A 142,884-nucleotide genomic window follows, 5' to 3' on the forward strand; every position below is an offset into this window, starting at 1 on the left:
CTATAAATGTTAATATTTTTTGAAATAGCTTGGGAATCTGTTTCACTCTGCTTAAAAATAGGCATTTGAAGCAAGATGTAGTTGAGGAATTTAGAATTTCCAAGTGTGACGTTATTTCAAATTGTTTATAGGATAAGCTAAGGACAATCCAGGCACCTGAGAGAAGAGAATAACTGGGAACAGAAAGCCTGTCTTCTAGGAGAAAACTGTTAAAGTTCATAGTAGTGAGACTACTTCATATTCATTTATATTTTTTGTAATAAGAGAATTTATTACATTGGTAATTGTGGAGATGCTACTGTATCTGCATAGAGTACTTACCTACCATATGAGAACCCTAGGTTTGATTCCCAGCACTATACACTACAAAATTGGTATGGCATTGAATAATGTGTACACACACACAATTATCATAATCACAACCACAGTAAAGACACTCAAAAATAGTAACACATTTGTATCAGACCCTTCTCAGCCGAGGAAAAGGACAATTACTGTGAAGAGAATAAGTTGGTGTTGTCTTCTACTTTGAGAGAAATGGAAAGCTTCTGTGACTGTATTAATCTGGGGTTTTAGTTGGGAGGATGGGTGAGTTGGCTGTGCGTGTATCAGTTACTTTTCTGTCACTGTGATAAAAGACCGTGACCAAAGCAACTAATGTAAGAAAGAGTTTATTTGGGCTAATAGTTCCAGAGGGGTAAAAATGCATAATGGAAAGAAAGCATCAGAGCAGGTGACAGGCATGGCCACAGGAAGACCATCAAGGGCAAGCAGAAAGCCAGCAGTGTGAACTGGAGCGGCCACACTATCTAAAGTGCGCCAACACTGCTGCCAACTTGGACCAAGTGTTCAAATGTCCGAGGCTTTGAAATACTGTTTCATATCAATCTGACAAAGCAAAAGTCATTTGGGAGAACTCTCAATTGAGAAAGTGCCTGCATACAATTTGGCTGTAGTGCATTTGAATTAGTGATTGGTGTGGGAGGGTCCAGCCTGTGGTGATGCCAACCCTATGCTGAGGTTCTAACAGAAAACAGACTGAATAAGCCATGAAGGGCAAGTCAGTAGACTGTACTCCCTGCATCAGTTGCTGCCTCGGTTCCTGCTTTGGTTTCTACCCTGAATTCTTTGGACAACTGTGAGCTTGGGATAATCTCCAAGTTGCCTTTGTGGTGTTGTTTTCCCATAGCAACAAAACCTAACTAAGACAGGGCTACTTCTATTAAAACCACAGAATTCCACTTCCTGGTCCCCAGAGGTGTTGTTTTAAAAACAAATTCCCAAACTTTGAATTTACTAAATGAAGACCTAGGGGCCAGACACTGTGGTGAAAACCTGTTAGCTCAGCGAGGCAGAGAAAGCACTCAGCTGACCTTCCTCCTCAACCATCCTCCCAGAAGGAAGGAACCCTTTCTCCTTCTCCACACTGTCTAAAAACCCTTCCAACTGAATGTCCCTCTTTTCTCCTTTAGTCACTGTGATGGTTTGTATATACTTACTCCAGGGAGTACCACTATTAGAAGGTTGGGGCCTGTTGGAGTCGATGTGTCATTGTGAATGTGGGCTATAAGAATCTCATCCTAGCTAGTTGGAAGCCAGTATTCTGCTAGCAGCCTTCAGATGAAGATGTAGAACTCTCAGCTCCTCTTGCACCATGCCTGCTTGGATGCTGCCATGTTCCTGACTTGATAAGGGGCTGAACCTCTGAACCTGTTAGCCAGCCCCAATTAAATGTTGTCCTTATAAGAGTTGCCTTGGTCATGGTGTCTGTTCACAGCAGTAAAACCCTAACTAAGTCTATTTTTTTTTTTAAAGATTTATTTATTTATTTTATGTGAGCACACTGTAGCTGTTTTCCAACAGACCAGAAGAGGGCATCGAATCCCATCACAGATGGTTGTGAGCCACCATGTGGTTGCTGGGAATTGAACTCAGGACCTTTGGAAGAGCAGTCAGTGGTCTTAACCACTGAGCCAACTCTCCAGCCCCAGTTTCTCTATTTATCCTTCTGACTTCCTGTGTTTTTTTTCCTATGTTCACTCTGTTAATGGTTAATGCTCTGCCTCTTGATCCATGATTGACTTTATTCAATCTTGTTTAGAATAAACGGAAAGCTCTCAGATTAAAGGTGTGTGGTAGGTCTGAGGAACACTACAACTAGAGAGAGATATACAATCTCAGAGCTCACAGTGTGATCAAATATGCTCCAACACACAGGCTTGTGGACAAGTCATAATGTAAAATGTATCTAGTCCAACTTTTACAGTTCTGTTATGTTTCACAATCTTAACATAGTTTGAAAGTCTCTTCTAAGTCTCTAGGCAAGCTCTTAATTATAACACCTGTAAAATTAAAAAGCAGATTACATACTTCCAGGATACAAAGATATAGAGTATACATTATAATTCCAAAAGACAGGAGTAGAGACACTGGAATGGCTAAAATTATGGGTTTTTAAAAATTTTTCTATTTAAAAGATTTATAAAACAAAAATGCCTTTAACCTGTAAGCCCCATTTGCCCAAGGACAGATAACTTCCTGGAATGCTGGGGGCTGTTGTTCAAGTGAGATAACAAGCCAAGTGGTTTCACTTCCATAAATGAACTTGATTGCCCCAACTGCACAGGATGTACTTGATCACACATACAAGGCAGGTTAGGAAGGCAGGAAGTATGTCAGGATGTATGCCTGTCCCTGATTGGACCAAGATGAGAAGTATGTAGCCTTGTGGCTTTTGCTTTTATAATCCCCTAACTAATGCATTTGAGGCCATATTCTGGAAATCCTGGCTCTGGACCTGGCCAATAGCCAACTTTCTGGCCAGCGTTTAGTAAAGCTTGCTTCAAATTTGACTCAAAAGTTGTGGTTGTGGCCCAGTGGGATTAACATAATCTGGAAATACTAGCACGACAAAACTCAACAGGGAAAATACAAAATTCTGTAGTTCTATTTTTAGTATCAAAGGTTCTGCCCCTCCAGTTTTGCTGTCTATAAAACACAGCCCTTGGGCTGGCTCCATTCCACGTATGCAGTTCTCCTTGGCAGATATCCTACCTGGCTCTCAGCACCTCTGTCTTCCAGACTACTGTGATGATCTGTTTAGCTCTACTTACATCATGCAATCTCTTTTGCAGTTCAAAGCCCCACACTCTTTTATACTTCTCAAAAACGAAACAAAACAAAAACAACAGCAACAACAACAAAAACCCCATGGTTCTGTACAGAAATATCACGCTCAGTACCAACTTCTCTATCAGGTTCTTTTCTGTTGTTGAGATAAATACCAAGACCAAGGCAGCTTCTATAAAGAGCTCATTTTGGCCTGCAGTTCTAATAGGTAAGTCTCCATCAGGATAGACAGCATAGAAGCACGTGGCAGGAGTCATAGGAGGGAAGGAAGTGGGGAGCTCCTCATATCTTTCTTTGTAAGCATGAAGCAAGGAGACTGAACTGCACAGAAAAAGTGTGAAGCTTTAAATCCCAAAGTCCGCTCTCATCGGCATACTTTCTCCAGCAAAGCTGGGCTGGAGAGGTGGCTCAGTGGTTAAGGGCACTGACTGCTCTTCCAGAAGTCCTGAGTTCAATTCCCAGATCACAACCATCTGTAATGGGGATCTGATGCCCTCTTCTGGTGTGTCTGAAGACAGCTCATGAAATAAATAAATCTTAAAAAAGAATTTTATCAGAAGCCAGGGTTAATTGTACTGGGCTTGGTGCTATACCCCTCCCCCTTTTTTAAAAGATAGGGCCTCACTCTAGTTCTAGATGACTTGTAACTCACTGTGTAGACCCTGTTGGCCTCAAATTGACAAAAATCTGCCTGCCTTTGCCTCTTAAGGGCTGGAATTAAGGATGTGGGCTGCCACCACCAGAGCAGGCCAGTCCTTAAGTTTCAGAACTATAATTGGTGCATAGTTGAGACTGGCATTCTTCTTGATTCTTCTGATGCAGCCTACTAGGTGCTGGCATTGCAGGGGCTTCAGCTGTTTTTGGCATATGATGACATCATTGTAATTCTTTAGTTCCAATAAGCTTCGGTATCAAAATTGTTGGGAGTCCCTCCTCTAGCATTAGTGTCTTGGGATCAGAGAGGTCCTCTAATTTCCTAAAATCTCCCAAACTTAAGTACACATAATGTATGCTTCAAAATTCTCTTCATACTACTATTCAATTATGTAAAAAGTATAACCCGGTGATGTAACTCGATGGGTACTAGCTGTATTAAGTGAGACTACCTGAGTTCATCCCTGGAACCCCACAAAGAGAGCACTCACTCAAGTTGTCCGATTTCTACAAATATTGTAATGGAGTGAGTCCCTGAGGCCACCCACAGACCACACAATGTTTAATGGAAAAGTGTTACATATTAAATAATATAAATGTAACATTCGAAAGATTTAGATAATTATGGCCTCCAAGCCGCTAGTGATATATACAGGTATTGTGGACCTTCTAACTGCATGTCTAAATGGCTGGCACCAGGACAGTAGTACCACGTGTACAGTCTATTTTTTAAGCCCAGCATTTGTAACTGATTACATGAACCATCTGTAACTGCTTGTGAATCATGTTACAGTTACCCCACTGACATTTACCAACATTTGTCTTGTGGCAAAATGTTTAGTGTAGGAAAGCTGACACATAATAGCTTTGATGTTTCCATAAGTCAACTTTAGACCCTAGGCTATAGGTGCATCACATTGATGACGAGTCTCCGCAAGAATATGGCTGATGACTTCATTAAAAAAACGCTTCATCCCAAGCTTCCTGTGTGTAGATAAAATTATTTGTCATCCCCAAGGTAACTTGGCCCCACTGTTGTTATGAGACAGGATGAGGGGGTGAGGGGGTCAAACGGGGCGAGGGCAGAAGTGGATGAAGATGAAAAACAACTGGGGGGTGGGGTAGGTGACACTTTCATCAGGGAAGTGGTTCACCAAGTAGAGGCCGAGCTGAGTTTTTCTCACTGGACGCCTTCGAGCCACCTGTCAGAAAGGAGGAAACTGAAGAAAACCGAGATCAGCGGAGTCGAAAGGCTAGGCCCGAGGGAAACCGAGAGGCCGGGATTGTCAGCGGAGGGCCAGGCTAGACCGGGTGGGAAGCTCACGTGGTCTCCGGAGCACCGCGGGAGTGGGGGGGGCTGCAGCGGGGAGGACGCCAGCGCGCGCTCCTCCCCAGCCTCTCAGCTCCTCCTCCAAGCACGTGACGTTACCGTCCACTCGCTCGGTGGCGCACCGCTCTGTTGCTGCCCTCCCGCCGCGGGGCCCTTCTTCTCCCGGTCCCGTCCCGCCGCATCCCCCACTCTTCCCACACGCACCAATCACCGCTCGAGCTCGCGAGCGCCCGCCCCACCACTCCGCTTCTCGCCCTCCCATTGGCTGAAGCCTCAAGGACGCGTCCCGAGGGCGGGCGGCAATCATTGGTGGGCCGACCCAGCCGAGTTCCCGGATGAGGGAACATTCTGCAGTATAAAGGGCGCGAGGAAGGCGGGAGACGGCGCAGTTTGAATCGCGGTACGACGGAGGAGTGGGCGCCGGGATCTCGCTGAGCGTCCCCCTGGCCTCGTCTCTTCCTCGCTTGTCCGAGCTTCAGCACAGTCCGAGATGGTAACGTGAGAGCGACCGCGGGTGGCCGCGGGCTGCAGGCTTCGAGCGGGTGGGGCCGCCGTCTCCGGTGCTTGGAGAGGCGGTGGCGAGTGGGAACGTGGGGAGACGGGGTCGGGACGAGCGCAGGGAGGTGTTTTGTGAGCCCGGAGCTCCGGGGACGGCGGGCGACGGTTGGGTGGCGCGCACGGCGCAGCTGGGAGCCGGCGCGGGGGCGCGCAGCCGCGGCGGGCTCGCGGCAGGGGTCGGCGGGGGAGAGGGCGGGGGCGAGCGGCGGCCGGGGGACCCTGGCGGGCCGCGAGCGCGCGCTTGCCTTCTGGACGCGCCGCGGTGGGGGAGGGGCGCGCCGCCTCGGTAATTCTATCTTCTCCGTCCCTCCCGGGCTCGCGGGCGTCGGCGGCGCCGCAGGCTGGCGGTAAGGCTGGAAAGGACTCCGGAAAGGCCAAGACAAAGGCGGTTTCCCGCTCGCAGCGAGCTGGCTTGCAGGTGGGTAGCTGCTGCCGCAGTCGGGTGACCGGGCCTTTATGTTTGCACCCCCTTGCTTGTTTGTCGGCACCCTGCCTGGGTGTTCCATCTTTGCATGAGTGATGTGTCGCGACTTGGCCTGCGGAGACAGTGAATATTGGGGGGTGGGGGGGGCGTCGATCACATGTGTTAACTGCCAGGGCGCGTTGGTGCACCGCCGCCGTCCTTGGCTTTGGCGCGCACATCATCTTTCTATCTTTGAATCTTCTATCTTTGTGCGTTTTTTTTTTCGTTTGTTTGTGTGCATAAAAATCAAGTTCCCTGTGGGCCGTATTCATCGACACCTGAAATCTAGGACAACCAGCCACGGACGTGTGGGCGCGACCGCTGCTGTGTACAGCGCAGCCATCCTGGAGTACCTCACCGCAGAGGTAAGCGGGAGTACGCCTGTGATCTGGAAAAGCTTTGGGGGGCGGGGGAAAGTGGCGAGAGGGAAGGAGGAAAGTGATGCAAGAAAACTCCCAGGCCCTAAGCACAGCGCGGGCCGAAGGAGCGCTAGAGGGAGCTCGTGTTCAGCCAAGGATCCTGCTGTGGCAGAGTTTGCTACTCTTGCAAATGCAATTGCGGGGCCCCTTCAATCTTGCAGAAGTCTGCAGAATCTTGTCATTCAGGTAGTGGGGGATGACCACTGTTGGTAGATAAACACTACTGAGGTTTGGTTAGCTTTGCAGATCTTGTAAGAGTAAGTTGGGAATATTAATCGTCAGATTTTTTGCTTTTTATAGGTACTTGAGTTGGCAGGAAATGCATCAAAAGACTTGAAGGTAAAGCGTATTACCCCTCGTCACTTGCAACTTGCTATACGCGGAGATGAAGAATTGGATTCTCTGATCAAGGCTACCATTGCTGGTGGTGGTACGTCATCCCTAAAACTCATTCTATTTAAGAAAACGTGTACGTTTCCATTGCTTCCAGGAGAGGATATTTTGGGACAGGGTGGTTTTATGAAATTTGATTTACACTTAGTTTTGCTAAGATCTTTGTTCCTATATCCCCCAAGTTTTCACTTTCTATAATGAGCAACATGTTTTTAGAAGACTTTTCAAGTTGTAGAGTTTCCTGCTTTTATTTCCTGTACTGTTTTAAATACCTTTACAAACGGTAGAATTAATCCCTGTTCCCTCTCCTAGGTGTCATCCCACACATCCACAAATCGCTGATCGGGAAGAAAGGACAACAGAAGACTGTCTAAGGATGCCTGGATTCCTTATTATCTCAGGACTCTAAATATTCTTAACAGCTGTCCAGTGTTGGTGATTCCAGTGGACTGTATCTCTGTGAAAAACACAATTTTGCCTTTTTGTAATTCTATTTGAGCAAGTTGGAGGCTTAATTACCCTTCCAACCAACCAAATTTCTGCATTCGAGTCTTAACCATATTTAAGTGTTACTGTGGCTTCAAAGAAGCTATTGATTCTGAAGTAGTGGGTTTTGATTGAGTTGACTGTTTTTAAAAAACTGTTTGGATTTTAATTGTGATGCAGAAGTTATAGTAACAGACATTTGGTTTTGTACAGACATTAATTCCACTCTGGTGGATAAAGCTCAATAAAGGTCAGATCCCAAACTAGTTTGAAACTTGCTTAATAATTGGGACTTATCTCTCAGATGTCATTCAGCAACAAGTACATTCTTTGCTTAGCAATTAAACAGTGCATCTGTATATCACGTCATAACCCAGTGGGGTTTTGTTTTGATTGTTTCCTATGAACTGTTAGGATCTTAACACTTTGGCAGAAGCTGGGGTAGTATGGTGTCCTTTGGACAGTCAACAGTAATGTGGAAGGACTGTCCTAAGGTGGGACAGCTAGCTGGTCGGGTAGAGGCCCTCAGGGTATAACAGCTACTTCCAACGAAAAAAGAAGATAATTTGCTTTTAATTACCAGACAGGTGTGAAATGCTAGTCACTGGAAAGGTGCTATTTTCATGGACATGAAGCATAAGTTTTGGTACAAATCAGACATGTTCATTTAAATATTGATCCTTTACCCCTCACTGAAACTTACCACCACATGCACCATACTTCCTGAAGCAAACAAGATGCTAAGCATCCTATGTCCCTTTAAAAAAGAAAAAAAAAAGAACTTCCTGCTTTATAGCCTTACAGCTGATTTAACTAACCAAAAGAGCTGCATTGTACCTGCTGGGTAGCAGGAGAGGTGTGGGTCAGAAGTGCAGCCGAGAGGGGCAGGGAAGCTCCGTGGGTTGGGGGCTCAGGGCTCCAGCCCCAACGGAGGAAGCTCCTGTAGGATCCACACCACAATCAGCATTAACAGAGGCCTAGGGCTTCCCAAGACCAATGTGCCCTGAGGCCAGGCCTCTGGTCCTCGTGAGTCTGTAGTGAGGGTCCCTGTCCCCGCCCCGGTGGCGCGGAAGGCGGGCTCGGCGCTGCGCCCGAGCTTTGGGGCCCAGGCGTCCGTGGTCTCCCCGCCCTCCGCCCGGGTTACCGCGTCGGCTGTACGGTCGCCCAGGCCCGGGAGGGACGCGGCTGGCGCCGCTGCGGCCGCGGGGGGCGGGGAGGCGGCCGTGAGGAGGCGGAGCTGCGAGGCCGCCCGTCGCCGGGCCGCCGCCGCGGTGCCCGCTCCTCCCCGTGCCGCGCCGCGCCGTGCCCCGCCCGGCCGCCTCGCCTCCTGCGCGCCGGGCCCCCTCGCAGCTGCGCGGCCGCGGACACCGAGGCAGGCGCGAGCCATGGAGGGCAACCGCGACGAGGCGGAGAAATGCGTGCAGATCGCTCGCGAGGCCCTGAGCGCCGGCAACCGCGACAAGGCCCAGCGCTTCCTGCAGAAGGCCGAGAAGCTGTACCCGCTGCCGGCCGCGCGCGGTGAGCCCCGGCCCCCCACGCCCGGCGCCCCGCCGGCCGCGGCCGCCCCTGCACTCTGGGACGCAGGCAGGGGCCTGTGGGGTGCTGGGTGACGGGTCCCCTCCCCAGATCAGCCTAGGCCCCTAGGAAGTGACAGCGGCGGGGGCTCCAGTGTCTTATCGGGCTTCACCATCCCCGGGCTCTGTATGTGGCTGTTCCCTAAGCAAGTATCTTCGAATACCTTAGATGACACTGCTTTTCCCAGAGAGAGGGAGAGCCCTACCAGACAGCTCCACTTTCGAAAGGGATGGTGAAGTTATTAATGATTCCTAAATAGTGTCTGATTTGATATGGCACCGAAGGACCCACAAATTCGGCACATCGCTGAAGAGTAGGCTATGGACTTACCCTACTTTAATTCACCCTATTCATTGTCTAACTCCACAGTCAACACAACACTCATAACGTGCCAAGAGTTGTGCCTAGTATTTTATATGCCCCTCTTATTCCTCAGAAGAGTACTGTATTATTTGACCATGTGCAGAAACTTTTGGCAAATGAATGAATGAGTGAATGAATGAATGAAAATACCTTGCCCAAGGTCGTACAATAATCGGCAAAGTCATAATAGTCAGTGAGTTTTAATCTCTACAAGGCCTTTATTACCTTTTTTGTTCGTTTTTGTTTTTGTTTTGTTTTCGTGCCTATGGGATGACATTTTACTGTTGTTTAAAGTATGTCCAGGTTAAAAGAATTAAGAGGAAACTTGATAAGCTGGGCTCAGGGTTGTCTTCATTGTTTTCTTAATTCTTTTTACATTGTTGAAGCCTTTTATCTCTGCTGCTTTTCACTTTCTCTTTTTATTGGCACTAAGATAGGACAGGAGAAGATAATGAAAGAAAAGTTAGTTGTAATAAGTGTGACACGAGATGTATCGTTTTAATCATTTTTAGGTGTACAGTTTACTAGTGTCAAATACTTTCACGTTGTGCCCCTCAGAATCTGTAGTTTGTGTTTTTTTATCATACACCCTCAAAACTGTACTGGTTAAGCAGCCCTCCTACGCTTCTGTCTCCTGGCAGCCCCCTGACTACTTAGGCACCTGATCTACGTGAAATCACATGGAATTTGACTTTGCATACCTGCCTTCGTCGTCACTCACTAACTTCAGATTTCATCCACATTGCAACGCATGGCAGATTTCCTTTTGAAAAAATGCTGAATAGTATTCCATTGCTTATATACACGTGTGCAGTGGTTTGGCTGTGCCCATACACACTTTTTCTTTTGGGGCAAATTTAGTGTGCATGCGTGTGTGTGTGTGTGTGTGTGTGTGTGTGTGTGTGTGTGTGTGCCATAACACCTGTGTGTGGAGGAAAAGGTCTCTCCCTACATAGTGCAGGAATTGATCACAGGTCTGAGCTTTCTCACCAACTGTTACAAACTCTTCTTTAGTGGCCTGTCAATGGGAGTTTCTGCTGCTTCCTCCTCTCTTGTACTGAGTAATGTGCCCATGATTGTCTACGAGCCTGCTTTCAGTTCTGCATCTATGCCCAGAAGTGGGATTCCTGGGTCATATGGTAATTCTAATTTTGATTTTTGAGGAACCACCACATTGTTTTTCCAGTGCGCCTGCACCATTTTGTATACATGGCTCCGACTTGCCAGTGTCTGGGTACAGCTCGGCATCCCCAGTTTTTCTTTGTTGTGATAGTTGGAGCAGGTTGGGGCAGGTCATAGCATTTCTCTGGTGATTAATGATGGACAGTTCTTCATATGCTTGTTTGGCTATTCATATAGTCTTTGGAGAAAAGTCATAAGTTGTTTGCTCCGTTAAAAGTCAATCTGAGCTACTGCCAGAACAGCCAGTGCTACACAGAGAAACCCTATGTCAAAAAAACAACCAACCATCCAGCCAAAAACCTCAGACTGTTTTTGTTGATACTGAGTTATAGGGGCTCTTTATATATTCTGGAATTATGTCTTTGTCATTTATATTTTACAGATCTCTCATTTGTTCTTATAGATCATCTTGTCACCCTGGGGACAATGGCACTGGGGGCTTGAGCTTTATGTAGTCAGTTTCATCTGTCAATTTTTGCTTGTTGTCTGGGCTTTTGGTGCCATGTTCAAGCAGCTGGTAGCAGGAATTATTCTCAGATCCCTCTTACCATGCAGACATACTTCAATTAGTTGTCCATCTTCCCCTGGAGGGACACTTTTAATATTAAAGTAGAGGTGCCTTGGTTTTGAAGGCCCGGCTCTCCACCAACAGGTTTCCACCTCAGTTGACTTAGCCTCTAGTCCTTGCCTTTGTCATTTGTGTGGCAAGGACAGTGTACTGATCCTGCTATTCTGGGGACTAAATGAGTTGACATAAAGCATCTAATAAATCTTTTCTATTTTCCAAGTGTAGTCATCAAAGAATCCTTAAAACATGCTCAAATTTACAGCCAGCCATGCTTCTTCTGTGTAAGCAGCTACAGTGAGTCTGCTATAAGACACCCTCAATGTGCAATGTATTCATTTCTCTGAAAGTCATGGGTGTAGGGAAGATGAAGGCTTGGGAGACAGAAAGTCAGGGGCAACGAGATTACAAGGCGGTAATTATCAAATAAAGTGATAGGGTATCATTGTGATGTAGTCTAAAATAGTCCAAATACAGACTTCATCTGCTGTCTCTATAACCAGGGACAAAAATTTAGCCATCCTAAGCTTTGATTACAAGCAAAATAGAAGATGCCAGCACAGAGTTAATGTGACCCAAAATAAAGCAGCGTGACTCTTGTGTGGAAACCATAGTTTACATAGAGTATTCCCAGGAGATGTTTATGGAGATTAAGAACTCTGGAGAAGGGAAATCTGGACTATTCATGAAAAGACCCTAATAAAGATTTTATATAGGAGGAAATTGGGGCTTTTGGGTGAAAATTTAATCCTGAATTTTACCTATTCTAGATGAGTACCAAACTAATAGCTCAGGAAGTTAACTGGATAGTTTAGGGTCTGCATTTTCTTGTCTGTCTTTTTTTTAAAAAAAGATTTGTTTATTATTGTATATGAGTGCTCTATCTGAATATATACCTTCGTTCAAGAAGAGGAGATGAGAACTCACTGGAGATAGCTGTGAGCCACCCGGTGGGTGGGATTTGAACTCAGGATCTTTGGAAGAGCAGCTGGTGCTCTTAACCAGCCAAGCCATCTCTCCAGCCCAGGGTCTGCGTTTTCATTTCAATTATTCATCGCCATGGTTAAGAGTGGGAAGCCACAAGCTCAAGTTCCAGGATTTTTGTCATCTTAAAATTTTATATAAAGTGAGAAGGAAATCTGATAAGACCCTTCGGTAAACTGGCAAACTCTTTCCTTGAAAAAAATATTGGAATGGAAATGCTTTCTGTGTTTTAGCTGAGCCTCTTCTTTTCACTATTGACTAGCAGGAATTTCAAATGGTCACACTCTGAGTTACCTTTATATGTTTGTTTAATTGATGTGGTTTAGCACTTGGTAGAGGGATACAGTTTCACTGCTGTGAGGCTTTGAGCACATTGTTAATTTTTAGATTTTCATAGTAAATCTATAGGGATAGTGTAAATTTCTTTCTTTGCTATCCTCCCTCTTTCTGTCTACCTTTCTTTTTCCTTCCTCCCTCCCTCCTCTCTTCCTTTCTTCCTTCCTCCCTCCCTCCTCCCTCCCTCTCCCTCCCTTCCCCGCCCCCTTCTCGTTTTCTTTCTCAGTAGATTCACTATTACACAGCCCTAACTGACCTGGAGCTCCCTATGTAAACCAGGCCGTCCGCTAACTCACAGAGGTCCACCTGCTCTTGCCTCCCAGTCTCTAAGATGCTAAGATGCTAAAGGCATCACCATGTCTGACAAAGTGTACTTTGTTGTTGTCCTTGTTTGTTTGTTTGTTTGTTTAGAGAAGAGCATATTTTATTCTTTTGGACAACATAGTGGCAAATCAAACGGAATAATGATGTATAACTACAGAAAAGCTCATTCAGCATCTACTGTAATAAATTAAATAGATACTTTTAAGTGCATGGGTAGTTTGTACATGCTACCTGCTTAACAACAGTTAAAGTCATCCTTTTCATCCATTCAAGAGATGATGCATATTTTTCTGGCTTCTTTTTTTTTTTTTTTTTTTTTTTCTTTTTTTTTTTTTTGGTACTGTTACTTTGTACTTAATACAAAATAGAAAATTGTTCCCGCTTTGTCTCACCTAAGCTGGTAAGAGATTTTAAAATATCATGTTTATCTGAATCATTATACATGCTATTTCCTTAAAGATCATCCCATTCTTTTCCTAGTTGGCTTAATTAAAATTCAGCGATAAGAACATTTAAAACAATCATTTCTGTATCATCCAGCTAAGTGTTAGGAAATGACTTTGGGATTTCCATTACTAGTAAGACTACTTCAGATGTTTACCCTGAAGAGTTTGGGTTTGGACTTAGTACTGGGTGCCTTAGATACCCATTTCCACTTGGGAGATACACTTTTTCTCTCTACAACGAGGGCGCATTTATTCAAGAGATGTTTATCGAACACATACTTCTCTATGCCGGGTAGCATGGTATTTTTATTTTTATTTGATTTTATCTGTTTGGATGTTTTTCCTGCCTGCATGTTTGTGCACTATGTGTACCCAGTGCTGTCAGGGATGGGAAGAGGACATGGGATCCCCTTGAGCTAAAGTTATGGACAGTTGTGAGCTGAGCCATCTCCCGAGCCCACTGGCAGTGTTTGGGGGGATTATGTGGTACAGAATCTTTTGTCATGGCATTTGGTCTAGAGATGAATCAAGCAGCTGGTGGGTACAGCAGTGGTATAATTTCAATAGTTTGCTTTCCTTTTCTCTTTTGCCCCCTTTTTTCTCTTTCTTCTCTCTCTCTCTCCTTCACCCTCTCCCCCACTTTCTCCCTCTCCCCGCTTTCTCTCTTAGATAGGATCTAGCCTCTAATGTTATAGGGAGCTACGGATGATGTTTATCTTCTTTCTGATCCTCCTGCCTCCACTCCTCCAGTGTTGGGAGGTTATACATGTGCATCAGCACACACGATTTACATGTGCTGGGGTGGGTCAAACTTGACTTCATGCATGCTAGGTACGCACTCTGTTTTTGAGTCCCAGTTTTTTTTGAAATAAGCTATTATTTAGTTTTGTTTGTGTGTCTATGTGAGAGTACACAGGTATGCATGTGTAGGGCAGAAGAGGGCATCTGCAGTTACAGATAGTTGTGAGCTGCTGTTGGGTCCTGGGACTCAAATTCATATTCTCCGGAGGAGCAACCAGTTGTTCGTAACTGTTGAGCCAACTTTCCCACTTTAAATAGAACTTTCATAGGTACATGTAATGTATTCTATGTTAAACTCACAGATTAAGCATGTTTAAAATTAACTGTAAATTTTATATGATTAGGACCTTTTTTTTGAAAGACTGTAAATGTCAACTAGTGAAAAGTGACAGAGCCAACTGCATCTTAGCTGTGGAAATGGTTAAAATATAAATTGATAGTAAAAGAATGTCTGCAGCATGTCAGCAATAGAATACATTTTAGTTTTTTTTTTTTTGTTTTTTTGGTTTTTTTTTTTTGTTTTTTTTTTTTTTGTTTTGTTTTGTTTTTTTTTTTTTTTGAGATAGAATCTCACTGTATAGCTTTGGCTACCCTGAACTCACTATGTACATCAGGCTGGCCTGCAGCTGACAGAGACCTTCCTGGTTCTGCTTTAGCTCCACCCACCCCATTATCATCCAGTGCTAGATAATAATTATAAATCACTATCTTCTCATAAATGCAGTAATTGCTGATACAAAGGCCTTCCTAATTCCACTTTTAAGATAATAAAACTGGATTTTGATTTCCAAAGTAATAGAATTTGCTTCAGTTTTATTTATTTAATTAAAAAATTTATCTACTTATTTATGTATACGTGTGCTTGCATTAGTTTATATATATTATGTGTATCCTGGGGTGCAGAAGGGTCATAGTTTCAGATCCCCTGAAACTGGAGTTCCAAGTACTCCACACCCATATGGGCGACTGAGTCCTTTTCCCGGCTCCTGTGCTGGACACACACACACACACACACACACACACACACACAGCCATACTGGTATTGTTAGGTAGAGATCAAGCCCCAATCATAGAATCATAGAAAAATTTTCATTATTTGTCAGTGTAACTACAGCAGCCATAGCAGCCTGTTTTAGCATTGTTCTTTATCCAGCTGTTAATGAAGAGGTTGAGCAAATCAGGAATGATGTTTTAGCTAAATGAGACAACAAAGACGTAGCCTTTGTATTAGTCAGGATTCTTTAGAGTCATAGACCTTATGGAATAAATCAGTCTCAATCCACCCCCCACCCCCACATATCTATATATCTGTGGATAACAAGTCCAAGAATCTAGTAGTTGCTCAGTCCTATGAGGTTGGATGTTTCAGCTGATCTTCTGTTTAAGTTGGAATCCCAAAGAAGTAAGCTCTAATGCCAGTCAAGGATTAGATATGCTCCCAGAGTGAGGGCAAACAGTCAGAGAAGGAATGAATGGTTCCTTCTTCCATTGTCTTATGTATTATCTAGGCTTCCAGCAGAAGGTATATGGCCCAGGTTAAAGGCATATGTCATCCCACCCCAAGATCTGAATCAAAACCCTGTGTCTCAAGATCACTCCATTTCTAGGTTGTAGTTCATTCCAAAAAAAGTCAAGTTGACAACAGAAAAGTTACCACAGCCTTCAATTCTATTCAAAGAATTTTTGTGGCCACATGTTAATATCCAACCGGACCATTTCTCTGGCTCCACAGCTTTTAAAAACATTTTATTCATTTCTTAGTTGAAACACTCCTGTAAAGAGGCACTCAATTCATGTTGGAAGTACATACTGAAGGCTTGGTTGTTTTCATCTGGTTTTGGTGGTAGTGGTGGTGGGTTTTGTTTTTCGTTTTTTGAGACAGGGTCTTAACATATAGCCTGGGCTGTCCTGGAACTCTATAGGTAGACCAGCCTGACCTTGAACTCACAGAGATGTGCCTGCCTCTGCCTACCAAGTGCTGGTATGGTCCCCTCACCTGGTTACTTTGCTCTGTTTTCAGGCGAAGGCACTGGGTCTGTCTCTTTCTCCAGACAGCTGCTTGTTATTTTTGATGTCCTTGGTCAGTGGAGATTCTTTTGTAATAAACAAATAGAGCTCCTGGTTCTCAGACATGCCTTTTTAGCTGTCTTTAGTTAGGTAGCTCTTTGGTATAACAGTGTTTTAGAGTCCTTTGTATATTTCCTGTGCTAGATCTGGAATCAGCCCCATGTCTTATAATCTTGGTTTCTACTAGGAAAAAAAAAATCATGTTTCAGCATCACAGTACAGGTACGAGGGACACTGCGACCTAGGTTGTTCCTTGTTTGGAGTTTTATCAATGCATAGCATTGGGAAATGCATAGTGAGTTGTGGGTATGTATGTGTATACATGTCTGTCTGTTTTGTTTATTTGTTTGTTTGTTTGTTTTTAAGTCTGGAACTCCAGAGATCTGCCTACCTGTCTAGTAAGTGCTAGAATTAAAGATGTGCACTGCTGTGCCTAGCCAGTGTCTTTCTTTTTAAAGGTAGTCAGTCAGCTTCTGAGTTTACATCATTCCTTCCAGTTCAAGATAAGGTTTCAGAGTTCTTTGCTTGCATATTTTTAGCCGGCATCTCTGCCTTCTTTAGCAATCGTCCTGGTTCTTGAAAAACCATGGCCTCATAGGTTACATCTGGATTTCTTTCTTGTTTCATGGTGTGTCATGTACGTAATAGTTTCAGAAGGATACAGTCAGTACTAACCTTCCAGAATAATTATCAAAAACAGTTAAAAACTCTAATGTGTTTTTCTCCCTCTTTACACATTTTAGTTATTTAGAAGGCTGCACCTGGGCAAATACACTCTGGTGTTCCCACGATGGTGAAACCACTTAGTAGCATTATAGGCCCTCTCCCCGTAGTTAAGGAATGGTAACTATAAAGTAAGGTAAGGCGCTCCTGAATAATATGTACTCCACACATGGTTAAGTTAGGCTTCAGGCTTTTAGGAAAGCCATCCTGTGTTCTACACATATAGACAATTTGTCTATTTCCCCTGAGCTGATTAGAGTTGTTGTAGATAGGCTGCTAAATAATTCTGGATATATTTTATGAGATAAGAACATTTGTATACAATCACATTATAAGAATCACATTTAGGCTATTAGTTCATGCATTCGTTTAAATTCTGTGAGTGAACCCTATTGTATCCCCTATGATTTTAAAAAAAGGGCATGTGTTGTGTTTTTGCTTTGCTTTTTAACTAGGTAATACATAGATATACTTGTAGGTGTGTCTGTTGTTTGTGTTGTCATTCCATTGTATTTAGTGGCTATATTACTTTTATATATATTCTAGTGTCTCTTCAGTCCAGTTCAACATTGTTCTTTCTCATTGTCTTAGCCACTGCTCTGTTGCTGTGAGAAGGCACTGGGCTTGACATGGGAGCCTTTTCAATCATCAGAGCCCACCCACCCCAAGTGACACACTTTCCAACAAGCCCACAGCAATCCTTCTAATTCTTTCAAATGGTGCCCCTCCCTAGTAATGACCCTATGGAGGCCAATCTTATTCAGATCACCACATTTCCACATCCCCTCTCTGGTCACTGAGAAGTGTAGCTCTCACTTTTGGTTGTTGTGTGTTGTAAGTCAACTCCTTGATCCCATAGACGCAGGCTATGTCATTCTCAGCCATTTGACAGTGGCTGCCAGTTTGATCCCTACCTTAGCTGACAAAAGCTACAGGAGGAACAATTAATCCTATAACTTTCTAGCCCACTATTTAAAGAATATTTGAAGAGGATTTATTGCGTCAGACCACAATATCACACACCAGCTTCTCTCAAGCATCCTTTTGTCTTAATTCAGTAAGTATCGATGTAATGTGTGCAACCAGTCCCATGCCAAGGTATATCATTATTTTGGAATTCTGAGGTTTGTTTCCTAGTGGTCACAGCAATAGTTTGTGGAACTATGTCCCCTAAGTTCTAGAAAGCCGAAGACAATTAATTTGCTTGTAACTTCACTGTTGAAGTTTGGTGGCTATATTAAGTTACTGTTCATGTTGCTGGGATAAAATACCCAACAAAAACAATTTAAGGAAGGGGGGTTATTTTAGCTCACAAGTCTGAGAAAGCACACCATGTCAGGGAAGTCATGGGAGCAGGAACTTGAACTTGCTGTCACATGCATCTGCAGTCAGGAAGCAGAGAGAGATGAATGCTTGCGGTCAGCTTGCTTTCACCTTTTTATGGAGTGCTGGGCCCAAGCCCATGAAAAGGTGTCCATAGGTAGAGTAGCTTTGCCTGCACCAGCCAAACTCATCTGGAGAATCTCTCCAGAGCTTGTCTGTCAGTCATCCTAGATCCTATCAGGAAGATGGTCAGAACTCACGTGTCAGTGAGTCATTAGCCCAGACTTTCTTGCCTTGGGTATGCAAGAATGTCAGGGTCTTGTACATTTGCCAATGATGGACAAAGTCTGAGGACAGTCTAACTTTTCTCTGTATAAGTCATTTAATTTTCTGCTTTTTATTTTTGTGTAGATTTCCAGATAATTTTGAGTATGACTCAAGTGTCATTTTAGGATTTATGAGATTTTGTTATGTCATTTAGATGTTTTTGTTTATATGTCAGAAGTCTCCTAATTACAATTTGTTTTATTTCTTATACTTTTCTTTGTGGTTTCTATTTTCCATGTGTTATCTTTTCTTTATATTTATTATTTACCACTTCCTTTAATTTTTTTATTTTTAAAATTTCTAATCTTCATGTATCTTATTTCTCTGTGTAGTAATTGTTAAACTGTTAGATAACTTTGTTTCTTCTAGCTTAGCATTTTTTTTTTTTTTTTTAAGATAGGGTTGTGTAGTCCAGGCTAGCCTTAAACTCAAGATCCTCCTGCTTCCTTTTCCCAAGTTCTGGGGTTTCAGATATGCATCCTCGAGCCCCAGCTTGGCTGTCTTTGTCTTGTATGTTTTAGTTATGGTCTTACTGTTAGCTTGGGCTGGCCCAGAACTCACTGTGTAGACAAGGCTGCCCTTGAGTTAGTGGTGATTTTCTTGTCTCTGTCTCTGCTTTCTGTACCTCTACACCCAGCCAACCATATCTTTTTGAATGGACTTTTTTCCCTTTATTTTCATATTCTTTTATGTATCCTGTGGTTGTGTGTGTGTGTGTGTGTGTGTGTGTGTGTGTGTGTGTACATGTGTGCATGACAACTTTAAGGAGTTGCTGTCTCCTCCACCTTCCCATGGGTTCTGGAGTTGAACTCAGGTGGTCGGGCTGGTTTAGCATCTTTTCCTGCTGAGCCATCCTTGCTCTGCTGTATGTGCTTGCCTGTGGTTTGGATCCGTGATTTCTCAGTTGCATTTCTGACTGTTGTTTCCTAGAGAGCAGTGTTTCTCTGTCAGCTGCTGGCTTGACCAGTCTTTGTGGTGACATTGATGGTCTTTAGAAGTCACACTTACTTACCTTTCACATGCCTGCACTTTGCATAGGGTTTGAACTCCATCCGTTCTCTTTTTTCAGTGTACTTACTTCCATGTTATTTACATAATGCTTGTTTATTTAGCCTTTCCAGTATACAGCAATCTTCCTGGGTTTGTACAATATTGAAAAATATATCTTTCTAGCTAGGAAAGAAGCTCTCTGTGTCCTACACATTTCTCTGCACTTTCATTTGTCATTTGCTGCTGCTGCTGCTGTTACGATTGTTACTGTTGCTGCTGCTGCTGCTGCTGTTGTTGTCACTATTGCTGCTGTTGCAGTTGTTACAATTGTTGCTATTGCTGCTGCTTCTACTGTTGTTGTTACTATTGCTGTTGTTGCTGTTGTTACTATTGTTGCTTGTTGCTGTTGCCGCTGTTGTTACTGTTCTTGCTGTTGCTGCTGTTTTTGTGCCTTCCCTTCCAGTCTGTGTTCTGTTCCTTGCACTTCACTGTATGACAGGCACTCTGCTATGATAAGTGGGTAAAACCCATTCCTTTTCATGTATTCCCTCAGTGTTGCCTGTAATGCCCGTTGGTTATTTGATTTCTTACAATTCTGTGGTGTGAGCCATTCCTCACTCTTCTGTATTTTTCTTGCCTGTGGTCTGGATACGTGACTTTTTTTGTAAAGCTTGGCAGATGCCCATTTATACTTCTTTGCTTCCCACATAGACACTCAATACCCACACCAAACAGGTAACTTTTTACCTGTTGATGGTTCATTCCCATTGTCATATATTAGGGGACTTTGTGCATGAGGTTGTGATTCTACTAATTAATTCTCTTACTTTTATTTGACATTTAGAGAAATTTAAATTTTAAGTTCCCAGCCTGGCAGGGCGGTACATTCCTGTTATTGCAGCAGCAAGGAGCAAAGGCAGGAGGGTTTGGGGGTATGAGAACTGCTTAATCTATGTTTGCTTTCTAAGTTTTACTGTGTACATGTTTTGGATCACTACCGCTACACACACTATTCTGTTGTGATTACATTAAGTGTAGACTGAACTCCAGCCGAAAGTTAGTTATAGGGTATGTTTTATGTTTCTTAATAACTAATAGATTACTATGTATCACCTACAATTAGATTGTCAGATGACCTCTTATCTTTTAGCCATGGAAAAAAATTTTTATAAGAAATGACTATGGTTTTGCAAATTTGCCAATAACAGCTGGAATTTTTAATATATAACTATGATTGTGTATGTGGAATAGTTTTATTGACATAATTTACATACTAAATAGTCAATTCATTTAAAGTACACAGTTAAATGGGTTTTTAATGGATACAAAGACCTGTTGCCAAGATTTTGGAGTACTTCCCAATCTTGGAAATAAAACAATTCATTGCCTTGTCTCATATCACATTCTTCTGACCCACTGACCCACTGACCCACTGACCCCTGCCCTTGGCAAAAAAAAAAAAAAAAAAAAAAAAAAAAACATCTACCTTTTTTAAAAAAGGGGTTTGTTTTATTATTTATTTATTTATTTATTTATTTATTTATTTATTTATTTGATATATATGAGTGTTTTGTCTTCATGCACACCAGAAAAGGGCATCAGATCCCATTACAGATGGTTGTGAGCCACCATGTGGTTGCTAAAAGTTGAACTCAGGTCCTCTGGAAGAGCTCTTAACTGCTGAGTCATCTCTTTAGCACCCCTCCCCCCTCACAGTCTACTTTCAAAGCATGTATATTTGCTCTGTTTTTCTGTTTTTTCTCTTTCAGTCTCTCCCTCCTCTGTATCTGCAGCCTCCACAGCCCCCACCTCACTCCAGTGGTACTGGAGATTAAATCCAAGGCTAGCCAGGCCTTGTGCTTTCCATGTGAATGAAATCATGTAGTATGTGGTCTTTTGTGCCTGGCTTTTAGGCTTGTCATAATGTGTTCTTTGTTGTCTGTGTGACAGTCGTGTTAATATGTAGAGTCTTCTTATTTCCGGGTAGATTTCTACTGTCTGGATGGTGTATCTTCTAGATTTGTATTGTCTGGATGATCTTGTGATGGATGTTCGTTTCTACTTATTACCATTGTGCGTGATGATGTGTGTTTGCTTCCCGCCCATCTGTGATTTCAGTCACCTTTTCCCTCCCTTCTTCCATCCTTTCCTTCCTTCCGTCTTGGATTTTGAATCAGTCTCACTTTGTTAACCCTTGCTAGACCAGAATTTGCTCTGGAGAGCAGGCTGGCCTCAAACTCCCAGAGGCCCTCTTGCCTCCCCTTCCACTGCTGGGATCAAAGGTTCTCACCACCACTCCAGCCTTAAATGATACCTTTTTAAAGGCAAGCACAGTTGCTCCTGCATTGGAGTTCATGACACTACTTTGTTGAGTTTCAAAGAAGTGATTTTGTGATCTAGATGTAACACTGTCAGTTTTCCTCCTTTGTGCCAGAGGATGACATGCTTGACTTGCAAACAAACGTTTAAATTCTTACAACGGAGATGGCCAGGTGGGACACACCTTGGTGAGTCCTGGGTGGTTGAGGCAGATGTTCCAAGTCATCCTTTACTGCAGAGCAAGTTCTAGGCCAGCCTAGGCTGCTTTACGTAAGTCCTTGTCTATAAAAACACACCAAAACAGCACAGCAGTTGGACTTAGCGTCTTGAACATTGATTAGTCCACGCTGTATAAATTGTATAAATTCAAAGTTTACATTATTCTACCCTTAATAATTTCTGTCAGTTATTGAGATGTGTTTAAACTACCAACATGTTGAATTTTCTGTTGTTACTTGTCCTTTCGTTAAGCTTAATTATTTACCATTTAGTTTTAGTTTTTACTGAAAATTTCATACCTTATACATACACACATAAGAGAAAACAATATAATTAATTATATTGCGTATGTGTCTTTAACAATTGGAAATGCATTGTGCAGCCTTACCTCATTGTTCTTCTACACCAACCGTTAAGCCTCTGCTTCCCAAAGGAAAGCAAACCTGAGACATTATTACTGCTCTGTTCATTTGGTGTCTATATTTATTCATACAGTGATGGGTTACTATTCATGTTTGTGCCTTTGCACATGCGGACACAATTTCATTCTGTCTGAACTCTAAACATTATAGTATTCTTTCTTTAGTGCATGCCTTTAAGTGGTGCAAAAATACTTATTTCTATGTACATTTGTGTTTATGTGCGTGTGTGTGTGTGTGTGTGTGTGTGTGTGTGTGTGTGTTGGTGCTGCCAGAGGCCTGAAGAAGGTGCTGGATTTTCTGGAACTAGAGTGTAAGTGTCTGTGAACGCCCGACGTGGGTACGAGCTCACCGTCGGTCCCCGACCAGAGCAGTGTCCACTCTTCTAACTGCTGTGCTCTCTCCAGCCTCTTACAAATATTTTTATTTTCTAGATTTGAAAGAATATCAATGTTCAACTCAAGTTGACAATTGTTTTTCTGCTTTAAAGATCCTATTCCCGTGTCTACTTTTTTTGTTGCTGTGTGTCTTAATACTTAGCTAATGGCACCTTGCATTCATTAGCTTTACATGTCCGAACACTCCGGAGTGATGCTGTGTAGACAGTTAATACTGAAAGAATGACCAAACTTTGTTTATTTGTTTTGTTTTCAGAGAGGGTTTTACTGCAGCCCTAGCTGTCCCGGAGTTCACAGAGATGTGACTGCCTCTATGCTCAACTATGTAGCAAATAGCCTTGTTACTTATAGAGACAAGAACTGGTGGCTTGTGTCTGTAATCCTGACACCAGGAAACTAAAACAGAATCGAGAGTTCAAAGCCAGAGTGGGCTACATAGTTCTAGGTCAGCCCCAACTGCATAGTAAGATCCTGCCTAAACAAAGGGGAAAACAAAACAGCAATCTCCCCTCCCTGATAAAAAAAGAAAGAAAGAAAGGAGGGGAACCACAATCGGTCTCTCCAGAAGAGTCCATTTTGCCTGCTTCGTCTTCTTCGGGAGCCCTTGTGTCTCTGTCCTGATGTGAGTAGGTTCAGAGTCCTTTATCTGTCTTTACACAGCGTTGTTGGAAATAATTATGAAAAACGGAAGCACCGCTGGAAATAGCACACACTGCCGAAAACCTGCAGGGAGCAGCGACCAGAGCAAGCCCAGCTGCGGGAAGGACGGCACTTCCGGTGCTGGTGAAGGCGGCAAAGTCTACACCAAAGACCAAGTGGAGGGCGTGCTCAGGTAGGCGTGAATGTGAGTGTGCGCCCCGTGATCCTTGACTGCGATCAGACCCAATCGATGTCATGATGCCAAAAATAAGGTGTTTAAAAGCTCAGTTTAATCTAAGGGAAATGAAGGAGTTACCTGGGTGTCTCCTGTGTTTCATATTGTGAAGTCAGCCTGGAAGGAGCTAACTTTCTGGAAGCTTCCACTCATTTAAATTAGCTATAGGTCTCAACGAGGTTTTGAAACACTTACTGTGCAATGCTGACTTCTGTGCACTGTTTGGACTGTATTGAAAGAGTGAGTTGCTGTGTTGTAATGTGGAGTTAAAAATAGGAGAATTTCATATGCAAAAGGCTAAGAGTAAGGGCCATAGTGCTCCCGATTTCCTGACTAAGGGTGCTTTCTTCCCCTTCCCTTTCAGCAAGGCCACCTTTGTTTATAGGCCCCGTGGTGGCCCTTATGCAGGTCAGCTTCTCTCTGTCCTAGGAGCCTCCCTCTCCACACACTCCTGCATCAGGCGGCAGTGGAGCTGAGCAGCGAGAAACTTGGTTTTAGAAATACAGCTTTACTAACCTTTTTTTTTTTTTTTTTTTTAATAAGAGAGTTTTTCTGAAAGAAAAAAGGCTAAACTCTTAGGTATGAAATGCCTTCAAATAGATTGTTTTGTTTCCTGTTGGAAGTTAAGGAAGGGTGCTCTTCCCGGCAACTGAGGTTTGCAGGTGGGAGATTCTGAAGATGACTGGCTAATCAGGAGTTCTCAGGGCGAGTGGCTTGAACTAACACAAGTGAAGAAGAGCCAAATAATGCAGCAGAGGTGGCCTGTGTCCCATGTCCAATGTGTCTTCCTTTTCTATTTTTTCCTTTTGTTTTCTCTGACATGATTTGTATGACATAAACTTTGAGACTCATAGTCTATCTAGTAAGGAGAGTGACTTGTCAGTGTGTCTTGAATCCAATATCGATATATGTACATCTTCTTACTTTCCTCTATATGTGAATGCTGAAGCTTGGTTTTATCAAGTTGTATAAAGCTTGGTTGAATTCACAGTGAGGACAATAGATTTCTCCAGCGAGGGTAGAGCCATGGGGGAGGACCTTTGACTGCTGTGGTGGTTGTAAGCACTTCAAAGGCCTTAAGTGGAGCCTCTGACTACTTCCAAAGTGCCTCGCTGGGCCAAATTTGACTTTGGGAGAAGCTATAGGGACAGAGAATGCTAGAAACCCAGTCCCAAACCAAGTTGTGTTCTCCTGCAGGCATTACATTAGGAGAGCAGGCTCCAGGGATCCTTCCTCTTTTTAAATTTATTTTAATATGTATGAGTGTTTTATGTATGTTCATATGTATATACTACATGCATACCTCCGGTCTGTGGAGATCAGAAAAGAATGTTTGATCCCCAGGACCTGGAGTCACAGAAGGTTGTGGGTGCTTGGAACTGAACCTGGGTCCTGCAGGTGCAGCAGGTGCTCTAACCACTGAGACACCACTGCAGCCGCCCCCATTCCCTGATTTTTTTTATTACAGATTTAATCATATGTGATTTTTGTGACTGCCCCTCTTGCCTTGCAGAATAACATTACCTGTTTGCTTAGAAGTATCTCCAACAAGCAAAACTATAGTTGCAAATTTTGGACAATTATAGTTTTTCAGATTTGTTTTAAGTTTTAAATCTGTATTTTCTTTCCTCTACGAGTGTGTGTGTGTGTGTGTGTGTGTGTGTGTGTGTGTGTGTATGAGTCAGGGAGAGAATATACATGTGAGACAAACTTACATAAATTAAAGAAATATATTTGTTTCAGCACTGGCTGGCCATGCACACCTGCCCCTGTGTACATGTATTTGCTCTTGTTTTTCTCCAGGCCAGGGGCCTTGCCTCTAGTACGTGGGGAGTGGGGATGGCACATCCTGAGAGGGAAAGAGTGACAGCTAATAGCCGGAGCAGATATGTCATCGGGTTGGCCAGGCGGAGCCCTGAGTGAGCGTCTGTGTGTCCCTGAAATTGGCAGTGACAGTGTTGATGAGGTTGGAAGCTGGGAGTAGGAAAGGAGCCTTTCTAGATGAAATAAGACGAACGCAGACCAAGGGGTCCAGTCGTATCTAAGATCACAGTTCTCCATAGACAGATGAGTTACTTCAGAGCATTACCTGTATCACAGATGGATACTCTAAACCAATAATTCTACTATCTCTAAAATCCCACGTGATATACATTATACCTATCTGTATATAATGTCAACTGTATGTATAACATCCCCTGGTGGGATATTTTATATAATTATGAAGCATTCTTTTAAGCAAATCCCTAAGTTATTTGAAGGATTTCAGTCAGTGCGTTGTATGTAAGTTGCCTGGTTGCACAGTGTGTACATATTCATAATAGACTTCTTCAGTGTGGCCCTCGTGAGGCAGCAGATGAGAGGCCAGAACCTGCATCTTGCTGCTTTGTGTTTTGTTTTATTTATACACAGGGGATTTTCCTCAGGAAAGTACTCCGGCTAGATACAGAAGGTGATTATGCAAACAAGTTGCTCAGTAACAGTTTGGCTCAGTGGGGAGAAGCCACGCAATGGTCCTGCATCCGTTGCATAAGTGGGAACTCACAGTAAGACTGAGGAAAACTTGTGTAACTAGCGATCGGGCAGTAGAACCACAGAGCTCTGTGTCATTGAGACGAAAAACATTTCAAAAATGGAGAAAAATAAGCTATATTGAAAGATTTTAATGCATCATTCTAAAAGGACCATTTTGTATTTAAACATAAAAGATCGTCGTGGAATCTTCCAAGTCATCTTAGACATCCGGGACTCTGTCTCATTTGAATCGGCAAGACTGGAGTTCAGATAAGCTTCATTCTCCCCTCTCTGCCTCTGTCCTTTTGTTTGTTTTGTTTTTAGACTAGGTCCTGCCTGGAAGCCAAGACTGATCCTACATTCTTCCTCCTCCTGCTCTAGCCTCTCTCAGAGTGCTGGGATGACAGGTGCAGGACCCTGGTCTTGTTAAATTCCAGTTCTTTAAATTAAAGGAAAATAAATTACAGTGAAGAGACACATGACCACCGCAGGTTTTACAAAAGAAAGTGGTTTGTTGGGGCTGGCTTACAGTTGTAGAGGGCTAGCCTTCATGGAGGGAAGCATGCCAGCATGTGTGAGACAGGCATGGTGCTGCAGAGGTAGCTGAGAGGTCTACATTCAGATCTGCAGGCATCAGGAACAAAGCATGGGCCTGGTCTGAGCATTTGAAAACCCAAAGCCCACCCCCAGTGACACACTTCCTCCAACAAGGCCACACCTCCTAATCTCTATCAAGTAGCCCCACTCCCTAATGACCAAGCATTCAAGTATATGAGTTTTATCCTACCTTATCCTAGCTGACTTAGTTGGGATTTTACTGCTGTGAACAGACACCATGACCAAGGCAATAAGACCATTCCTATTCAAACCATCTCATGGGGTAAGGAGTTTGTGTGGAACACAACTGGACATGGGTAACTGTCCTGACTAGTTTGTGTGGCTAGGCATAGTGGTGACTGTGTTTAATTCCAGCACTCTGGAGGCAGAGACACAAAGAGCTCTGTAGATTTGAGGCCAGCCTGGTCTATATAGAGTTTTTCAGGACAGCCAGGACTACACAAAAATAAAATAAAATATACAAAGTCTCTCTAAACTCCAAACTCTCTGCAGAAGTTTAAATTCTGCCATCTCTGGACTTTTGTTTTTTAAAAAGGAGTTCAGTACTTTCCTTACTCTAGGAGGAAAGAATTAGGGCACAGTCAAAATCAGATCAAAAGCAAAGTCTACCCAGCAGTGTGAAGTGCCAGGCTTTGGGGACTCACATCTCCTATGCTCCAAAGAGCTTGGAGCGCTTGGCACAGAACATGGAGGGAGTGTCCCAGGTTTGGGCCAGTGCCATGCCCCAGCTGCTGCTGTCCTTGATGACCACCCCATAGTATTGGCATCTCCAAGAAAACTGGAATCTCTAACCTTAGCCTTTTCATGTCTCCTCTTCATGGACGTAGAGCGTCATGGGTGCTTTTATTATAAAGGGAGAGTTAAGGCACCTTCACTCCTGAAATATCTTCTAAGAACCTGTGTGTACCAAGCACTGTGGTAGCAAATACATTCAGTAGTGAAGGATAAAAAACCTTCCCAAACTCTTTTCTTGAATTGGTCTGTAGGGTTTTTCCTCTCCTGCTTCTCCCCTTTCCCTCCCCTCCTCTTTGCCTTTCCTCTGCTCTCCTCTCCCCTCCCCTCCCTCCCCTCTCTTCTCCTCTCCTCTCCTCTCCCTTCCCCTCCTCTTTCCTTCCCCCTCCCCTCCCCTCTCCTCTCCTCTTCTTTTCTTTTCCCTTTCCTTCCCTGCCTTCCCCTTCCTTTTTTTTCTCACAGTTTCCCAGTTTTGCCCCTAGTGACCAGCTCTTCTAGTTATCTTACCTGTTAAGTTTCTAAGACACAGAATATGAAACAGAACTAAAGTTACAAATGAATGGGGGGTGATTTTCCTTCCCTGATGCTCAGATGAGCACAGGGCCTCACCCATGCATGCTGTGTGTGCCCTCTGCCATGAGTTCAACTCCAGCCCTTACCCTCCTTAGCTTTGGGGATGCCAGGTTGTAGGATGTCATCATCTGTCCCCTGTACATTTCCAACACTCCAAGTGTCAGTGGGTGTACATTTTAAAACACAAACTGTATTAAGTAAACTCTAGGAGCGGATTGACGGAAATCATATATAACGGGTAATTTTTAACCCCCATTGTTACTTTCAAATGTTTCATTAACATAGGACCTGTAAGGAAAAGATGACGGGGCACCAATGAAAGAAAAAGTCACTGAAAGGAAGAGTCACAGGGCACAAATGTTGTAAAAGAATAACGATCCGAGTCACGGCACCAATGTTAGGGGAAGGATGAAGAGAGTGGGGGGCATATGGCCCATGGAGGTGCGGCGAGGCCTGGGGGCAAGGGAGATGCCTCTGAAGGGCCCATGTTGGGAATCCCTTCCCTGAGGGACCAGCCACACAACAGTATAGTACGGAATAGAGTTTATTCAGGTCATGGGAGAATTAAAAGGGTGGCAGAGGCAGAGAGAGAGAGAGAGAGAGAGAGAGAGAGAGAGAGGGAGTAGAGGCCGGCCATGAGCATGTGGGATAGAGGGGGGAAGGGAAAGGGGAGAGCAAGGCTGCAAGAGCACAAGGGCAAGAGAGGCCAAGAGAGAGAGGAAGGGTCAAGCAGCTCCTTTTATAGTGTCAGGTCACTGGGGCGGAGCATACCTGGCCACTGCTGGGTAATTGAGGGGTGGGGTATACCTGGCTGTTGCTAAGTAACTGAGGGGTGGGGTTTACAGAATCCCAACAGGACCTATGGTTTTTTTTTTTAATATCAATCGGTTAAATTCTCAGTAGCAGTCGTGTGGAGTTAATTTGTCTTGACCTTAGACCTTAGGCCACTGCAGCTCTTATGCAGTCTCTACGCAGCCCCTGTGCAGCTGCTGTGCAGTGTCTGGCCCTGCCCCCATGCTCAGCTCCATCTGCACTGTACACTAACAAGTTCTCACAAAGTTTGCTCCACAGTGGTGACACTTTTCAGGCCTTTCTTCCACTTCAGTTGCAGCGAGCGCACTGTGCCTCCTCTGTGTTCCTCATGGGTCTACCCCTGTGGCTGCGATACACTATGTGGTGCACATTCTCATGGGCGGAGGGATGACTACCAGAGTGAGAATGAAGCAATCTGCATCACACCCACAGATGTTCCTTATGCCATTCCAATAGAGTGACGTCATGTCCCTGCTTATAATTTATATCCTATCATTTCTTGTTCACAGCATAAACAAATGTAAAAATTACTACGAGGTCCTCGGAGTTACAAAAGATGCTGGTGATGAAGATTTGAAGAAAGCTTATAGGAAGCTTGCTTTGAAGTTTCATCCAGACAAGAACCACGCCCCTGGAGCCACGGATGCTTTTAAAAGTAAAGTAACTTATGAAGCTTCACTACGGCCTTTTCTAGAGCACACTTTACAGTGATCCAGAATATGAAATTCTGCTCTTCTTTGGCTGCATTAGAAAGCAGCTTAAGAACAGCCTAGAAATCCTTTGAACCTTTAGGACTAGCTTCCATCACTCAGCCGAGCAGATGCCGTATGGCTGCCAAAGTCTGCAAGGTGGGATTCACAATCTAAGTAGCATCCAGGTACCACGTGTGCCTTCTAGTTTGGTTTTAGGAGGAAGGTTGATGGTTTACATTACCTTCCAGCATATGACATATGGCTCCAAGTCAACTAAAAGTGACAGTTTTACTGTTTTCTTTGGGGGGAGATACGGCCTAGAACAGAGATTTCTTAGACAGGCTATTCTAGGGATGTTGGGAGTGCTTTTATATTTCTATGACACCTGGTCAGGTTTTATGATGCCAGAGCTCAAACCCAGGGCCATGCACATGTTAGGCAAGCTTCTGGCACTGAGTTTGGTCTCTAGCCCTTGGGTTTATGAGCTCAGTCTTGCTGTGCAGCTCAGGCTGGCCTTAGATTTGACGGTGTTCCTGACCCTGAGCACCGAGATCACAGGCGTGCACAGCACGGCTCTACAGCTCTGCATTTTAGTGATGCGATTTCTTTTGCTTCTTCAAAATTGATTTCTTATCTCTTGTCTGTGTTTTCTGTTTTACTTCCTAATCTTCTTTAAAGTTTTGGTGAGTTTAGGAAATAATACGTAAAATAGGAGTTAATATTAGGTAACCGATTTGATAATTTCCTATTTTATATGTTGCAATGAGTGTTACACAGCTGTCTCTGCCCTCCCCCAAATTGACACAGGCTTCCTTTAATTAACTTCATCTTCCCAGGGAAGCACTTGGTAGCTTCTCTCCGGCTGATAGAGTTGCTGGCAGCAGGACCTATGTGCCTTGAGTGTATTATTAAGTAAAAGAACAACAGCAATGATTTTATGTTTTGTTATGGTTTCATTGTAACAATTAATGTGTTATATCCTATGAAACATTTGACTTAGTGATTGTTGATTCTTGTGAACTTGATATTCATAGAGCCAGTGTTTGGTGTCTTCAGTAACATGCTGGGGTCTAAGAATAGAACAAAGGAAGTATTGTGTTATAATGTTTCAAAAAAGAAGACTTGGTTAATTTTTCATAAAAAATCACTAAAATTGTTTATAATCTAAGTACTGTGGAGCATGCCTAAAACCCCAGCTCACAAGAGGCAGAGCCAGGAGGATCACATGTTTGAGGCCAGCCTGGTCTACATAGCAAGTTCCAAGCCAGGAGAGCTATCAACTATGACATTCTTCTCTTGTTTTCTCATTATAGCTAGAGGGAGAGGTGAGGAGGGGAGGAGATATTGTTTACAGAACAGTTTTATTTGTTGAAGGAAGTTGCCAAGGAAAATACATTTGGGAATTAATAATATATTCCAATGAAAGCACTGCCAAAGTAGTACTTACAGAAGAGGAAAGCTCGGTTTCCTTAAGTTACCAGCGGTACACCGAAAGAGCAGGGAGGCTTGCCAGGTAACCTGAGTGTGAGGCTTGGGATTCATGTGGTGGAAGGAGACAACTGATTTCTACAGGTTACACACACACACACACACACACACACACACACACACACACACACAAATAAATGAAATAAAAAGTTAAAAAAGAAATTCCAGGAAACAGAATCTTAACAGTTTACCATTAGTTTAACTTAAACCTTTTCCCATGTCTCATGAGCCTGCCAGACTCTGATGGTTAGCTCCAACCTCATGATCACATAGGTGACGCTGGTTAAACTCAGTTGGTCTCACACAAGAGAGACACAGTATAGGATCCTAGAGCAGGGGTGTAAGAGAGGCTGGTGAGTGTCAGCACTCAGAGTACCTGATACATGTGTGTATAAAGTGATCAGGACAGATTTAATAAAATTATAGCAGATCTTGGCAGTGGTGACCCATCCTGAACCTGAGTGATGGCACTGTGGTAAGAGCACACAGCGTGCTCTTCCAGAGGACCCAGGCTGGATTGCTTTCTTTATCTCTAGCCCTAGAGGACCCAGCCCTCTCTTATGGCCTCCACAGGCACTGCACCCATGTGCCACAAGCATCCAGGCAAACTCTTCATATATACATCAAAGTATATATATTAATTAATTAATATGTGTGTCTTTGCACATACATGCCTGCACATGTGCTTAGGTGTGTACACACAGATTTGTGATCACGGGACAGTTTGCAGTAGACTCTATCCTTCTACCAAGTGAGTCCTGGGGATTGAATTCAGGTCGTCAGCTGGTGGCAGGTGCCTTTAACTGCTGAGCCATTTCACTGTCCCTAACTTTGGTCCTTTATATGGAAACTAAGATAAGAGTTTTATCACACTGAAACATTATTTTATAGAAAGTGGAAGTCATTTGCAGGTTATTTTTCTATTCTATTTTGTTTTCTTCAAGAATAGAGAAATAACCATAATTAGATTAAGGACATAAGTTAAATGCTGTGTTCGTGTTTTGATAAGAGAAACAAGGGTCCCTAGAACAGTAAACCCAAATGTAGCTGGTTTTTCTTTTCCTTGAAACTTGTTAAGTTTACCAAAGCAAAGACATGTTTATTATGTAGAAACATTTTTATAACACACCTAAGTGTGTTTTACACATCACTCTGGTGACATGGACTGGATCTCTTCCCTCGACATAAACACTGTTAAAGCACTCCTGGACTTGGGTCCTTGCCTTTCATTTACAAGGCCTTTAGTTCCTAATTCACCATCACCATTAAACAAGCAAAGACCAAAAGTAAACCAACCAAACGAGAACACGGTATCTTCAAAGACAGCAGTAAGTCGGCGATTATTCACTTCTGTTCGTTGTCAGCATACACAGGAGCATCATAGCAGAGGGCATGGGGTAGCTGTCTGTTCCATAAATAATTGTGGATCATGCTAGCTTGGCTAGGTTTATAGTTTAGTATTAACAGTGTAGATCTCAAGGGCATGTCTCTCAGAACAAAGATGTTAATTCTACCTTTGGGCTTTTTCTTATCTAAGTGAGGTGATTTGAGATTCCTTCATCTTCAAAGAATTTGTGTCTCATAAAAGGGGGGACGTGCTTCACCCAATGCTCGCACTGTAGTGAAGCCTAAGATCTGCCAAGTATTTTGTAGTTTTTCATTCCTGTTTTTTTTTTTTTTTTTTTGCTTTTTTTTTGCTTTTTCTTTTTTTATTTGATGTTTACTTAAATTCTTGTGAAAATACAGACACACCTATAACGTCATCACTTGGGTGATGGAGGCAGGGTGATCAGGAGTTCAAGGTCATCCTCAGCCACATAAAGGGCTTGAGGCCAGCATAGGTGACACGAGACCTGTGTTAACCTAGAGCGCTTCTCCCCAAAGTGAAGAGGACGGGACTAGTGTTATCCCTTTTCATAAATCAGAAAATAGAGACTTGGAAAGATGAACTGACTTATTCCATTCCTCTCAGGAGGCTCACTATAACTAAATACCCAAAGGGGTAGCTGAGGAAAAGTCAGAGAGATGAAGCCATGTTGGGCCTGTTTGTAAAAACCTGTGATCCCATGTACTTGGGGGACTAAGGCTGGAGGATCACAAGTTCAAGGCTTGAGCTGCATTTAAGGCAGCTTAGGTAACTACTGAGTTCTCCTGTGTTTTTAAAGAGCTCGGTATACAGCTAAAATCCAGTACCTACCTAGAATTCTTTTTTTTTTAATTAATTAATTTATTTTATGTATGTGAGTACACTGCTGCTCTCTTCAGACACACCATAAGAGGGCATCAGATCTCATTAAAGATGGTTGTGAGCCACCATGTGGTTGCTGGGAATTGAACTCATGACCTCTGGAAGAGCAGTCAGTGCTCTAACCACTGAACCACTTCTCCAGCCTGTACCTAGCATTCTTGAGTAATCTGCTCTCAGTGCCACAAAAGTAGGAAATAGATGACAAATGAAAATGAGTTAGGTGAGAGTCACTGGAGTGTTTGTATCATGCTGAGAACCGGCTTTTGTTAGATAAACCTGGTATTTATGGTTAGGGAAGAGACGGAGGTTAAAGATGTAGATGTGACCACAAGGCGGAATGGTTTAAACACCAGTGGCCTTTTGGCTAGAATTGATATTTTGTCCTTTCTCCCTCCCTCCCTCCCTCTCTTTCTTTCTTTAATGCTTTACTTATTTACCTGGAGGACAGCTGAAAGGCTTAGGCATTCAGCAGTGACCCGGTCAGGTGGACACAGGAGGGCGGAAGGGCTGTGAGAAGGCTGAGGCCCTCAGCACTCAGGAGCAGCGTGGCAGGGGTCACCGGAGTGTCTAATAGATCCATTCCAGACTGGGTGATGGCAGCCTCGAAACCCCAAGAGTCATGGTGGAGGTGGGTGGAGGAGGTAGTCGCTGATCCATAGTTCTCAAACGGCAGGAAAAACTGGCTTCACTGACACATGATGGACTTCCCACCCTTTGCATGACTAAGATGTTCTAATCCCCTGAAGGGATAGAGATGGAGGAGGTCTGGGGAGCTTCAGTTTCCTTCCTCCCTCCTCAATTTTCTCCCCTTTTCCTCCCTTCTCCTCTCCCTCCCTCCCTCCTTCCTCCCTCCTTCCCTCCTTCCCTCCTTCCCTTCCCATGCATGCCTTAGATCTCCCGGAACTGGAGTCACAGATGGTTGTGAGTCACCATGTACATGCTGGGATTCGAACCCATGTACTCTGTAAGAACAAGTACTCTGAACCATGGAACCGGCTCTCCAGCCTCAGGAAGAGCTCCGGTTTCACTCATGCTGCAGAGTCCTTTACCTTCCCATCCCTCCCCAAGTCCATAGAGACGATACGGGTGCAGCACCTCTGCTTACCTGGAGATAAACAGCCATTCTTTTCCCACTGGGGTGGCATGTCAGTTACCTTCACACCAGCCTGGCCAAATGCCTGGCACACAGAACTTAAGCGGAGGCAAGGTTTATTTTGGTGTGTTCTTTAAGAAGTGTGAGTGTCAGTCTGTCCTGAAGGGAAGGCGCCCATAGCAAGGCTGCTCATATGCTGGGGGATAGGAGGCAAGGACGTGGCTCATAAGGCCCACTACCTGCAGCTAGACCTCACCTCCTCCCTTAATGTCATTGCATGACTCCATCAGAGGCTAATCGTGTATTCAGTCAGAGCACGCGTGTAATTGTGGAAACCCATCACAAACACCAGCAGTGCTTTGCCACTCGCCTAGGCCATTCTCACTCAATCACCTTGGCAGTTTAGACTTGCCAGCAGGGGCACGAGAGGTGACAAAGGGACATTAGCGCTTTGCCACCATCCAGAAGTAACAAGACTATAGCCGCCTGGTGACACAAAACCACATAGAACACAGCAACGAGGCACTCCCTAGTCAGGAGACAACTGCAGTCTTAGGATCTGGAGATCCCGTTGCCTCCCAGCCTTGGTGGGGAGGTCCCCACTCCCACCTCAGTCGGTGACATCAGAGTCTTAGGGGAAGGATCCTGGATGTTTGTTTCTGAACAGAAGTGCTGAGATAGTGCCCGCCCCCGACAGTTGAATGGCAGGAGAGAAGGAAGCTAAAGCATTGACACTTAAGACGCAGATCCTCAACAGACCAAATGACCAAATGGCAATAGAAAATCTCTTATCACTCCAACAGCCAGGAGGTCACACGGAATTCTAAAGACTCAGTCTGTTAGACACCCACATGGAGAAGACAGGAAAACCCGAGTTGTGTAGCAGAGATGGTATGACACAGGTGTTCCGAAGGCCAAACTCGAGTGTGCCAAAAGCAAATATGGTCACCAAAGAGAGTCTGAACAAAGGTGTAAAGAACAGGCTAGAAATTAATCACCAAAAGGAAAGGGTCTGAAATACCTGCCAAAGTGTAAACGGAAGAAAGGGCAGACTGAGCAAGGACCCAATGAACTGGAAACATCGAGCTTCCCATTCAAACAACTGAGAATGTCACATAGAGCGGAAGCCGCAGCCTCGTAGAATGTGAGGCTGTAACAGACGATCCGGCACTTGGGTCAGCTGCACTCTGAGAGCGGGAAGGAAGACAGAGCTTCAAACTTGACATAGATAGATAAATAGATAGATGGATGGATGGATGGATGGATGGATGGATGGATGGATGGATGGATGGATGGATGGATGGATGGATAGATAGATAGATAGATAGATAGATAGATAGATAGATAGATAGATAGATAAGCAAGTAAGCTTTGAATGTGAGAAATTGGATGAGCCTCAAGCAGTTAAGCCAAAAGAAATCCACCATGAGAGACATCTCCGTCAGCCTTCTGGAAATTAAAGACACAGAAAGCTGATGGAGGTCCCTCATGCTCAGCTTTGTGCTCTGTGGTTCAGTCACTGTTAAGGTGAGGAGGTGTCAGAGCAGAGGGGGATGGTCCGTGACTTCCGGGTTTGCACCAGACATGGCTGCCTGTTAAAACAAACACTCCAAGGCTACAAGATACAAAACTATCATAAAATCAATTGTATTACATTTTAGCAAGAAATATGTAGACACTGAAATTTTAAAATAGATAAGCATTTATAAAAATTAAAAGGTTTATACATTAAGTAAAAGTATCGCATTTTTTACTCTGGAAATGGCACAATAATGATGAAAAACCAGAGACTGTGTGGAACAATGTAGCAGAATCCCCAGGTGGGTTGGAAGGCTGGACACCTTGAGAACAGAAGTCAGGTAGATACCCAGTTGGCACATCCTCTCCTCCGTACTGAGCCCAGAGACAGAGGATTCTCACTCAGGTGGAGAAGCAGAGGGCTCAAAGGGTAAGCATCGGGTTATAGGTTATGTCTGTCCTGAGCATGCTCAGCACAACTGATTTCTGTACTCACTGTGCAGTTGCAGGTATCAGAATTACAGGGTGCTGGCAGAGAGATAACCTATAGATTAATACAGAATAGGGTAGAGAAGACAAAAGACCCATTTACGGCACCCAGTTGATTTTAGACCAAGCTCCTTTTGAGGGAGGATAACCTTTAAAAACTTCATTTTAGAATTCCTCTGTATGTCTATGTCTGTGTCTTATGCAGTGTTCTCCTGGAAGCCAGGAGAGAGCCTTGGCTTTTCTGGAACAGGAGCTCTCGGCAGTTGTGGGCTTCTGATGTGGGTGCTGGAGGTGGAACTCAGCTTTCTGAAAGAACAGCAAGTGTCCTTACTGTAGAGCCATCTCTCTAGCTTCCTAGTTAGCCTTTTTTATTTAAGATTTATTTGTTTATTATACTTAAGTACACTGTAGCTGCCTTCAGACACACCAGAAGAGGGCATCAGATCCTATTGCAGATGGTTGTGAGCCATCATGTGGTTGCTGGGATTTGAACTCAGGATCTCTGTAAGAGCAGTCAGTGCTCTTAACCGCTGAGCCACCTCTCCAGCCCCTAAGTAGCCTTTTTAAGAACTGGGTTTTGAATTGTTGAATGCACACAGGCATACAATTAACCTTGGCCACAATCTCATGTTTTATATAAAACAACCAATCAGAGCCCTCAAAAATGGGTCACAACTACAAATAAAAACATAGCACAAGCTAATGATTACATGACACTTAACACACACACACACACAAACCATGGTTTATATGAGGAAAATTGGAGGGAAATTGTAAGGGTCTTTTTGCTCTATTAGAAGTATAGAAACATAAGCTGTTTGTTGAAGGGAATATTTGTCAACACACATGCAACAAAGGACTAGTGTTTATGTGAAGAGCTCTCCACAAGTGGGAAGTGAGAGTTCAAGGTAAAACCAGGCCCAAGAAGCTGTGGGTGCTGGTGCACTCAGACAGTCCCAGCTTCGTGGGATGCAGGAGGGACACTTGGGTCCGTGAGTATAAGGCACACTTGACAGTATGACATCCTTTGACAAAAGAATTTTTAAAATAACTAAGAATGAAAACCAGTATCATTCTTAGCTCTAAATGAAGCGCATGCATGCATTATCATCCATTGCACGCTCAGGAAACCCTGAAGGAAGATGGAACCCTGTGGATGCTTTCCTCTGGGCGCGATGTGGTCATCGAATGCTTGAACTCTCAGCAGCTAAGGTAGTAACTGCCTAAGACTGCACAAGATTGGTCATTCAACATTCCATCATGAGGTGGGGTACACGAGACTCTCCCCAGATTTCTAGGTAAACAGTTGCTGATAGGGCTTATGGAACTTTCTAGGCAGTTGGGACGGAAGGGACATTTCTCCAGAGATACAGCACTGGTATCTTTCTCGTGCTCCTTTATATAGCCCATGTTGCTGTAAGCAACTCTAATTACACTAGTTGAAGCATGCACAGAAAGGGCCAGTGAGTGGTATCAGTGGGTGAAAACGCTGGCAGAGTTCATCGCTGCAGTCCACATGGAAGTGAATGACAGAGCCATCTCCACAGAGTTGTCATCTGACTCCCATGTGCGTGCACTGTACGCACACGTACACAAAATAAGTTTTAAAAAATGTTAGGACGTGAAAGTAGAAGTAGGGCTAGTTTACTACTCAGCTAGTAAAAACAGCGAGTTCATGAAATTCCTAGGCAAATGGATGGAACTTGAAGCTATCGTCCTGAGTGAGGTAACCCAGTCACAAAAGAACATTCATGGTATGCACTCATTGATGAGCAGATACTACCCCCAACCCCCCAAAGAGCTTGGGATACCTAAGGAACCATCCACAGAACTTATGAAACTCAAAAAAAAGGAAGACCAGAATGTGGATGCCTCAGTCCTTCTTAGAAGGGAGAACAGAACAGGGGAAGAAATACAAGGTCAAATAGAGGAGCAGGGATTGAAGAAAAGATCTACAGAGACTGCTTCACCTGGAGAACCACCCATATACAGCCACCAAACCCAAGCACTATTGCTGACGCCAAGAAGTGTTTACTGGCAGGAACCAGACAAGGATGTCTCCTCAGAGGCTCTCCCAGAGTCATATAGATACAGATGAGGATGCTTTCAGTTAGACATCAGACTGAACACAGGGACCCCAATGAAAGAGCTAGAGAAAGGACTGAAAGAGCTGAAGGGTTTGCACCTCATGGGAAGAACAACACCATCACCAGCCAAGGCACTGAGGTGGGGAGAGTGACTGGGAGAGGGAGCACCTTCGTGGAAGCAAGTTGAGGGGGAGGAGGGAGAGGGAGGGGAGAAGGTATAACATTTGAAATGTAAATACAAAGAGTATTCAATAAAATTGGGAAAAAAGTAGGGCTAGTAAGGAACTAAAAATAAAAGATTAGTGGGGGGGATCAGGGACAAGAGGGAGTGGGAGGGGACAAGAAGGAATGGGGCTTTATGGGGGTGAGCATGATCAAAATACATTATATATGCACATATGAAAATGTCACAGTGAAACCCATCTTTGTGTATATGTATGCTAATAAAAGCTTTTAAAAGTATTGTTAAAAAGATGCAGAAGTGGTAGGGACATGACTTGGTGAAGTGCCCTGAGTTAGACCCCTTAAGCCCAAGTTAAGAACAGCACATCTGGCAGTACACCCAAAGAATCCCCACCAGATCCCTGGGACTCGCTGATGGTGTGGTCCAGCTCACTTGGGGAGCTCAGGACAGTGTGACACTATCTCGGAATCTCATAGCTTTAGCCAACGAATGGTGTCAAGGTTCTCCTCCAGCCTTTACACACATACAAACACAGATGTTCGCATACACACAAACATTCTTACATGAACATGCACACGTGTGCTACACAGCACCAAACACACCTACACACACACACATGCGTGCAATGCATGGCATTTTACTAAAGATGGTTTGCACAAGACAAAACAGTCCATGAAAGGGCTTCTGCATCCTTAACCATGAGAAAAATGCAGATATCAGGGTCCTGTGCACCTACCATAATGGCTGACAGAGAAAGTAGCAGTGGCACTTGTTAAAGCGGCTCTGGTCGCAGAAATGGATTATTCATGTGTTGTTGAGAAGAAGTAAAATGAGAATCATTTTGCAGAACAGCTTTGGAAGTTGATCAAAAAGACTAATTCTGAGCCACCATACAATTGAGCAGTACACACCTGGCATTTATGCCAGAAAAATGAACATTTACACGTATACATAAGTCTGTGGTGAAGGCACGTAGCTTTATTGTAATAACCCACACTAGAAAGCCCAGCTGTCCTTCAGGGAATGAGCAGTTAAACCAACAGTGTTGTGTCCGTGTGTGGAATTCTATGTAGTAATAAAAGTGAGCACACTTATGACATGTAACCCGGTCAGATCAGTCTGGGTCCTGTGCTCATGGAAAACAGCCAGTTCCAGAGTTTCACTTATATGAAGTAATCCTATCTTTATATTGTTATCTATACAATGTTGTTTTGTTATTTTTATTTTTGTGCGACAGAGTCTCAATATGTAACCCAGGCTGACTTTGAACTCAGGGTCCTGCCTCAGCTTCTGTGTGCTGACTTTATAGGCATTTACCTTCTCCACTCCGGGTTCTCACCATCCTCGACATGGAAATATTTGAGAAGCGGCCAGTAGCTCAGTAGTTGCCAGGGATGGTAGAGATGTGATAGGCAGGGACAACTGGTTATAAAAAGGACCCCCTAGGGCCAGTGAGATGGCTCGGTTAGTGTAAAGGAGCTTGCTATGCAAACCCAGTAACCCACGTTCGTTCCCGGAACCCAGAAAGTTGGTAAGAAAGAACCAAGTCTACCAGGTTGTAACCGTGGCCTGTGAACCCGAAACACACATCAAGCGCACAAAGTGGAGAACTGGAGAACGTTCTACGCTCTATGACTGTCATTGGTTCTCCATTGATGATCTCTGCTATAACGGATAAGATAGTATTACTAGGGGAAATTAGGTAAAAAGGAGAGAGGATATTTATATTTTAAAATGTACGTGACTCTTTAATTACCATAACGTAAACTATTTATAGGAATATGAATTGAAAGGTCTTTTGTGTACAATAAATGGCATGGTAGACGCATGCTTTGTAAAGTTTTGAACACCAAAATAAAATTTATGTTTAATTCTCTGGAAAACAAGGAGCTGTAATCGTTCCTAATTGTGCAAATGCACAACATGAGCCAATAGTTCAAGCCTATCCTGGGCTGCGTAACTGAGACCCCCACTACAAAAGCCAAACACAACAGCAACAACACGTAAGACTTGATGCCGGCCCCTTGAGCATGGCAGTGGAGTCATGGACGGTCCCTCTCACGTCGGGTTTTCTGTCTTAAGGAAAATACGTTGTCCGGAAATGAAATGGGTGGTAGTATGCCAAAAGAAAGGGAGATTTCAGTCGAGATGTCTTGAAATAGTGCATATCCATATTGCACTTAGTATCTGACCTCAAACAGCTTACACAGCAAGTACGTCTTGGGATCCTTGCTGTGAAGTCGGAAGTATTAACGAGTGAAATACAGAAATAGATAGTAAGTTCTCAGTACATGGTGGAGACAGCTGTGGTTATTTTGAACAGTTTGGCTTGTAAGGGTGGCCTTGAACTTTTAAACCTCCTGCCTCAGTTTCCCAAGTGCTGGGATTATAGATATGTGGCCTCTATTCATGGCGTGTAGGTTGAACAGTCTTGATGAAAGGCTCGATTTGGGAACTCAGAGTGGGGAAAGTGGATGTTAGCGGCCACGACGCGGTGTGGCAGTGGGTAGGTAGACATCCCACCCTCCGCAGTGGGGAGGTTCGGCTGGCTAGTGTGGAAAGCTGTACTGAGAGATAAGTGATGATGCAAAAATGTACATATAATGTTTAAAAGAAATCATTGCTGTTTTTTACTGATTGGTGATTTTTTATTGGTTTCAAACAGTATTTAAGTGGGCGCTGCTGTATGTGGGGCAGTTTTCCATACACTAAAGACTTCGCTTTCCGATGCTGTTACTCTTTGCTTCTATAGAGATTGGAAATGCGTACGCCGTTTTAAGCAACCCAGAAAAACGAAAACAGTATGACCTCACAGGCAGTGAAGAGCAAGCCTGTAATCCCCAGAACAACGGCAGGTTTAACTTCCACCGAGGCTGTGAAGCCGACATAACTCCAGAAGACCTGTTCAATATCTTTTTTGGCGGTGGATTTCCTTCAGGTACTCGGGTTAGCTTTCTCTCCTTAGCTATACTTCATAAAGACTTCCAGCTTTCTCCTGTGTGGATTTCCTTCAGGTACTCGGATCAGCTTTCTCTCCTTAGCTATACTTCATAAAGACTTCCAGCTTTCTCCTGTGTGGATTTCCTTCAGGTACTGGGTTAGCTTTCTCTCCTTAGCTATACTTCATAAAGACTTCCAGCTTTCTCCTGCGGGCTGTTTTGGTTTGAGACTCTAGCATGGAACTCGCCATGTAACACAGGCTAATCTCTAACTCACAGCAACTCTCCTGCCTCAGTCTCTCAAGTGTTGAGGTTACAGGCTTGAGCATGCGGGTCTCCCTGCATTTTCTACAGTGCTGGCTTTCTATTAAAGGAAGGAAAATTTTAGGGGCTATCACTGTTACTAAGCCTGCCTCTTTTCCCAGAGAGTACTTTAATTAAAAAGAGAGTTGCTGAGTGCAGATACCTTGTTTTATTAAAAAACCTAAGAAAAGGAATCTAGACAGGAAACCCTGAAACAGTGTATCATAATTGTCACAATCAGCAGAAGCATCTGGTACCTGGAAGGATGATTGACATTAGCTCTCTGGAGCCTCAACGGCATTATAGATGTAAATACCAGTGTGTGTAAAGGTCTTCATCTATATCTTCATTGAAATAATAGACAGTCTAATTGACACATAAACCTTTCAGGTATCTTTTTAGTGTGTTGTAGGAATAGCCATTTGAACAAGGGTAGTTTTCCACTAAATCAGTAGATCTTACAGAGTTTTCGTAAGTAGCATAAACTCTTATTTTTACTTACTGTGCATTGTTTATGTGGAAATGGATTTAAGAGTGGTTTCTTTAAGCTCTAAGTTGTTCATGGCATTGACTTAAGGTGCTCATTAATAATGAGAACACGACCGGTGGCTCTTTTATTATCACTGAGGATGAGCTGTCATCGATAAGACATTCTGCAAAGCATCCTTGAGTTGTAAAAATACAAATAAATGATCAAAACCATAACCTGTGTTCTAACAAATTGAGACACATTACCTCTAAGAAAAGTTACTAAACTAGCAAATTTGACTGAAAATATGTTGGGAACCGTCTCAAATCTTGGAAGCAATAATTTTCTCAATAGTTAATTCTCCGTTCCTGGTTAATTATAACTTGGCTTATTTTGTTAGTAATAGCCATTTCTGGTTCTTCGCCCAATTTGAGAAGAACTCAAGTGATCCACTTTGATATATTAGCATTTTAAAAGCATTAATTATAATGATGTCTTTGGGTTTCTAGATGGGTTTGATTCATTTAAGTACAGTAATCAGAATTTTCAGAAATAATCACCAACAATAATGGTCCTTCACATGTGTACCATTAATGAGAAACTCTTCGCCACATTTTCACAAAGGAATTTATAAAGCTGGGTCTGGTAGCCAGTATCTATTTTGGAAGGTGGAGGCAAGAAGATCACACAGTAAACATTCATTGTTCAAAACAAACATTTATTATTTTAGTGACGTTCAAGAAGGGTGGGCATGGTGGCATGTGCTTTGAATCAACAAGGAAAGCTGCTAAACAGTGAACAGCATTTTCCCCCATTCACAGTTGCTTCCTAACTTCACCTTGTGTTTCATTTCCCAGGTAGTGTACATTCATTTTCAAATGGCCGGGCTGCTTACAGCCATCAACATCAGCACCGACACAATGGGCATGAAAGAGAAGAAGAAAGAGGAGATGTATGTTCATAATGTGATCATAAATCCCGAAATGACAGATTCCAGTTCAGGAAAGCAATTAGAATTGACCAAAAATAGGGCAAGTTGTTTTAGGAAAAAAGAAATGACTTTTTCTCGTAGCAGGAGTTCAAAAGAGACCCAGAAATCCTGTGAGAACAATGTAGGTACAGGAGCAGGGGTGACAGCAGCGGTTTCATCCTTCCGGTTTGCTATTGCATAATTCTGACAAAGGCAGGTCTCTAGTTTGCATATTCTGAAGGTGACTTCTTTTTATTGATCCTAAAAGATTGAGAAACAATGCTGAAGACCCTCAGTTAGAAGTGTGTTTGCCAAAAAAAAAAAAAAAAGAAGAAGAAGAAGAATTCTGTTTGCCTTTGCTTGGTTCAAAGGCAGGTATAGGTGGTTGCATGTATTAATTAAGCTCTTTGTGTAAAAAGCTGAAAGGAAAGGACACTAGACTAGACGGAAGAGGCCCGAGGCAGCTAGACGAGACACCATGTGTCCAGTCTCTGTGTGTGTGACAGGAGGGGCTTCCTTATCTCTACAACAGGGTCAGATGATACCATCCTTTTCAAGCCCGGGGGAGTTTGTACTGTAGGGATTGTAGCAGGAGGTGGCCCTCAGTGGCTACAGGTTTCCTTAGTTTCTATCAGAGTTTGTGACGGTCCGACAGTCGGTGCTCTTCGGTCTCTTTGCAGGGAGGCTTCTCTGTGTTCATCCAGCTCATGCCCGTCATTGTGCTGATCCTTGTGTCCCTCTTAAGCCAGCTGATGGTCTCCAACCCTCCATATTCCTTATACCCCAGATCGTAAGTAGCCAAGCGAAATGTTACAAAATTCCATTGTCGCTGACTTTTTCTTCCCTTGAAGGGCCCTTTGATGCTTTTAAGTGCAGACTTTCTTACAGGAAAACGTCTAATTTGAAAAACAGTTAACATAAGAGATACATTTCTATCATTCTTGGTGGCCTACACTTCTGCCCCACTGAGGATGGGGACAGAAGGGCTATGCTTGAATTTAATGTGGTAGTTAACACATGGATATGAAAGACAAGAAGGAGGAGGAAGAAATAACGGCCTTATACAAATGTCATTAAGTGAGAGACAGTTTAAGTGAACAGGAGATAAAGGAAACATAACTAAAACTCTGTGTACTCTAAAATAATGGTTTGGTTTCTGAGAATGTAAATAATACTGATGTTAAATAATTTTGATATTAACTAGTACTGATGTTAAGTAATACTGATGTTAACTTTAAATTGCTTTTCTTTTGCTCCTTGTTTTGCATAGTAGGATATAATTTTAATTAAGAGAAGAATAATCATCCATCTCCTTTGCAGTGGACAAACTATTAAAATGCAGACAGAAAACTTGGGTGTTGTTTATTACGTCGGTAAGGACTTTAAAAGCGAATATAAAGGAACACTATTACAAAAGGTGGAAAAGAGCGTGGAAGAGGATTATGTGACTAATATTCGAAATAACTGCTGGAAAGAAAGACAGCAGAGTAAGTCCATCGTGTTTTTAATATCTTAGAAAACCTTTAGAGTCTCTGGAATTACTGTTGTGATTTCCTTACCTGAGGAGTGCTCTGAAAGTGCTTGGTCTATAATTGGAATTCAGTACATGAATAAGTACAGTCAGCCCCCATGTCTGAGGCCTCTCTCATCCATGTTTTCAACCAGCTGTTAATGAAAACTGTGCAGAAAAAGAGCCTGTGCCTGTACCGAGCGTGTGCTGAAGTTTTTGTTGTCTCTGTTCTCAGATCCATCCCCATGACACCTGGGTGAACATGTTTTATGCATGGGCACAATGTAAGAACTTACTAACTGGTTCTTGTCTTACGGTGTTTAGTGGACACTTTGTTGAGCAGACTGTCGTACATGATGCGTCCTCCAGTCACACGTTATCCAGACCAAGTTACTTCTCTCTAGACTAGGCACCACATCATCACAGCGTAAGGTTCAGTAAGCATCAGCCTGGTGGCTTGGACCAGTCAGTGTGGAGGGTTATTTTGCCATGCAAGGGTGCTGATGGCCCCAGTGCTGTGCAGATCTTGCAGATCATAGCTACAGTGAGCTCATGAGAGCAGCAATGACCTCATGCCTGGTGAACATCATCCCACAATCCTCCGGCCCGTCCAGCTCTTCTTCTGCTCATGCTCCATGAGCTTTGGAGGGTCCATAGTGATGTCCCATTCAGGGCTTCACTTCTGCAGTGTCTGCAGGCACCACCGCCCATGGCAAAGAGAAGCCTTCTCTTCAAAGACGACAGTGTGTTAACCGTGAGATTGTAAACAAGTGTTTAAAGACAGGTTCAATGTGTCCATTTAGCACAACAACAGAGTAGCTTATCCAATCAGGCCTGCGGCCTTCTAATCATAGGTTTTTGTCCAGGGGTACAGTACCAGATGTGAGTGCTTTCCTGTGGAGTGGTCCTCAGCTCTGATCAGGAAGTAGTTATCTACCCCGTATCAGCTGTAGCACTTATTGTGTGACAGGCACATACGATCTAAACGATTTGTAGGCTGGTTCCCAGCATCCACAGAGGGATTAGACTGTTCATAGCAATTCTTTGTCAGCCTGAATACTCCTCTTGGCACCGTGAAAGCAATCCGAGAAGAGCAGGCTCAATTCTAGTCTGGTTTTCCTGTGACCAAGCATGTCATACGTTTAGCCATAGGGTCTCATCATCTAGTTCTAAGAGGCAGAATTATGGTTATTTATTCAAGTTGTGCATGGGGGTGGCTTTTGCATTTGTGTGGGGTGCACATATATATTCCAAACCTTTGCCAAGTGTGAGAGCACACACAGTCCTGGCACTTGGGGTGCTGATGCAGAAGGACTATGCTATGTTCAAACTAAAGCTGTGTAAAGAAAAAGCCCAACAGGTGTGGTGATGCACGCCTTTAATCATAGCTCTTGGAGGCAGAGGCAGTAGGATTTCTGAGTTCAAGGCCAGCCTGGTCTACATAGTGAGTTTCAGGACAACCAGGACTATGTAGAGACCCTGTTGAAAGACAAATTCTTTAAAAAAAAAAAAAAAAAAAAAAAACTCAAGGAAATAGTTTATAGGAATTGTACTCGATTCTTTCTTTTTTCAAAGTCAGTTAAGAGAATTATGTATATATATATATATACGGATCTCTCTAAAGTGGTATTTACATGTAAGCAATTTTAAGGTGATGTGAATTATCATTAACCGGCAAACGTTTGGCATACAGAGACAGATATGCAGTATGCAGCAAAAGTGTACCGCGATGAGCGGCTGCGGCGGAAGGCAGATGCTCTGAGCATGGACAACTGCAAAGAACTGGAGCGGCTGACCAGCCTCTACAAGGGGGGGTAAGGTGGGCAAGCCGCCTGTCCCACGCTGTCCGCTGAAGACTTGATTAAAGACTAAGCTGAGTAGTTGATTCCTGAAATCCTGGACTGTTAATGATCTACTGGCTCATTCCAATAGTAAGAACTCAAGACTAAATATTTTAGGATGCTTCTGCAGTTACGTTCACTCTAAAATCTTACACGATTCCTTACGAAGTCTGGAAAGGATTCCCACACCTGTAGCAATGGCTAGTTTTGTGATTCTCCATTATTCCTTTGCCATGTAAATATTTTTAGGATGATTTTTGTATACATAGGAGCGCTTGCCTTTTATTTAAATTATGTTAGTGTTTAGCTCCATGAGACACTCTGTGTGGGCCGATGGAATGGACACAGTCACATTTCCCATTAGGTGTTTGGGTATGTGCAGTTTAAACAGTGAAAATTTTTCAAAAAGAAAAAAAAACAAAACTTTATGTAAAATCTTATACCAGTGTAGAAGGAATTGACATTTTTAATATTGTTCTTATATTCCAGAATATGTAATGACATACATGAACTGGTGTTTACTATCAGTATGCTCTTTAGTTTTATGAATTGCTAAAGCCATACATAGGAATGAAATGCTATAAGATAGAATTTAAAGAAAATATGATGATAAATACTATTCTAAGTGAGTTTTCAATGGTAAGTTGCAATTATGCCATTCACAATTCTAGTAATTAAAAGTTAGCCCCAAATGTTCATTTATGTGTCTTTCAAAGCTCCTGAAGCTTATGAAACAAAAGATGAACTTTCTTCCTATGGAAATTCAGTTTCATGGAGATAACTCAAGTAGGACCCCAAAGCAAATGGATTCTTCTACAAATAAGTAATGAACAAAGAACAAAATAACCACTAACACCCAGCTTTGTGCCTTTCTGACTGCGGCTGGCTTACTTGACAGCATGTTGCGTTGGGCCACAGTTGCCCTGTGCATAGATAGAGCAGCAGCTAACACAGTAATTGATTGACAGCAAGCAGCTAGCACAGTGATTGATTGACAGCAAGCAGCTAGCACAGTGATTGATTGACAGCAAGCAGCTAACACAGTAATTGATTGACAGCAAACAGCTAGCACAGTGATTGATTGACAGCAAGCAGCTAACACAGTGATTGATTGACAGCAAGCCATCAGAGCATGGTGAGCTCCACCAACCCGGCCACTCATCAGGTCTTTAGAATAAGCTCCTTGTAATGAAATCTGTTTTGTAAAGTGGGGAAATGCAGCTGGGACTTTGCTGCTTATTGAGTTCAACATGACTTCTGGTCTTGTATGTTTAATGATAGTAATGGCTTAAGGGTTTTTTGCTTCATTCCGTTAAAGAATCACACACATGTTTTTGGTAGTTTTTGTCATATCTCTCACACCCAGTCCTTTGCTCAAGAACAAGAATGTCAGGTTAGACAGAGAGGCTTTGTGCTTTGCTTAAGGAGTTCTCCCTGCATAGTACTGATCTGTGTCATCTGTTGTACTCACGAGGTCTCTGTGCCCTGCCGTCTGCTTCTTCAGTAGACATGCCCGATTATAATAGTGGGTTGAATTACACACACTGTCCTAGGAGTCTGGAGAACCTAGCCCCCCTTCTAGAAACATGACCTTTAACACCAGGAGTACTACAGAGAACATAAAGGTTCATTTTAAGTTTTCACATTAATACATCTCATGAGAAACTATTAAAATGCTATATATCTATGCGCCTTCAGTAAAAACCTTTTCCTTACAAAATTGACATATTTTTGTTACTTTCTAAAGTAGATTCTTGAGAGGAATGACTTCAAAGTAGCATGCTCCACAGCAGCTGATTCCTTCCTCTCCACTACGTGTCTGTCAGTTTTGGCTGCCTCCTGCACATGCTCTCGAAGGCAGGAGGAGGGCTCGATGTAGGAATCACTGCTGTTTGCGGAGTTTTACATCAGGGTCCCGCTCACAGGTCCAGGACACTCCCAGCCTCTTCCTCACAGCCTTCGGTTCTGCTGTGCTCCCTGTCTGGCCACTAGCCTGAATAGTGCTACGTAGTCACGTGGCTGGGTTTCCCAGGCTGCATGCCTCTGCACACGGCTCCTTGTGGTTTCAACTCTTTCATTAGAACCACAACCACCCCCCGACTGTCACGTCACTGTCCACTTGGCAGATTTCTGAATCCCATCGAGCCATTATTACTCTCTTAATGTGTTTGCGTCTTCATCACCTGCTGACTGCATTCCCTGGTACAAGATGATGAGGCTTGGAGCCTCTCCTAATATCCGCGGGTCCTCCAGGACAATGACATGCTGCTTCTGTGGTGGATGCTCCTGGTATCTCTTGTTGTTGTCTTTTTTTTGTTTTGTTTTGTTATTTTAATTTTGAGTCGGGGTCTCACTCTGTAGCTGACTGGCTCAAACTCTCAATGGAGACCTGGCTGGCCTGGATCTCACAGAGACCGGCCTGCCCTTCACCCCACCCCCACCCATGCTGGGTTTAATAGCATGTGCTCCGCTCACCTGGTAATAATATTTTCATTCAGAGGAACACATAGTTTTCTATTTTCCGTGAGATCATGGATCTCATTTTCAATATTCCCAATGGGATATCCATTTCAAATTCTCTAGATTTTAAGGCTCTGTGGCAACCAAATTCAAGTTTCTTATTCACCCAAGCCCTTTGCTCTTCTTTGAAGAGCTTCTTAAGTCCATTGCAATTCTTTTTCGGTCTTGGTTTTTCTGTTGTAGATGTAAAGAATGACACATTGTACACATTGCTTCAACTCAGAAACTTCTTAGTTCCCTCTCATCTGTAGCCAGATCTGCCTGGACCATCTCAGTTGGCATAGCTTTTCCTCTTCCTCTTTTAACATTGCCTTTAATGCAGAACATTCAACCCCAAGTGCTTATGACTCAGTTGCTCAGCCATTCCTGTAATTCTTGCAACTGTTAGAAACGGTTTTATTATATTGATTCTTATGTTTGTGGTGTGTGTGTGAGGGTGTGTGTGTGTGTGTGTGTGTGTGCCAAGAAGCACATGCAGAGCTCAGAGAACACCTTGCAGGGGTAAGTTCTCTTTTTATACCTTGTTCAATTCTATGGATTGAACATAAGTTGTCAGACTTATGCAGGAAGTATTTTAGCACTGAGTCATCTAACCAGCCTGCAGATTGTTGTATAGCTTTTAACTTAAAACAGACGTCAGCGCTTCACTATAGAGATACAGCTCTTTCTCCTTGGTAACTATGTGTAATTTTTTCTCATTTTCCTCTCTTTTGTGTGTGTGTGTGTGTGTGTGTGTTTTATTAGTACACATTAATTATGTAGGACAGTGGGTTTCATTGTGGCATTTTATACACACATATAATACATGTCATCATCTTCACTCCTGTGACACTCTCCTGTTCCCTCCTACTTTACACATTCACTTCCTCTTCTTTCAAGACTTGCTGTCGTTGATGGTGATGGTGTTGTTGCTATTACTGTTGTTGATAGTGATGTTGTTGTTGTTGATGCTGTTGTTGCTGTTGTTGATGATGAGGAGGAGGATGTTGTTGATGTTATTGTTGCTGTTGATGATGATGATGGTGAGGATGTTGTTGTTGATGTTATTGTTGCTGTTGTTGCTATTACTGTTGTTGATAGTGATGTTGTCAATGATGTTATTGTTGCTGTTGTTGCTGTTGATGATGATGATGGTGAGGATGTTGTTGATGATGTTATTGTTGCTGTTGTTGTTGATGATGATGTTGTTGATGTTATTGATGTTGCTGTTGATGATGATGATGGTGAGGATGTTGTTGATGTTATTGTTGCTGTTGTTGATGATGTTGTTGATGTTATTGATGATGCTATTGTTGATGATGATGATGATGATGTGACTTTTTATTATGATTGTATGTAGGGGCATAGATCAGGGTTATTTACAGGAACATAGGCACCAGTGCCTGCAACCCTGAAGAAAATGTGTCTCCTTCTCTCATCAACCACTAACTACCATGGATTGTCAGAGAGGGATGAGGGGGGCTTATGAGCCCCATTCCGACTAGGGCAAGATGTGGACAGGCCCAATCTTATAGAGACCTTATAGAGAGTCACAAAGTGTGATGACTAATGGCATGGCCGGAAACAGTGTTCCACAAACACCTCACTCCTTCTTACATTATCAACCTCCCACTGTTTTGTGATGCCGTTTGATCCTTGAAGTGGGTAATGTTAGATGTGCTACTCAGACTGAGCACACAATGGTCAGGTTTTCTCATTACTATAACCACAGTTAGCTTGTGCCCACTAAACAAAAAAAAAAGGAAGTTTCATTGACAAAAGCTGGCTGTAGCACACACCTATTGACCCTAAACATAACAAGCAGTTTGTTGTCTTTTTATTTTAATGGAAATCTGAAATAATACAGTTCTGTCTCCACTTCCGTGTGGCCTGTGGTCCACGTGGTTTACATTTGATAGTGTTGATGTATACTGGTCTCATTTCCCACTTTTCTTTTTTTGCTTCAAATAGTTCACTGTGCCTATTTTTCATTTCTCTTTGCCTTTAATTAGTTGAATTTAAAAATATTAAAGCTTATTGAAATTTCTATGTCATCCTTGTGCAGGGGGCAATGCTAATCTCTGCACTGTTCTGTCAGTACATGTTGCAAACGTAAGCACGTCTTAGAATTTTAAATATTTTGAGCCTGCAGAATAAGTCACTTTAAAATGTAGCATTCTAATTAACTCAGAAGGCTCATAGCTGTCAAATATTTGTAGAAACTTTTGGTGTATTTCTCCAGTTTTAGTGGATAGAGAGGATAGGTCAGGTTATCAGATTGAGAGAAGTTAACACAGCATGGAGTCGTATGTGGCTCTGTACAGTATTATGTTTGAGGTTCATTGCTGCATCTCATCACATTTTTACCATATATGGGTTAGAGTAAACAAGACTTGGGAGAGGCTGTGGGAGATGTTGGCCGAGTACAGTATCTCAAACTGCATAGAAAGTACACCAGTAAAAACTAAGTCTGTAACGCTTCCTGTCTTGTAGGAAGGACCAGTTGGTATCTTTGAATTTAATTTTATGTGTCTTTGGTTAGCTTGAACTGAAAGGTTCTTGTGCTTGCTGATTACTTTATAATCAAAATCCCCATATCTTCCAGTCTTATTTTTAGCTATATAGAATTTCTTAATTTCATTCGATCACTTTTATATTTACCCAGTAGCTCTTTCCTTTGCATTAGGTTTCTAAATGTTTTCTTTTGTAAGTTTGGAAACACTAGTTATACTTACTAATAATTGACATTTTATCTCTTTATACATAGAGAAACACACACACCCACACCCACATACACACACCAGAGCATTAAAGTCCTATTTTGTGTCAGGTCAGGTCTTCACAAGAGCAGGAATGTGGAATGCAGCCCTTAACTTCAAATGCACTTTTATGCTTAATTTTTCTTGTTGTTAAACCTTTCACACTGACACATAAAATAAAAAAAAAAATCTTTATCGATATTATTGGAAATACAGGTACTTAAAACATAATATGGTTGTTACTGTGTTTTCAGATATTTCATTGAAAAAAACCCAAAAACAACTCCCACTTTTTAGAGCAGGGAAGAACGTCTTGGTGGAGCAGAGAGCCAAGCGAGCCATCATCTCATTAGCCAAGTATTATAACCAAGCGCCACGTGGTTAGAAGAGGAGGGGATGTCTTTATTTAGCTTCTCCACAGGAAGCTTGAACTTAATTCTGGATGTTTTGCTATCCATCTTTTTATTGAGTGAGGGAAACTGAGAGGCAACTCAGAACACTTTTTATTATTTGTATAGAAAATTTTTGAAAATGAACATCCTGAATTTTAATCATGGAACAGTTAAAAAAAAAATCCCTGTCTAGTAGCCCTATCAGAATAGTTAAAAATCCTTAAAATTTTCTGTGGACCACTGACAATAAAGAATAACCTGACAATAGCCTCACATTTTCCCCTCAGAATCCAGTTTTCCATCGCAAGTAGAAGTCAGGCATGGTAGCTTTTACATGTAGCCCAACACCTGGGAGACCAAGTGAGGAAGAGACATCGTGGATTTGAGGCTAGCCTGGGTACCTTGTCAGACTCTGTCCAAAATGCAGTATAAAATAAAAACTAAATAGATAGAACCAGGTTATTCAAGCAGTTTTTGCAAAGCTTTAATAATCTGTAGGCATCACAGTCCTGAATCCAGGTCCCCCTTCCAGTTCCATTTCGATAAGATAGACACTTTCCTATAAATGGAAACATTTATAGGAATTATAAATCTTCAAGCAATTATTCAAAACATGCTCCTTATATTAAGGATTGTGTAACCACACTTTTGTAAATGCCCTCTGTGTAATTTTTCCTATTATGTGGTTCTTTTTTTTCAATTCATTTGATCTTCTGCTGGTGTAGGGGCCAATAGATTTGTGAATATTCTGCGGATGTGTCCATGTATAAGTGTGTATATATATATATATATATATAAATGTATATATTTTTTCCAGCTAATACCTCAGATGTTTGATTGTTTAATAAGTACCATACTGTTTGCACAGAGCAGGGCTTCCATTGGTGGGTTCTTATCTGAAAATTTGACCATTAGTCAGTAGAATTTCATCAGTGTGAAATATTTTCAGTTGATCTCCATGTTTTAATGCAGATTCCTATCACGAGGCCCATGTGTCATGTAAAATTGTATCTTTCTGAGCCTGGCAATCCAGAAGTAGTTTTTGAACTGTCCTGGTTTAAGAAGTTATTAAGACTTGGGGTGACTGGTTACTGAGCTGTCTAGTAACTGCATAGAGGGACAGACACCGGATGCAGGTGCTTGCAAGTCTTGCTAGTTTCTCTGTAAGGTTATGCGTGGCCTTTCTACAGCACTGTGACACAGGAAAGCACTTTTGGGTGACACTGTAGTGCTTTCACAAGTTCCTTCCAAACAAATTGTTTTTGGCTTCGGTGACCACAGTAAGATAGAAACAGTTGGTGTTTGTCATTTATTTGTATTAACATGTGCTTCGTTTTTGCTTCATTTCTGGTCTTTAGATTGCTATGTGACTTTCCATCTAAAGTTTTAGAGTGTTTGTTTGTTTTTCAGCTGCAGGTAATTTCCAAGGTGTGATATGGGTTTTCAAGGTCTGGCGAGATTTTAATGGAAGCCTTGTGTACACAAGATGAAGTGCTATTGGTAAAGGAGATTTCCCGAGAGCATTCGAGACCACATGATTAGGGTTAAAAATGGGAGGTCTGATTTGTAAAAATTTAATGTTATATCAGACTTATATAAGGTTTTGTGTGAGAACTCTTAAGCCGCTTTTGTTTTTAATGAATGTTCTAATGAATGATTTACAAATTTTTGTCTTTCAGTCTCTGTAATTTATCTCAACATATGAATAAATAGAAGGGATGTTCTCACCATAAAAGACTTGTCTTCATTATATGTTATCCTTCTTTTTTCTTTTCTCCTTTTTTTTTTTTTTTTTTTGAGACAGAGTCTCACTATATAGCGCTCACAATCCTGGAACTCACTACAGGCTAGCCTCCAACTCACAGAGATCTGCCTGCCTCTACCTCCCAAGTGCTGGGATTATAGAAAGGCATCCACCACTATGCCCAGCATATTATCCTCTTGATATGCTCATTCATTCATTCATTCAATACATCTATGAATCCCTGCTGTGTCAGAAGTAATGAACTAGGAATTATTCACAGATTAAGACAATGCTTAATTGTAAATTTAATCAAGAAAACATTATTGTCCAGGAAATGAATATTTTAATTTTGGTAAACGTGAGAGGATTACAAATTACCCATTTATCCATTAACATCTATCTATATTTCACATTTATCTATTAATGTTTATCTATTAACATTTATTTATTAACATTTATCTAGAGTAGTTTCACTATTCTGGAAAGGCCTCGGAAGACTTCACTGAGAAACGATGGGACTGAGACACTGCTGATGTTATCAGAAACACTGACTCACACAGCTTAGCTGGTCTGCACGAGATCGAGGCAGCCAACATCCTAACATGCATTGGAATTATAGACAATTCATAGCTTCTGAGAGGGAGTGTCAGCGTTCTTTAAGGGTGGGCCCCAGTAGGTTGGCCATGCTCCTTTGAATAGTCCAACAGACCCAGGAGTAGATGATCAGCTCAAACTGAACTTGATAGGTTCTTGGGGGTGGGGGGAGAGGACAAAGTTTGGAGGTTACAGACATGGGGAAGAACCTGGGAGGAGTTAAAGAGTAACAGTCTGGGGTAAATATGAGCAAAATACATTGTATGAAATTCTCAAAGAATAAAAGTATTAAAACTTTATGGAAATGAAAAGAAATGTATGTGATGATTTAGTAGAATTTCAAAGTAGGTGCTACCGTAGAGCTTATGTTTTAATGGTACACTACTGTTAAGAACACACAAGCTAATCTGCACCAAAAGCCATCAGCTTCAACCCACGCTCCAGATCCGGCAGCCACCGGGGAGTATTCAGATATCAGTTGATTTTCGATTGTCCTGGGGGTTTCTACAGGAGTCTCCTAAGCTGACTACAGTGCAGTCCTCTATTACAAAGAATCATCTAAGCGTCAGTAGTCAGAGACACCGGGCCAAAGCAAGTGCAGGAGCCTCCCCTTTGCTGAGCATTCTTGCTTTCCCCTTTCAGTAGGCTTTCTTGAATGTACAAACATCAACAAAAGATAGGTTGCTTGCCTTTTTTTTTTTTTTTTTTTTTTTTTTTTTTTTTTTTTTTTTAAGATACAACAAAATGCAGGTCCTAGAGCCAAAGCAGGCAGCCCAGTGCATGCATGTTCAAAACAGACTTGACAAACGAGCCCATAGGCCCATGGCTCCTGCACTTCTAGGTAAAAACTCGAGAAAAAAAACATGTAGGGTAGGTAGCAAGCACCCTTAGGAAACTGACTTGTAAACTGGGTTATCTGGGGACCTGGAACTTCTAAGTAGGCCTTTCAGTTTATGCTCCTCAAACGTCTTCATTCTCAAAAAAAGACTGATATAACAAGTCTGGGAAAGATGTATGCACACTCTGCCCAGGACCGTCTTCCTTTGGAGGTGTGTTCGGTGGAAATTAAGACGCAGAGACCTCAGACACCAGACCAGCCGTTCACGGCGCGGCGCGCAGACGCAGCAAAACTCCGGGCGGGGGGGGGGGGGGGAGGGCGGAGCGTCTGCGCGCGCAGTTTCCCCGGAAGTTCCGAATCACCGGTACTGGAGGGTGCAGCAAGTGCTTCCTGGATCGCCGCGGAGGTCACGAGTAATGTGACAGCGACTTGACAGGCGGTTTCAGACAGACGACTGAACTGCGGGGACACCCGAGCTGGTCTTCCCAGGCTGGAGCACGCGTGCGTCTGCAGAGGTGGCCCCTTTTCCCAACTCGGGGACAGGGTGGGTGGGGAGAGGTGGGCTGTCCGGGTTGGGCACCCGGCAGGGTCCTGGGGACCTCCCCACTCCCTTGACAGAGATCCAGAACTCTTGCTTGGCCCCGGCGAGGGTGGATCTCGTGATGCTGACTGAGGCTGGGGAGGGTGAATAAGCCCCAGGTGCACGGGAGATTCACGGAAGTTTTCCTTCCAGGAGTGGAGATTGATTCTGCAAGAGAAAGGGGTTCATCATGGCGGATGTGAGTTGACACCCCTTCCCAAGGGGAAAAGGGGGAAGGGGTAATGTGGGAGGTTTGCATGGGGCTTCTGAGAGGAGAGAGGTAGAATTTTGTTTTGTCCTTCGCCTCGCCCCCTTTCCCGGATCCGTAGTGAGAACTCGCAGGGACCTGAGTTTCTATCAGGAACGGTTGAGGTGGGGCACTCTTAGCCTGAGAGAACTATATTTTTCCCACCTCCTAATCCTAGTGGAGCATACAAGAACTCTGTGTGGGTAACTTTGGAAATTCTAAAGAGTGACTGTCCTTCCAGTCAGTACCTGTTTCATAGTACTCTGAGTACTTTCCCACTAAATAAATGCTTTTGGTATCTCATTAGGCTCAGTTTTCAATCTAAAAAGATTTCCAAAGGGTGCCCCTTTAGCAACCTATGTTCTGTGTCTGTGTGTCTGTTTAAGACGAGATCAAAAGTAACTTCATGGTGGTAACATGAAAAAGGGTACTCATTTAGGTCTGGAGATAGTGGTTCAAACCAACACACGTTTAGAGTGGAGGTCACAGTTGTTAAGTGACTTGTGAGTGTTTCTAGATGAGTGTATAATGAGACAAGATGGACTTCTGTTCTCTAGTCCTAACCATGTTCCCTGTTAAATCTTCACATTGTCATTATCTTTGTCAAGAAACTGAATATGAAAGTCGTTTATCTGAATTAGGATCATTAGAAACAGTGTTGGCCAATCTGTGTGGACATGGGAAAAGATCTATAGACTATTATTTCCAAGTGAATATGGCAGCATCGGGATGTAAATTATTATGAAGCACATGATCTCATTTTACAGTAAATATGTATTTGTGTTTTCCAATTCCGAGTACACTCAGAAATACACCTTACTAAAGTTTGACAGAGTTCTTATCATGTAGGGTCTGTGATTATCCCTGTATACATGTAACGGAACAATGAAACTGAGGCCTAGAAAAAGTGATTCAGGTGAAAGATGAAACGCCAGTTACAAATGGTGACTCCATGTCCTTTAGGGATATTGACAGGGCTCAAAAAGCACAATGTAATATGATCTTTAAAAAATTATTCTCTTTCAGGATCTAAAGCGATTCCTGTACAAAAAGTTGCCAAGGTAAGAGATTACTAATCTGTTGCTGAATAAATTCTGTATGACACGTTAATCTTACAAAATATTTTGTTTCTCCTTTTAAAATGGATATTTTATAATTGTCATGGTAATTATTTACCAAATTTAAATACATAAGTATTTATCATAAGTAATGACTTGGGTTTCTAGATAGATTCCTCAAAGCTAGAGCTGTTGAATGACTTGTATGTGGTTCAGCAGGAGACAGATGCTGGCGACTTCTTTTCTTAAAATACTATCATAGTTGTTTATTACATCATTTTTTAAAGTTCTTAAGTAAATTTAAGAAAAAAAGCCTAAACTTGCCATTATTTTTAATGTTACTCCTGGGACCTAATTGCTGGGTCAACATAATCTAAAAATACTAGGCTCAGAAAACAGTTCATACTTGAAAAAACAAATTTGTTTCCATACTGTGCTTTTATGTGCCATTCTTACTAAGGTCTTAACAGCTCTTAAGGTTAGCAGATTTCTTTTTACATATTTTGCTGATCCAAATGACTTTCTCACTTTAACTCATTGAAACTCACTTTTAGTTTAATGTAAAAAAGTTGTCTTTGTAGAACAAGCATGTCTTTTGTCTACATTCACATCTTTCTACAAATAACTCAAAACTTGTCATCGTTAGGGATGAGACAGGAGGGAGGGGGAGAATGCCAGGGTCTTGTGTTTTCACATTCCTGAACAAAGCAATCAGATTGGGTTGAACAACCTTTGAGGTCATTTAGCAGAATGTTCTATGAAATCCTTTCTCTTATCTTCCCAGTCTAAAGTTATAAGTAGCTGTGTGCGGATACCAATTGACCTCTGCAGGTTGAAAAAGATTAATTAACGTTTGTTTAGACTTGTTTGAATTGTTAGATATATGGCTTATGCTTTTACTCTGATTGTAGATCAGTGGAAATTAATAACAGTGTTCTGGTTTTGATTTATATGGTGCGTGTGAGATGATTATTATCAGTTTTATGTTAATGAATCTTTAATTAATTTTAACTAAATGAAGTAAATAAAATTAATTTTAATTGTCTTCCTCTTAATAAAAAGCAAATTACAGAGACCAGCTGCTGGTTCTTTTTTTATACAAATGGCCAACTTGACAGGCAGCAGCAGCTTTGCATGCTAACAAATGAGTGCCAATAGAAACAGCGGCATGGCACAGGCTACCCCCATGCAGGAGAGCGTTAGAAACAAGTAGGGAAGTCGTACTTGCTTTCTGACCTCATAACATTTCAAAACATTCAAACTCTTCTTATTACTGGTCACAAAGGTTTTGGGGACTGCAGACTGTCCTCTTGTGCTCTCTACAGCTATGATAACACACTGACAGAAGTCAACCTGAGGACAAAGAGTTCATTTCTTACAGATTACAGTCCATCATGAAAGGGCAGGGCAGGAATGGAAGCAGAAGGGATGGAGGAAGGCTGCCTACTGGCTTACCTTCGCATGGCCTGCTCAGTGTGTTTTTGTTTTGTATTTTTACAACTCAGCACCACCAGCCTTGGGTGGTACTACTCCAGGGGCCTGGGACCTCCTACATCAATCATAATCAAGAAAATGCCCTGCAGACTTGGCATGCCAGTCTGATGGAGAAGGCGTGCTCTGACTTGAGGTGCCCACTTTCTAGATGACCCCACCTTGTATCATCAACTGGACAAAAAACTAGCCAGCACACAAACAAACATGATAACTAACATTTGCTTAGGATACCAAAATATTAAAAAAACACTGTGAAAGTTGGCAGGGCATGGTGGAGAGGCCTGTAATTCCAGCATTTGGAAGGTAACAGAAGTTCAAAGCCAGCCTGGGCTACATGAGATTCTGTCTCAAAAGACCAATAGGACCGATAGATGGCTTGGTGGGTAAGGTCCCTGCAGTAAAGCCGGATGTGTTTGTCACATGTGTAGTTGAAGTATAGGGCACCCCACACATTGTCCTCTGACCACAGGCACGCACAGCAGATAAGAATATTTGAAATGGCAGCTGAAAAGCAAAAGAAACATTGATTCATAGAGTCACTAAAAGGGGTCTGTTTCTGCCATATGCCTTCAGATAAGGAGCAGGCATCTTTTCTAGTCTGTCCTTCACAAACTGATCAGTTGTCCACCTTCCATCCTTTCTACTTTCCATGCTGTGAGGTCCTTGAGACTTCCTTTGATGTGCCTGTTGTAATGTTGTCATCCGACTGCTTCCCTTGTTCAGGTCAGTGAACCCGCTTCCACTGAGTACCCCGGCTTCTATCTGAGCTTTAATGCTGACCAGTATGTTTACTTTTGAATTCTGACAGTCTGCCTTTAACCGAACAGAAGGTGCTATAAAGTAGGGCTACCACAAGAGGTACATGCACTTCAGTAACACTGTGAAGATGAACTGGGGATGTACCTTAGTGAGAGTGCTTCACACTTGGAAGGCCCCGGGTTCAATGGCAGCTCTCCTAAAGGGACAGAGGAATACTGGTTATAGCATAGCAGCAGGGAAGGGGTTACATCACCCTTTCCATAAGGTCTGAGACCATTTCGGTTCATATTTGCAAATCACTTCTTGGAAACAGGCTTATTTCACCCTAAGAGCAAGAAGAACAAACAAGCAATAGTGCTGCGAACTGTGGGTTTGCTGTGCATATGCATTCTTGCCATTTTTTTACAACTTTATGTGTGTGGGTGTTGTGTATGCATATACGTCTGTGCATCATGGGATGGATGGTGTCTGCGGAGGCCAGAACTGGAGTTACAGAAGGTTATAAGCTGACACGCAGGTTCTGAGAACTGAACCTGGTTCTTTGGAAAAATATCCAGTCCTCTCAACCTCTGAGCATCTGTGTAGCTCCATGAATTCTTGGTTTTAACTACTTTATTTCTGTATTTTCTCAACAAAGCCAGGTAGTTCCAGGTATCAATAAAATGTGGTTTTCTTTGTTAAATATTGTTCTTGGGTTTGTATTTTAAAACCTAGTTGTGAATGACCCTCTCCTCTAAAAGTCTCAGGTTTTTCATGTTTAACTATGGCCAGTAATTTGTAATTACATGAAAAACAGTTTGGTCTGTGCCTGGTGGAAGCTTTCAGTGCTGGCAGGTGGACAGCCAAGGTCTGAGTCCAGGCAGGACCTTACACATGCTCAGCAAACACTCAGCTACACCATCAGCCCCAGTACGATGTCTTTAATACTAATGTAACACAGTTATCTAATTGAAAATAGTTGTTTTTAGTACACATCAGATATTTTGCTAATTAATAAAATTTATTTCTTATGAATATGTCTCTTGTAGCCCAGCAGTTATTATTAGTGAAATCTATTCAACCCACTCTTTGTTGTGTGTAGAATTAGAAACAACTTTCATAGTTGTGACCTGATTTCTAAGAAGGAGTGCTTTCAAGGCTGAAACTGTTCTGCATTCTTAGGCTTGCGCACTACTCTGTGAATTTGTGAAGAACATTCTACTTGTTTACCTCTTCTTTTGGTGTATTAGTTACTACTGAAATTAATTACTGTGGAAACTAGAACTCACCCTTGCTATACAGATTTTTCTAACATTTTTTATAATATATTGAGCATCTGTCTTTTGATTTTTTTCTGAGTAGACAATATACTTATAAAATTCAAAGTTGCAGAGTTTCTTATGTCTGTCCTGTGATCATGTAGTTCAGCTGTGGAACAGAGTATCTGCTGTCAGAAGTATTTATATACTGATAAGCACACAGATAGGAGTGCTTGTGTGTGTGCACTTACGTGTGCATGATGTGCATCACACATGCACACGCAAGGCTTGCCCACACATGTTGCTTAAGGTACATTTTTCAAAACTGAAGTTTCTTTTTCACTTGATAAGACTTTAAGGGGCTAGAGAGAAGGCTCAGTAGTTAAGGGCACTTGCTGCTCTTGTGAAAAAGCACAGATGTGTTCCTTTCCTAGCACCTTTGCTGGGTAACTCACAACCACCTCTGACTCCAGTTTCAGGGAATTTGATGCTCTCTTCCGGCCCCCTACCTTCATGCATGTGGTACATTCACAAGAAGGCACGCAGAGGTTTTTGTTTGTTGGTTTGTTCTTGATTAATGGGAATATACATATTGGTGGGTAAAGACTTAAGGTGTGAGTGTGAGGACCTGAGTTTGGGTCCTTGGAACTCAAATGACGTCAGTGCTCCTATAGTGAAATGAGGTGTGGGGACAGGAGAATCCCTGGAAGCTCATGGCCAGCTAGTCTGCTATATGGAGTGGCAGCGAGAGACCTGAGGCTGTCCTCTTACTTTCCCATGCAAAATGTGTCATGCTCTCTCTCACCTCTCCCCTCCCCCCCCTTACATACACACACACACACACACACACACACACTTTGAGATCAGATCTGCTTAGTGTATAAGAAATGTCTCCCTCCTACCCCCTAACCCTGTTTCAATTACTTGATACCCTATTATTTCAGCCGAGCTGCCACTTCCCTGGGGAAGTCTTCTCCTTACAGATCTTCTAATTTTACCTTCATGTAAAATTTGCTTTGTAGCCACTCAGCTTAGATTCTAAGCTTGTAGAATATCAGGGAATGCTAAATGCCTTAAAATCTAGAAACCCAGCATCAGAAAGAGTGTGGGAAAGAAAACAGACATTTACCTTTGTCATTATCACAGCGGAACGCTTTTCTGCTTCTATAAACCATGGAACGATAAAACATAAACTCTGCTCTTCAATAATAAACACACGTGTTAAATGCTCCCAACATTTCAGTAGTACACATTCATTGAATTTCTAGAGAAGTTTCCATAAACACACCTGGGGACATAGTTTAACCAATAGGCGCACATGCACACACACATTTTTCATAAACATGCATGAAACAGGACAGGGGACTTAGCTTGGTAGCAGAGCCCTTGCTAGAGTGTGCAACTCCCTCGGTCCTATAGTGCAGTGAGAGTGAGAAAACAAATATATGCATGCTTGAGAATTACCACCACGAGTCTGAGATACATATTTGTAGAAATCAAAATGATTTTGTAACACTAAACTTTGTTTTCTCGTAGTGTGGAAGGGCTCCATGCGATTGTTGTGTCGGATAGAGACGGGGTGCCTGTTATCAAAGGTAACGCTCACCACTGCATGCATAGGGCACGCTTACTTTTGACAAGAATGGTCTATATTTAAGTAATTTAAAATATGGAGAGCTTATTTCAACAAATTGGAAAGACTGTCTTAGTTGTTTGAGGAAGTACGTACTCGGTCTGTTGAGGACTTGATGGGGAACCTTTAGTGAAGTGTTCCGTGTAACATCTGGACCATGAGCATCTAGAATTCCTGTGAATCTCTGTGTGCACTGACCATAGGACTGGTTTTCCATTGAAGATGTTTATGGCATAATACAAATGATTAAACATCTCTTTAGTGTACAAGACAGGCAGCCAACCCTAAACCACAGAACTAGCTCACACTGGTGGTTTTTAATCTTGCAGGTTTTTGCTTCTTTACTAGAAATATAGTTCTTAAAACTTTAATGTCATTATTATTTTAGTTGATCGGAATCTAAGAAGTTTTTAAAAATATAGTGTGTTTTGACGACATTCACTACCACCCCAATCCTCCCAGCATGGTTTTGTCTGTCCTCAGCTTTCTTTTAGTGCACATTTGCTCTAACAGAAGTGTGAACTCAGGTTGTTTGCTCTTTGTATATTCTGACATGATCAAAGTGGAATTTGCTACTTTCACTTACCAAAGATTAAAGATGAAATAGTATCTTACCCATTTGTTTACAATTTCTTTTTCACATTGGGACAGACATATGAGGTAAGTTTAGACATCTGGATTAAAACATGCTTTAGAGGTCACCTGGTTTATTTCTTCCATTTTATCCATTAGCATGGTCAAGTGCAGAGAGGATACTGCCTGTCCAGAGCTGGGCATTCAGTTGGTGCCAAGACATGATAGAGTCTCTTGACCACGTGCCACCCACACAGCGTGGGCAGCTATGGACGGGCCACCGTCCTCTTCTCACCCAATAAAGAGGGCTCAGGCGACTCTCCAGCCCTTATGTTCTTTCACGGAATCTCTGTGAACCACCAAAACTCCATACTTAGCAGATGCAGCTAATGCTAGTCTAGCCTTAATGAGTGAGAGGAACATGAAGCTAGCAGCCATCTATTGCCTTTGTATGAAATCAGAAAACTTTCTAGCTTTTTCCATTTGGTTCTGTCTACAGTAGAGTACTGTACTGTAGTATAGTGATTTATTTATAGTCTCAGATGACCAGAATATTCATTTTATTACGTGTAAGTCAGCATTTCTTCCCTGAGTTAGTTATGGTCAAGGGCCTTCTGATTAAACGATTTTCCTCACCCAAGTTGGTGAGACCCAGTTAGTGACAGGGTTTTCAACATCGTAAATGTAATGTGCTTTTACTGGTTTGTGTTTTTTAAAACTTGCTGTTGAACTCTTCTAACCATACTCTGCATAATGTATCTAATCACTCATCCCAGTGGCTAACGACAGTGCCCCAGAGCATGCCCTGAGACCTGGCTTCTTATCCACTTTTGCCCTCGCCACAGACCAAGGCAGCAAACTTGGACTTTCAAAAAATAAAAGCATCATCTGCTACTATAATACCTACCAGGTCTGTATGCTCAGTTACTGGATGCTTTACTGATTTCACCTGCCGTTTTACGTCTTTTGTATAAATTGTTTTTAGTGTAAGTTTAAATTTTAGTATGCGGGGGATAGAATTTTTAATATTTAGCCTAAACTAATCTTTTTTAAAAAGGAATAATTATTATAAAAAATACTTAAAACTTTAAAAATAGAGAGCTTATTATGCTATGAAGTGTTAGACCATTGTTAACTCCAGTAGATGGTGCCATTGGCTTACGTAGCTGTGGTTCTACACAAGCGCTCTGTTGTGACAGGTGAGCATTTGACTTGAAAGGTGAGCGATCAGCAGTTTACACTGTGTACTTGCAACAGTGCAATTTAGCTCTTTGTTTTCAGGTGGTTCAGTTCAATCGTTTGCCTCTGGTGGTGAGCTTCCTAGCCAGCAGCAGTGCCAACACAGGTATGTTAGAAGGGCCACCGATGCAGATGGTAATCCTCTATAGCACTGTGCCTGTGCGGTGTGACAGATTAGGTCTAACCGTGAGACCTGCATCTCTGTTTTCTCTCGAACTCAATTCCCAGTTCACACGTCTGCCTCCCTCCCGGGCCTGGTCCATCTCAAGGGTCCTTTTCAGATGCTCTTGAGATGAGGCAGGACACTGGATTGTTGCTGTAGAAAACTAACCAGCTCAGTGTTGCATTTCCTGCTGTTTGTGACTTTCTTTGAAACAGCCTACAAAAAGGAAGGGTTGCAGAACACAAACTGAACAGAACACATACCAGGAATGTATGTATGACTGTAGAAATGACTTAATTCTCTAGACCAGTCAATTAAATTACAGTGTTGAGATTTTGAATACTTGGAGACAAGTTGAATGTGATTGAGAATTTAGAGATACTTTCTTAGTGTCTTTTCTGTCACTGTGGCGAAATACTCTGACAGAAGCCACATGAGGAGAAAGGGTTTATTTTAGCTCAGAGTTCATAAGTAAAATTTTCTAACATTAATTTTTTAACTCTCTTTTAGGACTAATTGTCAGCCTAGAGAAGGAGCTGGCTCCGTTATTTGAAGAACTGATAAAAGTTGTGGAGGTGTCTTAATCCGGCAGCGGTTCTGATGCACGCCTTGGCCTCACTGCAGCAACCCTGGACAGGCCAGCAACCTTCAGACCACAGTAGTACGCGCATCTATGTATCCACAGGGCCGCTTTTCCACATTACACTAAAGACGAGCCTATCGCTATAATTTATAGACAGACAGATCAATTGTTATATTTATGTGTATAAAAATCTTTTCTTACTTAGTGAGACCTGGGAACACCACAGAAATGGTTCATTCTATTGCAGCTCCCATGGAGTTAGTGCGGGCGCCTGACAGTGAGTAGTATCTGTCCAGTGCATCAGGGTCGGACGGGACAGGGAGGCCCTTGAGCCAGCAAGTGCACCTGCTGAACTCTGCTCCACTCCATAAGCCGCAGACCCTTTTACTGAGAATATTAATTAGGTCATATTTTTCTTAAGATTCTATTTTATTTCTTCGCATTGTGAGGAAGATGAAATGGCTTAGTAAAAGTAATTAAGTACAATCACTAACTTTCCTCTGTTCTCAGTGTAGATGAGTGTGACTAATGGATCTGATTCTTCAGGGTGCTGCTCTTTAGTGAGAACGAAATCACTGCTTATGATTTCCTTTCTGCTTTCTCTGTAGCCGTGCTTCCACAATTATGTTCTTTGTACGACTGAAATGCATGTCACTGAATTCTGTTTCCATTATCAGTATGTATATAAAAAGGACAGGACAGCCATTTTTATACATGAGTATAAATAAAACAGTATTTTTAAAAGTATAGAATGAGCTCTGTATAGGCCTCTCTTTTTGGACTTTGAAAAGTTTAATGGACATAATTCTGTCCTTCAGTTACATGACTAAGCAATGAATAATTCTTATATGGATTGTATTGGAGATTGTTGTGTCTAGTATAAACTGTCAAAACCCCCTACCCGTGAGCTTGGCTGAATTTCCAGGAAAGACGTGATGTCTGCTTCAATGTCTGAGGCTCAGGAGTGGACAAGCTGCTCCAGTTTGGGCTCTCCGGAAGGGGTATGGCACACGAGCTGCTGGGTGCCAGGCTAGGCTCCCACAGTGGGGCGGTACAGCTGTACACACCATTGCCTTGTAACATCTGCTCTGGGGACGCCTGTGCTGGTGCTGTCCTTAGGAGCTTGTTGACTGAGACCCCTGCTGCTCGTCCTTTCCCTCATTTTCCAGTACATTCTGAGATGAACTGTGAGTGTGGTGAGAAGCACACAGAAGGCACCGCAGCCTAAAGCAGCAGGAAAAAAAGCCAGAATGTTTTCTTGTCTTTAGGCAGCTATAAACTGTTAATGAACTCTGAGATGCACCCATTAAGATACAGAATTCTCATTGAGTTACCACTTAACAATGTCAAGGAAATTGTTGCTAGTGATGTGGTGCATGAAATAGAAAGGTAATTACAGGTAGCAAAGGTAGAAAACTTAAGGTTGTACCTATTTAGTGTTGTGTGTACATACACACTTGTACACATGTGGGGCTCAAAGGCCACTTCAGGATTCAGTTCTCTCCTGTGATGTATGTCTGGGGATTGAACCACACTCACACACAATTATGAAAACAAATATTCAAATATTTTTTAAATAATTGGACAAAACAAAGTGAGATTCTTAGGGAGGAAGTTGTAGCGGTTCTCAAGCAGATCAGTAGGGTTACACGTATGTGCCAAGGGACCAGCTTTGGTTTAGAGAGGGGTCCTGAGAGAAGGCTGGGAGCCTCGAAGACAAACAACAAATTGAGGGTCCAAGCTGCTGTCCTGTGCTCCAAACAGCTTTCCTGCTTGTTTTCTCTCAGCTCTACATTCATTCCTCTGACCTGCTTTCCCTGGAGATCTGCAGACAGCTCTTTCTCCACATTCTGCTTCGAACAGTTCTCTAAGCGGTTTTCTGGATAGCTAATCTGCAGATCATAAGCCCAGTCTTTTATTTTACATATTAATTCTGTCTTTTACATCAGGTTTCCTATGAATATCCTATGAATCAGCATCCGGTAACCCCAACACCTAATTCCTAGGAAACCTCAAGCACACATCATTTTCTTTTCTTTTTTTTTTTCTTTCTTTTTTTTTTTTTTTTTTTTTTTTTTTTTTTTTTTTGCATCAATCAACCTTTAATGTCCAAAAGAGGCGTGGGTGCAGAGCATAGATGTGGCAGGGTCTCAGTCCCTGCACCGGAAATGAGAGATGAACAAAAACAAGACACTTCCAACTGGCCAGAGTCTGGGAGGGCAGGGAGAAACACAGATCTGAACATTCATAAGAAAAGTAAAACCTAAAGTCAAACATTCAATCTTGTGCCCAATAAAGGTTTGAACTCCGTCACCACCAGTTCCCACCTTCCCCTGCCAGCACTGAAGAAAAATAAAAGTTCAACACACACTAAGGGCTTAGGAGGAAGGGGCATTCTCCAGCCTTCCCCCGACCCCCAAGAATGGGCTGGGGAAAAAAAATAGCTAGATTTCCCCACCCCTTACAGTGTCAACCCTACACGAGTTCTGAATGTGATTCCTAGGAATCAGCAGCTCAATTGGCAATGACAACCCCCACTCATCCCAATCCTGTCACCAACAGACAAGGTTTCCCTTGCACTTCTCTCTGGGATCTCCTCCCATTCACAGCCCTTCTCCACCTCCGGACCTGTTCCAAGGAGCCCCTCCCCCCATTGCTTCCATTCTCACTTCCCACTAGAAACCAGACACTGAGTGCCCCCTCCCTCCAGATCCAACTCCAGGACAGATGGCAGTATAGCCATCCTGTTCTGGGTGACCTTCCAAAAACTTTCCCAGGAAGCAGACAGCCATAGACAAAGCAGTGTCCAAGCAAGATGAACTGACGGGAGGGGGATGGTTTGACACCAACCTGAAGCACACATTTTCTAAAACTTTAACATTACAGAAGAATTCAGAGATCTACCTGCCTCTTCAGCACAGATGAGAAGCTAGCTAGGTGGGACCCTGTCCTAAAATTACCATTTCTAGCACACCTGGGGGCTTGGACTTGCTATGTCCAAGGCTGATCTGGAACTTGGGAATCTGCCTGCCTTTGTATCTGACAAGCTAGCTCATAGTGTAGCTGCCTCTGTTCCTTTAGATTTGTGAAGCCCCTCATATAATTCATGTTGCATCCTTATTTTTGCATCATTGAGTGTACTGGCTGGTTTTGTTTCAACTTGACACAAGCTGGAATTATCACAGAGAAAGGAGCCTCAGTTGGGGAAATGCCTCCATGAGATCCAGCTGGAAGGCATTTTCTCAATTAGTGATCAAGGTGGGAGGGCCCAGCCCATTGTGGGTGGTGCCATCCCTGGGCTGGTAGACATGGGTTCTATAAGAAAGCAGGCTGAGCAAGCCTGGGGAAGCAAGCCAGTAAGTGACATCCCTCCATGGTCTCTGCATCAGCTCCTGCTTCCTGACCTGCTTGGGTTCCAGTCTTGACTTCCTCTGGTGATAAACAGCAATGTGAAAGTGTAAGCTGAATTAACCCTTTCCTCCCCAATTTGCTTTTTGGTCATGTTTTGTGCAGGAATAGAAATCCTGACTAAGACATTGAGAAATGATATGTTTTTAAACTGATGTTTTTAGAGTTACTTTCCACAGCCTTAAAGGCTGTTCTGAAGGTCCCAGGGGTTATCATTTTTGTTGTTGTTGTTGCTAAAACATTAGCTACACCTTCGCCTCCTGGACACCTGCTGTCTCTGATTATTATGGAGTCATTAACGTTAGCTGGGAGGACTTTCCTTAAAGAAGGAATGTAAAAAATGTCCATTGTTATACAAACAAGCCTTACACCATTGGCAGCCATTGACACTCTTGGAGGCTACGTCCACTGACCCTGTCCCAGGAATAGAACCCTATCATTCTGTCCCCACCAAGGTCTTGCTGGACAGAGAACAGACATGTATTCGCTTTAAGGGTTTGGTGTGAGATACTGGCACATGCAACTGTCATAGCCCAGACACCGAGGCCATCTCCACTTATGGCATTTTCCAGTGACCTTTCAGCTACTGGGTGAGTCCTGCCCATACTCTGTTAACTAAACATTCCAGGTCATTCTGTTGCAGGTAGAAAAATGAAGTCATGCTTGGCAGTACAAACAGTGTTTTGAGTAAATCACTAATATATCAGTATGTAGTAATTGGTCTTTTCTGCCTTATTCTACTTCAAAAGCAATAAAAACATTTTAACAAAAATTGGACGAGTACAACAAAACCATGCACTCTTTATTTAATGAACAGAATGTTTATAAATAAACGTATTTTACAGAAGGTAAATGGAATATTTAGTACAGAAAGATTGTTTCTAAAAAGAAAAAAAAAAAACATTTTAAGGAGACATTTGTTACTTTTTACTCCACACAATGCATTTTATCTTGACATTGCTTTATTTCATATACTACAAACATTGCAAGTTACCGCCCCCCATTGAGGCCAGATGTTCTATCATTGATCCACACCAGCTCCAAAAAGTCTCTGAAACAAACAAAAACTTAATTTCTTAGGTGTTTAAACAACAGGGAAAGATATTTACCAAGGTTCTATGAATGAATCTTGACACCAACTTGAGAAATACCAAGAGTAGAGTACCTTCTGGATGTGTCCCTGAAGGTCCAGAGATGCAGAGATGCGCATGCTGACCTAATGGGTGGGTTAATCCATCCCTGGATCCGGATCTGAGCAGACTATTAGGAGGTGGCAGAACAGGGAAGCATGCCACTCAACCTGTATTTCTGGGGACTCTGGCCCTCTCCTTTCCTGTGACTACCTTGTTCTGCTTCCTGCCTGCTGATGTGAGCAGCTATACCACACCGCACTCAGCACACTGGGCAGACACATCTTAGAACCATAAAGTAAATCATTCTATAAATTGTTGGCTCAAGCATCTTGGTCACACTGACAAAAGAGGTAACCGTTGTCTTTTTCTACCGCGCAAGAACAGAGTTCCATCAGCTCTGCATCACTTGCTGGCTCATTACTCATTTGTATCCCTTCTTAAAAAAAAAAAAAAAAGCCAGATCAATAATGACTGGAAGTTAAAAATCTGTTCCTGACTTCTGAACACCAGAATGTCACTGCAACTCAGTCCTGGTCTTCCAGTTCAGCTGCGTATCATGGGTTTTACAAAAGCTTAATTTACTCCCTTTCTAGGAAACAGAAGTTGCCTTTTAATAATGTTTGGATACTTCCTAGCAATAATCTCACACAGCTGACCTTTGGAAAAGAGACAGAGCACAGAGCACACCTTTTATGGAGAAGTCTAAATGAACGTGAAGAAACGACAGCCGAAGAGTTTTAATTGGTGCTTATATTTGTAACGATAACCACTAAACTAAGCGGTTCACTACCACCCTACTCTGTGTGCGTTCTGTTTTAAAACATCCCTTCCCTTTCTTATACATTCACTTGCTTTTTCCTAATCACTCACCCACAAGACATGTCGTTTTCAGTTTATCGTTAGAAGGAAAGGGTCCACTGGATTTGTATCATAATTTCTGTGTGTGTGTGTGTGTGTGTGTGTGTGATGTAGGGCCATACATGCTGCCACATACATGTAGAGGTCAAAGAACAACATTATAGAGTTGCTTCTCTCCTCCTACCTTTGTGTGAGTTTTGGGGATCTCACTCAAGGTTGTCATGGCATGGAAAATGGTAAGATGGCTTACCAAGCCATCTCTCCGGCCTGATTCCTAAGCCTTTTAAAAGGAGTGTGTGTGCCTGGATTTACAGGCAGGCGTTTTTTTTTTTTTTTTTTTTTTTTTGAGCCCCTGGATATGGGTCCTGGAAACTGAATTCAGGTTTTCTGCAAGAGCAGATGCACTTTTAATAGCTGAGCCATCTCTTCAGCCCTATTTGAGGTTTTCGTATATAAACAAAACAAAAGCAACCCATCCTTTGAATGTCCTTGGTATTTATTATCTTAATCTGCTTCCTACAAGCACAGCCCGGGGCTTCCTGACGCACTGCTGTTTCCTTGCTGCTTGGAGCATGTCCTGAAGTCTAGTTGTGCTGACCTCGACTCGGGGCAGGACTCCAGGCAACTAAAGTCAACAAGCCTAAGCCACTGGGCGAGCTCTTGTCTTGCGCTGTGTCTGAGAGCGACTCCATCTGGAAGTTAGACAGTTGCCATCAGCAGGGCACTGCATCTGTGTTCCCAAGCAGATGGCCAGGTCCTTCCAGCTATTTCCCATGAATCAGCAAACGGCATGCAGCTTCCAACCAGGATCTGCTTTTGATTTGTTTTTTAGGGAAATCCTTCGGTGAGCTTTCCTCTGAAGTCTGCCACAGATCGGACACCTGGAACGTGCAAACTTGCCCTTGAGCAAGAAAGTTCTATTTGAAGATAAATGACCGAGATCGGACGGTGTCTTCTTGGACCAACTGTTTTCTTAGTTTTGACTGTAATAAAACACAGATACGGCTGTTATTGAATCACTTAGATTCTGAAATGGTAAGGAAGAAATGTTGAGCAGTAAAGAGACATACAGTTATAAATTGCCATGCCTCTACCGAGCTTTAATGTTTGTTTTTTAATTTTCCTTCAAGACATTGTAGAGTGCCTATTACAACAGGTACAATCCGGGAATCTCTCTAATGCTTCCGAGAAAGCATGACACACCAGCCAGTCAAAAGGAGGACTCGGGTTGCAGCTGTGACTTACAACGATGCTGATGATACACTGTTAGGTGGAAGGGACAGGTGAAAACCACCTGAGATGGGCTGTGTTTTGTTCTTAAATATCCAACTACCCATGGAGAAGTCTGAAAGTATACACTGAACTGCTTTTTTAATTTAAATTTTGTATAATAATTATGTGTCATTTGGATAATGACAAAACTTTGGGAATGAGAAATGGGACCTGTTACAGGATATCTGATCACACTGTGAACCCCGAGACTGTGTTGCTTACTGGAAAAACTTGTTTCTAGTTGCAGTACAGCTCAGACCTTAGTGCGAATCTTTAATCCCAAACAATGAAGATAAAGTCGGTTTGTAGAAGGAAGCAGCCGTATTTGAAAGTGATGTCTGACTGAGTGGCAGACAAAGTGACGAATCAGAGAAAGATTTGAGAGAATAAGAAATGCTTAACTCTCAGGAGAAGAGAGAGGGAAGGGAAGCTACTTAAGAGAGCAGCTCGGAATGAGAGAGGGGGCAGCTTTACCAGGAGAGTCTTACAGTGACAGGTTGCAGAGAAACAACCAGATTGACACAGGTGAAGACAGGAGGAGCCAGAGAATGAGAACAGATTGAGAACAGATTGCTAGAGTCAATTTGAGGCCAAGCAGGGCAATTCAGGAGAAACCTGGAAAAGCTAGATTGAATCAGTCAGCTCGAAGGAGTTTGAGTCAGAGCAGCTGAGCTGAATCAGCCAGCCAGAGAGATCAGAAAGAACTAGGAAGGGATGAGCTTATTCAATAGTCTCAGGGGGCTGAAGACATTCTTGACCCAGATAAGATTGTATGGATTGACTGTAGGCAGGAAGTCTAGGTTAGCGGACAGAGGCAATAAACCTGCAAGATGACAGTTACGTTAGGGGGATAAACATTACTTTTTATAGGAGTCATTTCAGCCCAGATTTGCCATGACAAAGCATTTCTCCCCTGAGACTCAGCAGTCTCAAAATGGGCACTGTATTAACTTGCACTTCAAACAAAAAAGACAAAAACAAACAAAAGAACTGGCCTCTTTTTTTTTTTTTTTTTTTTTTTTTTTTTTTTTTTTTTTTTTTTGGTGGAGAGGAGCATTTCTATCACTGAGCTACAAGCCTGGCCTTAAAGATAGCCATTTTCAGACAATGCCTGTGGACTCTACAATATCACACACCACACAACACACACACACACACACACACACACACAGTGATTAGAAAAAGATGTCTTTGAATACAACACAGGTTTCAAGACGGTATGCTATGGTTTGACCTACGTTTAAAGGCCTGTTCCCGAGGGTGGTTGCATTATGTAATCAGGACTTTAAAAGATGGGACTTCCTGGGAAGTCCTGAGGTCACTGTGCACTGCCCCTGTTAGTGAGAACTGTTCTGAAGAGAATTCTAGAAGTCTGAGCTTGACCGCAACCCCCAGCTCATCTCTGGCTTCCAGTTTGTGACAGTTTCCATCCTCCACAGGCCCCTGTCTTTATGTCCCACCAAAACGGCTGCATCAGAAGCTCATGGGAGCGCTCTGCCCTTGAACCTCAAACACTGGGAAACTCCTTTACTTCCTAAGTAGCTTGTCTCATTATTTCATGAGAGAGACAAGCCGAGTTATATATTACACTTCCAGGAAATGTTCGGCCACCAACTCCCTGTGGTGTGCACAGAGGAAAACGTGAAAGCAGGACAGTAATACACCTTCGGTAATTTGGTAAGACACACGGGAAGTGCAGTTCACACTGGGAACCGAGTTACTCCCTAAGCTCCCTCCTTGACAACTTAAAAGGCTCTCCAAGTTGAAGCATATGTCAGCATCTCTTTGAGGCCTTCCAGGGCAAACATTCTCTTCCAGAGGAAATGACAATAACCAGTACACCTTCCAGGGAGGTTGCCAACCGCTCTGCTGGGCACAGGCTGAGACTCAGGAAACCACCCTTCCTTCTTACAACCCATCTCTCCTCTGGAACCCATTCTTCTCCTTAAGAAGGCGCAGATTCTTCCACAAAATCTGGAAAGAGCCTTCCTTTTGACTCTAGAGCCCGCTCTGACAACTTGTGGATACCTGAAGTCAACACGTTAGTTATGGAGACAGGACAACCGGGGGCTTTTATAACTCACCAACTTCCAGCGCAGTATTTTGATCCATTCATCGGCTTCAACTCCCGTCTTTGCACAGAGATAAAATGTTCGGAATGGAAACACTAAGCTGATGGAACAAGAGAAACAATGTGAGGTGGGTAGTCAGTATAGCTCGCTGTATATGCCTGGGTTGAGTAGTGTACTCGCCTTTCAGGGGAAGGAGGGGTGCTGGGGCTCCTATAATTAGCATGGTTAACTCTGAAGAACTGGCATACACAGCCATTCCTGTCAGCAACTGCAGAAATACCTAGGAGGTTTTAAGTTTGTATTATTGTCGACGAGATTTATTATATCCCAGGAGACTTCAAAGAAGAAGCTTATGTCTGGGGTACACCCACAGCCTTTTGTTGGCTTGTCTTCTGTGGAACATAAGTTTACTCAGCAGACCTCCCGGATGGTCCAGAGCCTGTCTGTGAGTCAAAGGCAAGCCAGGCAGGCTGCAGAGCTCATGTTTACTGGAGCTTTAAGGAGGGTAACACTTCCTCCTAAAGATGTAGTCAGCTTCAAAACAGAGTAAGAAATGGGGTAGGGGACAATGGAACACCTCAGTTGCTATTTGACAAGGTTTCTTACCATGAGTTAGTCTCTGCCATTAAAAAAAAAAATACAAACAAAAACAAAATCTTTTCATCACAAAAGATTGGGAAGCTATATGATAATTTTTCACTTTGCTGTCTTTGACTATTAAGTCAAAATCATTTGAGTGATAAAGTTAGCCTTAACCATCTCCCGGTCATTCTTTCTATCTGTATAATCGAGATACAATCTATTTTTTTCCTGCCCCCCCATCCTAGGCTGGCCTTGAACTTGCTACATAGCAGAGGATGACTCATGATCCTCCTTCCTGGAGCTGAAATATCATCTTAATGCCAGAGCAGTACATCTTGTAGCTCTCAGGCCTGTGGGTGGGTGGCTAAGTAGATGGGGTGGGGAGAGAGGGAGGTTGACATCTTCCATGTGTGTGGTGCTGAGTGTAAACTGGTTCCGGGATGTCACCAATACTCCCTGCTGCAGACATGATTTGATCAATAAATTCACACAAATCTCCCTTTTCTCTGGACAACAAGTGTAATTAGTTTTAGCCAGTTGTGATCATGTGATGGTTGCTTATGTTTCGGCTAGTGAGTCAGGCTGAGACCTGACAGGGCAGGGTTTCCAGGGAAACGCTGGCTTTCCTGCTACACAGGACCAGGCAGAGCTGATGCAGCTTTTGTCCTGTCTGCGAGGATACATCTCTCTTCCTGTCTGTGAAAACCTGAGGGGAGAAAGTAGCCGCTTGGATCTAAAGGAGGCAGCTGGGAAGAATCAAGCGAAGGGTAGAGACCATGCCTGGGACTTTGTCACAGCCCAGCTGCCCCTCAAGAGTTACTCCAGAGAGTCCAATCTCTGTTAGATCAGAGACAGGCGGTATCAAGATGTCTGTTGTTCACTGATGCTGTAAGTTGCTTACTTTCTCTGTGTGACAATGAAATTACAGTTCTATTTATAATATCTTTATTCTATGAAGGTCCACAATCAGGATGCAGCTTTCTTCCAACCGGCTTAGGAAAAGAAGCGATGATGAAAAGTAGTCATTAAAGAGAAGAAAAAGAAAAAAGAAAAAAGTGGTCATAAAGAAAACCTGGCAAGGTCTGAGAGCGCCAAGTTAGAAGAATAGCTCACATCTCTCAGCTTGGGTACGGTTTGACAATCTTTCAAAAAAAGTTGATGAAAAAGAAGGCACTCCTGTTTTGATCAAGACACCGTCTGAGAAGCGTATATACTGATATCCTGAGAGATACACTGATCATAGCACGGCAAACACACTTCCTCTGTTGCTAGGGTCACACGGAGCCCCAACAATACAGACCAGACCTCCACAGTCAGTGAAATGGTAACAAAAACTGAAAGGAAAATCTCAAAGCAGTACGGTTGCTTAAGCCGTGAATGAACGTCTGAGTGCGTCCTTGCCTGAACCTAGCCAACCCGCCCCTTTGTTGAAGCCGCCTTAGATGAGGCATTGTGGCCTCTGCAGCTGGAGGTACTCCTGGCTCCCAACACCCTCATATGAGGTCCCTCCGATCCAGATGTGTACACGTTAGGATAGATGGCTTTTTTTTTTTTTTTTTTTTTAATGAAAATATCTTACCAGAAACAGTTCACTCGTTCCTGTGAGTAATCAAATTGAACAGCTGAGCACTCTGTTAGGTCTAGGATCCGAATTGGTTCTGGTGACTGAAAAACAAAGCAAAAACAAAAACTACGTCACATAAATAAACACATGTGTGTGCTTTATTCCTCCCTTAACAGTGTCATTAAGATACCAAATGGTGGCAAAGCCTGACACAGGGAAGACACACACTGGGGTTTGGGGACGGCTCTTTCACAGACAAAGCACTAGGAAGACATTTCTGGGCTACACAGAGGGCTCAGTGGTTAAGCGTGTGACCTGTTCTTACAGAGAATCTGTGTTCAGTTCCCACCAGGCAACTCAAAACTGCCTATAACTTTAGCACCAAAGGGTTCAATGCCTCTGGCCTGGTACCAATACTCACACCCACACACAGACACATATTCATGCACACTACTTAAAAAGAAATCTTTAAAAAAACATGCCATTTTTGTCAATTTACATCAGATACAGATTTTTTAATACATAGAAAGGAGCCATATTTTCTTCCATCTTTTTAGAAACTTCTACTATTGCAGAAATCTTGTATAAAAAAGAAAGAAAGAAAGAAAGAAAGAAAGAAAGAAAGAATGAATGAAAATCATCTTAAGTCGGCATGATAAAATGGACCTGGGCAGTGACTATGCTTTTAATAGAAGGGGAAATTGCTTCCTGGCAAGAAAGGCAAGGGAAGAATGCTGTTGTCCCGAGCTGAGGAAGCATATACTGTGCAGAGTGGACAGCTGCACTGAGCAGTCAGCAGCTTCTGGAGGGAAACCTCATGCTAGCAGAGTCAGAATAGATCAGGGATAAGAGCCTGGATCTTGGGCCAACAACATGGCTCAGCAGGTAAAGATGCTTGTGGTGAAATCAAGTCTGATGGCCAGACTTTGATTCTTATGAACTACTCATTGAAAGGAGAGAGGCAGGTCCATAGGTTGTTCTCTGACCTCCAGACAAACTGTGCGGCCAGTGTGCCCAGCCCCCCTCATAATTAAATACTAGTTGAAAAGACCTCCAGTCTCTAGACTCTAGTTTAGGAGGATGACCAGAACCTCACAGAACTGACTTCTGGGGGGGGGGGGGCTGAGGAGGATGGAGGAGGAGTGAAGTGGGGGCTGGGGGGGCCTGTTGGGGGCGGTGCTTGTGTCTTTCTCACCATCTGGTCTTTGAAATATTTCAATTCGTTCCTTTGCAAAGTGAACCATCTTGTCTTCCAGGTCTGAGGAAGGAAATTTTAAGTTTGAATATTAAAAAAAAAGTAATATCTAAAGTTGATAGTTTATTTTCAATTTAAAAGTATATAAAAGATTAGATAAAATAAGCCTAAAATATTTTGGGGTATTATTCTTGAGAAAAGTTTCAAAATAGCTATAAAAAAATAAGATGAGTCTATGTTCCAAGATCACAATAAATATCACTAGAGTATTTAACTGAATAGATGCAGCTGCTGTAAATATTCAAGGTGATTTATAACAAGCCATTTACGTTTCTATTTTATTAATGCTGTAATAAAAATTGGTATCAGCTTTGACAACTTTCTATGGGCTATATCCCCACACCAGAAATGTATGTATATCTCATATATACTCTTGTAACTTCATTTATATATAATGTATATATAAGTGCATATATATACCCAATGCATATAAAGTGTCATTTATTATTATTTATTATTATTATTTCAAAACTGATACAGTTGAAGTTTAAGATCCTTTATCACGTGACACTCTGAATCTTATCTGGACTCACAGCGGAAACTTGTGGCTGTCTATTTCCTTACTACATCTTAACAAAGCCCTGACCTGTCTCAGCTAGCAATACACCCAGTTAAAAGAGACAACAGAAGATTCCAGAATAAATATCCAGCAGGCATAGTTGTTCATGCCTTGTAATCCTAACACTGCAGATGCTGACAAGATTGTATGCTTGAGGTCAGCCTGTGCTCTAAGACCCTATCTGAATGGGAAACAAACGAATCAATAAATAGGTTACAAAATGAACATCTCCCGGTGAGCATCCAGACTAGTGAGAACTGAATAACACATGACTAGGTTAGACTCCAGCTGCCTGGTGCTCAGGAGAGAGGGTAGGACTCTGACTCCTTAAAATAGACAAGAGCTGTGACATGTAAAACTCAAACAGAACTTTAAAGGCACAACTGCAGGCAGGGAGCAGGCAGGGGCCTGCATTTGTAAACTGTTTACTTTGGTATTTTATAATGTAATTTTTTTCCTAAGCGCCAGTGACGTGTTTAGCCTACCTTTCAGTAACATTTTTAAACGTCTGACATTTTTGTTGAAAAAAAAAAAAAAAACCAGAAATCCTCAAGAGCTAATGGACCCTTCCACGGAACATGCTGGCTGCGCATATGAACTGCAGGTGACTTCTCACTGGGCTTCGTCCGAGAACAGTCATTTCTCAGATAGCATAAGTGGCTCAAAATAAGTTTATACTTTTCCTTTTTTAAAAAAATCTGTCAAGATGATGAACCACGCTCCCTTACCTTTACCAGACCGCCCTGCTTGGTGAGATAACCTTCTTTGGTGCCCAGCTGCAAAAGAAAAAAAAAAAAAACAACCTGGAATGAGGCCCAGAATGGACTCACGTCTGGCCTTGTACTTCAGCCCCATTTTATCTTGCAGCGCAAGGCGGGTGGGGAAACCTTAAGCCAGGCAAGCACTTTGCACTCAGCTGCAGGCTCCCCCTGCCCTTCCTTCTGTCCTGTTCTGTGAAGAACATGTCTGCCACTGATCTTTAACCGACCCTCTCTCTTGCAGATGCTGTGAGAGACACTTTGCAGACTGGGTCTCCACAGGCGGTGATGGAAAGGCCCTTGATTAACACAAGCGGGTGATTTGAAAAACAACTGACCACAGGTGGTGCGGGTTAGGGTGCTGGGAAAGCCAGCAGCTTGTACCGGTGTAGGAAGCTCTCTCGTGGAACGGGTGGTTGACACTCTGATTGGCCTGTTCACACACTATGAACTGAAACATTTGATAAAAACACTGAATCTGTAATGATTATCAGCCCCTAAACAAAGCATCCTATTAACCAAGTTCCTGGCATTTAGATGGCTCTGGGTGTGATAAGTAATCTAATATGAAGTACATGGTGGGGGAGGGGAGGATGTGGATAATTTATGTAAACACTGTGCCATTTTATTTAAGGGTCTTGGACATCTAAGGACATTGGCATCCATGTGGGTCTTGAAAATACTGACTGATACTGGGGGATTGCTACATTTGGGACGGTATATTCAGAAAAGTAACAGGATTTATTTTAGGGCTCTGTTTTTGACGTTTAAAAGGGGAGCTAAGAGGCAGAAATAGCAATATTTGTTGTATTCCATAGTCTTCCTTCTACAAGGTCCTCTCCAAAACCATCTCATGAGACTCACAGTCCACTCCAAAGAACCATGAGACTTGCAACCCATGGAGAAGAAACTCAGAAGTGCAAATGTATTTATGCCTCATCTATTCAAAATGAGATTTGAAATGCAGACAAATCGTTCGTTTTAATTAGTCTCATTAGTTTAATTGTTTCATTAGTTCAGAAGTAACAGCAATGGATTATGGGAATGGTGTGAACTGTACATAGACCAGGGGCCCTAAGATCAAAACCTTCACCATCCCATAACCTGCACAAACTGAACTCCTGGGATGTTATTTTGTTCTAATGTGACCTCACGATCTACCTTTTGTTATAGAGGAGAAAACAAGACCTGGGAAATGACTACGTTGACTTTAGGTTTCTTTTCATGGGAGTTTCTAGAGTGTTCTTTCCTGAGGTGAATTCTTCCTACCAAAGAGAAAGAGGAACCATGACGTTCCAAGAAATAGCTCAGAACCACTTGTGGAATTTTGGCGACAGAAGAGTCAAGATGAACTTCCTGTATGTGCACCTTAACCACGTTCATCGACTCTGCTGAGTCTGACGTCACTTCATCACTGTGAGCTCTTTGGATATTGAAGAAATTAAATTTAGGGGCCGGAGACATGGCTCAGTGGTTAAAAGCCCTTGTGGCTCCTCCGGATGACCCGGGTTCAATTCCCAGCACCTAGATGGTAACTCACAACCCCCTCTAACTCCAGCTCAAGAGATTCAATGCCCTCTTTCCCTGGGCATAAATGTGGTGCATAGGCATACCTTAGGGCAACACTCACACAGCATAGACTTAAAATTGAAAAGAAGTAAAAGAAAAATTAAACTGAATTAAGTATTAAGAAACATCTTTAAGATGATCATTTTGGTTTGTTACAGGTAAGGGTCTATAGAGACAAAATAATGAAGGTTAAATAAAAACATGTAAAGGGGCCTGATAGAATTAACCGCTAAACTCAAGCTAAAAGATAATGCTATGGACTCACTATGACCTTTAAGTAGTATACTAAAATCCAATATTTCCTGTGGTTTTGATGAAATTCTGAAGATGTTTGATCTCAGAATACACAGAGTCTCCAGAAATGAGCACAGAAATAAGCATGGCAGGCTTATTCTTGAACACAGGATCTGTAGCAGGGATAACATTTGGAACAGCTCCAGGTCAGGAGCCATCTAGATGTTTAACAATAAAGGATTACCATGAGGCCTCCCTCACTGTTTTCCAAACATCCAAAGTCCTCACATAGAACGAGCATGTGGGCATTGGTGGACCTTGGCACAGAGTGGTGGAGCCCAAACAGAGAACAAGGAGAACCTATGTGGATGGGTGACATTAGCTGGGGGAGCGGTGGCTTGGGGTGAGGGTGGGGTGAGGGGGAGTGGGGGTGGGGTGAGGGTGGGGTAAGAGCTTCCTCCCAAACAGGTGAGAGTGGCAACCAGTGTAAAGTAGGCATCTGCAGAGAGAGAGAGAGAGAGAGAGAGAGAGAGAGAGAGTGGGGAGGCAGTGGCCTGGAACTGATCACAGAGTGAACAAGCAGGAAGCCAGGTGGGGGGATGGGCAGCTGAGCAGCAGATGGACATTGCTTACAGTCCATTGATCAACGCATTGTAGATAATGGGACCCATATTCCTCCCTGTGGGAGAAGTGTGGCAACCATGAAAACCTAGAATGAGCCTTGTGGCTCTGATAAGGATTTCAGTGGTTGCTGTGTATCCATGGAGGGAAGAATCGATAGACGGACAGATGGATGGATAGACACAGATATAAATCCATAGGTACACAGGCAGACACAGATATTGTTTCCTTATCTCTGAGCAGGTTGCACTGTGACATTTCAACCAAAGCAGGTACATATGTGGTTCAGTATAAAGTTATTAAAGGTGTTCCTTTTGAAAAATAGTTGACTTTAGATATCACACAAGGAAAGCACGGGCCACAACTCTGGGTCCCCTTGCTATGTCAGAAAGTAAAGTTATCCGAGTGTCAGGAGGCTGTGGACACACAAGCCACCCTGAAAGGCTTCTCACTCACCAAATCTCAGACAATTTTGAAAGATCAAATAAATTGGGCCAAGATCTTAACCCACCAACACAGAACCCTGGATCACGTGGGAAATAAAGAGCCTCTCCTTACAGCGGCTCGGCAACCAACAGACATACAAGAAGCAAGAACGTCTGAGGCTCACCACTCTAACCAGAGCAGCGGTTAAGACAGCTAATAAACACCAACTGATGAGCAAAAGTTTAGTAAGTAACAGAGCGTGCATGTTCATAATTCTCAGGTAGACTAATAAAGAGTCCTGCAATCTTTACTATTAACAACAACAACAAAGAGAATAAAATGGCCCTAAAGTGAAGAGAGCTGTCGGACGCCTCTCCCTTGATCAGATCAAACTTTCCTTACTGGGGGAACTGCAAACCTAGTGAGCCTGAGGAGGCAGGCGGTGGGAGGCTTGAGAGTCCCTTGTGGTGCTCCCACCAGACCACACCCTCCAATCTGATCATGACTCCATGACAGACAAGCCAGTATGGGGAAGAGTTTACGAAAGAATCGGGCTTTGATTTTCAAAAAACGAAAGGGGGGGGGGGTTAGAACTCAAGGAAAAGCAGGCTTTTGGACAGGAAGGATGATCAAGAAACAAGACACATAAGACAGAGGACAAGATCGGGACAGGACCGTTGTGCTCTAAGGGGCTGTATGGGGGTTAGCAAAGCTCACAGAGATGTGCTGATACAATGGTGGCATAGCAGCTTCCTAATTCCGATGGTGGTGTGTGGTCTGGCGAGCAAGTGTCTTTGTCTGTAGGAATGCACGCTGCTGTGTGTAAAATGACCAGGCATCCTATAAGAAAGTAGCTTTTACATGGCTACAGGTAACAAAGCTTTTTTAGATTATTCTTGCAATTATCCTGTCAATTCAAAATTATTTCAAATCTTAAAATGTGATTAAAAAAACAACCACAATCAACCAGAACGACTGTTTTAAGTGAAGTGATACACTAAATAGTCAACTATTAAGAAACTGACGTCATGGTGTTTTAGGAAACCATGCAATGTATGGAAGATGTTCACAGGGTAGAGTTAAATGGATATATTATAACTCTGCAATAAAGAGCACACACACACACATGCACAGACAGAGACAGAGAAGGATACACAGGGACACACAGATAAACATGCTGGAAACATACAAAGGAGGCATCCAAGCACTATCACACGTCATAGATCATATAACAGAGAAAGATCTCACAAAGCAAAGGAAGCATCCTTTTCTGAAGGAAAGCGTTGTGAAAAAGAAGCTAAGGAGGCATTACTCTCACTAAGCTAGGCTGGGTCAGGAACTTGACATACATTGTCTCCTGGAGCATAACTACACTATCATCATGTCTGCATCTTCCTGACATCTTGACGGTGACCAGCTTGTGTCCTAAGTGGTCTCCTTGCCTCTAACTTAGCAAGTCCACTGAACACTTAGTAGTTAGCGGGTCTCTTTTAAATGTGAAGACTTCAACTAAGTGGATAAGATACTCAGACTTTCTCAGCATCCAGAACAAAGCCTTTGCCTAGAGCACTGAAGGACAGAGCTGCCTCGGGGCCAAGCTCACTGCTGGACCTGTAGCTTGCCTCAACCATCCTGCTGCTGGCGAGCAGCTCAGGCTAACTCTCCTGTGACCTTCACCTTCCCTCTGGCTCACCCCTAGCAATGCTCACCTTGTTGGTCTTTAAAGCTCCACTGTACAATGTCTGCATCAGGGATCTCCTGTTACTTCCTCTCTCTACGCTGCCTTCTTACTCTTTGATGCCAACTGTTCCTTTATTAAAAGATTGCTTGTTGACAACTTCATACGTACACATAGCACATTTTCTCCTTCCTCTAAATGACATTTCTGCTCCAATATTTGGTGTTACATTATGCTGACTGTTGTCTGTGACCTGCTCTATAATGGGGACTCAGTGTGGTGGGTGTTTACCTAGTCTACTGCAACATTTAAAGCTGGTGGGAACTTGAAACCGTTTAACAAATGAATTGATCAAATTTACTCTTACTTCTGGAACCTAATGCCTTGGTGTTTACAATGGATAAACAATAATTTCCTTAAATGAAGTTGACAAAGGATGTGAAGTAATTTTATGTAAGCTCCTGCATTTGGAGGAAATGGGGCCACTTTCGTTTTTTACTTCAACCAAGTCCTTCTGTAAGTATGATGTCATGATCTTCCTCCACAGGCAGGCACCCATTTCTCAAAAGAGAAGACAGAAGTATGGATACTTCGGAGCTCAAAGCGGGAGACAGGGGTGCCTGCATTGCGTGAGCGGGGCACAGGAAAGCCAATCTTGGTGAGAGGACTCTGTTTTCTCAACCAGGTCAGTCCAGGATTCATGAGTAAAGTAAACTGAGACCCGGTCCTGGACTTCCTAGAAAACTTTTACTGCTTTGGTTGGTATCTTTACATAATAAAGCTCATAGGCTTCTTGTTACATACTGTGCATTCCTTGTTGGCCAAGCACTAGCCACTGTTTAAAACTCCCTCCTGTGTTACAGTGTCCACATACTTAGTCAGGTAAACTTCCTGATACATGGAGGAAGCAAACAAAAAGTGTTATGATTTCCATAGTTTGGTCTAAAGAGTCTTAGTCCTAGCTGAGACCAAAGCTACAAATTTGGCATTGGGTGACTCTTACAACTGACCAAAGATAGACATAGGATAAATATAGCAGATAGTAGTTTCACGGATCATGAATCTCTAGAAGTCTAGCAGAGGTTGATAAGGGGGGTGGACATGGCTTCCACCACTAACCAAGAAACTGCCTGCCACTGATACCTGCTGGCCAAAAAAATTAATTCTCTTTAATGAAGTCTTTCTGGCGATATTGACCATGGTTCAGGGTAGACCTAATGCCCAGAAGTAGTTGTCCGGCACAATCAAACTCACTGATGTTTTTGTAGACATTTTGTCTTTTAGGAGACTTTTTTTTTTTGTCTTACTAGTTTTTTGCTTATATATTTTGGTTTTAATTTTTGCGTTTTTGTGGTATATTTCTTGGTTTTCATAAAGAGAGAAAGAAGGGGCATGGGTCGGGTGGGCCGGGAGATGGGAGGATCTGGGTGGAGTTGGGGAGGGAGAAGTGTGATCAGAATATAATGTATTTTTTTTCCTTAAAAAAGAAGAAGAGGAGAATATGAAGTTAAAGAGTTGCGGTGGTTTTGTGATGGGAAGACAGCTAAGAACGGGGAAAGAGGAAGTTACAAAGGGAACTGGCAGGCTGGAAAACAAGAACGGAGCAGAGGTAGATCTTGATCTGATCTCTGGTCTCATCTGTCTCTGAAAATATACCGATCACCTTACTTTCCTAGATTTCTCTAGCTTTAAAATCTGATGCCAACTCTTTAACCAGCCCAGGTTGACGTGCACCAGGCTGAGCTGGACTTAAAGCTTCCAAAGACTCTCCTGTCTGCCTGTCCTCTTCTCACAGGGAACAAGGACATGGATGCTGCCCAGTCCTGGTTTTCACGTGGGTTATGAGATCTCAACTCTGGTCCTCAGGCTGCACGATTGTGCTTTACCCACGGATTCCTAACCCCAAGCCTTTCTTCCTCTTTTATTGACACAGCATCTTGCTACATAGCCTTGGTTAGCCTCAACTTTAGCCTTTCAGGTGTTGGGATTTCCAGACTGCACCATCACACCCACTACGGCACATATAAGAAAGCCTTCTTTGTCATAGAATAGGAAAAAAATCACTCTGGGGATAGGACAGTCCCATCCGTTTTAATATGATGGATAACTGTAAGCGGCTGCTTTTTTTTTTTTAACTGTAAAATGGCTTCTTGGTATTTTATTTGGGCATTGCTGTGTTTATCATCTGCCAATTGAGATTCCTCTTACTAGTAGTATTTTAGCATGCCAGGAAGAGACAACACATGGAAGAACCTTGAGGATGGGAAGGGGAGGAACCGGCAGGCTGTGGCTCACAGAATGCATAGGAATGAACCCTGAGATAAGCCTCATCCCATAATGCTCAGACTAAAGGGGAGTAGGGTCCTGTTGTCAAGAGGAAAGAGTACTTTCTCCCTGTGGGTGCCAGCCACCTAAAGGACCAAAGCTAGAACAATTAGCACCTCAGGTTTCCTGGTGAAGCTGGAGAAGGCTTTTTCTCTCATGGACAGTTGAAATGCAAAGGAAACCATTTCTCTACATTTTAAGCACCCTGTCAAAGAAAAACTGCTTAAGCAGCAACTAGGTAAACTCATCTCTCACCTAATCTATGATGAGCCTGTTTGGCTATTTTTTTTTTTTCAACTTTATTATTTTTTTTAAAAAAGAGATACATGTACAGATTTTTAAAAGAATTTTGGCATAAAACTATATGAAAATATTTTTGTCAGTACTTGATTCTTTTAGAAGTTTGATAGTATGCATTGAAATCTTACTAGTTACCATAAGCATAAAGTATATGTAGAACAGAATGTAACATGGAAACAGTCAAAGTTTTCTTGGTGTGTATAGATTAAACATAATGATTTCTGAATTCCAAAAATTGCCACAAGGCTATATTCTTAGCTCTTAAATTATTAATTATTTAAGGTCTAGGTGTACCACACTATGAGAGGGTGCTATATGTTTTTTTTTTTTTTTTTTTTTTTTAGTTACATATGGCCTATGAGTTGTTGTTTTTGGGGTATTCAGAGCTTTCTGGGGCTAATATCCAATTATCAGTGACTGCATATTATGTCTATTCTTTTGTGCTTGGGTTACCTCACTCAGGATGATATTCTCTAGATGCATATATTTTCCTAGGAATTGCATAAAGTCATTGTTTCTAATAGCTCAGTAGTACTCCATTTGTAAATATGCCACAGTTTTTGTATTCATTCATCGACTGAAGGACATCTGGGTTCTTTCCAGCTTCTGGCTATTATAAATAGGGCTGCTATGAACATTGTGGTGCATGTGTCCTTATTGTATGTTGGAGCATCTCTGGGGTATATGCCCAGAAGTACTTCAGGTAGGACTATGTCCAAATATCTGAGGAACTGCCAGACTGATTTCCAGAGTGAATGTACCAGCTTACAACCACACCAACAGTGGAGGAGTGTTCCTCTTTCTCTGTATCCTCACCAGCATCTGCTGTCATCTGGGTTTTTGATCTTAGCCATTCTGACTGGTGTGAGGTGGAATCTCAGGGTTGTTTTGATTTGCATTTCCCTGATGACTAGGTATGTGGAGCACTTCCTTAGATGCTTCTCAGCCATTCGATATTCCTCAATTGGGAATTTTTTGTTTAGCTCTGTACCCCATTTTTTAATAGGATTGCTTGATTCTCTGGCGTCTTAACTTCTTGAGTTCTTTGTATATATCGAATATTAGACCTTTATCAGATGTGGGGTTGTGTACTGGCTGGTTTTGTGTCAACTTGACACAAGCTGGAGTTATCACAGAGAAAGGAGCCTCAGCTGAGAAAATGCCTCCATGAGATCCAGCTGTATGGCATTTTCTCAACTAGTGATCAAGGGGCAAGGGCTCAGCTCATTGTGGGTGGAGCCATCCCTGGGCTGGTAGACCTGGGTTCTATAAGAAAGCAGGCTGAGCAAGCCATGGGGAAGCAAGCCAGTAAGCAACATCCCTCCATGGCCTCTGCATCAGCTCCTGCTTCCTGACCTGCTTGAGTTCCAGTCCTGACTTCCTCTGGTGATGAACAGCGATATGGAGGTGTAAGCTGAATAAACCCTTTCCTCCCCAACTTGCTTCTTGGTCATAATGTTTGTGCAGGAATAGAAACCCTGACTAAGGCAAATTGGTACCAGGGACTGGGGTATTGCTGTGATAGGTCTGACCATGCTTTTGCTTGGAAGAATGTGGATTTGGGGACTTTGGATTTGGAAAGCAGTGGAAGGCTTTAAATGGGGCTTAATGGGCTATCCTAGTAAGAATATGGAAGACTTTATTACTGAGAGTGATTTGAAATGTGCTGACTTGGATCAAGCAGTTTCAGTGGAAATTTCAGTATGTGGCCAACAGACTGGTTTTGTTGTATTTTAGTGAAGAACATGGCTGCTTTTTGCCCTTGTCTGAAGAGTCTGCCTGAGTTTAAAATGACGAGATTTAGATTAATTGCTTTGAAAAAGGAAGTCTCAAAACAGCCTGGTGTAAATTCTGTTGTGTGATTATTAAAGTTCACCCTTATAAAGAACATTTTAATGAAAAGGAGCAAGTTGAGAAAGGAAAGATACAAAATATATGGTTTGAGTATTAAAGGGACACCAAGAAGTAAAATGGAGCTAAATCCTGCACTCAAGAATTTCAAATTGAATTAAGGGACCCTGGGGCAAAACCCCACCCAGCTAAATTAGCTCCAGGCAATTTAGTACAAACCTTTAATCCCAGGAGGCAAAATTAAGCAGATCTCTGAGTTTGAGGCCAGACTAGAATAGAGCAAATTCTAGGTGAAGAAAGCTTAAATCCAGATGTGGTGGTACACACCTTTAATCCCAGGAGACTGGCATACAGATCTTTAAATTCAAGTTCAATCTACCGAGAAAGATCCAGGACAGACAAGTTTAGGTAGTGAAGGAGTTAGAAAAGAGGAATCTAGTGATACTGTAATAGAACAAGGGAAGCATGGTCTAGTTCCTGCAAGCAGCAGAACTTGGCAGTTTCAGCCATGTGGCTCTGGCCTTATATTTAAGAGGAGAAGGAGACTACTGGGACAATTGATGCTAATTAGCTGGAGCTAAGAAATTAGTGGTGATTAAGAAGAGACCAGCATCACTGAGGTGAAATCTTCTGGGAAGTATTTTCTGAAAGGACAAAAACTGTGTTCCAGAGATAGCCAAGGTTGTGCCTCATGCTGCAGCTGTACTTGGAAATGAGAAAGAATCACCCAGGTGGCACTGGTTTTGAAGGCATGAAGTCCTCATGAAGAACAGCTGAGGATTGCGACTGTGAGAGGCCATGGAAGGCCATTGGTGAAAGTGCAGCCTCAGTTGTAGTTGACAATCCAGGATTGAAGGGGTCATGCAAAGGATTTGAAACTTGACACCATGAAGGGAGCCTATGAAAGGCTATTGGTGAATTCTAGTTGCAACGGAAAACCACCCCAGTATATAAGAGATGCCAGTACCATGGGATGATCACCAAGAGCAACAGCAAAGGTGTAGTGGGTCAACCTGAGCTTGAAGTTCTACAGAGGGCAGAGCTGGACAAGTGAAGCCAGCCCTTGGAGGAGCCCAAAAGATCATGTGTGGATCCCAGACATTGAAACAAGAAGCTGTAACATTGAAATTGCCTTGGAGACCCAAAGATGTTAAAGATGCCAGAGCGGCGGGATATGTACGAAGGAAAGCTGCTAACAGGGAGTGGAACCAGCCCAGGAGAAAGAAGTTTGTTCCCATCAACAAAGATGAAAAGGAGTTTGAGATCTGAAGACTGCTTTGACATCAGGCATGGAGATGGCAGAATTTGGAGTTTGCTCAGCTGGTTGCCTGACTGAATTCAAGGATTACTGTTAAGTGATTGGATGGATCTCAGAAGAGACTTTGAACTTTGGATCTTTAACATTGTTGATACTGCTACAGACCATGGGGATTTTGGAAGTTGGACTAAATGTACTTTTTATTATGCTATATTTAGGTATGGCCCCCATAGGCTTATGTGTTTGAACAAGACTATGGGGACCAGGGAGTGGAATGTGATGGTTTGCATATGCTTGGCCCAGGGAGTGGCACTAGTAGAAGGTGTGGCCTTGTTGGAGGAAGTGTGTCACTCTGGGGATGGGCTTGAAGACACTCCTCCTAGCTACCTGAGGATGCTCAGTCTGTTCCTGGCTTTCTTTGGATGAAAATTCAGAACTCTCAGCTCCTCCTGCACCATATCTGCCTGGATTCTGCCATGCTTCTGCCTTGATACTGAACTAAATCTCTGAACCTGTAAGCCAGCCTCAATTAAATGTTTTTATTTATAAGACTTGCCTTGGACATGGTGTCTGTTCACAGCAATAGAACCCTAACTAAGACAGGTTGGTAAAGATCTTTTTCCAATCTGTTCTGTTTGGCTATTTAAAGAGAGAAATTTCAGTGACATTTTCTAAGTTTCTGGAATCCTATCACTAAGGTCTCTCTCTGTCCCTATCTCTGTCTCTCTGTCTCTCTCTGTCTCTCTGTCTCTTTCTCTCTCTCTCTCTCTGTCTCTCTCTCGTGTGTGTGTGTGTGTGTGTGTGTGTGTGTGTGTGTGTGCATGCACATGCACGCATGTGTGTTCTACTGGTGATAAAACAGTTTCACAATACCAGGCAAGCACTGTAACTCTGAGCTACACTCGTCCAAAGCATCTATGGGTTTTTTGTTTATTTGTTGTTAATTTTCCTTGGACCAGATGAATTGAAGTATAGCCTTCAAATATACCAAATTCCAAGTTTTATATCCCCTCTAGGATGTACTGTTTTGTTGTTTGCTTGCTTGCTTTTTAAGACAGGGTGCTACAAGAAAGCTCTGGCTGACATGGAGCTTTCTTTTTAACCCAAGGTTGAACTCATATAAACTCTCAAGTCTCAGACTCCCAAGTGCTGGGATTATGAGTGTGTGCCACTAAGTTGGCTCCAAACTAGAACTTTTGTGTGAGCCAATGGACTTCAGTTCTTGCTGCATCCAGTGGCATTCAGTGAAGAACTCGGTAGGCACTTACGGAAGGCGCAGTAGGTACGAGGTCGTCCTCTGTTCTTCCTGTCTGCATTGCCGTGTGAACCCGGACTGACTCATAAATGGAAGGTTCTTCCACTTGCCTTGGATAGGGATGCTTCAGAACAATCAGAGTCCCTGAATGAAAACAGAAGTATAGATACAAACATACATATACATATAGTCCAATATGATGCCTGAGAGAAGATACAAGGAGTCTGGCTGGCTTGTAAAGTCTATTAAGTGTGTGCAGTGTGTGTGTGTGTGTGTGTGTGTGTGTGTGTGACATATGTCAAGTTCAGAAGACAACTTTTAGGGTCAGTTCTTTCCTTCTACCATGAGACTTCAGCATCAAACCCCGGTCATCAGGCTTGTGAAGCAAGTATACTTCCAGTCTGAACCTTCTCATCACAGCCTGGTTGTTATATACGTGTGCTTACGCATCTCCTCGGCATTCCAAGAGGGCCAACTTTACACAAGCCATAGGATTTGGATGCAGAGATGTACAGCATGAGTTATCTGAGCGATCAGTATAGTCGCTCGAATGAGCGAGGCGATTGAGACCCATAGAGCGGAGTGGACGGCGTGGGATATTCAGAACGGCTTACACAAGAAGCTTGACGGCTGAGCTGGACCTTGGGCCATAACTTGCAAGCGGACTCTCATAAAGCTGTGAGAAGAAAAGACTCTCAGAAAGCTGAGACCACGGGCATGGGGAGGGTCTCTGCTGCTCTCCTTCCTGCTTAGAGGCTTTGGAACAAACATAACATAACATCAGCAGACTCAAAACCATGGTCTCCTATCACCCCAAAGAGGCCTCCGACTGACCTGGGTGAGCAAGGCAGGAGCAGTGGGAAGCTCACTGGCAATTGCTTCCACTTCCACACAGAAAAAGAGGCCAGGCAGAAAGGGGGTTCAGCCCAGATAAGTAGGTCCTGTGAACATCATTCAGAGGCTTGGGGAACCTGACTCCGAATTCTGATATTTCTCATTCTGTAAACTTCCCCCAACCGACCAGTCAACCAGAAACTAGAAACCTGGACTAGAAGAAAGCCGAACTCTTTGTTTTCCCTCTGTTGCTATGGCTTCTTGCTAATTTTCTTGGGGGGAGGGGGAGCTGTTAAAGATCACCAGAAGCACTAAGACAATACATTTTAGGTGTAAGACGTATCATGAACAAATCAATAAAGAATACAAGACGGAAGATGAAGAGGACAGTGACATGGACGGCCATCTTTGAAAAGATGAGTTGAAACACCATATAGAAAATCAGACACCAAATTGGGGCAAAAGAGGGGCCATCATTGACGGAAAAAACACCTCCTTGGTGGGGCCAAAGCACTGACTGTTACTGATAGTTACCCTCTAAAATCCCACATAGTGCTATACGCACATGAATGACCGTCAAATCAGATAATGGGCCAGTACAGTAGGGCAGGAAGAAGATTTGTTTAGAAAAAATTTAAGATGGTCTCTCTGATTCTGCCTCAGGGAAGAAGAGGATCCAGGCTCTCTCTGTATTCCTCAAATTCACATCAGTGGCACCGGGCTCATGGTGACAAATGGCTTGACAGTTACCAGAGGGCACAGTCTGCTCTTGCACGCTGCCTGTGATCTCTTTTTCTATCACTTTTGACCCTTCCTGGGAATCCGTCAGTCATGTGTAGAGCAGGAGTCAGATTGAAAGCTGGGGCATCTGAATCAAGAGGAGCCTTTGAGCTGCTCAGAGGCCAGGTGAACACTGCTCTGCAGAGGCTGCGTGAGATCAGGCTTAGGGTCATTTCAAGATGTGTTCTACCCCCCCAGAACTACCCCACTGACATACCAGGCAGTCTCTCTAGCATTGTGGAAAGATCCCTGGACCCACCAGCAATGACCACTCTGGATTACCTCTCTCCCGCCCCTCTGCATAAGCTGACTAATAAAGCCCTTCTGTGTTGTTTTTCCCCTAACTAGTGCAAGGAGCAAAACTTCCTTTCACAAGGCTGAGCTGTGCACCAGATAAAGGCTATTTGTAGAAAGATTACAAAACAGTAGATAGTAATCTTTGATAACGAACTTTTGAAAGGCCTTAAATGAAAACCCAATGACTGAATTTTTGGGAACTTGAAATTTTTTTTTTTTAAAGGATTTTATTTGTGTGCATGCTGCTGTCTGCTGAGGCCAGAAAGTGTGTCAGATTCCCTGGAGTGGGAAGTGCATGTAGCCCAGCTGTTTGAAGTGGGTGCTTGGAAGAAAACTCTGGTTTGCAGCGAGGAGAGCATGCACTTCTAACTGCTGGGCCATCTCTCCAGCCCCGCACTTCAAACCTTCACATTATATCCCTCCCTTTCCCTCCTCCTGCCGTGCATGCACTCGTGAGTGCGTGTGTGCGTGTGGGCGTGCGTGAGTTCACCTCACTTATTTCCTTCTCTGGAAAGAAGGCTCAGCAATGCTATTTCCTGACTTCCCAAGCATTGCTGGAGAGGGGTTGCTCAGGCTGCCTGAGGAGATGGCGTGATGACTGGGCTGGTTCCCTCCGCTCTCTGGTTCAGCTTGCCGCACGTCCTGGGTGAACATACTCCAGCGTTCCCTCTTCTCCACGCACTCCAGCGTTTTTAAGTTTAGCCAGCTAGAGAAGCACTGGCTTCTAGACTCCACCCGAAGCCCAAGACTAAGCCTTCGCTTTACAGGAAAGGAAATCTGGGTTGGCGAATTTAGACAAAAGAACCACAGGACTTGGTTGCAAGAGTCAGATAAAAGGCCGAGGGGGCATGGGGGTGGAGGGTGGGAGTGGAGAATTCGAGGGTGGGTGTGGGCGGGGACAGAGGGGAAAGAAGATCAGAAACCTTGCCCTGGCCACTCAGTTCCAAGTTTCACTTCCGTTTCTGAGCGTCATGAAGGCTGCTTCCTGCCACTGACAGAAGCAGACATGAGCCCGGCTTCTGACGTTTCAGATGACCAGAGCTGGACCAAAATAGGCGTTCTAATTTAACAAACTGGTTGGTACCATAGAGTTTATGTGACAAATAACATCTATATAATTCCACCCACAACACCAGGATGATGAAACTTAAACAAATGGCGGGGATGGCTTCAGGCCTCAGGTGTTGTGTTGGGTTAGGAAACAGAATGTAGTTTGCCACACACATAGCTCCTAATGGGAAATTTTAATTTTTATCCTATGCACTAAAGTTAACTTGTGAGGTCTCTCAGATGGACCATAAAGTGTTCCTGATTGTTTTTGAGGAGCCTGGACCGATGACTCAGCAGTTACGAGCATTTGCTGCTCTTGCAAAGGATCTGGTTTCTGTTTCCAGTGTCCTCAGCATGGCTCATAACCACCGGTAACTCCAGTTCTAGGGGATCTAATGCTCTCTCCTGATGTCTGTAGGCATGAGGCATACACATTGTACAGGATACATGCAGGCAAAACACTCATATACATGAAAATAAATCACTTTTTTAAAAGGATGATATTTTATTCACCCCTCTATTTTATCTATTTTAGCAGGTTAACAGTAGCCATCTGGTAGTTTGTTCTCAAGTTTGTTAAGTGAGTGAGAAAATATTCATCCATGTTTTATTTATACTGCCCCAGGGTTCAGAAAAAGGTTTTTACAATTGTCAGTGTGTGATCCTCTGGCCCCTGCCACTGGAAGGTGGCTTTCTAGGGCTTGGGGTTCTTAACAAATAGTCCAGTTCTTTTTCTTGTCTACCGCGGTGCTTGCCTGACATACTTAACCAACATTCATGTGCAACATGTATATATATATATATCATGTCTAGCCTCCCACAGTCAAAAACACTAAGAAAAGGGAAGTAGACCAGTTAGCCAGGGCAGAAAATTCTGTTCAAATGTCAAGCCAAGCTACGCCACTTATTTTGGAGTGGTCCCCTGATTCTACACACATGAGTACAATAGGGTTTAAAGTATGAGACATCATGAACATCCGACGGACACATCTGTCACTAAACATTTCATGGTATACCAAAGAACTTACAGCTCCTGCCTTGAATCTGATAGAATCAATTACCACCACGGGGTTGAGTAAATGAGTCATACTGGTGATCACTTCGGCTGAGAATCACCGAGTCTTTCTTATCTGAAGTCTTTCTCTCTTCACAAGGAGGCACAAAGGTGTGAACTGTTACCTGCCACAAGCTCAATTTTAGGCGACGATGAAACCAAAGCTCAAAGAGGTAACGGCGTGCCCGCAGAGGGCACAGGGTTGGCAATGGGCAGGCACTAGAGTGGAATCGAGACCTCGTAGGTCTGCTCATCACAACACGATATTCTCAGCCTCCGGAGTCAGTACCTCGGGAATCTCTGCTGCAGGCAAGTGGCTCTCTACCATGGGCGGAGGTTCGCACATGCGTAAATCAAGGTTTGAAGGATTCGTGTGGAGTCAGCCTCAGGAATGGGGATGTACAAATTTGCTTCTTTTCTCATCAGGCCTGTTTACTCATTTCTAAAGAGGAAATTAAGTGGTCCTGTGATGCCTTCCATTTCTACCTGCCTGAAAAGTAACTCACAGGCCCCAAAGTGGTAGGAAGATGGGGAAGAAAGCGTCATCACCAAAGCTGGTCCTGTTCCTGTAACTAAGCCATTCCTCTGATGGACTTAGTACCCAGCCCTGTCTCATGTCAGCTTCCCGTTCCCCTCTCCCGAGCTTTCTCCCACAGATAATTTTTATTTATCTTATTTATTTACACAAAGCAGTTTGATTTCCATTCTTGGGAACTAAGCGGCAGGCCTACTATTCTAGGATGCTTTCTGGATAGCTTCTTTAATGGTTTAAGCTCTTTCCTCTAGTATGAGGCTTTGAGATGGAGTCCACGAGAAGGCACAGATGAATACAGGAGCTTGCTGCCGAACCTGACGACCTGAATTTCATACCTGGGCCCCATGTGGTGGAAAGAGAGAACCGACTCCAGAAAGTTCTTCCCCGACTTTCCTACACGCATTGAGGCACACATTAACACATAAATAAATAAACAAATGCAATAAAAATATTCAAACGCCGCTCAGATGCCATTTGACCTAAATACTATGAGAACACCCAAAGGCAGAAGTTGAAGGGGATCCACTTTCTTTATACTGATAGGTCTACACCACACAGCAAGCGCGGAAAGTACCTGTTTCTCATGATGCTTAGCCTGGGTCCACTCCAGTATTAGCACTGAGGTTTACTAGATGCACTTACTAGCCTTAGGGGAAGTAATGTAAAACCTCCTTTCTTATTTCCTTGTCTGAAAATGAGGTCACTGCATGTATTCTCACGGGCAGCTGGGGGAGATTAAATAATTCCTGTGAAAATCTCTGAGCTAAGGCCTGGAACCTGCTAAACACTCCTCAGTGTGGGTCCACACCTCCCTCACCTTTTTCATTTGCAAACACACCTCCCCTACTCTCTGAGACACAGCAGTGTCTGACCCGTGTGAATAGAAGAAGGGGCTGCTGGCTGGATTTGGCAAAATTCCAAGTTGCCCATTCCGTCACCTCCAGAAACACCATGGGCAGTTCTTAAGCTCTTAACTTCATTAGCTTAAAGCACTACTCCAGGAAGCTAGCTGGTGCTGAAAAATGCATAATATGAGCTGTCACTTTTACCCAAGGCCCAGGCAATCCCACATCAAAGCAAAAAACAGAAGTGGAAATTTGACATTCTCGAAAGAACCGCATTGGGTCTCCAACACGGCACCAATTTTTCTAAAGGGAAGCTTCAAACAGAGCACCTGACCCGCAGCATTGCGCATGTTTTCCTGTGTGGATTGGGTGATTAAAGTTACCTTGAACTATTAAAACAAAGCAAAAGAACACCCCAAAACTGTACATGGCAGTTTTCACTGGACGCTATTACCGTATGAACAAAGGGTGTTTTGTTTTAACAATACTTGGATGCCTAAGTCAAGATCTAAATGCTGTCTACATCTTCGTGACCGTGTAAAGGAAACCTTGCTAATTAGAGGACGAATCAGTCTAAGTTAACCATACTAAAAACGTTCCTCAAACATCCAGATCTATGAAGTATATACTCTTTAGCTACCACCATGACAAATGGAAGGAGGATTCTGGATTTAATCATCACATAGATACAGAACCCAGGGGCATAAGTTTATGTTGTGCTTGTACCAATTTTACTGGTTAGAACTGTCAGGAGGGCCTGGGTACTGTACAGACTACAGTCCAATGCTCACTCCCTCCTGGCGTGTTAAGGAACTGATTAGCATTATTCTTTCAAGGTCTGGGACATATCAGGGCACAATGCTCTCAGGAATCCTCTCCTCATGGGGTTTATGCTGATGTGCACAATAAGATAATTTTAAGATGTGATCATTAAACATTATACAGCTATCGAATGTGCTGGAGGAAAAGTAAGTCAGTCCACTGCAGAGCTCTGCTGTGGTTCCTGGGGAATGGTAAAGTTTTGAGGATTAGAAATATCTTTAGAGTGTCTGTGGGTAGTAGACAAAGACCTCAGAGTGAACACGAACTTTAATGGAGACCAGGGGAAGAGAGCATTCTACGGTCTACGGAGTTGGAAGGAGGTTAGGTGGGATGGAGGAAACCTCTGTCATTCAGACTAAAAATCATAAACTGAGCGTTTAAGCAGAGACTGAGAATAAAGGAGAAAGACAGGCATCTCAATGTGCCCCTTTAGATCAACATGTCGTCTTTAAGACAAACATGTTCCTGTGACCTATAGCCGAGCATTCTGGTGTCATTTCTGGTGTCATGCTACTGACGCTGTCATTGTGGAGCACAAATGTGAGGTTTGTGTCACTTTATGTGGGTCATCCCGTTGCCCTAGAAGCAGTCGCATTCCCACCCGCGGGTCATCCCCTTTAGGCACTGCAGGCCAAAGCTAAGCCGAGGACTGAAAAGCAGGTATGATCTAAAATGTGGAATTTTATTTCTGACTTTGGAAGACCTAGGGAAGAGCGGTTCTGGCAGGGCCTTCTCAGTTACTGTGTGAACAAGTAGTTTTCCGTGCTCTTCTTCAAACTGTAAGAAATTTCGCTTGGAGGTTTTCTGATCTGTCAGAGGTAACATCGGGTACTAACATCCATTTTGTTTTTGGGAGTGGATCACAGGCGTGAACTACCATGTGTGCCCACCAGGAGCCAATGCATAGGTGAACAAGAAGTGGGCTGTTTTTACAAGGTGGCATCTTGCTTTCCATTCGCCATTCCTCATGGCCACAGCGGTGACCATTGCAGCCCCACTGGGCTTAACAGACATTGACTTCAGCACACTATCTTGTTTTCCGGAGGCCTATCACTCCCACAGTGGCAGACTGGAACACTCAAGTGTCATGAGTTTTGTTCTTTGAATAAGCTTTGCTGGCTTTGGCTTCATCTGGCGGGAACAGATAAGCAAGTAGAATTAATGTATTCTAACTTGATGGCTTGAAGTCAGCAAGTCATGTGCACACTCATCAGCTGAAACAGGCCCGGAAGCAGTGAACTGTTTATCAGATAATGGGCAGAGCAGAGGACAGGGTGACCAACTTAGTTTCCTAGAATAAATGAAGTGGGGCCTCTGTGATAGCACACAGAACATTTTAACTTTGGAGAAACTACTCTATAAACTCCAATCCTATTGCATTCATCACAAGCCTTTTCTTGGCCAGGGTCTTGAAATGTAGTCCAGGTTATCCTCGACCTCGTAGCCCAGGTCCTGTGTAGCCCAGGCTCACCTTGAATGTGAGATCCTAATGCCTCTGTGATAGAATTACAAGAACCACTATACTTGGCTATGAGATGTCGTCAGTCAGGATAATGTATTTATAAAGAGGCTGTGCATTGTTCTAAACACAGTGTATCAGTGACCCTACTGTGTGCAGGTGCTCCTACTGTGGTGCCGTTTCAGGTGAGTCTCTTGCCGGGTGACTGTTTGGTCGCAGCCTTGAAATCTGTCAGAAGGCAGCATGTGTATGCACTATTCCCTGATTTTGGGAGGGTCCAGCAGTGAGCAAAAAGAACCCGTGAAAGAGATTTAGAGATTTAAATAGTGCCTAGGAAAGAAATTTAAATGAAAGAGCCGACTTTGCTTGAAGAGAGGGTGAACAGATAACAATAGTGGTTTTGACGGCGGCAGGATTTGTAAAAGATACCCATCCGTTCATTTATTTCATTTGCCTCTTCCCCTGCACTGATAGCAAATATGAGAGGGAGACAGGAGAGGGTCAGGAGAGATGGCTCAGCGGTTAAGAGCACTGACTGCTCTCCCAGAGGTCCTGAGTTCAATTCCCAGCAACCACACGGTGGCTCACAACCATCTGTAATGGGAAGTGATGCCCTCTTCTGGTGTGTGTCTGAAGACAGATACAGTGTACTCATAATTAAAGAAGAGGAGGATGAGGAGGATGAGGAGGATGAGGAGGATGAGGAGGAGGAGGAGGAGGAGGAGGTGGAGGAGGAGGAGGAGGTGGAGGAGGAGGAGGAGGAGGAGGTGGAGGAGGAGGAGGAGGAGGAGGAGGAGGAGGAGGAGGAGGAGGACCCAGTCTTAAGACAGTCTTCTCCATTTCCATAGATCAAGAATTGATGTAGGGTTGAGCACACACAGGAAGTGAAGCTGCAGAGATTAGAGAAAGTTATGTGCTCACCCAGGTCACGGTAGCACTGGAAATGAATATTCCCACACTCGTTTGTTTGTGAGAACAAGTTAAACACTGAAGAAATTTTCAGGGCTGATTGTGAGGATCCGAAAAAAGAAAAAAAAAAAAAAAAAAAAAAGCCAGATCGACAGTTTTAGGTTCACATTGAGAATATTCTACCACAAACCTGGTCTTATGAGTATGGAGGGATGCAGCTAGTGTGTGGTTTCTGTGAGTTGCTCATCTGTGCTAGACACTGATTCACACCAGGGTCTGTCGCAGTGACGTGAGCGTCCACAGCAGAGTGATGACCTCAGCTGGCCCCACCACACTGAAGAGCAGAAAGACCCCTCCAAAGTTCACTCAGAAAAATGTTCACATTCGCGGCAGCTAGCTGCGGTACCAGCTCTCGTGATGTTTTCCCATTGTCGATACACTGGGATTGTTCATCATTTAGAGCAAATAAAGCTGGAATCCTAAACCACAAATTCAGAGGCGACCCTTTGTAGCTTACAGACAAACAAGTTAAAAAACTGAAGGGCTAGCATAGTGTGTGCTTCAGGGTGGATAGGGAATGTCCATCAAAGGTCCATGTGCCAAAGGAGTGTGACCCTCTGCCTGCTTTTATAAGGAAGGACCAGCGTGAAAGGTTAGATCACTGGTGGTGTGACCTCGAAGGGGACATTAGAATGGGACTAAGTCCCCAGCCCACCTCCATCTTGAGTTGAGCGGCTCTCAGAGCTATGTACTCCCATCATGCCGACAAGGGGGTAAAACCATGGATGCCATCAGACAAAATAAACTCCCCTTCCTGTGAGCTCATTTAGCTCAAGTATCGATGGTGGGGATACCGGTGGAATGCTGGCTGACAAGATGTGGGGTTTGCTTCCCATGGTTTTTATTATTAATCTTCCACTTTAACTACTGAAATGAGAAATTTTGAATCCATAGCAAGCTACAGGCCTAAAACTTGGTATAAACTAAGGTGACAGTTACGGACTATTATTGCTCATAAACATGTTTTCGAACCGGCATTTTTAATATGAGCGCTTGGTCGCTGTGAGAATTTCAGATGAAGCTTATGTTTGAAAATGCTTCAGATTAAGTTCTCTGGGCCTCTCTCTCTCTCTCTCTCTCTCTCTCTCTCTCTCTCTCTCTCTCTCTCTCTCTCTCTCTCTCTCAGATGTTTCTAAACCTATCAGTTTTGTGTCACAAGAATTACCTTGCGTTTTCTTTTCTTTAGTCTATGCATTATAAAATAGGACATTCTAAAGAAATTGTTTCTCTCTATTATTTATTTGTTTGTTAGTTTATTTATTTATATAAGGGCTCACTGTATAGACCTGACTGTGACTAACTATGTGGCTCAGACTGACCTCAAATTCATAAAGCTCTGCCTCCGTGTGTGAGCCTTTAATGTCCCATATCCCATAATTCAGCGTTTCTGAGGCTGAGACAAGAGGCTCACAAGTTCCAGGTGAGCTTGTGGCTGTGGCAAGGGCTCCATCTTTGATGTACTCCTTCCCTGTTTCTCACTATGCAATGTTCTTAGCCCCAGCAGAAGTCACCAGATTCCAAGCAAATTCGCATGCAGAAATATGAATGAATAACCAACCATCTTAATAGACCAGGTATTTGGACTAATCAGCTTACCTGTCTCGCTTCCAATCAAAGGTTGATTTGCAAAATGCTTGACAAAATCCTTTAAAGATGAATATTCATTAAAGCCAAATTTAAATGAGTACCCAGTGTATTCAACATGAAAGTGTTTGACAGAGTCTTTGGCCCTGAAAGAAAAAAAGAAAGTATGTAATGTTATTTAACAATTGATAATTCTTTTCGAAGGCAAATATAGCAATGTGTTATCATCACCATAAATAAGCCTTTGAGGATACTGAATGCATAGCCATCAGCATCACTGAGTACTTTAAAGGCCGGCACACATTTTTTTTTTCCTGTCAGCAGTTACTCTCAGCTTTTCACTCCCACCAGACGAGACAGTTCCCTTGCCTTCTCTCCCACTGACTGCAAAGGTTTTTGAATATTAACCTCCACAAAGGCCATACATTCAGGGACAGAGGTGACAGACAGGACATGTATGTCCTTGACCTTCCTCTCTTGTCTGGGAGTCAGTCAGAAGCCAGTTTCTGTCAGTGAGTCACATGACCCTAGTCTTCTCCCTCGCCTGTGTGATTATCTAGTGAACAGCGTCACATTTCCAAGGCTGTCATTTCCCACTTCATTTGTGAGATGAGAAATATTGTGTAAAATCTCTCCTGCTCACTTCATGTGTTCATTGCTCTTCTCCCATGTCTCACCTCCCACTGTGTGGCCTATACCCCGACTTCAGAATGGATCAGAGTCAACTACAAGGCTGCTGAGCCAGCTTGCTGGGTCTCATGCCCGGACGATGGTCCAACAGGTGGAAGGTAGGCCCTCAAGAGGAAGGTTCTAACAGTTCTCGGTAGATGTTGCTGATCTGGGGCTCCGGCTTCAGGACCCCTATCCATCTGGGCCTAATGTCCCCCTAGGAGCTTTTCCCCCTTTGCTCCTTACCTCCAACTGTCCCTTCCCATCGGTTTCTGCTGGTAAACAACCTTGAGTCTTCCTGAAAATTCTACCTCGGGATAATTTCGCCTTGCATTGAGTGCCTTTTTATTCCTTGCTCAAAATCTTGCCTTCTTTCATGTTATTACCACACTTTGCTTTGTAGCAACATTTGGGACTTAGTGGCCCTATGAGGCTACATTTCTTGCCAACGAGGTCGTTGAATTAAGATGGCTGCCACAAAATGCATGCTTTCAAAGATCCATCATTAAGAGAAGAACAAATAAATGAATGAAAATAATCATAACTCTAAACAGCCTATGGGTCCTGTCACCTCTGCGGATAGCTTGCCTCCCCCACCAAGTATTATCAAGGATTTGTAATGAAAACCAATGACTTATATTTAAATTTTTCATAAAGATGAAATCCATGCAATCTATTTATAAATAGCTTACGATCAGATAAGTTGCACATAGATAAAACACTAGTTGCCATCTGTGATCTACTAATTCCACCTGCCTGTTTGACACATTTGGAAGAACCAAGCCATAGAGCATCCCGACACACAGAATATACTCTTGTGTTCTCATATGTGAAGGTACATGTATGTATAAGCACATGTGTATGTGTATACTAGGAGTTAACCTCAGGTATCATTTCTCATAATTTTTTATTTTTTTAGGCAAGGACTCTCACTGAACCTGGGGTTCATCAGTTCAGCAAGGCTGTGTGGTCAGTGAGCCCCAGGGGTACCTCTGTGTCCTCCTCTCTAGTGTCAGGATTTTAAGCACATACCAACATTCCTAGTTCTCTACATGGGTGCTGGGAGTCCAACTCAGTTATTTTTTTCTTTCAAAGACTTTTTACTTTTTACTGACTGAGTTATTTCCCTAGTCCCTAGCCCCATTATTTAGAAAATTTATAAATAAAACTTGTCATGGTAACTCCAGATATTAATAGATATACTTTTTTCTCCCGTTGGCTGCCTAACTTGTTCCCTACTCTCTACCTATCTCTCCTTCTCCTTTTCAAATAGGCATGTAGACTCACTGCTAGAGAATGGATGGTGTGCCAAACAGAATTCATAGATGCCCCGCCCCCAACTCCATGTATAGCCCTATTCCAATTATTCAAGTAAGAACTAGTCTCAGTGGGGTCCTGAGAAGATTTAGTGCATCGTTAAGTCTCCAAACTGGCTCATCTTAAAAACAGGAAGAGTCTCTGTGCAGGCCTGACCTTGTCACTCAAGCTCTGTGGAACAGAACGCTCCATCACAGGAGAGGGTAGAGAGGCGTGCTCTGGCTGGCAGGAAGGCACAGACGTTCCTGCCGTGTGCATTACTCACTTGGCCAACATCGCACGGAGCACGGTGGCATCTGTCAGTTGACACAGCTCCCTAAATGACAGCTAGGGGAACAGGGACCCTGGTGCCACCACAGCAGGGAAATGAAAGACAAGCAAAGGAGGTAAGGAGGAAGTGATGCTAGGGTCCTGCGTTTCGAGAGTCGCAGCTGCAGCCGAAAACGACTTTATGTCAGGCTGGTAGAATTTTAATAGAGAAGCCACTCAGGTTAGGCGCGAACTTCTATGCACGCAAGAACAGCAGCACCGTCAATTTGTGTTGTTTTAAGCCATTATATATTTTTTTTCTTTTTTGGTGACTTGTTATTATAGCATAGAAAACCAAAGTGTCCGTGTCTGAGGAGAGGATGAGCAATACGTCAAATTCTTTGCTTTTGAGCTCACTGAAGTCTGTCAACAGTTATTTAGGGAAATACTTTTTCTTTGTCTGTTTGTATATGCATTCATGAACATTTGCATGTGTTCAGGCACACTTATATGTGCAAGTACATGTGCATATCTTTGTGTGCATGTGGAGGCCAAAGGCCAGCTTTGGTTATTGTTCCTCAGACAGTATCCATCTCTGGCTCGGCTATCTAGTAAGCAGTGTCTGTTTCCATAGCAACAGGATTGAAAATATACACACTACTACATCTGATTTATTCCATCCTTCCTCCCTTCCCCTGCCCCTCCCTCTCCCTCTTTCCTTCCCCCTTCTCCCCAATTGAGAATAAAACACCTAAGAGGTAAGAAAGTATTTCCTAGGTTGGGGGAGCTAGCTCAGTTGATAAAGTACATGCTTTGAAAGCTTGAGGGGCAGAGTCTGGGCCCTAAAATCAAAGAAGAAAGAAAAGGGGAAGAGAGGGAGAAGAATGGGAGATGGAGAATTAATTAATAACAAAACCCCAAACCAAATAAACAAAAGTGGCTGAATTGGGAGAAAAGGAGCTAGGAACAGCATCAGAGACGTAGCCACTGCCATCAGAGAGTGCAAGGCAAGGGACTTACAGAAAGGAGAGAAGGGGAGAGTAAGACTGGCCTGAGGGACTGCCCTGGGAAGGGAACACATGACTCTTCCCAGGGTTATTGGGTTTGTGGAGGTGCTGCCATAGTCATCCAGTGGCCCACTGAGGGCACTATTAGCATAGAGCCTTTGTAGGCATACCTAGCCAAGGCCCCAAGAACTCAGGATCACCAGGCAGCTTGCCCCTAGAAGCCAGCATGTCAGGGGTTCAGAGTCAATGGGGGATGGGAGGAGAGACCCTAAATGCACTGGGCATCCTCATAGTCAGGTACAACTCAAAGGGACTAGATCAGCTCACACCATCTGGGGAAAATGGATGGAGTCCATGGAAAACATTTAAAGTTGCACATTACCCATTTGAGTCTGTGACTATAAGAACTTCATGGTCACAAACCATTCTGCCTTTCCCAGGCAAGAAAGAAATAGCAAAAAAAGGAGCCCAGTCCAGGAATTCAGATGACAGTACTGTTGATTCACTATTGATTGAGCCAAAGCAGACAGCCTGCTCCTTTGGGTTTCAGGGTCTCCATGTGTCTAACGACAGGTTGGGATTAAATAATTCCCAGTCTCTTTTGGTCTTGACTTTTTTTTTTTTTTTTTTTCTGCAGTGAATAGAACGAGATTTTTTTTTTTTTTAGTGCATGTGTGTGCATGTGTGTGTGTGTGTGTGTGTGTGTGTGTGTGTGTGTGTGGTGTATATGAGTGTGTGTCAGTGTGTGCATGTATACTTATGTGTTCCTGGGATCCCAAGTGCCCAGGTAGCCAGAGGTGTCAGAGCTCCGTGAAGCTTGAGTTACAGGCCATTATGAACTCACAAACATGGAGACTAGGAACCAAACTTGAGTCCTTTGCAAGTGTTTTATGATCTCAGCGATGGAGCCATCTCTCCATCTCTGGAAAGAATTCTTTACAATCTCGTCATTCAGCATGTGAAATCCTTTAATCTTGTGACTCACCAGGAATCAGGAAGTTTTGGTTCTCTGGCAGTGTGAGTGCAGAAAAGAGAGCAAGACACAAATGGGACTGGAATCTACCAAGTCCTTCGGCACCTACCTCACGGAGAGAGAGTAGAGCCCCGTCTGCTCATTGCTGTCCCTCAGCAGGTAGCTGCCATCACGCCCATTGGAGAGCAGAAGGGCCTCAGCAGCATGGCGGGTGAGGTTGGCGTGATACCACCTAGAAAGACCAAAAACAGGGCTTTCCTTCAGTATGAGCCATGGGTAACCCTTCTCTGGAGTTTGATCAGTGATATCCTCCATTCTAAGGATGGCAGAGACCAAGCTCTCAGCCTGAATGAGAACTAGGAAGTCCCTGGACGAGTGTGAGAAACACCAGTGACACCTAGCAGAATGTCACAGGCTGACTGTGTTCGGAACTAGTTCCCACATTGTCCTAACCTCCAGCTCCTACAAACTGGACCGCATTCGGAAAGAAGGGAAAACAAGGCAGTCAGGTGGGCCCAGTCCAGTGGGGTTGGAATCTCAGATTTCCATCCAGGAGAATGCTGTGTGACCAGGATTGTAGCCAGAGAGCCAGAATGACCAACACAGGTTCTTCCTCACAGCCTTCTGAAGGAACCACCCTCACAGATGCTCACTTTTGAATGTGTGGTCCTCGAAGCTGTGAAATGGTGGGTTACTCTTTGTCAAGTTTGTTAGACAGCCCAGTGAAGAAAGGTGCTGCTTAAGGAGCCTAATCGAAAATAAAATCGCTATAACAGAGGCCTGGGGAGGTGGCTCAGAGCACAGGAGTTTGCCTCTTGGCAAACTTGGGAAGGGGGTGGGTGGAGGGGAGGTGGGGAGGAGAGAGAGAGAGAGAGAGAGAATCTCCAGAGCAAGATGGCTAGCAAGACTAGCCACGCCCACAAGCTCTGGGTTTGATTGGGAGGCACAAAACCTCAATGAATCAGGTGAAAGAAGTATGAAGAATGGTTTCCAACATCAACCGTGAGGCTCCGCATTCATGAACACTCCCTCCACACGCAAACACATGTTCACACACATGCTAGCACATGCACATACATGGGGGGGAGGGAAAGGAAAGAAAAAGATGTCCATAAAAGCATTGACCAATTTCTCTTCTGTTCGTCTCACTCTTTCCAAAGAGTAAGAAACATTTCACGAGATAAACCAAGTTGTCCAGGGTCATGGGAGAAATGAGGCTGAGCACAAAGGACGCTGGTGTTTCAGAGTGAGCACTGGCTGTCAAGTCAAACACTGTTTCCAGTGGATGGAGCTGGGAAAGTCTCAGTGAGACTCAAGCTGACCTTTTCCTATTCCTGTGTTTTTAATTGATCTTCATGGTTTAGAAAAGGTGATAGATATGTATGGTTAAAAGACAATAAAAATAGAGCCCTCTTCTTACCCTGGAGCCTCAGTTTCCCTGTTTCTTCCTCCAGGAGACAGTTTCCCACATAACTGTGTCTCCTTCCCAGAGGTAGTAGGTGAATTTAGCTAGCATTCGGTTCTATCTCCACTTCCTAATTCTACAGGGACAAGAGCATTCTAGGATCTGGTCATGCACTCTGGGCCTTTCTCCTAGAGATAAGTCCTTCACTTGATCTTCAAACAGTGTGGTAACTGGGGTAGTGACCCTGGAGCCATGTTGCCTGGGTCCCAATTCAGGTGATGCTTTTCACTTGAAACAAGACGTTAGGCATGTTACTTCACCTATCTGAGCCACTTCAGCTTCCTTATAGCCAAAGTCAGATGAACGCTATCTGTGTGGGGCTGAAGAGATGGCTTAGTGGGTAAGAGCACTGGCTGTTCTTCCAGAATGACCCAGGTTCGATTCCCAGCACCTACGTGTCAGCTTACAGCTGTCTCAAACTCTAGTTCCCAGGGAACTTCACACCAATGCACGTGAAATAGAACTAAATAAATTAAAAAGGTGAGGACTGCGCATGTCAGTACTGGTGAAGTGGTAACCAGCAGTACTCAGTAGGTTATCACCATCCCGGGTTGGTGAGATTCACTCAGGGTGCTGGTGCTAATGAGGCAGAGAGGGCCAGTCATTCAGATGATGACGGTGGTGTTAAGGAGGCGTCTGAGGGGTGCAGGCAGCGAGAGATCTTGTCAGAAGCACTGGCATCCCTTGTGACACAGCTATGGTGTGGCCTCATCCTGAGCCGCTAAGCAGTAGAGGTAGGTGGGGCTGTGAAAGGGACCTGCTGTGTCCAGTGCTGCTTTCTCCGACATATCCTCTCACAGGTGAAACTGCACAGTAGCTGATGGAGTCCGGAACGTGCCTCCTTCTCTGTCTGACCATCATCTGTAACATCTTTTAATTGCAGGCTTTTTGTGTCCTTTATCTCCCAAAGTACTCATCTTCCGAGTTTGAATTGTCCCGAAAAGCTAAGCTCTGACGTGCAGAACAGAGAGCAGCACCACGTTTGCCTGTTCTGTCACTTCAGAGGACGCACAACCTCGCCCGAGCTTGCTCTGGTCTCTTCGGAGCTGCATGAGGGGGTCACACAGAGCCTACAGTGGACAAAAGCTCCCAGGTCGTCATTTTTCTCTGGACCTTTGCAAGACTGGGAGTTTTAGAGTGAAGTGTAGTAAGAAACCAGCTGGCTAGTGGGTACCGCAAAGAGAAAAGATGAGCTAATGGGCGTCCACCTTGGACACAAACAGGTGGGGAGCAGAGAGAGCAACGTAGTGAGAAGAGCGTTTCAGGGAGATCCCTTCCTCAGCAGTCCCAACCACTTTAACTTAGCAACTCCCTGGTCCCTGCTTTAGTTTAGGAACTCTGTGGTGCCCATTTTAACTTAGGGACTGTGTGGTCCCTGTTTTAGTTTAGGAACTGTGTGGCCCCCTCCCAGTAGCGACCTAACGTTGTCATGAGTCAAGATGACAAGGTTCTCAGAGAGAAAACCTGTATTTTCATGTACTGAGGTGCTGTCTTCTGTTACACAATTTCCCCAGTTTCCTAACTTTTGCAAAGGAGAATAAACCACAAGTGATAAATTCTTTATCACTGATGTACCAGACGTTTCTCCTGCTGCCGGTGACCTGTGACAACGCAATCTTGAACAAGGTTTATTTTCCAACTCCAGAGTCTTTTGGTCTTACTTTCTCTAAAGAAACAGAAGAAACTACTACTGGTAACTGTTTTAGTCTAATTATAGACTTGGGCAGAATACTTGCTTTGTGTTTATAAGAATATCCAAACTAACACTTGACCTTGAAGGAGGCAGTGGCCTTATCTTGCCCATGACTTAGTAGCAAATTAGGAAACGCCCACCCACTAAATAGTTTTCAAAGCTGCCTCTCAGGGAGGTACAGGAAATAAACTCAACCACAAAGAACACATGCAGGCTGGATCCAGACGAAACTTACAGTCAGTTCAGCCACTCCTGCCTTCATCCCAGTGCCTCCTCATGCTGAGACCTTCTATGTGACTGTTCCAGCATGCTGAAAACACCAAGGTGCTTTATCCTTTGGGCTTTATTATTTTAATTTACTGGTCTAAGTTTATGCTATATCCTTTGAAGGAAAGACTTTAAAATTTTTGAGATAGCAAACTCAAAAAAAGTTACAAGGAAATTCATTACCAGACAAGCAATGAGTTGCTGTTGGTGTTCAGAAATCAATACAAAGCCTTGTTACTCAAAATTTGGACTAGCCACATCAGCAGCACCTGAGGTCTTGGTGAAATGTCTATTCTTGTCTCCCAGCCCCTGACCGTGGAAGTTCAAGTGATCTCTATCCTGCTAAGAATCTGAGAAACATGAACGTGAAAGACCCTTCACCCTAAGAACTTCCATTCAGTAGCCCTAGTGGCTTGAGTTTCATGTTTGGCATATGGGGCAAAGGGCAAGATGAAGTACCATATGAGTTTCAGTAGAGAAACGAAAAAGGATCTGCAGGTTATCAGTCAGAAATCCCTTCTGACTGCTGACTTAGTGCTGTATGCTGCCGGGCCTCATGGAAGGAAGGAGCCAGGGACGCTTCATGGAGACTATCGATCGCCCTCTGGGCTTGACAGTGGGTAGCTGATCTATTAGTGAGAGAAGGGGACTCTCAAGAGGAAAGAGCACAAGCAGAGAAACTGGAGGCAGTTTGTGCTCAGTACATATGCACAGCAGAATGTGTAGCTGAGGCACAGGGTCCATGTTGGGCAGTGATGCAAAATAACAGAAAAACTAGTAGTTTACATCCTCATATACGGTATTTTCCATCTTTCCTTCCTTCCTTCCTTCCTTCCTTCCTTCCTTCTGCCTCCCTTCCCTCCTTCCTCCCTGGCTGTACTGGGGGTTGAACCCAGGACCTTGCACATGATAGGTAAGTGCTCTACTAAGAAAAGCCCTCCGTTCTAGAGTATTTATTTCTCAGCGAGAAAATTTGTTAGCAATCCATGCCTGCAGGTTATTAATATATTTAACCATACACCTCCCTTCCTGGCAAAGAGCAATGACCTGGAACTTGGATTCTGTTTATATTGGGTTATAAAGGGATATATATTTGAACCGAAAGCAGGAATAGAAACTCTTGATTGTAGGAAAGCAGAAGGAGAAAAAAGAAAAAAAAAAGCCCACAACTGGCATAAATACTCAAAAATATGTCTTTCTTTTTAAATTCCATTTCAGAATTATGCTCATTTTAGAATGATGGTGACGCCCTCTGAAGTCTTTGGGCCCCAAAAGATGAGTGGATAATGTGTCTCTCCTTCTCTCAGGCCACAGCACAGATGATTGTGTGGCTGAACCTACAGCGTGTCTCCACATCCCCTGCGCGCACAGTGAGGAACAAACACGAGACGTCTCCACTCGGCCTTTCTGATCCAAGCTGTCCTCCCTTGGGTTGTTCCTCGGGATTGTTGGGATGTTGATCTCATTTGTGCACCTTTGTCCAGAGTCAGTGCTGGATGCTTTAACTGTGGGAGAGGTCAAGTTCTTGGCCTCTCGGTGTCATCAGAAATTGCCGGCGTAGGATAAAGACAGCTCTCATTCAGCTGCAGAGCTCTGGGCGCCGTGTTACAGGCAGGCTGTATCTAAGACAAGACAGTCTCGTTCGTAGAAGACACCATAGGGTGGAACCCCACTTCTCCAGTAGAGAGAGGCAAGCAGAAGCTTTATGCAGGGTTGGGGAAGTTCAAAAACAGCTCAGGTTGGTGCAATGCACTGTCCGGGGAAGGCTGAGCCTCCCTGAGGTCTGGTCTTTCCAGCTGGGAGTTTTTGGTGATGGAGTCAGCAAGCCTGGGACTTTCCACAACTCTGCTTTAAATGTCCCGCCCATACGGCCTGCTCGCAGTGCTGAATGTGGGACTAGTTGTCCAAAGCTTTAGAAAGCGGACCTGGAGGAGGCACGGCATGCAAACAGCTACCCAGTAAAGCTCATGTCAAACCTCAGCTCACAACCAACCAACCAACCAAACAAACAAACAAACAAACAACCAATCAACCAACTAACCCATCAAACAACCAAACAATGAAACAAAACAAAGCAGCACTGAAAGGAGAAATAGAGAAGGATTTTAACCAGGGGTTTCTACCCCCACTCTACTGCTGTGTAGTTCCTGAATAAAGGGCACCAACTCATAGCAGCCTCCTTCCCCCATCTTTTTTCCTTCTTCTCGTGGTCCCTACCTAAGACCCCCGCCCCAACTCGGTCTCCAGTCACACCTTCCTTTCCCTCCTGCCCAGGAGAGCATTCTTTTATAGCACATTGGTCAACACAATGCCCTTGTCCAGACTACAACCTAATCTAGGGACACAGAACTGAGCATCTCAATACACAGAGCGTAAGACCAACTCCAACACAGCGGTAGAGACCAGAATCAACCTGTGCTTGGAGTCTGATAATAAGACCCATAGTTCTGGAAAATGGAAACGCAAAGACAAACGGAAGAAGAGGGACAGAGACTCAGAAACACGTGAGTCAAAGAAAGACAAAAGGACGTGCTGTGCAGGTCAGTAATCACAGCACTCAGGAGAGCAAGACAGAAGCATTGGGAGACCAAGGGCAGACTATGTTACATAGTTAAACCAAACATAGATAAGGAAATGAATGAATAAAGAACAAAAGGGCAGGGAGCTTCTCTCATCAGGATCCACCTCCAAGTGGAGTTAAAGAAGGGAAGAGATTGGGAAAAAGAAAAAAGAAGAAAGAGGGAGAGAGGAATAGATGGAGAGGGAGGTAGAGTACAGATCATAGCTCTCACACAGCCAGCAGAAGTGTTTGTACTGTGGGCGGCTAGGAACGGTAAGTAGTGACTTAGCGAATGTACAGACAGAGACCCAGTCATCTACAAGACGGAGGCAGAGAACACAGCAGTCCCACAAAGAGAGACTCACAGAGCAGACACGGAGACAGATCCACATGCCCAGAGAAGTTAGATACTGGGAGTGGACGAGAGACATAGCCACTGATTGGAGCAAGGGGTAGACATAGCATCCCCTCGCTACAAAGTTGGTTGTACTCAGTTCTCAAGGCTGCCTGCAGTGTTACAGAATCATTCCCCGAAGGGTGTGACAAAGGAAACAGTTTCCACTGGGAAAAACACTCTGTGGGTAAGAACTTGAAGTTCCTCAGACTGGCTGGTGAAGGATCCCAAAGCCAAGGTCCCCTCAGGAGGCTCTATCACCTCAGGAAGTCAAATTGACTGTGCACTTGCTAGATCACCCTTGTATCCCTCAGGAAGTGCTGGCTCGGGTTAGCTACCCTAGACCATGCTTATCAGTGGAAACCTACTCCTGTGGGTACAGGAAAGAATCCTGTACCTCAAGAGATGTAAAACTCACAGGCAGGTTAAGTCCTTATTCCATCTCTTCTCTGTATACTGTGCGGTTCCAACTTCTAACCAGTATCGGTTTGGTTTAGTTCACTAGTTAAAAAGCCTTGGATGGAAGGGGGCTCAGTCTGGAGTATGACGTCACTAGGCTGAAGTCAGCTGCCTTGAGTTCTGGTCTTGTCTTTGAGTCAACAAACACTTATAGATCTGTTATTTGACAAGAGGTAGGCTCATACAAAAAAGGTGAACCGAATGGCCTACATCCTGTTCCTAAGGGGAGGAGCAAAGCCAGCCCACAGCACCCACACCTGCAAAGTGTCCACTAGATGCCATACTATGAAAGGCACAGGTGCAAGTCAAGACAATAGGAATGGTAATATGAACCCGGGCAGCTTTAGGTGCGCACAGTGCTCAGGCAAACACAGAAGGGATTTAGAAGATGTTTGTGAGTCTTGGGATTTTCCCAGTAGCTTTTTTTAACTATTAAAAATAAATCACCCTAGCCCAGGGGGAGCGGGGACCACAAAACAACGAAACAACAAGAGAAACAGTCAAAAGTGTAGAGCAGTGTTTGTTGGGGTGTGAGTCACTCCGTGGAAGAGCTGGCTTCCACCCACACTCCTTACGGTGTCGTTTTTTGTCACCCACCAATCTGCACCTAACTAAGGACTTCTAGGCTCCTGAACCATAGCTGTCCATCATGTTCAACTACCTCATTATCCCATTTAAACTGTGATGGCCGTGTAATTAACCCCAAATTCCTACAAACACCCAGTGATTCCGTGTCATCCCACAATCAAATCTATCTCAGACCCTCTGGAAGTCCAGATCAACCCAAGTATCCAAAGATTAACAGGGAGAAACACACCCACTCCCATCTAAGATGAGACCTACACTTGCTGGAACAGAGACTGGGATAATGGTCTTATAAAAAAAAAAATGGAGCAAAATTATGACTACAGTTCAGTTTGCATACGTGACATGTGTGTTCACTGAAATATATACTTAAAAGAAATGCTCTCTGGGTATAAATGACTAACTTTTACTAATTTCCTCCACAATTTCTAATAATTGCCACCTTCGTATACTTTAACTGTTTGGTATGAATAAGTTCAAACACAAAGAAAAGTGAGAACGACTCTAAACAATGCTTACATTTAAAAATACCCACTAGCTTGCGTGCATGGGAATTTGGCTTTTCTTTCCGCCAAATGGATCAAACAGACTGTCAGGTTTGATGACAACTGCTTTACCGACGGGGCCTTCTCTCTGGCTCGGTAGTAGCTATTCTTTAGGGAGAGCATATTTTTGCCGTGTGCTTTCTATACTTTCTGGTGAGCAGCTCTGAAGTAAAACAGACTCATGATACATCAGCCCTCTACACGTCCATCTATCCCCAAAACATAGCATAATTTCATATAGTGCGCACGTCAATATAAATGGCCATATTGATGCGTTTGAAATTAAATGGCACGCATTTTAACGGTGTAAATACTTTCAGAGGACAGAGAACAGGCTGCTTGTCAGGTAACTTGGTCTTGTCAGGTTCACCCCTTTACTCACGACCCCATACAGTGCTATATTTTCTTATTCAGCTGACGAACATAGAACCTCTCCCACCTGCAGGGTATCCTTCCCGTGACAGACCAGGGTCTTCCCAGACACCGCAAGGCCCTGAAGCCCACACTAGTGCTATGCGCAGGGTTCATTTGACCACATGTCCCTTCCATATCCTCCCAGACTTGCCCACTGTCTTCTTCCAATAGATGGCTTTATGCATGAGTGGAGAAGCAAAGAATGCAGTGAGGCGGTCACTCCCCATGTGAGGAACTCACCAGCAGCTTTCCAGTATGTAAATGGAAGGACATCACCCAGGGGAGGAGACCCAGTTGGGTCCCTGCTTTCACAGCCCCACACAGCCACAGAACAAAGCGCCCTCTATTTTTAGAGTTCAAGAGTTCAGGGTGAGCTACGGAAGACTGAGCCTCCTCATGCTATCTGCCGTCACGTCTCTGTGGACGTTTTGGACTTGGTGTTCTTAGCCCGATTTTGTTGCTATTTGTTTGTTTATTTGTTATTCTGGTTTTATTTTCTAGTCCAGAAAATCGGACGTGCACAGAATTCATTAAGGTTCTGGCTCATTGGGATATTGGCCTACTTGTGCGGCCCACCTAGTAGTCAAAGACTGACAGGACATTTTTAATAATACGTTGTGTTGATTTATAGAAGTCATAGGATTTTCTCTTTTTTTTCCCCCCTGTCAGTTTACATGTGCACCAAAAAGTGTACCAATTTAATAAAAAGGGAGAAGTTTGAGTAAAATTAGGAAGTTGCCTCTGTGGTGAAGCACTTCGCAAGAGGTTGACTGGTTCCTCTCTTTCTCATCTGTAGGTGCACATGGCCTCAGTAACACCGGCAGTGTGTAAGTTCGAGTTCCTAAAGGGACAGGGGGAAAGACAGTTCCTGTGGGCAGTAAGCCTGCAGGCCCGAGTAGTCGCCATTATTGTTTAAGTGGTGGGTGCGGCAAAGAAGCAATGGTCCATCAGCTGCGGGGTAATCCACGCGTGCTTCTCAGATCCACTGCCTAGGAGGCCTGTGACATGCTCAGTTCAATCACCGTCTGCAATATGAAATGAACGCTCGACACTGCACCGTGACAGTTGTGAAGGCTGAATGGGGCGCGGGGTTAGTGCGTAGCTGGAGAGCTTAACTCCTGACTGTCACAGAGCAGAGCCACCTGGCTGTTGAGCTAAGCCTGGCCATGGACCTAGACATTGTGGGACTTCAGCCAGCCAGACTCCTCAGGTGCTTACGTGTAAGCTGGAGGAAGTGAGTACCTTATGTACTTTGCCTGAAGTTAGGAAAGTATGCGGAATAAATCACTGAGAAGAGGGTCTGGGCATTCCTGAAAGCTGGCAGCTCAAATTCCAGGAACTCAGAAAAGAACACAATTGTAAGGCCTTTCTTCTTCTTAAGTAGGATCAATAAAGAGGGTATTTCCGGTTTTGACTTACCAGACAAGGTTCTATAGGGAAGGCTTAATTTCCATCCATCTTAATCTCTGCACTCTTTCATCTAAATCGGCAGAGGTTGTCATGCCAACTGTGGTCCTTCCTGTACCACCCTCCCTGGCGAGCTGGGTCTGCTTGACTATCAGTTAAAAGCGTGGAAACTCCTCTGTAGCTTTCCCTTAAACCTGTTTTTGAACTGTAAACGAACCACAGGAATCCCTACCCCTTTGCCCCTTGTCTGTGTGTCCTGGTGAACCTGAAGTGTGACCTGGCTGTTCTTCTGTTCCGTACTTTCGGCGTAGGCATGTCGGGGTTTATTATAATCCCTTATCACATAGAACCTGGAAAACTGGACACGAGGCCCATCCACACCACCGCCTACCCTTCCAAGTTCTTCGAGTTCTGGTGGTTCTGGGGCCTGTGCCTTGGCCAAGTGCTGGGCATATAGAGCTATTGCTGGGGGGGTGGGGGGGGCTGGAATGCTGAGCCTCTCAGTGCTTGACCCACGTCTTGCTTTGGAAAGTGGAGGAGTAAACCTAGCTGTTCCCAGAGCTGAGACTCCCCTGCCTGGCTCCCAGGGCCTGCCCTGTTCCGTTCTTACAGAAATAGGGCTTTGTTTCTCTTCTCCTTTTGGGCTCCCCAATGCCCTGAAGAGGAAAATGAATGCTTTCAGATTGGTACTCCAAAGGAACTGAATGGCTTGACTGGATCCCAGTCAGTCTCCTTTAGAGACTACGCAGCCAGTGTTCCACCAAGGTTCTGTGTGTCCTGGGAGGGCCGGGGATGGGTTTACTGCAGTTTTGGGTCTGGCTCACAGTATTTACATAGTCCAGAGCCTGAAGGAAAAGAACCAAGATTAACCCCCAACCCTTTCTCTGTGTGTATGCTTCCACTAAATTATCTCTTTATGTATGAATAAAATGTAGAAGGCCTCTGGTTTCATCCCTGGCATTGCACGAAGCAAACCAATAGCAAAAAAAAAGAGAAATATCTAATGACTGAAATAACCCATTAAAATCATTTTAAATTTTAAGTCACTAAACCTAGACTTTATCTATCTTTATCTATCCATTAACTAACTAACTAACTAACTAACTGACTGACTGACTAACTAGAATTTTTATGGAGCTTTGAAAAAACTGGATTATTCTGGAGGCTTGGTACAGATCATGCCTCACCAAAGTGGATTAAAGGTTCAAAGGAGTTTCATTTACACTCGGAATTCAGCCAGAGGCAGCAGGTCCTGGTCAACATTCCTCAGTTATCTCCTATGGAAAGCCTATCACCCGTGTGCTAGGGGCAAGGGCTGGTTTCTGTTGGGGCTTCAATATTCAGTCTTGCAGGATGGAGGTTAAGTCCTTAGCAGTTTGAAATTTTGTTTATTCCCTGGTAGAGCAAATAGCTCAAACTGGACAGTGTTGAAAAATAAAAGAGTTGTAGACATCAAGGCTTTCGTAGGCCCTCACACAGGCAGACCACTGACTATGTTTGAATGAACTGTACTCCTTTCTGGTTTTCAAGAGAGTCGAAACTATGCCAACACTGACTACAGTGACAGCCACACTCTTCACGTTGAAATGAGTGACTTTTATAGTCCGTAAAATGCGCCTCCATGAAGTTATAATTGGCCACAGACCACTAACTCTCAAACAGAAAGAATGCCAGAACTTATTAGTGATTTTAAAATTTAGGGACACACCCTAAATTAAAATAAATGATAAAACTGTACCTAGCACTTCAAAGAATATGCATTTTAAACCTTGATCCTTAATTCCAGTCTTGCTTTAGAGGCATGTAGAGGAAGAAAACAAATGTTAACCTAGAGACATACTTCATTCTTTCTTTCTTGTTTTGTTTTGGCCATGCATGGCTTGGGCACCAAGAATTAAAACAAAACAGATGGTGAAGAACTAATTCAGTTAGTAGAGCGCTCTCCTTGAATACTAGAAGCCCCCGCATAAAGTGGGGGCGTGGTGCCATATACCTCTAATGCCAGCCCTTGGGAAGTAGAATCAGAAATACCAAGGAAGTCAAGGGCTGGAGAGATGGCTCAGTGGTTAAGAGCACTGACTGCTCTTCCAGAGGTCCTGAGTTCGATTCCCAGCAACCACATGGTGGCTCACAACCATCTGTAACAGGATCTGATGCCCTCTTCTGGTGTGTCTGAAGACAGCAACAATGTACTCACATACATAAAATAAGTAAATAAAAAAAAAAAAAAAAACAGAAAGAAATTCAAATCATCCTCAGTTACCTCGAATTGGAGGCTGAGTTGTGTTAGACTATGTGTCAAGTGTAAAGACAAGAGTAAAATAAGCAAATAAAAAGTCCCTTTAGTCTAAATGGTTGAAACCCACACTAGAGAGCAGTTTCTTTAACATCTGAAGTCTGCATTGTTCTTGAGATTCAAAAAATTTCTAGGCCTTCTGAAATAGAGAAATCTGAACACAACCCTACCAGAATAATAATGAGACCCTGGACTTAGTACCAGGTATCTTTTCCTTGCCAGGAAAGGGAAGCCTGTGGCTCACCTGCACTGGCTCCATCCTGTCCCCAGACACATGGTCAGGATCATTTGTGTCCTCTGAGTGTGCTAACATTAAATCTAAATTCAAAGAGATCTTAGCTTTATAGCTGAATATAGAGAATTGTTGAGAGCTGCTTTTAGATTTTTTATTAATTGATTATTATTACATGTGTACATGGTGTGTGTGTGTGTGTGTGTGTGTGTGTGTGTGTGTGCATGTGGGTACTGGCCTGTCATCCTATGCAAGGTATGTCTTATGTCATTGGGTGATGAGGAATTCCAGCTTCCTCTCTCTTGGAAAGCCATGTGGGTGTAAGGCTTTATCTCCTAGAAAATCCCCTTTCTTGTCTGAGTAGCCCTTTCTTCTTTACTAAATGTTCCGATGAACAGTGTCATCAGGGTCTCCCCTGATAACTCTGATGACGTCACCTAACCTAAAGCTGCCCATCTGGAGCAGGGCTGTCGTTATCTTGTGTCTAAAAGGCTATGTTGCCTTTACAGAGACATATCTATGCTGTGTGAGAAGCAGGCGCCACAGAAGCAAGATTGCTGCCATACAAACTTCCTCATTCTTTTTCTTACTCACAGCTGTGCAGTCCTTCTGTTTATGGAACCAGTGACACACGTCACTGCCAGGAGGCGCACTCAGAGCTTTTCCACCTCACGTTAATGATAAACTATCGCAGTATCGAAGAAACCGATCATTGAGCACATACCTTCCGATTCTGCCCCAGCTGCTAAGGGACGCCCGACAGTTGATTTTTTTTGTCACATCCCCTCAATGTAACTGTTCTTACTTTGGAAAACTTTTACAATGAATCATTCTCCCCCCCCCCCCCCCAGGAGGAAATTTCTATAAATCAATAAAATGGCCAGGTAGAAGATCATCAGGTGGCAGAGGGAAGAGACTGGGTCCTGGAAACACGGATGCCCATTGACAAGGGAGCGGGAAGTTCTTTGATCTGAAAAAGCGCTCTTACCCCAAATCCTGGAGCAGGTCTGAGCCTCCGTCTGTCCTGCCCCACAGCTCTGAGGGATCCTGGGTACTCATGTTCCCTCCTAGAAGTTCTGCTCTGCCCATTCGTTCCTTTGCTTCTGACGGCTGACTCCCTGCCAGGTACTGTGAGACAGAATCTGCTGCTGCTGGATGGCTGTGGCTCCTCGGTGAGACTGGAGCACTCTCTGGCTAGCAAGGAAGTGAAACTTGGTCGCTCCTCCCACCGCTGCTGCCACCCTGGCCTGAGGCACAGGCTGGGGTGTTCTGTCAGTCAGGAAGTGTGCTAACCCCTCTGACAGCAGAGCACCTCAGACACCTCGAGGTATTATCAAGTCAGATTATGCCAAAGGAAACAGAAGGACCACCCACTCGGGATGGTACTATTGTGTCAAACTCTTTGTAGGAGACCAGACTGTAGCTTCTTCCTACCCGTTTGCCCTTGCCTTGTAAAGGAGGGTGCACGCACACACACACACACACACACACACACACACACACACACACACACACCTCACACAGCAGCACAAGGAACACCAAGGAAGCTTCTACATCAGAAACATCTTTTAAATGGGTTAAAGAAAATTAGACTTAAACACCCGGTCCCTCTCAATCTTACATTGTTTCTGGTAGTGGTTTAGGATTTCTCTTACAGAAGAAGGTTTGGGGGCTGAGGTTGTCACAGCATGCCCAAAGACCCGGGTTCCGTCCTCAGCACTCCACAAGATCCTGTAATCCCAGCACTCTGGAGTGTAGAGGTAGAAAAATCAGAAGTTCACGGCTATCCTCATCCACATGGTAAATTTGAGGCCAGCCTGGGTTATGTGAGTCCCTGTTTAAAAAGAAAAATTAAGGTTCCCGAGGCTCTGGCTTTCTCTGGTGAGAAATTTCTCAGTGCCTAGAGACAGCCCCAGGGAGAACCAGCTCTGAGAACACTCACATAACTGGGCACACGCGGGTAGATACAGGTCTTTCTGTTAGAGGATTTTGCCGGGAGGTGTATAAAGTGGGTGTCAGTGGATGGGGGAGGGCACTGGGCAGAGGAAGCAAGCCGGGCCGTGCAGCAGATCATGCAGCAGATCGCCCTCTTCCTGCTTTTCCCCAGTGCTGGGCTGTCTGCCTCCATTCGTTCTGTTTTACAACTGTCTGCGGCTTCCATTTTCCCAATCTTCCTCCATTTCTCTCCTTTTCTGTTTTTCTTTCTTTCTTTTGGGAACAACAGCCTAAGATGGCTGATTGATTGATTTCTTCCTTTTTTCCTTCCTTTTTCTCTCTTTCTCGAACCCTCCCAGCCTGCCTTTCTTATCTTGCTTCCTATCTATAGCCTTCTCCGCTGATAACTCCTTCCTGCTTGCTACACCAAGCATCCTACCCTTTCCCAGCCCTGCTCTCCTACCTCCACACCCAGCACTGTTCCACACTATCTGCGACAGTTAAGAGTTGGTGTCTACGAAGTGCTGGATGTGCATAAAAGTATTCACAGCATAGTTTATATTAGGCTTTTACATGCTGCTGTTATCTTAGTTCTACTTTATTCTATGCGTATGAGTTTTGTCTGCTTTTGTGCTTGTCTGAGTACCACGTGAATGCTTGGTGCCCACAGCAATCGGAGGAGAGCCTCTGATTTCTTGGAACTAGAGGCACAGGAGAAACTGGAGACCCACAGTTGCGAGCTACCCTGAGTGCCGAGAATCAAGCGGTGTCTCCTGAAAGAGCAGTAAGGATCATTGTATCCTAAGACATCTCTCCAATCCCTAAATGTTAATTTTTCATTAAGGAAACCATTTTTGCTTTCAAGTACCCTCTCAAGGTGTGTGTGTGTGTGTGTGTGTGTGTGTGTGTGTGTGTGTGTGTGTGTGGTAATAGTAGTAGCTGCTTAAACAATTTTGGATTATTTTAGTTTTGTTGATTCCCCCAGCCCCCTTTGACTATGCAGGGGACTAAACCAGGGCCTCATGAATTTTAGGCAACCATTCTATCAATGAGATAAATATCTGGAATCGTGTGTGTGTGTGTGTGTGTGTGTGTGTGTGTGTGTCTGTGTGTGTGTGTGTCTGTGTGTGTGTCTGTGTGTGTGTGTGTCTGTGTGTGTGTCTGTGTGTGTGTGTCTGTGTGTGTGTGTGTCTGTGTGAGTCTGTGTGTGTGTTTGTGTGTGTGTGTGTCTGTGTCTGTATGTGTGTGGTGTCTGTGTGTGTCTGTGTGTGTGTGTCTGTGTGTGTGTCTGTGTGTGTGTGTGTCTGTGTGTGTGTGTCTGTGTGTGTGTCTGTGTGTGTGTGTCTGTGTGTGTGTCTGTGTGTGTGTGTCTGTGTGTGTGTCTGTGTGTGTGTCTCTGTGTGTGTGTGTGTGTGTGTGTGTCTGTGTGTGTGGTGTGTCTGTGTTATGTGTTTTATGTGTTCACATATGCACAGGTATGTGGAATAGAGTCGACACCCGGTACTGTTCTTGCTCCTCCCCATTTTATTAACTAAGCAAGGTCCCCCTCTGAGTCAGTTCTGGTTCGTCTAGCCAGCCAGCTTGCCGTGGACTGCAGCGGCCTTCCTGTCTGCCTGGATCCCAGGTGAGTCCAGGGTTTAGGGGAAATTTTCTTAGTTCTTCCTATGGACACAGGAGTAAAATGAAACAGAACACGGATGACTAAAGCACCCGGTGGCTCAGCCTTTGAGACAGCTCAGTGTTGTCGTTGAGACCTCAGAACAGATCTGAAGTAAAACTCATCAGTTCAGTGCAGACCTTGCCCACAGGATTAGGAGGAGCCAAAGTGAACATTGCTTTAGGAAATTAGTCTGCAGTGAAAAATGATTGGCAGTTATTTCTGTAGCTCTCAATTCAGGGTGAAATGAAGACTATTTTGTTCAGAAGTGGGAGGGGGTGGAAACAGAGAGAGGGTCTGTGATGGTTAATCTCAATTGTCAACTTGACTGGAACTAGAGACACTGAGGTTAGTAAAGCATACTTCTGTGTGGTCTTGTTTGGGTGATGCCAGAGATACTATACATACATACACGCATATATACATACATGCATACATACATACATGCATACATACATACATGTGTATAAATCTCATATAGATATATAGACACCTATGTGTATATGATATATCATACTCTGCGAATTTTACCTTTCCAGTATATCCTCTATAATGGGTGAGATAAATCGGGTACATCCTGTCACCTCCAGATTCACATACTGAATACCTAACCACCATTGTGATAATTCTCTGGGGCAGGACATTTGGAGGGTGATTAGGATCCTGAGAACGGCATCTTTATGGGTGTAACCAGTATAGTTAAAATACTCTGGAAAACACTCTTGTCATCTCTACCATTCAAGGTTATAGTGGGGCATCGTCAAACCACTGGCCACATGCCTATTTTATCATTTCTCTCGGGAGTTACTCTGCTTGCTTTCATTTGGCCTGTGTTATGCTGAGCAATCATTGGTCTCCAAATGTGTGTGGTGTGAGTTTGGTACTTCCACCAGGTGGAAGTCTACCGCTGATGAGATTCCTCATTATTTAGCGAATGCCTTTCAAGTTTATATGGCCAATGTTCGGCCTATATGGGTGTTTTTATTCAAACACTTTCAAAAGCCCAAAGTCCAATGTGTTTTCTGAGGCCAGTGGAAATCTCTTAACTGTGAACCCTGTAAAACTAAAGGAGAAAACTTGCCTACTTCCAGAACATCATAACATGGAGTTAAACATTTTTATTTCAAATGTGATACAAATAAAAGCAGCATACAACCAAAAAATCAGACCAAGACTGAGCACAAACAACAACAAAAATATCAAACCCTGAAGTTCTATGTCTCTAGAACTCATGATGACATCATATGTGCTCAAGTTGACACAAAACCAGCCAGTACACCTAACCCCCTTGGACCACAGATTCAGTACCTTCTGTGCACCTTCCTGGTTGATAAAACACTTCCTAAGGCAGCCACCTTCCACCAGGGAACCACAAAGGCTTCTGAAGCACCTCTCTTTTACATGAATGTGTTTCTTACATCCTGGAGCTCTCTATTGTGAACTTTTGCCCTTGAGGCATCTTTTGGCCCAGTGCAAAGTCTTTGGATTTTTTCTGATGGTGCCAACCTCTTTAAAAACAATAAATATTTTGTCTGTACCCATCTGCTCAATTTTCTCAATTTTATGCTCCCCCTCAGCTAGAAATGTGACTAAGAGTAGTGAGGCATAACACAGCCATAATGTGAATATTATGCTTTCTCAGTTTTCCCACCAAATAAATTAGTTTAATTTTTGAATCCAATCTCACACAAGTTTCCAAGTGGTAGAAGTCAACTAGATCTTTCTCCAGAATACCCTAGTTCCTGATAGTCCTGGTTCTCCTACAAAACCTCACAAGCTTAGTCTTTCCTGACTGTATTTTGGCCTGCCTTCTTGTATTTTGAGCTCCATCAGAAAACCCCATCATGAGCTCTGATTACAACATTTCAGGTCTTCTTTATCCCTCGTCTCCAGACATATCTTCGTTCTCTCAGGAAAAATGTTTCCAAAGGTCTAAGATGCTAAGACTTAGTCATGACAACTGCCCTCATTTTCAACATCAATTCTCTTCATTAGGTACAATGCTCATTGCTCTGACTGAACGTCAGCCAAGAAGCAACTCAAGGGAAGAAGTGTTTATTTCGACTCATAGTTTGAGAGGATTCCATTAATCATGGTGGAGAAGCCATAGCAGCAGGTGAGCCCAAAGCAAAGGGAGTGCACATCTGGAATTCCTCACTGCCTCACATCATGGTAGAAAAGAAATCAGAAAGATCAAGCATAGTTTTGCTGACTTCCTTTGTCCACCAGTGTATGTCTAAATTACAATTTCAGACAGGCTCTAAAGTCTTATGCAAAATAAAGAATGGGCCTAAGTAGGCAAAGCACAGGAAGTTGGAAGACGTTTATGACCTGTGTTTCCAGTTGCCCCATTGTGTCTTAAAGACTGTGTTTCCCTGTAGTTATCCACGGCCTCTGGTTATTCTGCTTTTATGCCCCTGTCTTAGCCTTGGAAGAAGGGGTGTGATACAGATGTCCCATTTAGGGGTGAACATCCTACAATCTCTTATTCTCTGCATTTAGATTAGTCATGTGTCTTTGTGTTAACCACCATCCATTGCTAATAGAAGCTACTCATATGAACTCACCATGCTTGTGACAATGTGGTGGTTTGAATAGGTTTGGCCCCCATGGACTCATGTGTTTGAATGCTTGGCCTTATTGGAGTAGGTGTGGCCTTGTTGGAGAAAGTGTGTCACTGGTGGGAGTGGGCTTTGAGGGTTTTAGGCTCAAACCCACCCAGTGTGAAACTCAGTCTCTTCCTGGCTGTCTTTGGATCAAGATGGAGAACTCTCAGCTTCTCCAGCACCATGTCTGCCTGGATGCTGCCATGCTTCCTGCCTTGATCATAATAGACAAACCTCTGAAACTATAAGTCAATCCCAATTAAATGCTGTCCTTTATAAGACTTGCCTTAATCATGGTGTCTCATTACAGCAACAAAACCATAACTTGCATGCATAAAATCTGTGCAAGTTCAAACAGGCTCAAATCCCAGTGTGGAGAGGGTAGGGGGGCACAAAGTCCCACTTCTAGAAGAGCAGTTAATGGAAAGTGATTGCTACTAGGAGAGAGAGAATATCCGTTTTCTTTTAGAGTGTGGCCCTGGTAAGTTGAACACATTCCAGGTAAGGTTCACACATCCAAGAATATATGGACAGCACAAATGGGTCTTCATGGTTGAGAGAAATAAAGAGGATACAGGGATGAATGGATCTGGAAAGAGTTATGGTGGGGGAATGAATATTATCAAAACACAATTTTTTTTGAAGAATTAATAAATTTTTTAAAAGAACTATGACTCTGTGTTGCTACAATACCCACAATTGTGAAGCTATGAAGGCAATCTAAGTTAAGTGCCTAACAATAAAGGAATAGAGAGGAAAAAATATTTCACATATACAAAGGAAGCCTTTTCGGCCATAAGAATACAATTACATAATTTACTGGAGGAGGGAGAGCATTCTATGAAGTGAATCAAGCCTGTCTCAGAAAGAAAATAGTATAGCCTTTCCCTTACCCGTGGCTTTTAAAACATTTTTATTTATTTTATGTATATGTGCACTGTCCTCAGACACACCAGAAGAGGGCATCAAATCCCATTACAGATGGTTGTGAGTCACTATGTGTTTGCTGGGAATTGAACTCAGGACCTCTGGGAGAACAGTCAGTGCTCTTAACCACTGAGCCATCTCTCCAGCCCTTACCTGTGGCTTCTAGATTTCACATGGCCACATAAATCATGCAGGTGCATGTTAAATGAAAGCAAATTCAAAACCGTGTAGGGGAACATAGAGGATTGGGGAGTGGTGGGGAAGGGAGATTGGGAAACTAGGTAAGGGTAAACATGTAGTATATACACATAAGAAATTTAAATAGATTAACAGGAGCAGATAATTTATGTAAAGAATTCTGCCTCCCGACTTTGCTCCTCTCTAACTTAGCACCGGTCACTTGTGGGCGATCTCGAGTCATTATCATCTCTGTTCTTCTCCATGGTAGATTAGAATTGATATCAGCATCGTTGTAATCCAATTCGAGTGTCTAGGTCCATACACACTGCTCATACACAGGACGACTCTCCCTGTACCACAGCGCCAACCCTTTCTCATTGGCCAAATGCTAGGATAAGCTTTGCCCCTTTTTGTAAATCTCACCCTACAAATTTGAATGGTTTTGTTGTTGCTGCTGCTGCTGCTGCTGTTGTTGTTGGGTGTGTTTGTTTGCTTTAGCCTTGCTCTTTAATGGGCAGACTATGTGAAATTCTTGGTGGTTAAAGTTTCCTACTGGTGGGACATACCTTGCATACGTATCTCTGTCACAACATTTGGCTACTAGGTTAAGATGAAACACGCTTTCCGCCCCCTTCATTTATTATTATTAACCAAAGAAAAATATTTAGGGGAGTTTGTTTCCTGTGACCCTTTCTGAGAACAAACGTTCAGATTTGCTTAAGCTCCTTCGCATCCGAGCAAAATGGGCACTTTGTGTTGATGCTCACCGACACTGTATTTAACCACCTCCTATCACGCATGTGCCCGACTGTGGCCAGCAATGTTCCCACAGCATTCCAGCACTCAGAAGGAGAGAGCTGTGCTGTCCACGCTCCCTAGATTCCTAGAACCGCAGAGAGGCTTTCCGACTTGGGTCGCTAGGCTCGCTGCTGCCAAGCCTTTCCCGCACCACCCACTTTACCACTTTAAGACACTGTGTCCCGAAATCTGCTAACATCTGCATTTGAGGGTTAGCGAGACAGGTGCTGTTCGTGTTGATGAAGCGAGACACCATCTGCATGGAAAGGTCGCGCTTAATCATCTCAGCTCTTCTGAGCAGAGAAAGCACGGGCTGAGGGGGAGCCTCCAGCTCTCCGGTTATTGTATCTAAGCAGCAAAAGCCGCCGCTGACTCAGCGCAATGAAACCAAGTCAGCTGAGCGCCTTTGGATGCTGCGGGCCTTCTCCAGATACTTCACTTTCTTTGTTGACCCGCACTATGAGTGATGTCAGAGACGGTGGGCAAGGATGAGGAAGGCAGCTGGCCAGCTGTGATAGCCGTGGGGTACCACATAAGGCATAACCTTAGATAAGATAAAGGGTCTACCTTAAAATTCCCACTGGTGACAAATGTAAGGAGACAGCTCAGCCAAGGTGTCTGAACACTTTGGGGGTTGGAGTTCCAAAATGAGTGGGACCCCATTCAACAAGAGGGAAACCATGTTGGGTAATGGAAACCTAGCCAATACCCAATACTGATGACCACATGGATTTTGGAAAGGAACCTACAATTGCCACGTTACCAAATCAGTAAAAGCCTTCACTACATCCTGAATATTTCTCCTGATACCCACAGGTACATATAGTACTCATGTCACATCAAGGAGACTTCTCTTTGCAACAGACAGACTGTTATAGAAAATCATGACTCATAAAAATGCAGAGCTGTGGTGCTCAGTCCCAACAGATATATCTACGACATAACTCCTGCACCTATGGCTCAGCAATCATAGCAGGAGATGGGGTGGGAAGAATGCAGGAACCAGAGGAATAGGAAGTTTGCTGTGAGACTGTCTCCTAGAAATGCCAGAGAAGTTACTCCATGAAGTCTCACTAACATGGCTGCCTAGACAGGACCTGAACAAGGATGGTACCAACAGATACGCTAATATGATGCTTATAAGGAATCAACCCAGACAAAGAACAGAGGAAGGAAGGAATGCTGAGAGCAGGAGAAATAGTCTTCCACAGGGAAGGGCACACCAATAGATTATCTGATACCCAAATGATCACTGTGCACCAGATAACCTATTGGTGCAATCCTGAAAACATACTTACAAGTAACATTAACAGTTGTATTTAAGAACACAACACACATAAATACACACACACAGACATTCATGTGTTCACTCGTGCAAACACACACACACACACACACACACACATACACACACAGATGTGCACACAGTTAAAGAGGCCATGAATTTGAAAGAAAGCAAGGTACACCTAGGAGTTGGAGGGAAGAAAAGGAAGGGAGAAAATGATGTAATTATATTAAAGTATCTTAAGAATAATAGTTTTTTTTAAAAAGGAGAAATGAATGGGAGGGGACTTAGAACTTCTGGGGAGCATCGTGGAAGACATGGCTTCAGTTTTGCTGTGTGACAGGTTGCGCCAAGAGGTTTTGGAATATGGAGATACTCAAGGCTCTGCTCTGCCAGGCTTAAGATGGGCTTGACACATTGCTTTAAACCACTGTCTTTCCTTACTGACTCCAGGGTTGCAAAACCCAACTGTGGTGCTGTTCATAAAATTAACAAAATGTTTTCTGAGCTAAAATTAAGTCAATGGTAAAGTCAGACCTTAGCTTTTGGATGCACTAAAGGTACTTGAACGACTTTCTTTGAAATTGGATCAGCAAATCTCTTCTCTCTCTCTCTCTCTCTCTCTCTCTCTCTCTCTCTCTCTCTCTCTCTCTCTCTCTCTCTCTCTCTCTCTCTCTCTCTCTCTCTCTCTCTCTCTCTCTCTCTCTCTCTCTCTCTCTCTCTCTCTCTCTCTCTCTCTCTCTCTCTCTCTCTCTCTCTCTCTCTCTCTCTCTCTCTCTCTCTCTCTCTCTCTCTCTCTCTCTCTCTCTCTCTCTCTCTCTCGCAATAACCTTGGAAGCTATGAGTTATCATTGCAGAAAACAGAACTACTCTCGCCACCCAGCGGTGGGCTTAGTTCGTGGGTGAGTACCCAGTCTCCCACACAGACTCAGGCAGGACCCCTGTACTGAGGATATCTCGCCACTAGGTGGCAGTCATACTGTATTGGGGCTGGGATTGTTTTATGAGTTTAGCCCTCTGGTTGCTTCACCCTCCCGTTTACATGTTTACATTATCTTTAAAGTGGTTGACTAATGCTTGTATCTCACATTCATGGAAGATGCTAAAGTACTCATTCACAACGATTCAGGTGTAGTGCCTAACCTGTCTTGTCAAGTTTTGCATGGTTTAATTCTTAATTCTGCGTCTCATTAAATGCTTTGGAGGTTTTTGTTTTCTCTTTTGAGACATGGATTCCGTGGAGTAGCTGAAGCTGTCCTGGAACTCACTCCACAGACCAGTCCAGCCTCAAACTCGGAGATCCGCCTGCCTCTGCCTCCCCAGTGCTAGGATTAAAGGCCTGGTTACATTTCCTACCTGTCTTCAGACTCCATAGGTAGCAGAGAACTTCTGGTCCTCAAAGGGCTGAGGTTACCAGTCTCTGCTGCCACACCCAGTTTGTGCAAACTCGGGGCTTCATGCTAGCCAAGCACTTTACCAACTGAGCAACACCCCCAACTTCTAAAACTTTGAGATCACTACCAAAAAGATTTAAATCAACCAAAAGTAACCGGAATTGAAAGCTTCTGTTTTTTTTTTTTTTTTTTTTTTAAGATTTTATTTATTTCTGTTATGTATGCAAGTACACTGTAGCTGTGTTCAAACACACCAGAAGAGGGCATCAGATCCCATTACTGATGGTTATGAGCCACCATGTGGTTGCTGGGAATTGAACTCAGGACCTTTGGAAGAGCAGTCAGTGCTCTTAACCACTGAGTCATCTCTCCAGCCCTGAAAGCTTCTGTTTTATTTCTAAAACATGTTTAACGACCCTCCCCTTCCCTCCCCCACAACCCAAAATGCACTATTCTTTATAGGGCTTAGTCTTTGTTTTTTTTTTTTTTTTTCCTCTTTAGCCTATTTAGTAAAATATAGATTTTCTTATTTTTTTTCAATTTACAATAAAGCCTGAATGTATCTATACAACGACTGAAGCAGAATCCTGTCACTTAATAATTAAAAGAAAAAAGAAAAAAGGAAAAAACACCGCTAACAAAAAACAACCAATCACAGGATTCTCAGAATCACAACCAAAACAGTTTACAATAGTTTCCTGCAGGGACAATGGTTTGGATACAGGGAGGTGGAACTGAAACCATGCAAAATTATGAGGAACTAGAAGATGTTTCCAGAAAAAGTATTGTGAAGTGAGGAGGGAAGAGAGGAGGGCACAAACTAAGCAGGTGGAATCGATTGTTACCGGAGACCTAGTGGAATGAAACAGAAATATTGAACTTGGCCCCGAAAGGAACCAGAGGTGTAAAGGCTGCAGAGGAACAGAAAGCGTGTGCTTCCGAAGGGCCATAAAGTGGGCAGTGTAGTTAGTACACTGAAAATAAAAGCCAAGGGCTAGAGTTGGGGACTCTCACGAGTTGTCACTAGCCTGAAAAATCCCCACCAGAGTCCTGGAATCTTCATGTTGAGCAGCCACTCCAAGTGAGTCTCATATTCTGCAAAGATTGAGTACCATCAGCAAAGCCCATGCTAGAGTCTGCAGATCAAAATGGCGTGGTGATGGATTTGTGGTTCCTAGGCAAGTGATTTATACTGTGAGCTCCTGTCAAGTCAAAATGCCTTAGGACCTAACCAGCTTTATAGCTGGTGTCCGTCCACACTTCTAAACAAAAAAGGTCTCTGTCATTCCTTGGACCACCTGTGTCCGTGCGTGCATGTGTGTACATATATGTTGGTAGTCAGGCGAATAAGGGGGTAACTTTCAGAAAGAAAGATGGTAAGTTATTCTCTCCTGGTAAAATGAGCCGATTTAAGCCAGATGAGAGTATATAAAGGCAAAAGAAAGAGGCCAGAAGAAGACAAGAGGTGAGGGGGAAGAGGAAAAGAGAATGAGTGAACACGGGGTGTGCAGTGTGTGTGTGTAGTCACCAAAATGTCTGAATTATACAAGGAAGAACCTCTGGGAGAAGGGCAGCCCAGTCTCTGGGCTTGAAAGTTTAAGGTAGAGGGCAGGGTATGCCGAGTAGGGACCTGGACAACCTGGCGGCAGCTCATGCAAACAGAAGGTTTGCAGTAGGGACTGCTGGGTCCCAGGGATGTGACCACACTCTGACCATCAGCAAGGCTTTTGTGGCTCCAGAGGTCACTTGTTCACACTGGTGACCTTGGGCCCAGAGGTTCCATCAAGTAAGATCTTGAGCCTAGTCCAGATTTAGTATTTACACTCATGTGAACCAGTGTGACAGTCCGAAGAGGAGAAAGGGTTGGAAGTTGACTTCAGAAGTGAAGGTTTATGGCCTCAGGGCTTGGGGTAGGTTGATTCCTGGTCCTAGTGATGTAGTCTGCCTTACAGTCCAGTGAGATTTTTATATCTTGGCTGGAGACAGCACTGTTCTATGCAGCCGTGTCATTCCTAAGTAATCTTGGGTCCTTCAGCCTTCTGAGGTCATCTTTTCTTTAGTAATCCACATTAATAATAATTCCAGTTTCCCCTAATCCATGTGGTTTGATAAATCTAGTAACACAGCACACCAGAGAGATTTCCACAAGTTCTGGAGGCTAACCCTCTCATGGTTAATGCTTTCCCAACTTCTTACTGCCATGGAAATGTAGGTGATTCTCCACACCATCTACCCCAGGCTCCTCCACCCCATCTCAGCCTTCTAGTGAAAGTGTTGAGGGACCAGATTTTCCCCAACAGTTTGCTCTAGGACTTGGCAGCCAACTTATATGGTCCAAGTGTAGCTTAGAAAACTTAGAGGAAGCCTTACCATACAGTGGTAGGTTCCAGGCTGAATTTCTCCAACCTTAAAGCTCATTGCCGAGTAAGCAGTTTACCCTGTGCTCACTAGTCCACAACCTGCTCAGGACCCTTTCCTACTTGACAGACTCATTTGAAGGAACAAAGTCTCACCTGAGAGGGAGGCCAACATTTGCAACCCTGGAGCACATGCTAAGAGCTCCACATGAGAGCTCTCACTGGCCGTGCCCTGGGTTATGGGGAGGGAATGTCTCCTCTTGTGCTGTGGGTAGTTAGAGAGTGTGTCTGCGGCAGCATTGAGTTTCCTGTTATCTGAGGAAGGACCTTTCTTTCTCCCTTAAGAGAAGAACGAGACCTGGAGAGTCAGGCAGCCTAGCAGCAAGTCATAGTGAGAAACTTCACTGCTTTTCTAGAAACTTCTGGATGCATACAACATGGGATGCCTACGGTGTTGGCAGATGGATGGTTTGGATCCAGAAACCTCAGGAGCAAACTCTACAATGATGTTCCTGGGATTGACAAACTAATGTGTCCTGGGGGCTAGTAAAGTCATTAAGGAGGAGAAGGGGGTGCGGTTTCACAAATTCTTACACCCTCCATTAATGGGCAGAAAAGATATACCATCTTTTCAATATGCAAACCAAAGGTGGATAACTACCCTAAGGTGTGGTCACAGCATCTTAAACTTTTAATGTTTAATGCACACTTCATCGGGCGTACTGACTGAATACAATCCGACTGAATGGGTCTGTGGTGAGGGCTGGGGCCGAGGGCTTCATCTGGGAGGAGTGACGCTGATGGTTCCATATGATGTTTCCATCCTGTGAGAGAATGTTCTGGTTGCCCTTCCCACCAACCTAAACCACCATGGCCAAATTAATTAAAGCAAGACATTGATTAAAGCAAGCTTTGAAAATCCATGTACACAGGCTGCCTTCCCCTGAAGGTTGTGTACAGGAAGTCAGCACTGAACTTGAGGAAAGACAAGGTTTTTAGCTAACAGTAGGAAGTTTGCAAATGGGAGATTTGTTGTGCGAACTAGGTGGGATTAGAGAAGCAGAAGGTTAGCACAGCAAGTCAGCATCGTAGCAACCCTCCTGAAACAGACATGATCGCCGTTCCTGGAACAGACAGTACAGGACCTTTTGTAGATATGGTAAGGGATAGCCCAGACCTGGAGAAACAGAGGTCATAAGCAGGATGAACCTAGTTTGTCTTTACTAAAGATGGCTTTTAAGCCTAAGACTGACTTTGACGTTCACATAGTGGGTAAACTGAGGCAGGCAGCCCTTAAGGGTCAGTGCTTAGAGCCTCTGATGGGGTGGATCCAGATACCTCCAGGGGCTGCAGCCAAAGGCAGCCAGCGATTAGAGAAGCTGCTCAGCAGACAGGTTTTTCTCCCCTGAGGGAACAAAGCTTAATTTACTGGGACCAGCATTCTTTGTGGCCAGTGGAAATAGAAAGAACTCTTCTAACTCCTTAGGGCTAGTGAGAAAGAGAAGGAAAGAGAGAAAAGTCACACACACACACACACACACACACACACACACACACACACACACTGAATGGATGAAATGAAAGGTGGAATCCAATAATTTCCTATATGCAAATATACATGCATACATACATACACAGAGACATGCATGTGTGGGTTGATGTCTATATGCAGGTGAGGATGAGCACAAGATAAGGCAAGGCCTGTGATTGGGCAATGAAAAAGAAAGGTAGGCACAGAGTTTTCTGAGAGGAGAGAGAGAGAGAGAGAGAGAGAGAGAGAGAGAGAGAGAGAGAGAGAAGAGAAGAGAAGAGAAGAGAAGAGAAGAGAAGAGAAGAGAAGAGAAGAGAAGAGAAGAGAAGAAAGAAGAAACTAAAATGGAGGAAGGACGACGGGGATCCATGTGGCTTTAACTAGGCACAGGTAGCTATGAATATAAGCTATGAATTATTACGTATAAGGAATAAATTATTACAGGACAATTTGTCTTATCTAGTTGGGCAGTTTATATCAATATCAATTGGCTCTGAGTTTATTGTGTGGACATTTTGTGGGGTGAGAATTTACTGATATAAATCTCAATGACAAATTACAAGCTTTAATTTTTTTTTTTTATTTTGCCGGGTTACATGGATTTGTGACCTAATCTAACCACAATAGGCAGTCGTTGCATGGGGCTGGAGTGGCAGTGACCCACCATGGGGCTAGTCATGGCAGGGACATCTCCACTGGGGTCAGAGATTAGTGGGGATAGTGTGGCATTGTACCTTCTTCTTCTTCTTTTTCTTCTTCTTCTTCTTTTACATTTTTTCAATATCTACTGCTGCATACATATATACAGACCTACAGACAGACATATGCATATTTACACATAGAATGGTTAGAGCAAAGCTCCAACAAGCAGGCTCCAAGTATTCCATACACACATACACACATAAACACACACAGTTGGTGGATGGAAGGAACAATGCTCCAACCGCATCCCCTCGCACCAGCTTAGCAAATACACACATAATTGATGGGTGGGAGAGACAATGTTCCAGCCACACCTTTTAAAATTCTTCCACTAATCACATATTCCAGCAAAACCTTTTAGGCAGTGTACAATTACAATGTAATTGCATCTCAGTTTTCTTCTGGTAAATGATTATGAAAAAAACAATGTGCCTTCTAAAACCTTTACAAGAAATAACACTATGTAATAATACAGGTAGAGAAACAATGTATTCTAAGCAACCCACGCACATTCATAACCAAGCAACTTGTTATGGATGAGCAAAGTCTAAGCAGGAAGATAGCTTTCTCAGACAGTTTCTCTTACTGGCAGGCAGCAATTTGTGGTTATGAAGAAAGAAGATATCATTTTATTATTTAACTTTAAAAGTAATCTTGTAAGAATCTTAAGAGTCACAAATCTAAACTTTTATATAAGAATCAGTCGTATCTACCTTAAATCCTCAGAATGCACCTCTACTCACCAGCAACTCTTATTAAATCACATCAGGAAGCTGAGGGAAAACATGGGTGTAAGAAACCAATCCTCACCAGTCCAGCCTCAGTGAGAGTCACGTCAGCCAGCGCTGCCATTGTTCTTGTTCCCTGACCATAAAGTGTCCCTAGCTTAACTAATAAGAGAGTGTCTTTGTGTGCGTCATGTTGTTCTCTAAGATTGTCTACATCAGAGCCAGCAGTAAAAACATCTCGCCCTAGCTAGACTAACAGCTTTATTCTTCCAAGTGTTTTCTAAGGGTGGTGGTCATTGTTGACAATCTATGTCTCTAAGTTCTTCTCTAGGACAGTGACAGGTTCATAATCTGCTCCAGGAGCAATGCTTTAAAGAGAACAAGCATTAATATTGTGAATGCCAGAGATGCTGCCCAGTGAGGGACTGGAAGCCCCCTTTAAAGTAACAGAACAAAGAAAGGCATAAAGACACTTTTTGAATTGTCAGTGGAAACATCAGAGAGGTGGGTTATAGCAGAATGGAGAAACGTCTGTTTGGGCCTCAGGTGCTCTCTGATGACAGTCTCAGCTTTTGAGTTGGTGGAAGCCAGTCATCTGCCAAGTTAATGCATTCCAGAGAAAAAACAAGGCTCTGTTTGTACATTCCAAATGATTTCCCTAATGGTCATTAAGCCTCTAGGACAGGTCCAGTAGAGCCAATATATGTTTATTCAGAGGACTAAAGATGGCCCAAGATAACTTGTCTCTGAACTTAGAACATTCCAAACTCTCCGCAGCTACTGAAGTTCAAATCAGTCAGTCTTGCAGAAGGTTTGTTCTGAAGAAACCTGGGAACTGTTGCTCGTAGCATTCCAAGCAAAGTGTGTCTTCTCACGGCTTCCATCAGAGGTTGTAGCTGAGTCTAGACCCATAGCCTGGGCTACCTGATCCTTGCCTCCCACACAGCTCTTCGTGCACCTCTACAGAGCAGTGACCACCAGTGATTATGGTTAGAATGTCTGAAGCAAATAAAACAAGACTGCCCGCCCAGCCTCAGAGGACACAGAAGTCTCGGAGGTCACCAAGAGTTTTAGCAGAAAACATGAAGGAATAGGCTTGAATGAACAAGAACAGATCAAAGGAATGGAAAAGGTGTCTGTGGAGGATTACGCTTCTACCTTTGAAGGAATTTAATGACGGAGAGCGAATGAGCAGAGGGCAGGGAGAGCTTTTACAATTCAGCCCTGCTGCTTTATTACTTCAACTTGTGACTGGAAAACATAATTTGAAGGCTTTTCAAGAAATCTCTTAGCAATTTGATTGTTTTGAGTGTGTTCTACAACTCACTAAATCCCCCACAACTGCTGAATTAGGTGTAGGAAAGACATGTAGAATCTGCCGTCCCCATACCACTATGAGATACTGATTATTTTGAGTTAAAGGCTGTGGACAGACAGCAGATTTAAGAGGGGCTTCCCCCATTTGTCTTCCTAAAAGCATATGAAAGGTCCCTCCTGTATCAGAAGGAGAGATGTTCTGAAAACCAGAGCTGGTGTTACAGGAGACCAAGGGCTGCAGAAACAGAATGCAGTGTCAGGATTAACTTTGGCTGACTGTGGACACCTTCCCCACCTGGGCTTCCTTTCACTAAAAGGACATTAGCAAAACTGTGGCTCTCAGATGTTATGTGAATGCCCTGTAAAAGATCACCATCCTTGTGACACAGGGCTTTGGGGTTTTCCCCTTAGCTCACTATTTTCAGGAGGCGTTCCCTTAACACAGTTTCTATTTCTGACCAAGTGACCCTGGTGAAATCCTTTGTCCAGGGACACAAGAGTCTGGAATGGGGTGCCCTTAGCATCTTTTTGTTTTTTTCTCTTTATTTATCTTTTGGGATACTAGTCTGAAGCCTACTCCAAGCACATTTTCTCTGAAACTCTGGGCTTTCTCACCCTTTCTCTGACACCCCCTCCTCTTTCTCACCTGCTTGCTGAGCTCCATGCTCAACTTCAAAGTCTTCTCCTTCATGACAGCTGACTGAATTTATAGTTTGCCTGCCCTTTGGTTTGTCTTTCAAACTCAAATGAAATGACTCCTGTGCTTCCTTCTGAGGCAGCTTTTAAGTTCTTTTGATAAATGTGTCTAAGAACTCACAAGAGGGACTGCTCAATTCCTTAGTAACAATGAGGGAGTTGAGACCAAGAGAAATCTGTATGCCGGCCATTGTTAAAGAAAAACTCACAGTTAGCTGCCTTCCTCTAAGCACCTTTGAACACACTAGCAAATTTACCACTCAAGTCAAACTTAGTGAGTAAGCCTTTGGCCCTAACGGCTTCTTTTGTTTCCATTTCTGTTATAAAGGACCCTGTGTACATATAAAAGAAATTAACAGCTCATTTCCTTTTTCTCCTGTCCATGTTTTGTCTGTCCTAGCTGAGGATGTGAGAGGATGACACAGAGAGACACCTACAGCCAGGGGACCACTGACAAGAACGCAGACAATGGTGGTGTCAGAGCTGGACAACAATGTTACCTGAACTCACTTACCTGCAGCCAAGAAGGAGACTTTACTTTAAGTCAAGAGTCAAGCAAATGAAAAATTGGGGGATATTTGTAATGTTAAGAGTAGAGTCACCCTTCCATATTTCGGGTAGTCAATACAGTAAGTATTCTCTGTGACTTATCTCATAGGGCGCTGCTCCCCCCTCTCCCCTTTGTGGTTCTAGAGACTGAACTCAGTGTCTCCCAAATGCTTGGCAAATGTTTCACCACTGAGCTATAACCCAGGCGTATTTATTTATTAAATGTTGAGACAGGGCTTCACTAAGTTACCCAGGCTGGTCTTCAACACATTCTGTAGTCCAAGGTAGTTCTTCAATTTGCAATCCTCCTGCCTCAGCTTTCAAAATAGCTAGAATGTATAGGCCTGACCCATCTGGCCCAGCTACTGATCTTTATAAAACTAATACTACCCCTGTGGCTGGTAACCAGTAGCTGACATTTTATATCAAATTGTTTGGCCAATGAATTTCATATGCAGTGAGGGTGACTGCATATTAAGTTGCCACTTAAATTATTCAAGATGATTATTTAGATGTTAAAATTCCTTAAAGGTACACTCAGTGGGGGTCCCTTGCCACACTCCTTGCTAACCCATTGAACTGTGCCCTCATGGGGGAAGGGTTCCTTGCAAGGCATTCTGAGACAGAGCTCACTTTGGGGGATGAGGGGACCCTTCTTCCCTACAGGTTAGATTCTCTTCCTCTCAATGGGACAAGTCACTGTCACCAGGACACAGAGATCTCAGAATATGAGGCAAACCCAGAAGTTCCATCCCACACCTCTAGGGAATGAGAACCACAGAAAGGCAAGTGTTTTGCTCAGGGCTTTATGAAACACAGTGACCCGATAAGGAATCTTCTAAGGAAATCAGTTTGCATAACCACTGTCATGGAAGGTTCTCCTTCCTAAGAGTAACTTCTGACTCCTCCCCCTCACCACTACCTCTTTTCAACCTGAATTTTATGACTATTCAACACTGGGAATTAGATTCACTAATCCTTTCTTTTGGAAAGAGAGCTAAAAGAGCCTTGTGGCCCACCTGTGACAATTAAGCCTCTTAGAGTTCTCTGTGTCAGTCACAGAACTGGGGCCCCAGCACTGGCTGTGGTCCAGCTGGGTTGCTATCTTTAGCACGACTCAAAGTTCTCCCCAGCAGTTGAGCCCAAGGCCACGTTTCCATCTCTTGGAGCTTGCATGTGGGATGATTCATTTCCTTGGGGGCCTATCTGGCATTGCTTTGTGAATCTGGCTCTGGCATTGCTTTGTAAGGGAATTTCAGAGAGCAGGGTCATTTGATCCCGGGGGACCCTTCTCCAGACCATCTATAGGATGGATTAATTTATGGACACCGCCATGAAGAAGCTGATTTCTGAGAGATGAGTATCTCTCAATCCACAATGCCGGCATCCAGTCTTCTGGCTTTAGTGGGCTGGGACACAACACACACTAGAGGCATTTCTTTTTTCAGCAGCATGCAGCCTGCAGGTGCTGTCAGATTTGGACAGGATTTCGTAAGAGAGACCACCTATCGGGAATGGGCTGGCCTGGGGAGCTCACTTGAAGTGGAGCGCATTCAAGACTCTGATGTGGATGCAAAGTTTACACTCTTCCCTGATGCCACACTGACCTGGAATCAGGGGAGCTTGTGTCTCAGGGGAGGCATAATTATCTGAAATCATTCCCATTCATGATAAGAAGGCAGGATGGAAAAGCAATGAAAATTACAGGGAGACAGGAAGGGAAGAGAGCCCCTCACTCCAGAGTCTCTTGAAGCCCCTCACCAGCTGGGAATCAAGAATCACAGCACAGTTCTGACAACTGCCATGAAGCTGCTGACACAAAGCCTGTTTCACATATATTTTTTTTCCAAAAAGAAATATTAAAATAGCAGCATGAGCTAAGCAAAAGGCTAGCTGATATGACCTTTCTCCTCTCTCTCTGTCATCAACCTGCAACTTTCTCAGAATCTCATCAGCAACCCCATTAACAGTAAAAGATGTATCCCAATCCCCTTGCATAACTCTTGTGGTGCACGGTTATGTTTTTATCAGATTGCAATCTGTCCTAGTCACTCCCAGGGCCACCCTGCTGCCACCTTTTATCAGAAGTAGGAGGAAGGAACACACCTTTCTTAATTACTCTTTAGTGGTAAGTGACTTAGCCATTGTTAAGCCACAGAAATGAACCAGCTCTGTGAGGCCTATGGCCCTGCCCTGCTCGTAGGTGGGCCTGTCCTTCCCCTGGTGCTTCAGTCTGGCTCAGCCTGAAATTCTTTTCTGTAACGATGTTAAATCTCTTACCAGAGTGGAGGCCCCTAAGAGCTTATGGGAAGCCCTCAGGCTGCTGGTGGCATTTTTGGGTTTTGTCCCCTGTTATCACAGACAGTAAGAAAACCAGGCTATTTATTGCTTTCATAGGAAATGTTGCTAGTTTCCTTTTTCAAAGTTTACATGTTTTTGATGTTTGGTTTTAGGACCGAATGCATTAGCAAAACTCAGTCTTGTCAAAAAGCACTCATTAAAACAAACAAACAAACAACGAAAACCTCTCCCACCTTGGCTTTGTGGAAACTATCTAAACAGCAAAAATAAATTGTAAGCCTACTAAAGTGCATTTTTCTTTCCCAATAATTTTTCCTTCTTCCTTGAAGTATAATGTAAAGAAACAATACAGGGATCCAGAACTGTTTGGAAGTAAATAAAATCAATCATACGGCCATTTACGGAATGCTGTGCGTAGAGGAAAAGGCCAGACATTTGCATGCACCAACTCCGGAAGCTGAAGTGAAGACAAATTATTCACCAGACTGAACAAACATAAAAATTCCACACCTGGGCATCAAATCTGCTGTATAGTTTTGTTTGTATCATTCCAGAATGTTCTTTATCGAAGTATGTTATACTCAGTGAAAGTGAAGTCTGTCACTGAATGTATTCGAGATCCTCGTACGTCAGGCAAAAATTGCAGTGATAATGCAATAATAATGCTAATAATTTTACTCTTCGGACAATTTCAACCAATAATTTCTTAGTGACACATGAGTGATCACTCTGGAAGTAAATGAAGATTTTACGTTTTCTTATCTCGAAGTCTTCATCCAACTTTTGATGTAACAGCTTACTTCTGGTTACTCTTGGCTGCCTGTTTTGCTGAGGGTTGTCTTGTTCTTCTACCCACAGGGAAAGCACATGGGTACGTGACTCAGTGGTGTGTTACTGGGACACCTCTGTGCTTCACAATGTCAGCCACACTCCCTACACACTGCAGAATCTTTGGGAATCTTAGAATTAAACACAAGACAAACCTGTTTGTGATGGGTAATTGGTTAATTAATGAATCTCAACTCTTAGGTGTGTGTGTGTGGTGTTTTCCCAGAGCCAAGGAGATCATAGTTCTGCGCTAGTCAAAAGGTGACTTTTTGGTGATTCGTATGCCATTATTAGGACATGAGTTAGAAGAAGCATATCAATTTGTACGTGTCCCAGAGCCATATCTTATCCTGTCCACCTCCGGACTGCTACTTCTCTATGTTTCCTGTCTACTTAGAAGAAATAAATGGCCTTTCAAACGCTCTCACTACCATGATGTACTATCCAACCAATGGTGAGCTAAACGCTTGAAAATCATGAGCCATGATGAATCTATCTTCCCTTAAGCTATTTTTGTAAGGCATTTTGGTCCTAGCAATTAAAAAGTCTTTTATAAGACACCAAAGGCAGTTGTCATTGTAAATAAAGGACCACTGTCGCTGGAATAAAAATAAACGAAACTTCACGTCAGCCATCAGGTGAAAAGGCTCATCTCACTTTAAAAAGGCAAATTACACACTTCACACTGTGTGTGTGCTTAACATATAACATGTAACATTCACCTCTCTGCCCAAATTTTCTAGAAAATGTTTGACCTCTGGGGGCATTTTTCACTTTCTTGTCCCTAACTTGGAAGACTCTCCAAGGTGGGAAATCATCTTAAATTTACCAAAAGGGTAACTTTCTAAATCAACAAATGACTCCAAACAAGCAGACTCTCACCCTGGACATGTACCAGTCTCTCACCCAGCAGGTGTCACTCTGTTAAAAGCCATCTGAGGATGTCAGGTGGGTATCTCCAACTGATGCCAAATGAGCTGTCTTTGGTGACTCTTCCAGAGCTCAGCACCAGCTGTGCTCCCCAGGCTCACCTCTCTATCATGACCTGTTTTCTAGATGCTTCTGAATCCTTGTCAGGAAGTGCCCTTAGTCCCCTCACAGTGACTGGGTGTAAGGTCAGAGTCCAGACTGGGTTTACTAATAATAGCTGATTCTGCAATGGGGCCATCTAGAGGATTTGAAAGTGCCTCTTTCCAGATTAGTGGGTGAGTTGCAGTCACTGTTCCTCAGCGTGGGGTGTGCATAACACGCTGTGAAGGGTGGCACACATGCACAGTCCTAACTAACTGTGGGCCGGTCGTCTGCTTTATTCTCTTTTCGAGCACTGGAATGTACCTAGCCATTCTCACTGTTTCTGACGCAGGTCCAGTCTTGGTTACACCAGATCAAGAACATGGAGATTTCTGATCTTAATCAGCTTAAAGAACAACAGAACAGAACAAAACAAAGTTCATCATTCATATCCCTAGCTGCATATCTCAAAGCAACTCAAAACCTTTATTAATTCCTTATTAACTATCCAAAGAAGCAAAGTTCACTCGTAGTCTGGCGTTCATCATTTAGTTTCAACCTACTTCCCCTCCCCCAGTACTTGGGATTGAATTTAGGACCATGCACATAGTAGGCAAGCACTCCACTACTGAGCTGCATTCCTAGCCTTCCACTTAATTTGTTTCAAGATTCATTTATTATATATAAGTATGCTGTAGCTGTCCTCAGACACACCAAAAGAGAACATCAGATCATATTACAGATGGTTGTGAGCTACCATGTGGTTGCTGGGATTTGAACTCAGGACCTCTGGAAGAGCAGCCAGTGCTCTTGACCACTGAGCCATCTCTCTAGCCCCTTAATTTTTAAAAACTTTTTATTTATTCTCTGACAACTTCACATATGTATAGTTCCGCTTTAATATATCCACCATAACTTCTTATGTCCACTCTCCCAGAGATCTCAACATGTCCCCTTCCCATCTTCATACTGCTGCTACTCTCCCTCCTCCTCCTCTCCCTCCTCCCTCTCATCCTCCTCTCCCTCCTCATCCTCTTCCTACTCCCCTCCTCTCCCTTCTCCTCCTCTTCCTCTCCCTCCTCCTTCTCTCCCTCCTCCCTCTCATCCTCCTCTCCCTCTTCACCCTCCTCCTACTCCCCTCCTCTCCCTTCTCCTCCTCTCCCTCTTCTCCCTCCCCCCTCATCCTCCTCTCCCTCCTCACCCTCCTCCTACTCCCCTCCTCCCCCTTCTCCTCCTCTCCCTCTTCTCCCTTCTCCTCCTCTTTCTCTCCCTTCTCCTTTTCTCCCTCCTCCTTCTCATCCTCCTCTCCCTTCTCCTCCTCTCCCTCTTCTCCCTCCCTCCTCCTCTTCCTCTCCCTCCTCTCCTCTCTCCCTCCTCCTCCTCTCTCTCCTCCCGCTCCTCTTTCTTTCTCTTTCTTCTTCAAATCCCCCAAATCCACTTAGTGCTGCCTGCACAGCTACAGGCAACCTGCCAGGGGTAACAGCACAGGAGAAACCGGAGCCTTCCCAACAGCTATCAGCTTCTAAGCTGGGATGGGGCCTCATGAGCCCCTCTCCCTCCGCAAGGAATGTTGACTGATTTGATTTTATGTAGGTAACTAGGGCAGCTGTGAGTTTGTAGGTGTAATGGCCACTGCACGGACAGCAGCATCTCATGATTCTTTCCATCATCCTCCAGTTCTCACAGTCTCTGTTCTCTCCTGTGATGTTGCTGGGTCCTTGGGTAAGTTAATAGAGACATCTGAGCGCTCAGCAGTCGGTTGTTGTTAGTACGTTGGCCAGTTATGAGTCTCTGCATTACTTACGGTATTAATTACTGTCTACCACAACAGACACTTCTCTGACCAACGAGGCTCCATATTAATTAATGTATTAATTACTGTCTACCACAAACAGAAACAACAGCAACACAAATCTGAGTCTAAACATACTTAGAAGACAGTTTGGCACAATTTAGCAAAACGCCTTCAGTAGCTTCCCTTTTAGGGTCTATCACTTCCCTAATTTGGGGCTTTTGGGAGGGTTTACAGTAGCAGGATTCTTTCTTGAGGAGCAGGCCTCAGATGGACTCAGAAAGCAGTTGGTTACTACCGTACCGGGCATGCCAGGTATGCATACTTGGCCTGGCAGGTCAGTAGTGTTATCATGTGGGGTACAATGAATGTCTTCTCTCCACACAACAGTCTACACAGCACCTTCTGCTCTACGAAAGCTAGCCACTAGGTGAGAAATTTCCCAGTCAGTTCCAGCTCAATTTCTATGTGTCCTGTAGCCAAAGTATGATGTTGTCAGCTCACCCTATTTTTTAAAAACTCGTTCTGCATTATGGCTTAGAGAAGCTATATTCATCCAATAGAGAAACCTATTCATCCCAATAGGTTGTATATTTTATATTCTTGTGTGTTCACTTTCTTTATTATGATTATTATTGGTTATATATTATCTATATATGTTATCACTGTATAAAATATTATTTATAACCTTTGATATAGGAACATTTATCTTCCTAGCGAAAAGAATAGCAAAGTCTGTTTTTTGATGGGTTGTGTTCCCATGGCTTTGTGATCTCTTGGGTACAAAATGTCACCCTTAGATGTAGCCATTGACTATGACAATTAATTAAGTACAGATGTCCTCAAAAGCCATTTGGAAAGAAGGTAATCTTGGGCCTGCTCCATGCATATTAATCCCCAGGGCTGTGGCAAGAGAACAGTGTCATTTTAATTCAATTTGACTAGCAGTAGCTTTGTTTAGACACCTGCTCTTCTCCGGCAACCAAAGGTAACTGATATCTGCGCGCCTGTACGTGCCCAGACCGGCATCCAGTTCCAACCTGTCAACAAAAATAATCGTTCTTGAGCCATCTGTGTGAATCTGACATTTGCTCATTTCTTATCTTCAAACTGTTCTTGAGCAACGAAGGGACTGCTCACCACAATTCTCGGAATGGTTCTCCATAGTTTCTTAGGAAAGGCACATTTAGGGCTTGGGGGCATTCAGAACAACACTGCGGCCAGGCAACCAGGAAGGGAAGGGAAGGCTGGTGGCTAGAACTCTCATCCTCCACGAGGAGGCTCAGGGGCTTGTCTATGCTCCGGCTCCTGTTTCTCTCGCCTGTCATTCTCTCCTACCTTCCCTCCTCTATCTAATCTTACTCCTCAGTCCTTTGAGATACTGCTCCTGCTGCAGGACTTCACCTTGCT

At 43.5% G+C, this 142,884-nt stretch overlaps 4 protein-coding genes across 7 annotated transcripts; 3 read left to right on the top strand and 1 right to left on the bottom strand.

Moving 5' to 3' along the window:
- The first annotated feature begins 5,455 nt into the window (after window positions 1–5,455).
- Window positions 5,456–7,698, top strand: H2AZ1 (H2A.Z variant histone 1). The gene is made up of 5 exons (XM_080916470.1): window positions 5,456–5,606; window positions 6,012–6,089; window positions 6,386–6,499; window positions 6,854–6,983; window positions 7,259–7,698. Exons 1-5 carry the CDS (start codon window positions 5,604–5,606, stop codon window positions 7,318–7,320), a joined length of 387 nt encoding a protein of 128 aa, XP_080772596.1. The 5' UTR covers window positions 5,456–5,603; the 3' UTR covers window positions 7,321–7,698.
- Window positions 7,699–8,757: 1,059 nt separating this feature from the next.
- On the top strand, window positions 8,758–47,270 carry DNAJB14 (DnaJ heat shock protein family (Hsp40) member B14). Of its 2 annotated transcripts, XM_080916582.1 has the most exons (8): window positions 8,758–8,950; window positions 23,454–23,625; window positions 29,427–29,572; window positions 41,469–41,654; window positions 43,285–43,379; window positions 44,078–44,187; window positions 44,718–44,884; window positions 46,601–47,270. In XM_080916582.1, exons 1-8 carry the CDS (start codon window positions 8,818–8,820, stop codon window positions 46,723–46,725), a joined length of 1,134 nt encoding a protein of 377 aa, XP_080772708.1. In that variant the 5' UTR covers window positions 8,758–8,817; the 3' UTR covers window positions 46,726–47,270. The 2 variants fall into 2 exon arrangements, with proteins under 2 accessions (XP_080772708.1, XP_080772709.1); XM_080916583.1 differs by lacking the exon at window positions 23,454–23,625.
- Window positions 47,271–55,953: 8,683 nt separating this feature from the next.
- LAMTOR3 (late endosomal/lysosomal adaptor, MAPK and MTOR activator 3) lies at window positions 55,954–65,900 on the top strand. 2 transcript variants are annotated; one of them, XM_080915385.1, is made up of 7 exons: window positions 55,954–56,089; window positions 56,308–56,353; window positions 57,428–57,462; window positions 62,487–62,545; window positions 63,933–64,066; window positions 64,438–64,501; window positions 65,069–65,900. In XM_080915385.1, the coding sequence occupies exons 2-7, from the start codon at window positions 56,345–56,347 to the stop codon at window positions 65,140–65,142; spliced, it is 375 nt and encodes a 124-aa protein (XP_080771511.1). In that variant the 5' UTR covers window positions 55,954–56,089; window positions 56,308–56,344; the 3' UTR covers window positions 65,143–65,900. The 2 variants fall into 2 exon arrangements, with proteins under 2 accessions (XP_080771511.1, XP_080771512.1); XM_080915386.1 differs by having other exon boundaries at window positions 55,981–56,075.
- Window positions 65,901–71,015: 5,115 nt separating this feature from the next.
- On the bottom strand, window positions 71,016–117,969 carry DAPP1 (dual adaptor of phosphotyrosine and 3-phosphoinositides 1; the record flags this gene model as incomplete). 2 transcript variants are annotated; one of them, XM_080915582.1, is made up of 9 exons in its annotated part: window positions 71,016–71,523; window positions 73,897–73,984; window positions 76,046–76,131; window positions 77,226–77,288; window positions 78,573–78,620; window positions 90,133–90,263; window positions 100,361–100,494; window positions 104,673–104,795; window positions 117,869–117,969. In XM_080915582.1, 9 exons carry the CDS (start codon window positions 117,967–117,969, stop codon window positions 71,458–71,460), a joined length of 840 nt encoding a protein of 279 aa, XP_080771708.1. In that variant the 3' UTR covers window positions 71,016–71,457. The 2 variants fall into 2 exon arrangements, with proteins under 2 accessions (XP_080771708.1, XP_080771709.1); XM_080915583.1 differs by lacking the exon at window positions 104,673–104,795.
- Between the last annotated feature and the right edge of the window lie 24,915 nt (window positions 117,970–142,884).

The sequence above is a fragment of the Micromys minutus genome (genome assembly GCF_963924665.1).
Source record: "Micromys minutus genome assembly, chromosome: 4".
Classification (NCBI taxonomy): Eukaryota; Metazoa; Chordata; class Mammalia; order Rodentia; family Muridae; genus Micromys; species Micromys minutus.

Bases quoted from the DNA above. Each gene is read 5' to 3' on its own strand.
- DNAJB14 (XM_080916582.1), top strand. From the start codon at position 8,818: ATGGAGGGCAACCGCGACGAGGCGGAGAAATGCGTGCAGATCGCTCGC. The intron at 43,380-44,077 runs GTATGTTCATAA...GTCTCTTTGCAG, and splicing joins GAGAAGAAGAAAGAGGAGAT to GGAGGCTTCTCTGTGTTCAT. The intron at 44,188-44,717 runs GTAAGTAGCCAA...TCTCCTTTGCAG, and splicing joins TATTCCTTATACCCCAGATC to TGGACAAACTATTAAAATGC.
- LAMTOR3 (XM_080915385.1), top strand. The intron at 62,546-63,932 runs GTAACGCTCACC...CACTCATCCCAG, and splicing joins CGGGGTGCCTGTTATCAAAG to TGGCTAACGACAGTGCCCCA. The intron at 64,502-65,068 runs GTATGTTAGAAG...ACTCTCTTTTAG, and splicing joins CAGCAGCAGTGCCAACACAG to GACTAATTGTCAGCCTAGAG.
- H2AZ1 (XM_080916470.1), top strand. The intron at 6,090-6,385 runs GTGGGTAGCTGC...ATAAAAATCAAG, and splicing joins CGCAGCGAGCTGGCTTGCAG to TTCCCTGTGGGCCGTATTCA. The intron at 6,984-7,258 runs GTACGTCATCCC...TCCCTCTCCTAG, and splicing joins GGCTACCATTGCTGGTGGTG to GTGTCATCCCACACATCCAC.